Below are 121896 nucleotides of genomic sequence, written 5' to 3' on the forward strand. Positions count from 1 at the left end.
CTTTGCTAGGCGGAGAAAATTCCCTTTGCGAAATACGACATTGCTTATGCGTTCTTTTAACGCAGAGGTCTGAGAGCGAGGCATGGGAGAGATGCGAAGTTCTGCTCGGCGTACCTGAAGGGAAGAGACCAGTTGGAAGACCGGATCGTAGATAGCAGAAAACATGAAAATTACTCTTGAAAAGATAAGTGTGAACTGGAATCATGTGCTTCAGGACAGGGCCGAGTGCGGGCTGTTTTGAACACGTTGACGAACCTCGTGTTTGTTTACGAGGCGATGAATTCCCCGAGAAGACTCTTCATTAAGCAAAAGGGCCGTGCGTGATGTCGGTTGTAAAACTTGAAGTGAGCATTGTGTTCCTCGGTTAGTGTGTTCTTTAGAACGCGGCCGCCGTTGTGTTGGGGCGGGATGTAAGGATGAAGCAACCCCCTCAGGGGGCCAGGTGCAGATGGCTACCGCAGCCCTCCGCCTCACACTTGCAGGCACTGGAAATCCAGTCCAGAAGAAGGCGTTATCAATAGGTTAGCAATCACTTGCCCGTACTCGGGGGGGGGGGGGGTGAAATGGAATTCGTGGTTCAGTGGTGCTACTGCTGCTGATACTCGTGTGTTCCAGGATGGTCCTAGTGCATGTTCTTCCTCAGACAGACCGTTTCGCTTGAAGAGACGTAGTCAGGCCAGCTATCAGCAAAGACAGTTTGTTCCCGCCTTGATTTGTGCGAAATGCATCACACGCAATTCTGCAGTGTGTGACCCTGAGGTTTTCTCGAGGAAACGTGTTTCTGTCTTTCGTTCCTTCCAAGGTGGGCATTCGACGCCTGTCGTCGTTTTGAGCGAGCACAAATAATGACGTAGCTTCTGGAGAGGATGTGAAGCGATGGACCTCGATCCTTTGTTCCTGTAAAATAATTTCCAGCATCCAGAGACCATAACTGTGATGCGTGGTGTGAATGGACGAAAGCTCACTCCTCCGAACTCTGTCACGTTCAAATATTTCTGTCGTTTTCCTTTGAACTCCGGCCAAGCATTGGCTTCTTCGCAGCAAATGCATTATACGAACTCACGCAGAATAAAGCTCCACGCATCTTTTGAATCGATAGCTGCTGAGTTGAGTGGATCTCATTTCAACCTGAGGCCAACTGCAGATTCCAGCGTGACTCTGTTCGAGTTCATGTTTCGTCTTTTATTTCCGTATCTGCCAGAGGAAATGCATTTTCTTTTTAGCACAGGCGATCGCATTTAAATGCACATTCGTTGCTCGCAGTGGGCGTGCAGAACGCGGATTTAATTGGCCTGAACGGAGCTCCTCTTGGCGTAGTCTGTGAGGCTTCAGATCGCAAACTTTCTGATCAGCAGTTAATCACAGTCATTACATGCGTCTTATCTTTGTTTGTAGTTCGAACTTTGGCACTTGCAAACCGCAGTGGGCCAAATTGTCCGCGTCACCAGATCGTTCTGGTGGAAGATGCCAGACCGCCATCGTACGAGCGAGCGAGCGAGGATATTTGTTACGCAGATAACGCCACAGAAATTGCGCCGCATTCTTAATTGCGAAGTGGGACGGACACAACAGATCAACGCCGACCTTTTGTTCGGATCAGCGTCACGTGACTGAAACTCCCGACTTCGTGCGTAGTTTAGTCGTATCTTGCCCCCCCCCCCCCCCCCCACCTCTTCAACTGTCCATACGACGAGTGTCGTGTGATTAGAATATGGCGAAGGCGCGCATGTGATTTGATACGAAGATTTGTTTTACGTTTTGTTGTCGCGAATTTCGCGTGGCCTTTCCATCGGCTGGTCACCGTGTTAACGGCGGCACCACCGAGTGTGTAAGCCAACGCCGTGAAAGCGACATTTGGAAAACCAAGAAGAAGAAGGCGAGATGGAGCTAGTGAAGGGAGTGGCTCACCATTGTTCAGTGGCGGTCTCTGGTATTATTTGCCCTTCGCTTTCAACTACCAAAGAGTGTCAGCCACCGATGCCACTAAAATGAAACAAAGGTTTACAAAAGGCCAGGTGTCAGTGAAACTTTGTGCCTCGTAGCCTACATTCCTACATCGCTGTGCCCTGGTTTTGTGTCCAAAAAGTTGGCTTTTCTGTGTCTCAGTGGACATTCAGTCACACCTGTGCTGGTCTAGAATGAATGGGGGAGAAGTGAAATCGTTCCAGCCAGAATTACAAAGGCAGGCGCCGTAAAGTCCGTGTATTCTGTTACGCAAGGGTGTGGACTATTTGAATCTTGTAAATCGTTTTACAAGGCATCTGTACCTAGTTCCACCGAATGAAGTTTTTCTGTTTTCTGGTGTTGCATTGGCTTAGGCTAAGTGTAAGCTGATTACTAAGGACGGCGATTATGGTTAACGTAATCATTATGGTCGTAGAAATCAGAATATTGTAAAATTGGTTTCGTAAGTCCGAATCCCGTTCATGGCATTGTCATTTTTGAATTCTTTTCCGTCATGCAATTATCCCTCATTCAAGGAATCGTACCATACATCTAAAGAGTTTATGGCTTCAGAATTAATTCTGAATCTGAATGAGGTTTATCCCCCTTCCTAAAACTTCCACTCCTTCATACACAACCGTAGAACAATCTAGTATTTATGTGTTTGTTTGTCAGTTTGTATATTGGTACGAAGGGAGCTACGTTTATTAATTCTCAACCTTTTCACTGTGTTGAGGCGAGTCGCTTAAAAGAATTGGCTCCTCTTCAGAACGCAATAAAATCTCGAAACATCCAGAGTCATTTTTGTGATTGTTGTATGTGGATCTGATGGGATAATCCAGAACTTTCTTGTTATTTCGGGCCGTCCGGTTGCTCTGTAAACTCCAGAACGTGGTGACTGCTGTAGGTAGAGGGTTTCCTGTTCCGGCACCAGTAGGGTGGTGCGATATGGTGTCCCACCGGAACTGGGACCGAGGATTGCAGGAGAGAACAAAGCGTTCGTAGTCGTCGTATGTCTGCGGGAAGTAGGAACTGGGAGCGCAAAAGAATACAATTCGCGCGTCGATGTGGCGTGCATGAGTCTAGGACACTGACAACACCTCTGCCTTTCGAATTCCCTCGTTCTAAAATAGGCCACGACCGTTCCGCCGTGCTACATAGTGTAAAACCCAAGTACCAGGTTTTACACACTGACTGCGTCGGTACCAACTCAGTGGACGAGATACCTTCCTGTGACACTGATAGTTGCCCACCTGATCATTAAATTGATCACTCAAAAATTTAACCACTGGGGACTTGTCCTGAGCCAGTTTAATCCTGTCATCGCCATCACATGCTTCTCCTTAAAGTAATTTTTTAAAACGTTGTTCTCGTATCAGCGCGTAGTTCTCCATTTGACCTCCCTTTAGGTATTTTTAATTCTCTCTTCACGCGTGCTACATGCCCCGCCCATAGCATCTTTGATTTCTGGTGCAGGCTGGCTCCTGTCAAATCCCTTTCAGGAAGTAGCGGTCTTTGTTTCCTTGCGACTTGCTCCTCAAGGCCGAGGAGAATCAGGCCTGTAGTAACGTGGCGACCCAACTGCTGTGACGACGAGCAGCTTATCACACGTGACGATTCGATGAACAAGAACAGTAGCAACAAATGTGAAGAGAGGCCTGTGGAAGGCCGGAACGTGGATTGCAAGACAAATTTCTTCCTGTTTCGGTGTTCATTTCCTTTCGTTGTTTGTCTGGTGTCAGCTCATTTCTTTTGAATGTGATTACTGCAGATTCATAATCTCGCCAGTCCCATAAGGATTGCCCGTTTCCATGGCGACCCTGTTTCTCTGTCTCTGTCTCTGAGTCGAGCACCACTTCGCAGAACTGTAATCAGGATAGTCGGTAGACGATCGAGAATAGAACCGGATACCTCCCGAAGCGTTACCGATACTGTAACCTGCTCGATTTTCTGTACAGGGTTGATTGTTATGTTCTAGTGTGTGACCTGTGTCTGAAACGACATTTCTCCAAATAAACCATGAAAGTCCAATCCACCACGACATAAAAGAGACTTGTGCCGCTGTTGTGTTAACCTCCTTCAGTGACCTCGAGGAAGAAAGACAGGTGCGACGTGGCTGTCTGTAAGGGTGGAAGGAACAAGTTGGCGGGAAACAAATCTGTGGTGTACGCTCTCCACCCCGACCCAGCTGTCTGTCTCCCCGCTCGCTCCCCAGGTGTTACCGCACCTACAGGAAACCCAAGGAATTTCAGGTTCCGTCAGCTGGTTCCAAATCTTGTACCTGAGCTACGTGATGTGTGAAGCGCTCCTTCGCATTTTCCGGTCTTGGACAGCCGCATCGCAAAACGGCACAGCAACTCACCTAATTGCGTTCAACAGCTGATGGTCTTTCGTGTGGGCCTACTCAACAGATTACCCGCCTGTTATGGAACCCGAAGGTTGCGTTATTGTGTCCACAAGAGCCCGCCACTGAAGCCCGTCCTGAGCCACTTGAATCCAATTCACACCAGCACGCGCTATTTATTTAAAATTCGTTTTAATATTATCCTGCCATCGATATTAGGCGTCGGAAGCAATGTCTTCCCATTTTGTGTACTAAAATTTTACACTAAATTTTCACATTCATCATGCGTACTACACGTCCGACCTATCCCATCTTCCTTCACTTGATCATAAATAAATTGGCGATGATTGAAAATCGGCTATAATTCCCTTCATTGTGCATTATGCCGAGTATTCAAATTGTCTAAATGAATCAAGAAATCGGAGTACAGGTGAACTACCGGCCGGTAGTCGGGTTAATCTGCTTGTCCAATTCAGTCCTCTGAAATCAAAGTTGATCCAACAAAATTCAGTCCGTACCGCAAAGAAAACAGCACTTCCCCATCACAAAGATCGTGTATAAGGAAATAATCGCTGTTTGTTTGTTCTGAGAACAATTCGAAATACACAAATGGAAAACGCAGAGTCACTGGCTGTTGCTGTAGGTGGTACATATAGTTACCACTGGGATTTAAAGTATTACAGATTTTGGCTTGCTCGTGGGTGTTGGAACAGATGGAGTTTGTTATCGAGTAGCCTGCTGCAATACGCCGCTCGTGCGGGATCGACTGGCTTCCGTCTGGCTGTTTTGTGTCAGGGAACGCAGAACAAATGGTTTCTGTGCCTCAGCACCAAGAAATACAGGAACCACAATTTGCCTTCAGACAGATGAAGTAAGCGGTAGGTGGAGGAATGGTTAGGTTAGCCAGAGTCAAGGAGGTTACGATGGGATGGACATGCAGTTCGAATAGAAGAACCAAAAACTGCGGCTGATATGTGCAGGGTCGCCCGAAATTGGGTTGTGGGGCCGGGGGGGGGGGGTGGACCGACCCCTTCAGCAGCAAAAAGCGCTGGACGCTTGAAGGTAGGCGCCCCTCTACCTTAGGCTTTCTTAAGGGAGTTCGTTCGGAAGACCAGTGGCATCCTTTTGTACCGAAGAGCACAGCTACTGGGCGATAATTAAGCTGTCACGTGGCGACCCATTTTAAAGCACTCTTTGTTTACAGCTGAATTAAAGTGTTTTATATGCTGACGTGTTTGTCGCCGTCTGTTTTCAGGTCCGGATGGGACGGGCCGCTGCACCAGCCGAGCGGTAAGTGTGTTGGATTCTGTAACATCTCAGTCGCCTTTATTTCTCTGTGACGCTTTGTGCGTTCGTAATCTGCGTGTATGAATTTTTTCGGGCACGGTCTGGCTACATTTTTGTCAAAAATGTTAAGGGTCCGTATCTCTAACACATTTGGCTGGAGGCTGTGCGGGTTAGCTTTTCGTAACACTTGCTCTGGCTCCCTTTTTAGTCCAAGACGGGTTTCTCTGCGCGACACGCACAGAAGTCAAGATTCAACGCAGTAGGACTTTTAGGTTTTCGCGTCAGATTGCATGGCTCTAGAACCCAGAAGACAGCCATCTTCGAAATTCAAACAAGCGTTAAATTAAAAATGGAGACTTTCTGCTCCTTTCGTCTGTCCAGATAAAAGGTTCGCAGACACGTTTTTGAGTATCATTGCACAGCGAGGGCCTCCCCAAATAATAAGAGCTGAAGTGACGACGCTGCCCCGTAATGTGATGCTATGTTATGAATATCACCAACAGCCCACCTGGTGACACGGTATTGCAGTCGTGACTCATGCACCGCCTCTCCCGCGCGTATCCACGTGTGTACGTGGTGACGCCATTGCATGAATGCGGAAGTCGGTGTACTTGCGTTTCTGAGGTTGCCTCCAGAAGTTGAAGAATGTGTATTTACCAGCGACCTGAATGCAAGCCTTTGTCGCATGTACTCCTTCGAGTGAATTTTTTCTCGATTTTTGTAAGCATTTGTAGATATAAAATGCAATCTGAAATGAATCTGTGTGTCAGAATTTCTCCTTAAGATACAGATCAGGCGTAGATACCGTCCGTTGGTTTGTAAACCCTTCTTGTCACCTGTCAGCCCTACCACGCGGTATCAAAACACGCAGGAAACTGTGTCCTTTGTAGAACTGGATCCACCGATTATGGCCCCTGACCTTGTAGGAAGTGCCCAGTATACGGACCACTCAATGAAGGAAGGAGTTTTTGTCGGTCAGTACAGTCTGTGTCAGTGCAGTGGTGTAGAAGCCTGATAATTGTTGTCTTGTGACGGCGATGTGTTAACAAGATGCCACCTGTTCGCTGCAATCTCCTTTCTGGTCATTGACAACACCTCGCGTCACAACACTCAGACAGACAAACCACCGAGGTCTTCATCAAAGAAAGACGACGACGTGTTGAAGGCTCAACTGCACGATTTAATCAAATTAAATAAGTCAAAGCAGAAATATTATGTGAATGGGCACGCGTGGTCACTGTCACGTTTCGGCACGCTTACGTTATGTTACGTAAGGCTAGTGATGAATCGAGTGGTATTTCAGAAAGCGATGGTCTGTGAGGATTGGAAGATGAAATTATCAAATATTCTCTGCAGTGTTAATTTTCTAGTGATGTGTAGTTTAGTGAAATCGACGTTCATGTGTTACATGCCGTGGTGATATTTTATTTGGAGTGTACTGTACGCGGCCTGCTGTCATCCTTTCCAGCAGACTTCTGGTAAGTGACTCGCTCTGAGGTTCCAGTTCACAAAGTTCAGCGGCCAAAAACGCTGGAACGCGACATATCCGTCAAGGTGATACGTACGCGTCATGTGGACCAAAGTTTCGCTGTGTCGTAGCGACAGGGCACTGGAATACTATGGAGTTGCTTGTTATCACAAACCAAGCTCCAGCAAGTCTGCACGGGGCTTTAAACTACGTTAAATGCCCGCTTTAAAGAGATGAATTGGGAGTTCTCAGATAAATATCTTGCTTTAAAACAAACCTCTTTCTTTAACACATTCAAAACAAAATGTTGGCTTTCTTGAAGGCTGTCTAACTCTTGTTAGCGTCGTGGCCTGTTTTAAGATGTCTGGAGAGTTGGTGGAATCGACGCAATACGAAATTAAAGATAATCTGTCTCAAAGCAGACGCTCAAGTTCAGGATTCGTTCACCAATCCTGATGATGTAGGCAGAAACGGTCTCCGAAACGTTGGATTATGTAAACGTAATGTACAAAATGAGTGTTTTATCGTAAAGTCAGAGTAGAACGCGTAGTTAAGGACCGCGCCATCCGTTGATCCCTTTTGTGCGTGTTACGCTCTGTCTTATGCGTTCATTTATGTAGACCCACGCAGTGCAGAGAGCGGATACAAACCGAAATCATTTGCACGTGACGTGTGTGACCTCGCTGTCCTCGCCACCCCTTTCATTTAACGAAAACCTGAAAAGACGTGGCAGCTGTGACTCAAGAAACACCTCTTGGTCAGAGAACTAAGCCATGTGGAGGAGCAGGGCGAATTTGCAAAGAACGAAATGAAAAATTATTGTTCATGTAAAAGAAACGTCTCTCCCAAAGTTGTAAATGCAGGCGAGGTAAAGGGGTTCATTTTCTTCCTTAGGGACAGATGTGTGCTTATGACAAGAAGGAAACCTTTCCTCTCGTGGAAGTTGTTTAAGTAACGAGTAGAAAAAGGTCGTCTGACGAAGTCTGTTTGCGGAGTTGAGATTTGGACTTGTTGTGGGTGAAAAGGGTCCCACGAACTTCAGCTTTGTACGTTTGAAGTCTGGAGTTTCCAGCCCTCTGGTTTGACAGAGAACTAGGCCGTCTCACACAGAGAGACCACGTAAGTTATTTGTTATGAACGTGTAGTCTTATTACATGCCGTCGTGGCGCTGCATATTGTTTACATATTACGAGGTTGCCATGCAACGGAACGACGATGCTTTGTAGTGTAAAATCATTTGTCGTCCCGTAGTGGTTAGAACAGGAACGGTGAACTCTGGACGATATGGGCCCGGTGGGGGTGGGGTGGGGGGGGCTGTAAAGATTTTTCTCTGCTACACACATCACTTGAAGCTTTAGATTCAAATAAATAATAGTTTAATCTTTTCCGATTTAAAAGTGCTTTAATTTTGATGAATAAGATTGTAATGCTTGTGAGAGTGAGTTTTGGGGGAAGAGTATAAAGGCAGTTCAACATTTGGAGTTGGATTTCCGATTGTTTTGATTCGATAATGAATGTCGTAGCCGAGTGTTCAGCGTAAGGGTAAGACGATTTTCCCCGTTAAGGCCAGGAGCCGAACGCCATGCTTTTATTGCAAATCCGTTCGCTTTCTTGGCTGGGAGTAGTCTTCGTTTGCAGGAAGTGGTGGGATAGTACATTAACAAAGGCCACGACCACTTCCCAAGCAACTCACAACGGACTTCTTCGTTTGTCTTTATGAAATAGTTATCTGTGTAGGCCGAGAGTCGTGAGCCACTCTTGAACTGAGCGCCGAATTTTCGCAACCATCTGCCAGTGACAGACAGACAGACAACCTGCTCTGCCTTGTGTTCATGTGTAGCTGAAGAAACTGAACTAAGGCTGCAAATGCTATTCAGCGTCACGAAAGTTTCGTTAATTTTCCAAGACTCGCAATGCTGTGCATTTCTCCAGAAACGACTTTCTGCTCTGTCAACACGCGCGGTGAGGACGTTCGGTTTGATACGCGGTGTCTTCCGTTTCGTGTGTTGCTGTACGCACTTTGTAGTCAAAACCAGAGTAAGCCAGTTAACGTGGCTGCTGCCCGTTTTGATATCCGATCGCGGGGACTTCCTCTTGGGTAAAATGCTGACGATTCAGGTGGAAGTGACGCGCCTTGTTTATCCAAATGCATTTTGTGATTTGCCTTCTCGTTCATTGCATTTCGTGTTTGACGACGCTTACTGCAGAGGCACGCGCTGTTTGTGTTTCATTTTATGCAAGTCGCGTCGGAAAACACTTAAAATTAAAAAAAAACTTTATAATAATACGAGCAAGCACTTCCTACAGCGAACCTGTTTTAGATACGTATCTTTAAGCCCGACTTTGGCTAGGAGGAATACGTGAAAGAAAGATAAATTTTAGTTCTCCTGCCAGATTGTAATTTAAACCCAGCTAAACAAACTTTAATTCATTTCTGAGGTTTACTCAGTAAACTTGCCAGCGATCATAACTGTCCACAACGCGTTCTTACAACCTCCGCTTTGTGACAGTGGATAACTGTTTAATAAGTTCACTGCTTCTGTCGAACATTGTAATGAGGAGGTTCGTCACTTGAACTCTCTAAAGCAAACAGAAATTCAGGGCGAGGAGACGAAAGAGAGAGAAACAAGTCAGCGTGACTCTCGAACTAAGTGCGTCGTGCAATAAGATGGATACCACTTCTGTAAGATACTGGGGGATGTCTTCCGAATCCCGTGTAGTAGATTCCCCGTCTTCGTTTCTGGAAGCATATCTGCCAACTTCTGTATTCCCGTTTAAAGACATGCAGGCGAATTGGCCCTGTGTCGTCTGTGATCGTGCGTGGTTTTGGTGAATCTGCTTCTGACTCTCCAGCGCCTCGACAGTCCGACTCGATCTGGAAACGCGCTCCTCCTGCCGTCCAATATCCCGCCACCACATCTTCTTCTTCACTCGGGGAAACATTACCGCAAGCTCCAACCCATTTTGTGCCCCACCTATTCTTAGGATCCGAACGTTGGAAGAGAATTATGGATACTGCCAGCAGGGAATTATAAATCTGTTTGTGTGGCTCGCTTGGTGCCATGGCGCGAACTACTTGGCCGCTAACAAGGGGGGGTTTCCCATCCGTGTCCTTTAAAAATGTTACGAGTTTCATCCGAATCGTTGTGAAATTCGGTGTCGATGATAAAAGGACAAGCGCCGTTCTTTTATGTGAAGTTGAGAATGGAGGACCCTACAGCCCGTGGCCAGACAGGAAAAATACCACTGCAGTACTGAAGCCGTCAAATGAAATGCAAGGTCGCTTACCAAACGCGCTCACCGTTGAACCAAGGACAGACGGAATTAAGGACTCCAGGTGGGAGAAGCTGTTTTCATCCTCGTAACAAGACCAGGACAAGAGCTTAAGCCGTGGCGCTGATGGCATAAAATACGCAGGTTACAAAGCAGCTCGTGGTTCCTCACTGCAGTCTGTTGCATGCACTTAGATAATCGTCAGTGGTGATAATTTAATTACAAAAGAAAAACCTCTTTATCTGTGACTTTCGCGTAAGGTTGTGTCAGCAAGTACGTAATATTATGCAGCTCGTACGGAAAAAAAAGGAAGACGAGAACAGATGGCCAGAGTCTGTTGTGTATTTCCCAGTTCAAAGACCTCTCTCTCTCCCCCCTCTCTCCTCTCTCTCTCTCTTTGAGCACATTCCGTAAAGGAATGGTTTCTTGTGGGTATCGGATGCGATAGACAAGTGTCGTAGAGAGACATCAACGCTGCCCGACAACTTTAGCAAGTACTATGAGAAGATGACGCCTCGCGGGGTCAAGGACTCTGCAGAACGTTGACTATGCGCGTACTTGTTTGTTTTCATTTGGCCGAATGTTTACTGGAGCAATGCAAAGACACTTATTATGTTGTTTTCTTCTTTCGAAGAATCGATTCTCTGTTGTAAATTGTCATCGCGAGGAAGTTTTAAAACTCTGCATACCGTGTAGTGTATTAGAATATAAAAATACGCATACAAACAAAGTGTTTACACTATAAACGACACTAGTGTCATTTATAGTGTAAACATGCTTATTTTTATATCGCCAGGAAGTACATTTGTCTGGTTACAAACGCGATGAAAAAATATATAAGTGTAAATGTCTCGTCAGCAGAATGCCGGACGTCCTCAACCACTACTCACGTGGCAGTCGAATGGTTCCACTCCGGCTTTTTAAACTAGAAACGTCTCGGGCTCAGATGTTGGCCAGGGAGCCGGCAGCCCTGACTGGGGTGTTTCGTGGTTGTATCAGTACCTTCAAGCGTTAAAATAGGCCACGGCCGCTTTCTCCCATATCTGTAATTTGTTGTTAAACGATGTTGTCCTGTGTCTGATCCTGTAGGGGCGGATGATACAATCAGCAAATGTCAAAGGAGGGATATGAAGCCGGAGTTTTCCGAGCAGGAAGTAAGAGTGCTGGTAGGTCAGGAGCCATGTAATTTGTTGCCTTTCGCCCAGTCAATTTTTCCCTAGAGCTCCTTCTGTTCCACACGAATGGTTAAGATGATGAAGACGGAATGCTCATGGTGTCGTGGTCTCAGTAAAGAAAATGTGTTTTTCTCCTGGCGTGTTTGTGACTGCGTGTAGCGTACGTTATACACGCATGCGCAAGTCAAAACCTTGCCAGTCTAAGTTGTAGGCTACCTTTGTTTGGAAACCTACGTCAATACGAACTTCGTTTCACCTTGTGCTCATCCGTGCTAATATGAATCACCCTGTTGTCAGTTAACTTTCGTTCTCGTTCGCCACTTTTGGTGCCACTGGTACCGTCTCCTACTTTGCTGCATCAGTGTAAGCAGCGGGTAAGAGTGGGTGAGCTATAGGAAGATAAGAAAACTCCTGGTTAGTGGGCATTTTTTGATGCGAATGTAATCCGTCCGGGATATGATCCCAGAACCGCCCGAATGTAAACCCCACACCAACGTGTACGATCTCAAGTAAAATTGCATTTTTGAATCTCGGATGCAGTGAGCGGCCATTGGCTCTGGATGCAGTAGCAAGGCGTGGCGTTCTGCCGACTACGTGTAAGATGAAACATCTGAAATATATTTAAGAACTGGGCCCGTGCCGCAAAGAAAACACATCGCGTCTTGTTTTCAAAGGTCACTTGGTTAACGCCGTGCTTTGAGAGTAACACGAAACCCATAATGCAGTCTGTGTAGTCCACGCCGACTGTCCCTAGGTTCGTTTTATTATCTGTGAACATGGGTGTGAGTGTAATTAGTTAATTATCGTACCGTGTATAATAAAAGGAGGTTGTGTGGGGTTTAAATATAGACTTTGGAAACTATAATCGAAGGTGTGAGGCACTCTGCAAGCGGATAAGCCTGATTACTTGTTTACGCATTCAGTAATGAGGTTTCAATACCTTCTGGAGCAAATGTGTGTGTGTACGAGTGCTGTTTAACGGCGTTGTTAGTGGCGCGACTCAGGACTGCCATAAAACGGCTTGAAATTGCTGTTTTTAAAGTGTCACATTATAAGCTTATTTATTTATTTATTTACATCACTTTGTTGCATTAACTGCGTATTTTAAATTCATACAGAACACGTACTGGTTTGAACTCACAAATGCGCCATGTAGCGGATAGTTAAGAGTGGCGTTTGCATGAGGTTGGACACGTACGGCCGAAACATGTCGCTGTAATTAACTGAATAGAATGGCACAGGCTTTGTTGTGTGTGACGGTTAAGATTTACAATTAGTTGAATAACTGGATGCTCTTTAACGACGCTGTTTCAACGATATGCGTTAAGTTGTGAGTAGTTAAGGATTTGGAAGGTGGAAAGAAAACCGCGGCTGTAAGTGGGAACAATGCGTGCTACATGACCCACCCATCATCCTAATAATTACAGTGTTTGGGGAAGAGAATGAATTGCCTGCCGTAGTTGTCCTTTGCTTGCAGCATCTCTCTTAGATTCAAACAAAGCCTGCCATCATCTCCTTGGTCATCATTTGTAGCCACTCCCCACGAAACACCGTCTGAAAACGAAGCCGCCGACATTTCCCTACTTCAAGAATTTTCGTGGACGTTGTGTTTTGGCCCTGTGAGATAAATGAAGTTTTGCTCTTGCGTTGTTTCCACAGAACTCACGGAGAGAAGGGTCCAGCATGTCACAGCTAAAGAATAAAGAACAACACAGAGAAGAGATTTGATACCTATTTGAGCTAAGGAGACACCAGCCAGGAGCTCTGATGGCTCTGACTACTGTCGCACTGATAAGCAGTGTCAGTCATGAGCAGGTCCTGGGGGGTTGTGGCCTGCAGAGGTCGGTGGAAGAGCTTGCCGACGGCTGAGGAAGCTGTCTTGAGGGTTTCCCGCCGGATCGAGCCCTGGTTAGTGGCATTGCTCAGCCCTCGGATTTGTTCTTGACCATGGACAGTGTGTCTGTAAGGAGTGGAGGGGGTCGGTTAGGGTGCTCATGTTCGTCCTCTAAGATGGACACAGAACAGAAAGAAGGTTCCTCTGGCTCCAGAGTACCTTTGGTATGGTTATCACACTTTGCCCCAGAGTGGGACGCTCAGGTATGTCTGTCTTGCAATGCAAATCAGAACGGATTTATATCGTTTGAAATTATTTTTTTTATTCTGTTGCTCGTTTAATGACGCTTTTGCAACCCATAGACGGTGCGGTGCTTAATAGCAAATGTTGAATCAGTCGTGGCTTCTCTTGACGTTCGCGTCAACCAAGAAGAAACTTTCGTCGAACCGACAGCATCGGCTTCCCCGAACAATAATAATCTGGTGCGCTAATGACTGCGTCGTCTCAGACGGTGAGCCGATGCATCACTCTCATGTGCATTAGTTTGGATGTTACCTTGAACACCGCAATTTTCACAGACTGCAGCGTCCACCAGCCGTGCCCTTGTATCTCGCATCAATTGCAGCAACAAGTAAGTGGGAAAGGAGTCGTTAAATTGAAGTCATGCATCCAAGGCCGATGACTGAGCAACATCGCCTTTCCGAGGCTGTGCATTCTGCTGCACACATCTGCATTATTTGCTCGCTCCTCCAGACGCATCATGAGTGTTTTTTTTTCTCTGCAAGTTTACTCAAAAAAAGAAAAGAAAAGAAAAAACACTATTCATGCTCAATTGAAAGTGTGCTCGCTTCTGAGCATATTTCAGCTCCAGGACTTCTGTTAGCGTACTGATTGCTGCAGTCTTCAGGGTCGACCAAAACCTCACATCGCTTTGTCCTCTCTTGCTTATTTTTGTGAAGTCCACGTGACTCAGTCAGCCAGGCGGTACCAACATTCCCCCAGTTTCTTGTCTTGCACACGTTGGGCTCCCTGCATCGATATCTACTCTCATTTTCAGGTGTCCCCGACGGAGAGTGAGTTGTCCTCACTCAGGTTGCACTTCGTTTAAACTTCTTCTTAACCTCTGTCAGCTAAACGGTGGTCATTGACACTAAGTCACTGCTGATCAAACTACTTTCTCACTTGCAACATAGACGAAACGTCTTTACACATACTCAGCTATTTCCATGGACGATGTACAGCCTAATCATCACCCCCTTCCGTCATTCAGTTCAAAATATTTTATCTCCCTGTCCCCTGAACTAGGTTCAGAATAACATGTTTTGTACGGGTGTGAAACTTGGTCTCTCGCGTTAAGGAAGGACACAGATTGAGGGTGTTTGAGAACAGGGTGCTGAGGGGAATATTTTTACCTAAGAGGGAGGACGGAGAAAATTACATGATGAGGAACTTTGTAACTTTTAGTGTTCGTCGAGCACAAGTGAGCTGCTGTATCAAAGAGCACGATGAGACGGCAGGGACAAACAGCTGGCGTGGAGGCGATGAGGAATGGATACGAAATATTTTGTGTTGGGACTCGGACTTAAGGCACAATACTAGAGCAGCTCGCATTTCGCCCGTCGCTCGTTTGCCCCCGAGGCACAGTGAATGTTGTGTATGAAGTCTTCTTGTTTCCATATTTGGCTGCACTGTCTGACGGGTTACGGCCTTACTCACTTTACTAGTCGCAAACATCTCGCTTGTGTTTCATTCAAGTAAGGTGAGGTCGTCGCTGCACAGAACCCGTCCATCTGCTGGAAACGTGACAGGAACGTAAGATTTCCAGCAAGAGGTCAGCGTCTTCAAACTCTGTGGGCATTCTGTCGTGGTAGAAGTTTACCGACGTTTCAGAGGTACTTACCCCCTCCATCGTCGGCCTGATGATGGAGACTACAAGGCGCAGCAACCCAGAAGACGGTCGTCTTCATAGACGCCGCCGTAAGACTTGATGGATTTTCGTACTCCCGGAACTGTGAGGATCTTGTTTAAAGTGTTCAGCTGCCTGAAGATTTCTTGTGTGACCATAGGAACATTCGCATATTGGAATGTTTTGTTTGGCTGTGAACGTAGGGAAGAACGTGTTTGAGAACTGCACGTAGCAGGAGGATGAAGGGCAACTCGACACTGGTCTTCAAATAAAGGAGCTTTGGATGGGCGAGACATGCAGCACGCAGAATTTCAGTCGGAAAACGTGGTGAGGCGAGACAACTTGGGAGACCTGGTCATAGATGGTCGGTTAATATAAAAATAGTCTTGAGAATTCAATGTGAGGATGCGGACTGCATTCGACTGCTCCAGGATAGGGTCCACTGGCGCGAACACAGTAACGAAGCTTCGGGCTCCATAAAGGCGGTTTGGGAGGGGAGGAAATCCTTTCCAAGCTGAACGACTGTCAGCTTCTGAAAAGAGCCGTGTTGCATGGATTTGTTTTCAGCGTTTGTAGCGGAGTGGTGGAGGGAATGCGGGTGGGGAAAGGGGGGAGGCAGTCGAAGGACAGTTGATGCAGAACAGAATACACGGGTGGCTCTGCGCTGTCTTTGTTTTGATCGCTCGCTCGCACGAGCCACTGGACGCGAAGATGGTGCAGACACGTGCTGCCCTCCCGGTCCGACATCGCCTTACCTTGTGCTCAGTCCAAATGCAGATGTCTTTGAGTAGGTCGCAGAAGACTGCGCTGTAACATGACGCGATTACAGCAAGTGAGCGGGCGCAGTCCGTCCGTTTAGTCTCGGGGTATGACCGCTTCCTTTCACATCCCTGCCGATTCATCGTTCTCACCGCGACATTACCTCAGGTGCTGGTGTGACCGACACTAATTCCAGGAACAGGGTCTTCTTGAAAAGACAATGGTCGCTCAGGTGGTTACTATATTACAAGCGTCGTACGAACCCGAAAGAGCTTTACCGGATCATCCTGGAGTTGGACTGCCAGTAGAATCCACTCCACACCGTGGCCTGTTTATCTAATATGTAGTCGCCTACTAAAGTGTTTCCCCTCAGTGAGGCTTCGAGAAGCCTCGGCCTACCTGGCCTCTGCTGTGGTCTGGTAACGCACCCTCCAAACGCGCGTGCGCACTTTTTACAGATTTGGGATAAGCGTCGAGCGGCTTGTTGACAAAAAGCTCTGTTTTCAAAGCTAATTAAGGATAGGTTTTAGTACAGTCTCTTACAAAATATAAAACGTCCTCCCTCACATTACACACAACAGAAACCAATTGTTCTGCCGCCTGTCAACGTGAGTCCCAAATTTGGTAGTTTCTGTCTGAAAGTGCAGATACGGTTTGCGCGTGGCACGACCCGACTACAAATACAGACAAAGGGAGATTTTACCTTGTGCCTAGCTAATTATCGCGTCTCAGACATATTAGGTGAATGGAGATGTAGGGCCACGCTTTCTGAGCCTTGGCAATGGTCAGCTTCACACCCTGGCCGCTTTAACCCCTGGGGAAAAGCCTGGTATCCACTGGACAGGAGGCCGAGGTGGGCCCCAGGACCGGTTCAGACACAGGACAGTCGAAGAGACATCCTGCCCGGCGGGGATCTAACCCCGGTCGTCCTGCCCGTTAGTGCTGGCCGATCTACCCTCGGCTCGCTTATGAAATGCAGGGCACAGAAATCTGCGGTTCGTTCCAAAATGCAGTTTTGAAGCTGATCAACATGTCCTTGGAATGAGTGGTCAGTAGAGAGGTCTTGTTTGTCCGCGATTACTGAGTGAATTTCTGTTAAATCTAGTATTAGGTGTCTACTCCGACCGTTGCTGCGATAATTTAGTTTCAGTTCTCGTGCGTCCAGTACGTGAAGCTGAAACTGATTCAGTAAAATTTGCGAAGAAAGTCCTGAAAGAGAGCGAATTTCTGCCATTGTGGGTCCTGCTCCGTCGTAACTCGTGAGAGCACCAACAGAGGCCGGGGTATTGTGCCCGAGTCACTTATTAAATTCAGTTGTTAAATCTAGTCTGTCTACGAACTCTTGATAAATACTGAAAATATTTGTCACGTCTGAGGCCGGCCGGACGGGTCTCCGTTGACTTACAACCGGAAGGACTCCACGTCAATGAAGAAATGTTAATTTGGCGCTGTAATGCATGTGGACTGCGAGAGAATCGCGCGCCTCGCCCACTGGAGTGAGGGGCGCTCTTGTCAGCCCGTGGAGTGGGTGGGGTTCGCTTGACTGCATCCAGTTTCAAGGGTAATAATGCTTGGAGCTTTAACTTCGCGCTTCCACGCACCTTCATGACCCCTTTACTGCGACCCAGGCTTCAGGATAAAGAATAAATGCGACAACGGGTTTTGTAGTTGGCGTCGGCGCTCCGATCCGGAGGAAAGAGAGCTGCAGACGACGATGTTCTGATCAGAGGGTGGGTTCGCGCGTCACTCTTGGGTGGTTGTACGGTTCGTAGTAATGGCTGTTACTAGTTCAGATATGCACACGACATAAAATGAAAAGTTGATGTAGTTGGCGCAGAGAACGAGTTGGACTCTTTTATAACCAGTTTTCTGCTGTCTGCTGACTACTACATCACAGATCGAAAGATTACACGAAGAGTGGAGCTCAGTTCACATCGTACCGCCAGAGCTGCTCTGCAAATCGTTCACTAGGTCCATTGACGTGATCGCAGCATCCCGCACTGGACCATCTCTGGAGCGAAGTCACAGGTCTTCGCAGACAGGTGGTTAGCCCCGTGATTTTCACCTTGGTTCATTTGAGAGCCTCCCGACTGGTTGTCTCTTGAACGTACAAGGGCTTGTCAAGGAATAGTCCGAATGGACGGGCGATATTGCGTGTGTAATATTTTTATTATATGTCTTCAAGGTACAGTCCTGACAAGTTACTTGTGGGTCGCTCATAGACGTTACACACACACACACATCATAACTTGATAACTTCTTGTGCAAAACCCGCATTTCCATCTTAACCCTTCTAATCAGGCCGGCGCTGACGTAGATGTACTTGGAGGCTAATTCCGATCTGTAGATGTTTTCTTGTAGCTGTAGCTACCTTTTCTGAAATGGTATTGGACTGACTGCTTGCAGTTCTGAGAATCTCACCTTATACATGGCTAGACAGACAGACAGAAGGCTTTGGTAATGATGCAGCATGATTGGGAACCGTGTCAGGGATCGAACTTAGAACTTACCAGTGAGCAGTACGACATGTGTTGCTGTGACACATCTCCTCATAAACAAAATGCACGAAAAGAAAACAGCGGAGATGCAGCAAAGTGGAAGAGGGAAAAAACTGATGCAGATCTTGTGATGAAAGGCAAATAAAAAAATATACGGCCTTCTTACTATGTGGTACATTGACCCCCTCCCCCCATCCCGCCATCCTCTTATTCTGTTATGGGGCTACTGCCCCCCCACCCCACCCCCCGCTTCCCCTCGTTCAGTCGCGCCCGGGCTGATGCAACCAACAGCATCACAACACAGCAATAAACAGAAGAAAGACGAACAGTCGATGTACTCCAATGCCAAGCGATTCTATTATTCTCCCTCATTCCACTCTTTATCGCTGTTTCATCTCACAGCAGATCTTTGTTTCTGCACTGGACTTCTCTTTGTTAACCGGTTTCTGGCTTCTTTTGGTTCGGTGCATTTAGTTAAACATTTACGTCGCACTGGCGTTGCGATGAAGAATGGCGCGGATTTACACTTCGACATGGAAAAGGAGAAATTGGGCTTGTTTCTTCTCTGAATCAGTCTCATCCTTCCGCATTTAAACTTCATCGCAATTTTGGACGGAATTAAAATGCGTCGAGAACGCCAGAAAATGAAAAGAACACTTTGTTTCTCGTGTCTTCAAAAAGACGCACGGAGTTTCTTGGATGTGCGCTGTGGCATGGAAGAAATGATAATTTTGCGCTTGTAGGTTTGGTCAGGGTTTACCTGGCCGAGAACTGACGCAGACTGATCAGGCACGTTGTGACAGCATACAGCTCCAGAAATATGGTTGCCCACCCACTCGCCACCCGACTCGGCCATCCTATTAGCCCTTTGAAGCCGAAGATCGTCTGAATATTATTTATGAATTCAGTCCGTACCGCGAAGAAAACACTACACCTCACCATTACGAAAATCAGCTGGTTAACCCTTTGAAGCCGAAGCTTGTCTTCATAATATTTACGAATCCAGACCGTACCGCGAAGAAAACACTTCACTTAACCATTAGAAGTCGAATCAGGCGGTACCACATAAGATTTAACAAAAGAACATCCCGGTCAAAGCCTTAATCCGTCATACACACTCCGAAAAGACAAGTCTTATGAGGCTGTATGTTACGGCGATTTCAGGTCGCTCTATTCAGGCCTGCGTGCAAAAAAGTTATTTTGGTGCTGTGGTAACAGTTGGATTTTGAAATGTGGTACATTTTTTAAAAAATAAATGTGACACGTTTACCAGAATGAATATAAATAAAATTATGTGCTTAATATTAATAATAATAATAATAATAATATGGGAGATCTGGGCATCGATCGAAGGAAACAGGGTCTCTGATTTTTCTACACGGCATTCCAATCAGAAGACAATGACGTCTGCTCCTGATGAGTCGATTTCTCTGCGGTTGGAATAAGGAAGCTGTCAGAGTGGGTGGAGGGGGGAGTGAATTTGGAAGTGACTGTAATAGTATATAAACTTTGCTCTGAAGTTATAAAATAAAGAAAGGTGAAAGAAATATAGTCTAAGTCATATTGGAACGTCTCGTAAATTATAAACTTTATTGCCCACTTCTTGAAAGCCACGATAAAAAGTAAGGACCCACTGAGTTTGTATTCAAGTGCCATAAATTTTAGGATTTGGGCTCGCGTCAAAGAAGACTTCTGTCCTTCGAAGGCGGCGGTCGGTTCCGAGGTGCCCGTGCATCGACTCAACACAGGTCTTGGCCCTCTGGTAGAGACGCATGTCATTATTTAGTATGGACCAGCTCGATGTGTCCAATAGCGAAACAGTAAGAAAGGAATATTAAAATTCATCAAAGGGACCCTCGATCGCCATTGTTTTAGTAGACTTTACAGTTACGCAAACGGCCATCTCCGGACACAAAGATTTTCGTTTTCGTGTTCGTGTTCGTGTTCGTCTCGTCTCCTTGCTCGTTGTACCACTGACGAATCGACAAATAAATGGCAGTGCCTTCACCAGCCAAGTGAAGGGTCACAGATGAAGCCCGTCTTAGGACCGACGGCGTACACCTCGTGGGCCTGTGATGATGTGACTCGAGAAGCTTCGTAATGTGTAGGCCTATTGTTCAGGAAGTGTTACGAAGGCGACAGAATCGAGAAGGATGAGGAACACAGAATCCCCAAGGAGACGATTCTGATGGCAGTCTTCAGGCAGGCGGTCTGCGCCGCTCCATTTCCTTAAGATACGCTTTAATATTATCTGCCCATCATTTACGGCTAAGTATAAGATTTTTGTATGTCTTCAGTGCCTGTGTGAATTACGAGGCTCCTCCACTAGCAGATTTCTCCAACCATTTCATGTGCCTTTCCTATCGTTATACCGGTAATGAGATAAAGTAGGATGCAGACGTGTGCAGAGATTCTCTGCAGCATCCCTGATTTTTTCGACTGTTAATTCTTGAGGTTCCGGTAGACGGGGCCTGTGAATGCTGTGGCTGCATTGGAAACGGTGCAGTGTGCTGATACTGGTTGGCAGTGCATGGCTGCAAGTTGGAACATGTTGAGAGATAACTTTGGCAAGGCGCCAGCCAGAGGAGCGGAGGTCGACCGACCGTATGGTACGAGCAGCGCATACCAGAAGCAAATGTTTGACGACGACACTGGATCTGCCGGTAAAGTTGGATGTGATACTCATGGAAGTTAATTTGTAAATTTTTGGCAGCCATGCAGCACTCACGAGAGATGTGAGAGAAGTGGATATAAAATTTTTTGCTCGGTAATTATGAGGGAAAGAGGCCACTTGGAAGACTGCGTAGGTGGGAGAAGGAAATACGGTCTGAGGGCGAGGCTTGGCCTCTCCTGGGTTAGAACGCGTTTCCGTAGCTGGTTCGTGTGAGCGCGGTAATGAATCTTGGATTGCTCAAACGTCATGAGCAGCTGAACGACAGTGAGCTTCTCAAGAAAGACTTCGTTGTGGTGGTGTTCATGATTCAGTGTGATTTATTTGGAACGGATTCTGCCATGCATAAATCGTGTAATATGACGTCAGCAGGATGTCATAGCCTCTTGTCCTGCGACTCAGAAATAATAATCAGCAAATTACTTATCGCCACTTGCATGGGAACTTCGTAGTAACGTGCGAGTCCGTGCATCTTCAGCTTGTCAAGAAATTTCCTGGAATTTATAGAACGCCAGTGTTCATTAGCGTGTTCAGTGCACTCTATCCTGAAGCAGCTGAGCCCCACGCTGTCTCATTAAGATCCATTTTATATTATCCTCTCATGTGCGGATAGGAATTCCGAGGAATCTTTCCCTTCAGGTTTTCCGACAAAAATGGGCCATGCGTACTACATGTGATTGTATCACGCAAATTATATTTAATGAAAAGTACAGATCATGAAACTCGTCAGTCTCCTGTCACATTCTCAGCACGTGTTCTGGTGGCTGGAACACCTTCCGTCATGATCGTATAACAGAACCGCGGCGCGATTCCTTTGGTGGGAGATCAGCCCATCGCAAGGCTGTACCTGCACAGAGAAACGTACCCCCAACGGGACTCGAACCTGCCCAAGGTCGTGTGATAATGAAGTCTCTTCGCAACGACGTACATGAGAAATTCGTCCGAAAACGCTGCCCATTCCCGTTTCGTGTATGTAATTGGTGGTAAAACTCCACGCATTCAGTGTCACGTGATCGCCTCCACCTCGGAGAAGGCGCACTGGATGCAACACCGGAGCACAGCGAATCCAACCGGCCCGCGTCCGTCCGTTCTAAGCCCAGTTGTGTTTGTTTGTACACGGTTCGACGGCCGAGTGCTGACCGCACCCTGCCCCTCTGTCCCCCTCCACTTCCTCTAATGACGATGATTCCACGCAACAAGCCGAGGCGTAGTTATGTTATCCTGACCCCCCCCCCCTCCGCCGCTCCTCTCGGCACGATAATCTGTGTGTTTTTTTTTGTGTGTGAAGGAACTTCGTATTTCACGTAACACTACATCATTTCTTGTCTTGTTCTGACATCATTTTGAGTTTGGCCTAGGCTTTTAGAAGAAGAACAAGTTTGCATTTTTCGATCCTAAGCGAATGCACGGGACGGCCTTTTCCTTCGGCTTCATCTCGGAGGCAAAAGAGGCACCTCAACGGGGTTCATAACCTGACTGGAGCAATGTTTGCCTCCTCAGTAGCTTCTGTGAGCTATTGCTCATCGACAGACAACTGCGTTTCTGAGGCTCCGGCTGCTATTACCCAGGGATTATTAGCAGTGTCAGGCGTGACTGAAGCGTAGAAGTTTACTGTTTTTGTGTCAGCAAGAGCGAGGGAGGTGCTACCAATCTTAAGTGGATCCCGCATTGCAGAATCGCAAGAGAGCTGATTGACACAAGAAGAGGACAGTCGCGGATCGGCGTTCGGCCACGTCTGTCACAGCAGCCCTGGGGCGGGCAAGCAAGGAAGGAAGGAAGGAAGCAGGTTTTCACGACGCTGCATCCAGAAGACCACAGATTGACCCCAGTTGCCTCTCACGTTGCAGTAGAAAACCAGTAGGAACTACGAAATTAAACATTGTAAGTCCTGGTGATACGAAAAGTGGCGGAAGACTTCCTGCCCTGTAAAGCGACTACAAATCTGTCACTGTCAGCTCCTTTGCATTGCTGTTGAGTTTCTTCGGTCTGCCTGATGGTTTACGTCTTTCGTCTTTTCTATCAATCTTCAGCAGTTACGGAGAGCGAGAGTTCGTCCCGAAAGACACAGAAAAAACCCCATCAGTAGCGAAGCCACTTATAAAAGGAGTTGGATTGTGTGACCATGTCAAAACAAAGCCTTTCTTTATAGTTCACGCTGAAGACGAATACTGGCCATCTTGTGCGATAAACTGTTTTTTTCCTCTCACTTCTCGTTGCGTCTTGAAACACTCCACATTTCTTGTTGAAGCTTCTCGCTGTGCGCAACATTTGTCTCCAATCAGCAGCACTCCTACAGACACGAGGATTCGAGTGTCTCCGAGCTGTTCCTCTCGTCCGCGTATTGTTCTGTTCCCTGACTCACGACGCAAGGGAACGGCCGCTGGTTTATCTTAAAAGAGCCTTCGGTGGGCCTGCGTGTCTTTGTTGTTAAGTTTCTTTCATGATGTCTGTACATACGAAGTCCCATGAACTAACATTTCATAAATTCCGAAGACCATTTCTTGTTATTCGCAGGTCTGAGGAATGAAATATGACGTGTCTATTTGCGTGCTACCGGGCAGGCGCATTCGTGTGTAGCACAAGATGAATTAGTACTGCCCTCGATGCGTTCAAGGGAATTTGTGATACGCGACGTGGGCGTGGTTTTGCGTCATTGCAGAACAAGCGTTGAATTCTTAAGAGGTAAAATGCCGATTCGTTCTCTTCCTGTGTCGTCATGGTAACGCCGATACGGAGGGCCCTCTAGTACGATGTGTTCACGAGTGACATTTCCTTCCACTGGCGCATTCGTACGACCAAGGCGTCGTGAATTCTGAGTTCAACTTTTGTTCTTTGCGAAGAGAATTCCTCTCCACGTGCCTGGGTTTCTCTGAAAATTAACTGCACCTCAGCAGTGGAATTGTTATTTACAGATACAGTCGTATTGACGTGCGCGTGTGCCAAATGGTCCAATATTGCAGCTGCCACGGAGTGGACAAGTGGCTTTCGCTTTGTAAAATAGGTTGGCGCCTGGCGACAAGGCCACGGATGGATTGCGCCTGTGCAGGGAGAGAAAGTTCGTGGTAAAGAAAGTAGTAAGTCTTGTAGCTTGTTCTTGTAGGCCTGTATAAATTATCTCAATTTTTGCGGGTGTTTGACGAAAACAGTTGAATTGTTCTGGCTACGACTCACGAAAATATGAAGTCGGTTGTCGCGGTCGAAGATAAGAACAAAGGTCGACCTCCTCCCACATAATAATCTCGATTGCGCATCCCGCAGTCAGTGTGCCCACAGGCCTATTTCTTACCTCACTTTGAGGGGGGGGGGAGAGAGAGAGAGACATTTTCAGGAAACTGATAGTCTACCAGCTGGTCACAACATTCCTCGTCATTTACGGAAACCCAAGTGTTCGTAAGAACACACTGCTTTACCCTATCCTCAAGACAGATGAATCCATTGCGTCGTCTTAAGATCCATTTTAATATTATACGGTCTTCTCACATCTGTACCTAATGTAAGATTTGGGGGTTTTACGGCTGTGAGTTTGAAGATGGCTGTGTTCTGGGTTGTTGCGCCGTGCGATTCATAGCCCTGATGATGGAGGCTGTTTGAACTTCTGAAACGTCGGTAAACTTCTACCAGACTACACGGCGCAACAACCCAGAAGACAGCCATCTTCATCTGTACCTCCGTTTCCGAAGCGGTATGTCCCCTTTAAGTTTGTCTGCCATCATACGTGCTACATGTTCAGGCCATTTCGTGAAAATTACAAATTTTGAAGCTCAATTTGTCGGAAATGTGCGCTAGTTGGAATTCTTCCGTTGCCCCCAGAGATGGAGGCTAGGTAAAGGGCCCAGCGCAGTGCCCCCCCCCCCCCCCGTTTCCTATGACTCACGCAGACGTAGTTCCGCTAAGGAAAACCTGAAACTGTGGATGTTCTCCGAGATTACGAGTTTCCTGCCTCGATGTTGCCATTTGTCATTGCGCCTCGGATTTATGTCATTAAAAATAAAATGTTTGTCGGCATTTTCCTGCAGTTTTGTGTCGTCTCCAGTGCAAATATTGAACAACATTGGTCACCTTGTCTTACCCGGCCATGTTTGTTTGCCCCTTGTACTATGGCATTCTGCATCACTCGTGTCCAACTTGTGTAAACATCGAACATTCGTTTTCGCTCCACTTTCTGGCGAGTTTGTAATTTTGTTATCTTTTGTTATTTTGGCCGGATCTTCGTTCTGTATTTCTTTAGACTTCGCTGTTTACAATCTGCCTCTCTTTTCCGATGGCTCCTTCAGTCGCTGCCTTAAATATCGCCTACCGTCGTAAGGGAGTGACGTCATGAATTGAGTCGTGGTTCGTCTGAGGCGATGATCTAACTTGCACACTGCATGTAGGACACGCGAATTGGCCTTTAAAGCCTAGCACCTCAGCACAGAAGCCAATGAAACGATTGATAAAAATGAATTCAGGCGCTCAGATGCTGAACGGACGAGTTAAATACAGTAAGAAAGAAGCTTATGGCCGGAATCTCACGAGTTTCCTTTGTGAAGAAACTGGAAAGTTTACTGAAAGTTGCAAAATAAAAGATCGAATATCACAACACAACAGAAAACAAGCGGACAAAGAGGCCCATCATCATAAGTGCGTTGGCACTGCATTGTTACACAGCCCGGTGGATTGACCTCACGAGGTCATTGAGCCCGTGTTCACAACAAGAGGCTCGCCTCGGCTTGGCTTGGCTTGGCTCGGATCGCAGGAGCACGCGGGGAAGATGTGTACGGCATTGTGAGTGCGTGACAGGCGGGCAGGCAGCACGCAGAGCCGATGTCTCTCACTGACAGGCTGCCCTCGGTTCAAGGATACGCATAGGCCATAGGCCATAGGCTCTTTCGAAGAATATCACGTTTCAGTCTTGGGCCGTACTTTGTAGAGCAGTGATATTAAGAGCAGACGATGGAGCATGAATAAAGCGACTTTTCTTCTGATTACATCGAGTGTTTGAAACGCCATGCGCGTGGTCGAAGTGACACTGTAATCCTATACTAAGACACTAACGTGGACAGCTTGGCACGTTCTTGCATCGTTCGTCTGCTCCGGGTACCATGCCCACTCGGAATTACTTGTTTGTCCACGCGCGGAGGTCAAGCTGTGCACTGTGTGCCTGTACGTGAACCAGGCGCAAATACGTGCAGTTTATCGCCGGTGCCACAAGAAATGGCCCGTTTTGGTAGGCTACCTGCTTCACACTCTCGATAAAATTGATTGTAGTGCAATTCCAGGCCCCAGTCCACTTGTAAAATTGTTCGCGGTGCGTACAGACGGCACTTCTTTGTTCTCGTCTGTCAGTAATTATTAATGACAGTAGGAAAGCTGCGACTGAGCGTTGTGGATATTTTCCTCGACGGTAATGAACGTTCTTCGGCTCCCATGACATGCTGAGAATCCTTGGCTAACCGATCGACTGTCCGTTTCTTAGGAAAGAGTCTACACCACAGAGTTGGGAAATTGTTATGTCCTACGAACAATTATTTAACGCCAGATACCAATTCTTTTTAAACAACGAGACGTTTTTGGTAAGATGGCGTTAACCTAATGCTACAAGAACAAAGCTCAAATTCGCCAGATAAAGTTTCGGTCATCTTGAATCCATACAGCAGTTTCGAATATGAGACACGCCGACTGACAGGACATCCCCCCCCCCCCCCATTACTGATCCATTTTATGTACTTGGAGCGAAGAAGACGTAGCTGGCTCCTACCAACGCAAAACCTGTTTCTGTTTCCTTTAAAGATTCTTTCCTGGAACTGTGGGTTCGTCTTTAGGTAAGAACTGGAAACAGATGAGTCCGGATCATAAAGTTACCGCGCTGCTATCATGCAGATCGACCGCACAAGCTCTCTCCCGTCACAGCACCCCCCCCCCCCCCCCAAAGCCCACAAAGTCATCAAGAGCTGGAGATCATTAATTTGTGGAATCAGACTGTGGCAACAACAAAAGCCCAGCAGTAGGACTGTGTTCAGAGCTACCTCGATCAATTTCGTGTTTCTCAACTGTAAGAGGAAGTAACCTTCATGTTCACGCCTCTATCGGCCTGGAAGCGCTTCTTCGTGGTGGAACGTTCAGTGACACCGTCTCCTTTCAGATCCATGGGTTGTTACGCCTCTGGCTCTTAAGAAACCTCGGTACGATGTCGACTTGAGAGTACTTTCGTGTTTTCCTCAGTTGCTCCGGACGAAGTATGTCGTAGTAATTACACGGGCTGCTCGATTGTGCATTGCCTTCGCGTAGTTTGTGCGTCGTCGCAAAATAAATGAATATGCACAGCAAAATTCCGCACGGCCTGCGTGTGGCTCCCGGGTTCATTTCCTAAATGACGCATTTGAAACTGGGAAGGCTGTCACGTGACGGTGGGATAAGCCTGCAGTTGTCGGGAGTCAGGAGGCTGCCTGCCGGGCAGTGTCAGCAAACGCTCTGTTCCTGGTCTTGTTAATCCGTGACATTTTGCTTGCAGTTCCTCGTTGAAATCGCTCCATGGCTAACACACTGGCCGGGATCAGAACGCGGGCGAGGTGATTCTGTCAGCAGCAGCAGCCTTGCTGACGTCAACCCGCCTGAGCCCCCCAGATATCGTTTTCAACGAGGCTTTATCTCCCCACAGAAATTGAAACAGAACAGTGTCCACTCGAGTTACCGAGCCAGGGGAATAGAAGAGCCAGGTTCCGCGTTGTTTGTGAAGTCACGCTGTATCATTTGCAGGAAGCTCATTTCGATGTTCTTGCTGTCACTTAAAACAAGAATCTGGCAACATTTCCGTAACAGTACGTGCCACAAAAATGAATCAGTAAACGCAGTAAAGCAATTCTGGTGGTGATGGCGTCGCAACGTACACGACCTAGGACACGAGGCAGAGCTCATAAAGGCGCGTGACGTCTCTTTGTAAATTTCTGTTCTGTGGTTGAATTGCAAGGTTCAGTAGTTGTATTGTTTTTTAGAAATGTACGTCGGGGTCGTTGTTTATGGGGCGTCCTGTCTTTATATGGCGACGCTGCTGTCTCTTTAATTGGTCCCAGCCTTCTGCGTTGTAATAATGAAGGAACGTTCCTGGAAGAGGATTCACTGTACATGGCCTTGCAGGATACAGGAACAATAAGCCATAAATTACTTACATGAATTCCAGGAAGGGCTATCAGCCAACGACACATGCGGAAACAGTTCGCTCCACATGCGAGTGCATCGCTTTGATTTATGAGCAACGGGACACATACACTACGTCGTTCACGAGTGATAATTGTAGTATTCCAAGGACTGCGTTTGAGTACAGCCCCAGAACAGAAGTTGCACGCTTCGAAAATTTAAGTGAGCTGACTTTGTGATTTAGAACAAAGCACATCACAGAAGTGTTATCTCACACCGTGCACTCATTTTTGCTGTTCGAATGGGTGATTCTGTACGTAAGACAGCTCTAAAGCACCACGGAGATCTGTGCTGGTCATACGAGGGTCGCTCTAAACTGAATCAAAGAAATTGTTTACGTGATGTGGTGGTCTTCGGTGTAGACTATATTGTCGTTGAGTGGGAGTTTAGGTTCTCACGGCGGTGAGTATGAAGATGGCTGGCACTCTTCTGGGTTGCAGTGCCCTGATGATGGAGGCAGCAAGGACCTCTGAAGCGTCTGTAATCTTCGACCAGACTACGCGACGCTGCAACACTGAAGACAGCCATCTTTGCACTGTCGTTCATCGGTGGATATATTTTTGTCGCCGTGGCCCCTACGAAGTCATTGCTTCTTGCGTTGAACAGTTACTTGTCACCCAAAGAATGATAGACGTAGGCCGATTTTGCACTGACACCTGTCATATTTGCTCAGCAGCTGGACCGGAACGGAGCGAAGTTTAAGCGTGGATTTTCTGTGCGAGATCTTTAATGCCTAAGAATTATAAGAGTGGAGTTCTTCGCGTCTGGTCGTGGAGAATTTGTATAGCCTTCAGGCACAAATCACACCTAGAGCAGTAGATTTACCACCGAGAATGTCGATAGATATAAGAATGATTACAAACTCGATGTCTGGAGTCTTCAGTTTTGTATAAGAAACGAGAAGCGTGGGATAGCAATAAATAACACTAAAATTCCCCAAGAGACGCCATGGACGTTGTGACAAATCATGATCTTTCCATTTTCAAAAGATTCACTGCGTCCCGTTGTCATGGGGCTTCCGAACCAAAAGTTTGTGTGCATTTCTTGTTTTCGGTATGCGTGCTACATGTTACTGTTGATTTATCAGACCTGAAAATGGAAGACGCAAAACCTGAGACAGTCCAGTCGCTTGTCCCTTGTGATTTTTGGCAGGTGAAACCTGGGTTTGGCCTTGAGATGTTCATTTACGTGCCGTTCACGCACCACGAAAAGCGGGTGGTTTCGACGAACCAAATTCTCCCGACTGCAAATCACAGAAGTTTGAACTTTTGCCGCTCCGGACCTGTGTTCGCGACTCACAGATCCACGTACACGAAGTATTTATTCATCGCAGGCCTTTGTTTCCCACCTTTGTGCGTATACTAAGTTCAGCGGCGAAAATTTTTGTACAGACAGAGACAGACGCTTGTACACACTTTTGTATCGCGCTTTCCAATTGGCCAGTCCCTTATAAGAACGCAGTAGGTCGACGAATAACGTCACTTGAATGAATCGGTTTTGCGGACTGGTCCGTGGCCAGCGAGGTGATGACCCCGGTCAGGTCCAGGCCCAGGCCGATGTCCTGCAGGCTCCAGGTTCATTATTTCGTAATAACGACGTGCCTATCATCACGTGATATCGCTGTCGACTGATTTAACAACGTTACTTCAACTGTACAGGTTGCATCGGATCGTACGTGACTGATGAGTAGGAAAGGATTTGGAAGGACTCGACGCCACGTATTACAAGGTAGCGTCTAGGGAGTAAGGAAAACCACGAAACGCAACACCACAGACTAAGACTGAAAAGAGGCAGTTGTCATTATGTGAGTTAATTGCTTTGGAAAACAAGATTATTAGGGTTTTAAACGACGCTGTTTCGCTACAGAGGTTACACTGCATGCGAGGAAATTCTCATTGCGAAGAGCCAAGATATCAACCCGGTATCTTATTTCTGTCTTACTTACTCTGACGTCCCGGTCTAGAAGCAGATAGTCGCCCATGTTCTGTGCGTGCTACATGCTCATCCACTCGTTCCCCCTTAAGATTTCGCTGTCCTAAAATGCAGCGTGACTTGTATAAATGACGAAGTTGTTCGAAATTGGTGTGCCAGTGAGAGAGGCAATGGTCTGCAGATAACGTGCATGGTCATAAACGTCCGAGCAAACTCTGTGTCAGACCGGTTCCAGGGGTTTATTTGAATTTAAATTCAAATGGGGACTGCACTAAATTACGAACGACGGGGCTGTCTCCGTCGTGTCTTTTTATATTAGGAACATATTTCTCGATTTTTATTCTGGTGGTTACGAAGAGCAGAAAGCATTCGGAATGGAGTTTGGAGCCCAGCGCATTTTACACGCATGGCTCGGGCACACATGCGTTACTAAGCCGAAGGTATCTCTGACAGGGTGTTTACGAAGCTAGAGCACGCTTCTCCCGTGTGTAGCGTAATTTCAGATCTGCAGCACATCAACTCGGTCCGCGCTTATTCTGAAGCCGTGGCCCATCAGGACTCTCACACGAATTACGTGCGTGGGCATGCGATGAACTTTTTGGTTTCCGGCTGAGAGAGGCCTCTGGTCCGTGGGGTGAGTGAGCATGCCTGCATCTTACACAGTAACCTGCTTAACACGTTCTACATTATGACTGTCAATTTTGCCAACCGCTGTGGGTCTCTCTCATGTACGTCGTCCACGTGACGATTTGCCTGCCGTGCAAAGTCTACGGAATCTGGGGATACGTCAGGCAGCCTTCCAGTATGTAGTTATGCGCCGTACCGGCAGTATCAGAAATAGTCGAAACAAATATGCGGCCGTGCAATGTTTACGTGGCCCCAGGTTTTTTTTTCACCTCAGGATGTGCTAAACGGTTGTGCTCTCCTTTCGAGCTGCGTTTGTTTTAATGCAGCGGAACATATAAACCATTAAAGACAAAAAAGAAAGTTCTTTCTTCGGTAAAAGAAGCCTTAGTTACTTGTTGATACAAAACGCACAGCGTCATTAAGAAACGTCAGTCCGTTTTTGATACAGCCATTAATTTATTTTATGTTCGAGAATGTTCAGTCTTAATGTGTATTCTCGCAGACTACATGCTCGACATTTTGATAGAGAAAATGCCTTTCAGATTTCATATAAACCAAGGGCAGAAGATGTCAGGGACCTCCAGACGGAACAGTCTTAATGCCTGTAACAGACGGAGATGTTAATCCGTGGTGCTGGCGGTGATTTCGTTTTCAATGTTTGTCTTTTACTCTGTGGACGATATGCGCTGTAACCAGATCGTGGGGCCATTCGTATTTTTGACTAAGTTCTGAAATCCTGGTGCCTTCGGTGGACGTGACGTTCAGTTGTTTCATGATTCCGCATCCAAAGAAAACATGGCGCAGGTGCGTAACCACTGCATTTAACAACTTTTTCAGGACGTTGACACTTGGTCCACAGATCTGCTTACTTCTAACGGAATTTGATTTTCCGGGAGATGTCGATTCCTTTTCGATGAACAAAAATGGCTGACTTTCGTGTCGTTCTGTCTGTCGCGTAGGTATCAGTGCAGGCTCTTAAAAAGCACTTCTTGGTCTCTGTTACGCCATACTGACTGACGATTTGTAGGGTCAGTGCCATCCTCATCTGTCTGTGATGTTACGCGACTCTCGGTCAGAAACAGCTCTGTGACTGTACTTAGTTTTATTCAGTCACCTAGATTATGCACTGACGGATCAGCTGAGACTTATTATTGATACAGAGCGCTTAAATAATAATTCTTTTGCAAGTGTGGCGAAGGTCAAGCATTTGGAGCACCAATAAGACGCATTGTTTTTCGTGACGAAATGAAAATTAGGACGAAATCAGGAAACTAATGTCGTCGTTTGTTTCGCCGACGCGTGGGCCGCCCACGAAGTTCTAAAGTGTCCTTCCTGCAAGTGTGTTTAATTAGTGTCTTTGTTAGCAGCTGGGCTACCGGGGGTCGTCGCTATAACGAGACTTGCCATTACGGCGTGTGCCCGAGTTGTCGCGAATAAGAAGGTTTTCAGCCTCAGCATCTGAAGGAGCGTATTAACAGAAAAGTATGAGAGAGGAAAAGCAGTCTATTTGAATTCTCAAGTGCTGACTTGCTTTGCTGTTTCTACGTACGTATTGTGTGCACGTAAACTTTGCAGAATATGTAACTCCCACACGTGTAGGACGAATCAACAAAAGGAACAAAGCGAAGTGAATGAATCAGAGGCTAATAATCAGCATTCAGATGGTGACACTTGACTGCTGATGTTGTGAAGGGACGACAGGAGCGAAGTGTCTTCTCCTTTTTGTAGCGTTTTGTTCGAGTTTGGTTTCGCCGTTGCATACTACGAGTATAAGACAGAGAGTGGATGTCCTTGGCCACGCCAGTGGAAGAAACGGCCATGCTTATATGGACCTTTAAAAGAACTCCTCCTCATGCGTAATACTTTTTTGTGTCGCGTTTGAGAACCGAAGTCAGGACTGGTTTCTTGCAGCCATGTTTGTTGTTTTCCTGTCGCTCTAGTTCTCGGTATTCGGACTCTCAAATCGAGAAATATGAGCGAGGTTACGCAAGCAGGGCGTATGGTGCAGATTAGAAACGCGTATGCGTTTTGGCTGGGGACACCGGCGTAGTTAGAAGGATAATATTAAGATGGATCTTAAGGAAGTAGGCTGTGGACTGGATTCAGCTGTCTCAGGACAGGGTCCAGTGGCGGGTTGGTGTGAACACGGTTATGAACCTTTGGGTTTCCATAAAAGGCGGAGAATTGTTGACCAACTGAGCTACTCTCAGCGTCTGTTTTCCATGGAGCAGTTTAGAGTGCAGAGTGTTTCGACTCGTGCCTGCTAGTTTCGCGGGAGGCTGTCGATACTTCTCGGGGCTTCACGCTTTGACCGCCTTGACATCTTTGGGAGAGAAAGAGAGGCCAGACAGAACCCCCCCCCCCCCCAGGTGTCCGGGCAGAAGAGGGGGTTGAACAATAGCCAGCCGCTACCAGTCGTAATCTCAGTCGTCCAGCTTGTAAATTACTGGGCAATGAGAACAGAAAAATACATCCAGCGCTGTTAAAGCTGTTAATTATGTATTGGCTTAGAATGATGTTTAAATAAACTCGTGAAAATAAATTGCAGCGCGTCGCGTAGGTGGTTTAAATGCGTGTAAAATACATATCTGCAGATGATAACGACATCTTCGTTTACTGTAGCAAGAATTCTTCACCCCAAATGGTGCAAAGTGAATTCTTCCAGGGCTACCAGCCGTGTCAGGTGGCTGAAAGAAGTAGGCGGATGAGGCATTAAAGGAAACTTTCAAACCGAAAGGCCGAAGGGAAGAGAAACCTTTGCGGGCCTAGATGCGGATGGGAGGATAATATTAAAATGGAGCGTAATTAAATCGGATGAGTGGCTTCAGCTGGTTCACTTAACTGTCAATGCTCCTGCTGCTGTAAGCCTTCATTCTGATAGTACGCAAACGCAGTGAGCGGCTCCTCTGTGCTAGAGTAGCTCAAGTCACCAGCGGAACACCATCCTCAAGCTGTCATGGAACTGGCCGGCCTTTTTTGGCCTCCGCCTACCACGCGTCTTGCCCAGCGCCATGTTTGAACTGCAGTCCTTTGTTTCGTGGCCCAGTCGATTTAAAAAGTCTGTGTCTCTGCGTTCTGTCCATTTTGAATCCGCCTGTTTTTGTAGTCTGAACCTGTTGTTAGCGGACCAGCTGGTTCAGTCAGCAGTTCTACACGGATCCCCGCAACAACGACGCACCGAAAATAAAGTCAGAAGCAGCTTCGCCCCCGTGTAATGCTCTCTTCCGATTACTCCCCCGCTGACGCGAGTCAAGGTCAATCCTGTTGCTAGGCCGCTGCTCACGCCCGCTGCGCAAGTGCGAATGTGGTGCGTTCAGTGTTCAATATCTTTATGTTATCTCGAAAAGGAAGTGAATTGAAAGAAATGTTTCTCTCGTTGCATTGATGTCACCAAAGCTTACAAATACTGTTATGAGGGTTGCGTTTTAAATGGAGCAGTCTGTACGTGACGCGCGTTGGTTTATTAAGTACCCTTGCACATTTACTTTGCGGTACGTGTCATTAATTCCATTTCGGAAATTGTGATCCAGTGTCCGTCTTCAGCTTACAGTACCATTTATGAAGACAATATGTGCGCAGAAACATTATCAGCTTTCGAACCCCCGATTCCGGTCAATCACTTTATAGATCGCCGAATTGTAAGTTGAATTACGTCATATTTCATCTCCTTTCTTGTGGGGGACTGGATTAAGTTACTACACGCTTACAGCAAATCTACAGGAAGATTTCTTCTCGGACGTCGCACCGCGTGATCTGATGTATATCGACCGACGTTTCAGAGGAGCTTGTCGTAGTGACGTGCATGACTCCAACATTCGTCTTTAGCGTGGCGCTGACGGAAGGTCCTTGCTAACATCCTGAGTTTTTAGAGCCGTTAAGGCCAACTCTTAGCTGTTGCATGCGTCGACCTTTGCAGTGTGGCACCGCAGTTCCTGCGTGGAATGCATGTTAACTCCTCCGCAAACAGGAGTTAGAACGTGATAGGAAGGTTCTTCCCATGAGGCCCCGTCCTCTGAATGCCAAGTGCATGCAGACAATATCATCAAGTTGATAACAGAAGAAATAAAGACAACGGAGTGCCGAGGTTTGAAACGGTTCCGTCTTGAGTTGAAGTCAGACGCGGTGTACCGCTTGTCGGTTCGGCAATTGGTTACACCAGGACGGAGGACTTGCCAGTTTTATTAAGTCCGTTCACAACTTACTGTCTCTTAAGCATGCGTACGTGAAGTCAACAGACGGTCTTGTGTTTGTTCTTATGCGACGCCCTGGAAGCCGTATTTTGCCACCCTCGGGTAAGCAGCCGCCCTCAGTCTGCAACCTTGAGCGGAACCTTTCCACATCTTGAGGTTACAGCGCAGTTGCGCAATGCGCAGGCGCAGGCGCAATAAGATATAAGACAAGCGCAAAATGTTAGTCAGAAGACTCTTCTTGAGAGACATAGGCGAAGATGGAGGTACTTAAATTATGTTGAAAAGTGAGGTGTGAGGTCGTGGGTTGGATTCAAAATAGGGCGCCGGTCCCTGTAAAAACGCTTCGAGCTTCGATTTGAAGATAAAATTCGGGTTCATACCAAATGCTCCTCGGGCCGGTCGACTGAAATTATGAAAGTTCGGCCCGTGATGTCCTTGGCTGATGTGGCGTACAGTGTTTTAGTACCGACTTTCCATTGACTTAAGCGCGCTGAATCCTCCACCGGTGCCACCACCGTCTGCAGACTGAGAGGTGCACAAACTTCTGGTCCTTGCATGGCAATACACTCGTAGGCAGAAAGCTTTTTAAAATACTTCTATCTTCCTCTCACATTTGTACATTCCGCAACAAAACGAAATCAACCCACTGTGCGCGCAGTTGAGACACGGCCAGCTGGCATGTAGACCACGGCTGTGGTTTAGAATCGGTGTAGTATAGCTTGCATTCATGGTCCCGTACGCCTTGCGGTGCGGGGCTTGGGCATAGGGGCTGCTTTAAAAGTCCCTTCTTTGACTTGATTTATCTTTGTTTTGAAGTACTTTTCTGGGTAATATGAAAACTGACGTTGTACACGCCGGGAAACTTTACGCCTGATTCGTATATTCTGCAGTACTCGTCTCGAATCTCTACAGACGAATTTGTAAATAAATTAGTACACATGAAAATGTTTACGTTTTTGAGGACAAACTGTCGATAAATATAACCCAAGGAGCAGGGGAATGAATAATACATGACGAGCTGTAACCGATTGAGTCATTAATAGGAGGTGGGATGGGTGGGGCTTGCAGCAAGCGCGGGGGAAATGATAAATGCGCCGAGATCACTTGCCTGATCTAGACTTACAGACCGGCGGTTCAGAATGTGCGCTTCTATTATGTGACTGAAGACAAATTCGGTGGCGGGCTCCAGTGAACACGGCGATGAACCCTCCGGTTCTGTAGAAGACTGAGAAATTCTCGACTAACTGAGCGACTATCAGCTTCTCCGGAATGACTGTGTTGCTTCTAGTTGGCGTTGATCTGAGTTCCCGTACGCGTGAGTGAAGTCGGTGGTGTTTGTACGTACAGTGGCTGACTTCACTTCTCGGGTCGGCGGTCCAGTGGCTGTGGTGGTTCACGCAGGGAAGTGGTCGTGTCCTGCAAATCTGCGAGTCGTCCACCCGTTCGAGAGACGGACAGTCAGCGAAGGTGCCTGTGAGCGGGCGACCTTCGCCGAAATGCCGACGGCATGCTACCTGCCCGACCATGAGCTCTGCATACGCCACGCAATTAGACGCAGGGCTTCCAGTCCAGCCTAATGAGGAGAGCGTTTTTGTTGTGCTCCACGAAATTAAATATCATTTACCATCTATCATCTGTCGCTGGGAGTCACCTGGTGTGTTGCTGTGCCCCGGCGACTCGAAGCGATTTGATGAACGAAGGAGGGGCGAGCAGGTGCGTCCTGAGGGACCGGGATCCATATCTGAATGCATCGAGTTGGGCGGTGAATGTAGCATGCACGTAGTGGAAATCCTGACGGGAAACGGCTACTTCGGATAACTAAGCGTGGGGGGAAGGATAATATTAAAGCGGATGTTAAAGAGACAGGGTGTGAGGATTTGGAATAGGTCCAGGTTTTAGTGAAGTCTAACGGCTGGTTCTTATGAGAACAACGATGAAATCTCGGGGGTTCCATAAGAGGCGGGGAATTTCTTGATAAGCTGAGTGATCAATGGCTTACTCTTACGCACTTGTGTGATTGCCTGGAGCTGTTCGCAACTCAGCTCTCACCTCCGATTTTTCCTTACTTCCTCACTGTGTGCGCTAGCTCACCGGATGTTCGCAGCCAGCCTTAAGAGGATCTTCACGTTTCACGTTTATTAAAGAGAAGACACTAACGACGTGGAATTAATATTAATAAAGTGGAGGATCGGGCGGGGCGTCGCATGAAGAATGGGTCCGCTCGTCATTAATGAACCTGTAACTCAGTCTGCCTGTCCCACGATCTTCTGGTCATCGTGGAGTAGAGACATCAGGTCGTCTTGCTGGCCACGGACGGTCGGACGTTTCGTGGACCCCAGTCTTTCTTGTTTGATACGCTTGAATGTAGTTCACACCATCACACTCCATTCAATAAGGTCATTGCAGAAAGTGCCTCTGAAACGTCGTGTCAGTAAATACCTGGCTTCACGGCTCAACATCCTGGAAGTCGCCCCTTTCCCTCAAATGCGTCGTGTGTGTTGCGTCAGTTTCATCCTTCTTCATGCGAACAATTTGATTGTATTCGGTGGTGGCCCAGATTACGAAGTTGATGTTCATACAGCCTTCTGTCAGGGCTGCAGATTCTCTCAGGGCCCCGTCAAACTCCAGAACACACGTCAGTTCTTGCCTTGCACGGGGGTTTTACATGTGAGGATGATATTAAAATGGAGCTTGTGAGATCGGTTGTGAGGGCGCGGGTCTGTGAGCACGGCGAAGATCCGCGTGTTCCAGGAAGTTGCGTGACGTAAGAGGAACCAGCGGAATCTGGCGTCGCTTCTTTCGAGTTCAGTTAAAATTAATTAATGCTGAGGTCTTTTGAGCGTTAAAATGAAGGATGTCGAAGAAATGCGAGAGGAAAAATAGAATTAACCTTTTTTCACACTCGGTGTGACATATTCGTGGAAACTGTTAATTTAGCCACTGGTGTTGCAACGAAGCCTCGCTGTGTATTTCGCTTTGATGCACACGACGAAGCCTGTTGACGTGTTCCGTCTATTAGGGTCCTGAGGGATCGGAGAATGTCCGTCCGCCGTCTTGTGAAAATCTCTTTGGATATCGGGCCATTGTAGAACGCGCTGCTTGGTGCCTTTTGTTGTCAACGTAACGATGTTTCGGCGTAGAGAAATAATTAAATGTAACTTACAGAAATGTTTGCGGCGAGAAATGACTGGCAGAGCTAATTGTTAGGGCAACGAATACAAAAAAAAAAGAAAAAAGAAGAGTTATTTGGCGACTGCAGTAAACGTTCTGCTACGATGCTGGCCTCCTGTGAACATTGGTACGATTGAAGTCCTCCGGAACCCTAACAGTGCATCAGCTCGTCCTGTCATTCTCCTTCTGGGTTTGTTTCAAGATTCCTTTATCCTTTTCCCCTTGTGTACTGAACCTCCATGTCGACTGACGTTTAATCGTTTTCTTGTGTTTTGCATAAGGAACATAAATTACCGGGGTTTTTTTTGGGGGGGGGGGGCTGAAGGTGTTCGTCTGTCTGCCCGAATGTTTTCTCTGTCACTATTGGACAGATTCTGATCAAATTTGCTCTATGAGTGAATTTGGTAAACGTGGTTTTCCTCTGTGTCGTTCAGATTTAGGCTCTGTTATAAATAACTGGTCGTCGTATCGCAGATTTTGTTTAAATATTTGCACGCATGCACACACCAGCGTAATTTAGGTCCATTAATGCATTAATGCGTGTATGCTTCGCGCCATAACAACGTCCATTGCAGTGCGCAGCAGACAGGAGGAGCCCTGTTGCGCAGGCCTGTGACCACGTTATTTCAGCTGTCAGTGTGAATTTCCTCAGAATTACAACACCTCTGACTCTTACCGCGGCAGAACAACGGAGTTCGTATATTTCAGTTGCTTACTGCTCAGCGTTACCTCATTCAGACAGGCACAAAACACCGGGTTAAGAGGAGTACTGCGTAGTCCTGACATCTACAATCTGGACTTTTCCTTGTGCCCTGGAATGTACAGACTGATCCCCTCGGGAAGCAGAGACTTTCATGTTGCTTTGCCGAAAGATAATTCGGTGTGTATCGGAACGACCGATCTAGAGGGCTACGCGCCCGCATTAATAAGAGCGCTGTCGTGTTTGAAATTGCTGTCCCGAGGTGATCCGTAACACATTCTTTAAATGTTAACTTACTTTCATGATTTTACAAGGAAACTTGCTCGTGGCGTCAACATGTATTTGTGTGCCCTGCCTGCTGTGCAATTGTGTACGGTCCTGCTATTTTATGGAGGCCGCCGGCTGTTGTCTGCGCGGGAGACCAACAGTCGAGTACACTCTCAGGGGAGCGGAGTCAGTTTTCTGATGGACGCGCGAGTGGGAGTCTTGTACGTCCGCAAATGAATGTAACATTATATGCGATTAAGTCACATCCTGGTCTAGTGCAGTAATCTTCAGACCTGCGCATTGAGATAAATCAAGCTGCCGTCCCGAAGCTCGCCTTCGGTTTGTCAGCGACTTTTCGTATCACATCCCGCGCCTCGACATCGCTTTATCTGAAATCTGCTTGTCGGCGTCGGGAGACACGGCGTCGCGACGTCTTGCGTCTTTAAATAGAACGACAGCTTGCACCTCATTGTGACGTCTTGACCTTCAACAAATGACAAGACACTTTTTCTTTCTACAATCTAATAGAGCTTTCTCTTTTTTTAATTTGTGATATTTATGATTTGGCCAAATAAATTAATTCTACCAGCGTAGAGCAAAAGTGACACATCCCAAATCCTGGTAACCGCTTCAGTGACTGCCCTCAGCCCCTCGCGATTTGAAGCAGTAACTTCATGATGATGACTACACGCGGCCTCGAACCCGGGTTCATTATTCTTGGCCCAGGAGCTTATATGTGGAAACGAAACCAATTCCTGACAAAATATCTTGCGTTAGCGTGCGAAGACCCGTAGAGACCAGAGCTCGAACCGCCCCTCCAGCCCATGCATCAGGCCCACATCGGCGTTTTGGGAAACACGAAATGCAAGAAACGTGTCGTGTAATTTAAGACTGACTTTTCGTAATATCTGTTTTGTGATCTTGTATGTCGGCTGTACCCAGAAGATGTGGTGTTGTTTCTGGAACCCAAATTGGCGATGGAACTAATCCGCTGGTCCAGTCCACCGGCCTCATCTTAGCTGATCCCCAGACTCAGAGACAGGACTGGTTTTTATCTTGGCGTTCAAGTGCGTACGCACTACAGGGCTGCGTGCTCTATTAATATTCCACTTCTCGTCATCCGGACACTTTCACACAATGCGACGGCAACAGGTTTCAGCCTTTCTAGGGCCCACCTTTTGTTACGTAAAGTCTTTTGAATGCTTCATATACGGCTGAATCTGGAGAAAGAATTTCTGTGCTATTCAAGAACCACGCGCAGTAGAATCCGGTCTTGTCCTCAAATTCCATAGCTCGGTTCTTCTAGTTTCTGGTTGCAAGATCTCCTCTCATCTCTCACTCCATCTTCTTTCGGCCTCCTTATTTATTTCCCCCTAATCTCCTCTTGAAATCATCACTGTGTTAGTTTTGCTGCCAAGAAACTCCTCAGTTGACAAAAGGCCAGTCTGAGCTTAAGTTGATGCTCACTTGTTCCGTCCTTATTTCACTTTTTCTGTTGAAATGCATTGAAGTTGCCCTCTCGACGCCGTGAAAATGCATTTGTACCTTTGCCCTGTCTTCAGATCGAGTCTCTTTCCGGTCGTCATGCGATCCATTACGTTGAAACTTATGTGACTTGGCATCGACCCGAAGACATCTTGATTATGATGCCATTCCAGAGACGTCTAAAATTTGGAAGTGCTGCGTACAGTAAATTAGCCTAAGCGCCCGCGTTTTTTCTGGAAATAAATTGCTTTGCTGAAGTAACGAGACTGCTTTTTTCTCGTGAGAGTGTTCTTGTTGAATAATTGCTATTGATTCATCGGTTGTCAAGTGGCGAAATGACGGTGACAGCGGATCGCCTTTTGCACTCTAAAATCGGCTACAGTCACCTCCATGGCCCCTGCATGAATTCCCTCCGTGGTGCTGGGGCTTTCGCAGTGACCCGTCTCGGTCGCGTTCTTCGAAGCGTCCGGCCGTTAATGGAAACCCACGTATTTCAAAAACACATAAAAAGACCATAAACCGCTCCAGAGGTCAAGCATTGTAGAGCAGAGATGCTGGGTGCTTTGGGAGAAGAAACAGATGACGCGGCGGGTGGCACTGCGGGGGTTTGAGGGGGGGGGGCGAGGAGCATAAAGAGGACGTCTAGAACGACTGTGTAAGTGACAGATATGGCAAGAGAATTTGGATTAAAGAGACGCGAGGGTGTGGGTTATGGAATAGCGAGGAGCAGGTGCATGTCTAGTTTTTAATTCTCCGTGTTGGGAGCAAGAGCATTACACGTGTTATTCATGTAAGTCGCATGTGTCAAGTCTCCGGGCTCGAACACCGCGTGTGTTTTCTGAGTCGGACGGGACGTGGAATACGCCAGAGGACCATGAGAATACGTAAAATTTTGGTGTAAAATTCTGAAGGGGGAGAGGCCACACCAAAACGGATGAGTGTGTGGATTGGATTCAGCTGACTTACGATTCTGTCCAGTGCCCGGCTCTTGCGAACGCAATCTTGTTTTTTAACACGTTTAATTATTCGTGAAATTAATAATCGTTCTTATGAGACGCAGAAATAAATTATCCAGAACTGCTCACTTACATTTCCATAAAAATAGCTTCTATGTTTTAATACTCGTGACTGCTAAACCTTCTTTCATTTTTTCTGTGTTTCGGAGGTCACTGCAGGAGCGTAACCCGAAAATATCTTGTGGGATTTATGCTCCATAAAAGCACTTGTTAAAGCAGAGACGGGGCGTCGTAAAAGTAGATCCAGTCGCATCACATTCGGCTCTCGTTCTTAGCGACTCGTCTCTCGCAAGCGCTGGTTTCTACTACATTTCGATATAAAGACTGAACTCGGGACTCCTCTTAGACCATTCTGATGGTCTGATTTTAGCCATTCTCGATCTGAGTTACAGGTCGAGGTAGGATGAAAAATGTAAACACGTCCGTCGGTTTTCCGATTTCGTATTTCGTAATCCGTGTCGCTGTAACTTTCGGCCTACAAATGACACGCCTTCCTGAAACTCTTCGTTACCTCTTATCTGTCGGACGCCGTGCCCTTCGGTTCGTTTTGACGCAGCCGCCAAGAAATTCGCCTTTCAGGCCTTCCTCGCGAAAGTTCTAGTCTCCAGTTCTTATCCTGGATCCACATAAAGGCACGAGTGTGGAGTTGTTGAAGTGTAGGGCGCATTTCTGTTGTCCTCAACCTGTAGGCAATGTTTTGCGCCTCAGAGTACGAGTATTTTCATAACTAAAATAATATTTGATTTCACAGGGTTTCTTTTCTTTTCTAATAAGCTCAGTGAGTAGGGACAGTCTTCTATATTTTGTTTGGGAACTTGTTTCTGGATAAACGTCCGTTGATAAATTTTCAGTTTTATTTAAATTATTTAATGACGTCGCATCAACTGTAAGTTGTGTGTGCAGTCCAACTACAGTAAGATCTCCTGTCCGGGCAATGTCTTCAGAGTAAATAAAACCACGAAATATGATGTAGGTGACCGGAGCGAGATTCGAAGTGAGTACCGTCGGACAGAAGGCATGAATTGTAGTCGTTCCGGCCCAAATTCCTCCTCGTAAGCCAGTGCTAGCTGGCGGCAGCTTTGGCCGCGTCTGGACGGTTTGGACACTCCCCCGGCTTGCTGTTTGGACCGAGTTGGCGCCAAGGACCTGGCAAAATATTATTTGTTTGAGGATTCAGATCGACGTATTTACAACTACCGACAATACATAACCCTGTTTGTTAATTCGGTGTGAATATACGAGTGGTGTGTGCGGACGTTGTCTGAACCTCAGCGACTAAAGGCCCAGCCCCCTTTTTAACCTCCCCCCCCCCCTCATTTCCACGAGCAGAATTCTGTCAGTGAGATTAATGTAAGCGTACTTTCAGGGCAATCAGAAGCCTCTTCTCGCAGCCACTGTGCGGCAGACTTCCTGGCGTAATTTGGAGACAGAAGTGATGTTCCTTTGTGGTCTGTAGGTCCAGAAAGTTTGTGGACCAAACACGGGCAGTTCACTCCACCGTACAGCCAGATGACTGCGTAAGTCAGGTGGCAGAAGTTGGACCAATTCCGTGTCTTTGAAATTGAGTTTTCTGAAAATAATTCAAACCTAACCTAAAACGCTGTATTATTTTCAGGATCGTCACTTGACTCTAGTAATAATGACGGTGACGGTAACAAAATGAATTAAAGCAGAAGTGCGTAGGTCAACAAACATATCGTGGTCTGGGACTGAAGCGGAGATGGACGTGACAGGTGTGGGCGGAATGAAATTCAAAAAAGTGTCGACCCGCTGACAAGTACAAAAGACGGCAGACGTTCTACCAGTGGACTGATGTTATTTCTCAGCTTAACACCGGCGTATGTACATGAGTAACGGACCTTGGTCAGTCGAAGTTACGTCTGTTTTGACTGACTTCTGTAACTCAATGCACGTAACTCGTTTTTATCTGACTGTACATACTCCATGTTTCTTTCTGTGACTGTTCTTGGAGACAACTCCAGTTGAACACGCGATGACTGGTGTTACTATTATAATTAAGAACGCGATAAGCAGTGGAAGCCATGTCGATCTGTGCAGAAGAATTGTCGTCAGAACGACACGTTTGTTACGGGTGACGGAGTCCTTGAGAAACTGGCAGTCGCTCAGCTGGTGCAATTGCCGTGATTTCCACTCTGCGGTAGCCTCCGCGGAGCGTAACGCTCTCCAGTAGGCTCCAGTAGCTGGAAGGTATCGTATTTTTTATTATTATTTGAGGGTCAGTCTGTCTGCTGTGATGATACGGGTGGAGAGAGACGAACAGGTAGACCCTGCGGTGAAGAATTAAATTCTGAGGCCAAGGCGAAAGGGGGGGGGGGGGGGGGAGAGAAGCAACAAAAGAAACTCTCAACTCCAGTAGCGTGTGTATTTTTTCTCCTTGTTCGTCTTTTTTAAAGGGCGTTCCTTTTAAAAGTTGTTGTTTGGTACAGTCTGTACAGAAACGTTTCGAGAGTCCACTTTTAATATTATTTCGTATGTTCGTTGTCTTCAGCTTCTGATTGCTGGCACACGCGGACGGGGGCGCTCTGCGGCTTTTCACGTTGTCCGACGTCGTCTTCCGTGTCACCAAACGTCGCTCTCGCCCGGATTTACCCGTGCGTTATGGGGCCGAAAGGTTCACACGATCCTGTGCTGAGCCAGCTGAATCCAGTCCACACCCTCACGGTGCATTTCTTTAAAATTTATCCCGATATTACCCTTCCATCTACACCTAGGTCTGTAAAGTGGTCAGTCCATTGTAAAAAAAATTTATGACTTTTTGGTCGAAACGTCTGAGGGGCGGAGACCACGGTGAGAGAGCAGTGTTAAAATTGACCTTAAATAAAAGGGCGTAGTGTGCGGACTGGATTTAGCTGGCTTGGCATAGGGACCAGCGGCTGATTCTCGTGAACACGGATATTAACTTTTGGGTAAGCAAATGTCAGCTTCTCCTTGGAGCCACAGGTCCGTTTGAGATGCGCAGTGCAGGTCAGCATGAAGATGCACAGCCTGTGGCACGCAGTACCCTGCTGAGGAAGCTACCGGTTGCCAGGAGTCAGAAATCGTGGCGCTCAGCTAACTCACGTCAGTTAACGTCGGCTCTTTGCAACCATGTTATTTACCCGCCACCCCTCCCCCCAACCCTTTACTCAGGTCGCTGACAACTGTCTCCATCGAGCTGAAATAAATTCAAGTCTACGAAACGAAATTCCGGTAAGCGGCTCTTTTGATGTCTAATTACTAATTCGGACAGCCTACTTGTACCTCGTAACTGGTGTTCACGTTTCATATATTTCATATTCTGGGTGGCTGGCTTACAGATGGACAGCCATGATTACAAGCCCCGAACGTTTCTGTCCTGCTTCGTATTTGGAAGGTCCCGGGCTCGAATCTCCGCGCGTAGGGTCCTGAGCTAGGGATTTTGTGTTTTTGCTCAGTCCCTCTCACATGAATGCTGTTGTAGCACTTTGGAATAAGCCACTACTTCTGCCTTACACATAATTTCGAGTCTTGTCATATAATTTTAAACGCCGTACAACCGAGGCCTGTACAGTTGAAAATGCGTCGTTGAATAGATCCTAGTGTTTGAAGCTAGTGCCCCAGTTCAATTAGCAGGGCACTGACTGCGGCCGGCTGTCCTCGGGGTTGGGTGGAGGAGCTCCCGACAAACCACGCATGACCCTAAATCACTTTGCCCTGCTGTCGGCAGTGAAGCGTGCTTCTGTCTCTGCATGGGCTCCTCAACTGCTGCTCCAATAGGTCCTAAACTTATTACAGGGTAGGGGCATGAGTACGTCATTTGTTTTCGGTCATGTGTTTTAATGACGTGAGATGCACGACATAGCGACGCGTGCAGATTCCAGGCCCTCGAAAATGTAGACGTGAATTATTAAGGAGAGACGTTCGCGTGTGTTTGCACCTTTTGCCACAGGAAGCTGAGGGGGAATCCTGTGGGACCAGTTTCCTGTGGAGGGACTTACTAGTCGGTCTGCCACATCGTCACTGTCTGCTGCATGTGACGTTTTCTCATTCTGTTTGCTTGATTTGTAGGACACCCTCGCACCCCCTCCCCCCGGCACATACAGACGGGATTTTAGCGTAATTAAATGAAGGGCGACGAGGTGAGCGAGGCACGCAGCACGCACGGAGAAGGTGAGAAATGTAATATTTGTTGACTGATTCGTGCATCATTTAACGAACTGCAAAATTTGTTCGAATGATGAACAGAAAGAGACGGGAAGGAAACGGTGGCGTTTGTTGAGACAGGATGCTGTGCATCGCAGAATGTTCTTGGAGGGCTGTGGGAAGGCAGTTTTAGGGTCGAACCCGAGGCTGCGTTTGTCACGTGATTATGACGGAGTGACGCATCTCGTACACACGAAGAGCGTTAGAACTCGAGAGTCGGCGAAAAATTCGTTGTCTTCGTGGTAAAGGAAGGTAAAATTCGTTTCGCGTACATGTAATAGACGACCGTCTGGCAATTTGGTCTTCGTCTGAAACGAATTCAATGACAGTGTTCCTAACACATCGGAGGACATTAAATAAACATTACTGTGACGTTAAGCCCTCTGGTGCGGACTTTATAGCTCCTAGGAAACGAATTCACAGCTCAGTAACTGCGAGCGTGTAACTTTATGAACAGTCAAATTCCCTGACCGGTGTCTTGTGGAATTCCTTGCATTTTCATGAATTCATAGATTTATTTGAACAAGAAGTTCTGGGAAGAGAGAAAGAAATATTGGGACAGGGAAGCCGATGACGGTGTCTGATGTCCGCACGTCGTTTCTGGGAATGAAATCAGACTGACACAAGGAAGACTCTTCTGATGAGGGACTGAGTAGGCCTTCAGCCGCGCTCTGACGTGTGTCGTCAGGCGGATGACAGCGGAAGATTGTTTTGTGGCTAAACATCATTTGTTATAATTAAAGACAACGGTTGTGACAAGAGAGATTCACTTGTGAAATCCAAACACGCTAGTACAGTTCGTAACAATCATAGTTGAAGCAGCTTCAGTTTTTATGTTGCTATGAACTTTCCCTGTAAATCAAACCAACCGCATGAATGACCGACTGACTTCCTCGTTCTGCTACCAGGACTGGAGGAGACTCAACACCGCCAATAAGAAAACTCGCTCCTGGACACGAGCAACAACCAGTTCTAATTACTCATCTGCTTAAGATTCGTCTTAATGCTATCATCCATGTTGTTCTTCGCCGTCCAAGTAGCCTTTTTCAGTAGGTATCTCCATCAAAATTCTGTGTGAATTTATTGTTTCCCCTGGCCTAGCCACATGCCCAGCCCATCGTAACCGCCTGTATTTCCCTGTTCTAACATCAGTAGCTGACGTGCGTGAATCACATTTTCGACAACTTTTGTTCGTCTGGCGTTGATTCGTCAGGATGTTCCTGGCTGTGTCGTCATGCCTCATGGCTTGAAGTGGCCTATCTCCCCCATCTCGACGATCTTTGGAGCCGCTGGCTTCGAGGCCTTGATGAGGTAGTGCGGCGGACAGTCTGGGCAGAGAACGACTCGAGGAGAGAGCTTGATGACAGATTGGTCTGATTTTTGCGTTTGCTTTACGTCACTCCGGCCGGAGCCTGAGCCTTGGGAGGTTTGATTGATTTGTGTCTGAATGTTCTTTTTTAAATTTATATGTATTTTTTAAATACATTTTGGTAATTTTGGGAGTGAATTTATTTTGTATTTTGGGCTAACCCCTGTAATAATCCTATAACCGCACCACCTCCCGGCCTCTGGGTTCATTTTAATCCTGTCACAGTCGCCGGCGGGGCGCAAGGGAGCCACCAGCCTCTGCCGTGCGTGATTCGACGTCTCTCTGCCGAATTAGTTCGGGGTGCGTAAAGGCCTGTAGCTTGCCTGTGACTGGGACGGATGCAGCTGTGTCCTGTCGTCGTGCTGGCAAAGACGCGTCACTTACGTTCTCACGATCCGTTTGCCTTGGTATTTGTATCACGCACTCCGTAACCGCAGTTCTAAGGCGCTGATAAATGATCGGAACATGTTCCGGAATTCACAAACGTTAAATCTTTGAAAAGAAAACCCAGTTCTTGCCTCCTGCAATTCAATAACATTACACGGTGAGCAGAAATGTTGACATGAAATTCACATCTTCAGTATTGTCTTTGATAAAATAAATAAATATTCGTTAACTAGCGAAATTGCCCGTCACTGTGGCCGGTTCTCTTAACAACAGACTGTCCCTCACAACATGAAACTCCTTGTTCACAGTCCTGTGACTGTACATGACTCCCGTTGTACAATTTTAATTGTATCCCACCGGAGTGCCTCATCGCTTTGTGAATTAAGCGGTTGCCTGGTAACGATATGGCGTAGGAACCCGTTACGATCGCCTAGCAACCAGACGGTACTTGCTGTGTCCATCATCAGGGCGTATTGTTAACCACTGCAAAGAAGGACTTGGACAGGTTTGACGGAAATATTACGAAAAATGAAAGATACTTTTGGCTGGTTGGTTGGGCGTAAAATTAAAATCTTGAGACATCTCGGAATATCGGTGCAAGCGTAAAACAGCTCAACGCATGTTATGAAAACAAGGAAGAAACCACAATTCCCTACTGTTTACAGAAAATATTTCCAGCAGTCTGTGAGATATTAATACAAAAGAAATTTTTGTCCACGGTTTGAGGTACAGTAACGCAAGTTTTGTAACGTTTTTGTGCGTAATTTTTCTCGCAACAAGGGCAGAAGAGGGCTCTGGTGTTGTCGGGTTGAGGGATGACGTATGACGCTTGTCGTACGTGTTTGGTAGGCGAAGAGAGATGGCTGTGCAGATGTCTCGGCTGCGATGTTTCGGGTGCAGATTCGGCTTCCAAACATCAAATTAACGGCGGTGGCCGCTGACTGGTTCACTGCAGTGACAGTTCTGTGGGAGAACCCGTTCGAATCTTGGTGTTGGTAATGAATGAGCTGCTTCGGGAATATTACAAACGTACTCGAGAATTTCTTAGGCGGAATTCGATCCACGCGTTTCAGTCCAGTGTTTTGAATTATACAACACTTCGGTTCCCAGAGCGTCTGCTCGGAATTAAGAATTAATAATAATTATTTCAGCAGCTCTCAGGACATCTGGGAGTAGCGGGCATCAGTGCAGTAGCAGGAAATTGCCAAAATAAACAACTAGATTATGAGGAAGGAACGCCCGAAGTCGCTGCGTCAGTGGACAGAAGATGCGACGACGTGTGACAGACCGACGGACGGCCAAGACTTCACTGTGGACCGTGTAGCGGGGCCTTGTTCTTGGGCAACTTGATTGTTGGTTTGTAGCCAGTCATTTTTCCACATACGTGTTGCTTTTGTTTTTACTCGCCTGCTGCCTTCCGTCCCTCGCCGTTTCAATAGTGAGCTCTGTTAGGCCATGCATCGTGATTCGGTCAACAGTCACGTGTCCTGTTGGTCGCTCCTTTGTTTTTTATTATAGTTTGTGAACCCAAGTTTAAAAGATTCTCATCTGGCTTTTTTATTTTCTACTGATGTTGCAGGTGGGTGCACTTTTTATTGTTATTTTAGCTTGAAGTTGAGTTGTGGTTCAGTGACCATATCAAGGCCAGGTGGAGGAAAGAGGCAAGCGAGAAGAAGAAATCGCGGAGGGAGATAAGCAGAAGAGCGAGGTCTTATTTATCGGTACAATGTTCTGTCGTGCCACGTTCAGGGAACTATGTTGACGCACCTGCATCCGCGAAAATGGGAAGGCGGTTCCAAATGGATAATAATAAGCGGCCGTGGCCTACCTCAAGTCACTGGAGAGACTGGTTAAGACTCTGCGCGCACGAGCGGCGACCATTGTTTGCCCGACCTTCGTGTAACTGAAGAGGAGGAGGAAAGACCGGCAGTGAACAGTCCGGCCACATCGGAGAAACTCCACTGCCGAACTCGAGCCAACTTGACAAAAAAGGAAGTATCTGAATAGTTTCTTTGGATACATACGCAGGTCCTCACATAACTTGTGAAATTGGGCTTTCAACAATCTTTGACTTACAAGCGGAGGGAGCCAAAATTTATTTCTACGCTTTGCCCTTGCGACAGTCTCAACAAAATCCAGCCCCCAACTGAAAAAGAAAACGCAGAGAACGCGTTTACTTCGCCGTCCGTGTGCACAGGCAACGAGAATATGAGGTTCCGGTAGTTTTACTTCTGCGGCAGAAAAACCGCTCGTGCGCGCTAGCCCTGAAAGTTGGTTAATAGCCGGGATTCTGATTAGGGTACGTTCAGATTGTTAGCACCACATTCACGTTCTCGGTAACTGTCGTCTTTATGTATACCCGTCGTTCGATGTACCTGAGCCGGTTTCTGTACAGTTTCCCCTTCCGTCAGAGTGAGCAGTGCAAGTGTTTCTTCATGAACTGCGTTCCTCGTCAGAACGTCTTCGCGTTTACTGGTCCATTTCAGCTAGCGTGGTCGTAGGATTGATAACACTTGAATCTGACGCAGTGAGCAATGTTCCCGTTATTTTGCATCGCAACTTCTGTGAAACTGAAGGCCCAGGATGCCGTGAATGCATGTGGCGGTTGTTGAGACCCTGGAAAAGAGCCAGGCGACGTGTTGACTCCACTCGTTCGTTTCTCCTCCTCCTCAAAGAAAAAGAGTGTTTTTGTGAAAAGTAAAGAAAAGCAGACTCAATGCATGCGCGCCGTGTGTCACGTGCCTACTAGTCTACCAACGTAACCTCACGTCACGGGCTTAATCGCACACCTGCCGAGGCATGGTTGGTACCTCAGTGCGGAACGTTCAGTCAGCACAGTGACTGACTGCGGGCTTCGATTCTATGCTCGAGCATTAATGTTTGTTTCGGCTGCAACATCCATACCGACTCTGGGCCTCAGATACCACACAGCCCCTAAACTGACTTGGAATTACGAATCGCAATACCGCAAGCCTCAACGAACAAAACATTGTCATGTTCTGTGTGGTCGCCATGTTTTATTGTTCAGAATTGTCCCCACTTCCTCGTGGGCCATAACCTCACTCGCTCCATGTGTTGCTTCCCCTCTCTGAAGTTACCTTTTAGGCCAGAGGTTAATATTAGCGTGGATCCCATTTGTGCCGTTAGAATCAGAGGTTTGTTTGTTTGAGTGTCTCGGGATGAGTCCAGCGGCGCTGTTTGTGAGGTGTTGGCCCGGAAGTCAGGAGACAAACGCGGGACTGCTGTGTAACTAAACAAGCTTTATTTTGTAACCGTTCCTCCTCTTCTGCTCTTGGGTAAAACGAGACATGAGACACTTAAGCTGGGTTTACGGGGTTTAATTAAAGGTCGCCTCAGCTGTGGCTTTCGGTATTATTTCAGGTGATTGCTGAATTAAATTCTCCGCACGATATTGGTCAAAGTTAATGTAATTCACCGATGAGTCCGTGATACCGTTTCAACTTGCAACAACTGACGACTGACTCTAAAAGAAGTTTTCTCTCAAATATATTAATATCTCCCACTCATTACGAAATCTGAAATTTTGTAACGTCATTGGTTCGCCTTCCCGCTTTGTTTTGTGATTGGTTGATTGGTTGGAAGGTGGAACCTATCTGCAGCAAATTATTTTATTTAACTCTTAGGCACACGAATTCTTTCAACGTTCATGATTATGTGGCATTTTCTTTTGCCCTTGAAATCATTAATAATAACTAAAAGCACGAAGCCATTGCGTAAATGACGAGTTATAAAATTTAATTTGATCGATTAACAATAAAATATCCAAATGGAAAAGTGACGATGACAGTTGCTAACTCTTATTGTAGATTTTGTATTATCTAATTCAGTGAAGCCTTCGATTCATGTTCAAATTTTATAATAATTTTGCACCTTTCCCTTGGGAACGATAAACCTGCGTTGTCTTTCGTTCGTTGCCTGCAGGCGAAGGCCTCGGTTGGTGAGGCAGTGCGCGGGCAACACAGAGCCGTCTCTGTTCTGGGTGCGACCACAGAGGTGCCCTTTATTCCGCCCTGCTGCACTACAATAACACCTGCTCGCGTTATTTGTATTCCGTGCGCCAGATAGCGCCGATGTACTCCTTTTCTCCCCAGCCAGCATTTTTCCTTTATCGATGTATCATTACTGTGTTGGCATTCCATTTGGTACGCAACCACCCGAATTTTTTGGGTTCAATGGTTCGTATCTTTGAGATAAACGAAACAATCGTGGCGTGTTATGATCCACAACAAACAAAACACGCCTTAAAATTGCAATCCTCCGCGGCTCAGAAGGTCAGGATGATCGGAACCTGTCACGAGTGGCGTAGTGTCTGGCGGTGCTACAACGGAGTAAGAAATCTGAGTTGCTTCAAGCTCTCGGTCTTACACAGCTGACACAAAAACTATCGTCTTTATTGTCTTGTTCAGTTACCTGCTTATTTACGCTGATATTATCAGAGTTTGTTTCTACATTCTCCTGAAGACGGCCCTGGTGGGCCGAAACAGAACAGATGTTTAATATTCCAACGTAAAATGTTATGGTATTTTGCATAACTTTGTGTCAGATGTGTGGCTTTCAACACAGAAGTTTGTGTTGACAGTTCATTTTTACGAAGAGAATAGACCAAAATTCTTTTTGAAGAATAATTAGCTGATGAGGAAAGGAGAAGCCTCCATTAATTCTCAACGTGCTCTGTAATGTGGGTAGGATGTGTGCTGTCACGCGCAAGTGGTTTCGTGGGAAAACAGCAGTGAATAGACAGGACAGTTATGCGAGGATACATTTTTTTGATGATGGCGGCATTGACCTTACTCTCGCTGAGGTGAGCTCGGCTCCAGTGTGCAATTCAGTTCCAACGAAATACAGGCAGGCCTAAACGGGATTCGGATCGCTCTGCCACGGGAAGTGTGTCGTCACGGGCGAGCCTGCCCGTTGAATTGGTCGAAACATAATCACAGTCCGTCCCAGCTCTTTCTGTTACCGTCGAGATCCTCCCAGCATGCAGCTGGATGTCCTGGAGACCCAGTCGCAATTTGCGTCACAGGAATGGTCTATTCCCACGGCTGGACGTCACAGGCAAATTGCCGTGAGATAATTGTGACGTCACGCGGTGGTCCAGCGATCTTGAAAAGGGATGCGTCTAAATGTTCGTACACATGTTACCCAGGGAAGCTCGCGTTTGTTTCGACGTTGTGACCGACGCTGACTTTCACGCATTCGGAGCGTCCCTGCGTCCTGGGTGTGTGCGTGTGCTCGTTGGTGCATCTAGGGCACTCCCGTTACTCAGGCCGCGACCCTTTCTCTCCATATCATGCTTCGCCGTAGCAACATGACGTCTGTCGCATTCCAGTTGAATTGAATTGGTTGTAGGAACGCATGCAGCTTGCTGCTTGCAAACTACGTCAAACGGAGCAGGAACCCTCTGACGTAGTTGAACGGCGTCTGCACACTCGAAACGTTCAGCAAGGCTCTCCCACTGACGCCACATCGGCGTTTGCGGGGGTGAGGGGGAGGTATATTTCCCATTCATTCTTGTTCTCTGCGCTATTTCTGGGTGGGTGAGCGTCACGCCCCGGTCGCTCTTACTCCCGTGTCCATTGGATAGTGGCTGGGGGGGGGGGGGGGGCTCAGCGCCGTTCTGGACGCAGAAGCCAGGATAAATTGTTTGCCCCCACTGGAGATCGAACCCAAGGCATCCCATATGTTCGCCGGCTTTTACCCTGACTCTCTCATTGTCCCTAAACGGAACCGGGCGAAGGCCACGATTTTGTAGAACGGCAGGTGTGATGGACCGACGCGGACAGCTGAGATCGTTTTCGGGAAATTGTCTTGAAAGCCATTAAGTTGGATGGCGCTAAGAGACGACGGACAGACAGACGCAAGACGGATTGATAACGCCGTGCATCCTGCATCCTGAGAAAGAGCAGCTGATTACTTCGTGTCGCTGACCGCGAACAAAATACCAATGCACGTGGCTGGTTTAAGAATCAAGGTTGCAGGTCACGGCTTGCAAAACACCAGCTGGTGCTCCTACAAGTCCTTGTGGTCAGGAGTGATCTTCGTTCGGTCGCAGATGTCTCGTGCTTTCGAAATGGACGGGCAAGATGGAAGACTTTGTTTTTCATGGCCTTCAAACGCATTGCAGATGAGCTCGTAACCACTCGAGAGACGTGTTCAGTTGTTGCTGTCTGTCACGTATGAAAGCAAATTCTTATTTTCTACGCCTCGCGAGAGCTTCCTCGTGTTTACGTGTCCCTTTACGTAAAATGAAGAAAGCCAGAGGTCGTTCTGCTGCTGCCAGCTTTAGACTGCGAGATACACAGTTGCATTATCCCTGATGTTTGTTCGAAAAGAGGATCTCGGTATGAAGGTCGTGTCATTTAAGGTCAGCGAGATATGACATGTTTTCACATTCGTGTCATAATGACCACAACATGGCAAGCTGTGGAACTACGACAAGCGCTTTGTCACGTGATTCAGTATTCTGACGTTTGTTATTAAGTAGATTTTTTAAGCACATATGAATTTTAATTAGCACATTCTCAGTCAACTAGAACTCTCTTAATTATTTTATTATTCGAACTTCTTGAGGTTTTGATACATTTTTGTATGATTTTCTCTTCTCTGTTTCGTGATAAAGTAGAATTTATTGTGTATTCAGAAACACACTGTACTTAATAGAAAATGCATCTCAGAGAAGGGAATCTTCCTTTTAGCTGAAAAACGGGGATAATAATTCGGCTGAAAGGTTCAGTGCCTTTCAGTCCGTGAAACGTCTGAATAAAACAATGGGCTGGGCCCCATTTTCGAACAAGCCTGTCCCCCTCATCCATCACCCTCTGTTGTTGCCGCTTACAGGCGTGGGGGGGGGGGGTGTCATGTATTGAGGTGGCAGGTCGCAACACACAAAACTTTCTTCGCGCAAACGAAAGTCGTACGGGTGTCCTGTCGCACGGGACAATGCAGCCAGCGAGATCATGTTCATTATGGATCATTGAAACCGCAGTGGGGGCAAAACGCAGCGTTGCTAAGACCCCCTGATAGCCTAACCAGTACAGGCTAATTTGTGGCGGAGTTGATAATTGTGCGTTCACGATGATGGACTTCGCAGTTAGAGCTCTTCGCCAAATATTAATTAGACGATAGAATATAGAAGGACGCTTTAAGAATTCGTTCGATGTTTGTATTGCAGGGCGTAGATTTGAGGATGGTGGGGTGCTGACACGTGGAATGGATAGGGTGAAGTGGAGAGCTGATGTTTGCAGGACGATGGATTGTCGGGTTTCATGAAAGGCGCTGTCTTTCCGACTCAGCGTGTGTCAGCTTCGTGTAAGCACGTGAGGTGAAATTAAGGGAGGGGGGGGGGGTGTACACTGAAGACATTCAAGTGAATGGGAGGACTTGTTAGAACAATGCCGTGAACGTGCAACTGATCCGTCTAGAAGAGCCAAGTGGGTGGATCGCTACATAAATAAAGGTAATGCTTCAATCTGCCGCCTGGCAACTCCGTAGCCATCAGTTCAGATTTTAATGCTGAGCTGATCACAGGCGAACCATCGCATCGCATCGCACGAAGTCTCTGTGACGTCTTTTCGATCCAGTGCATGGTCTGCAGAATAGTTTAACGTGAAGTGACGTAGCTTTGAACCCATACCTAGTGCTTCTGACAGCACATTGCCGGAACATGATGGCCTGACGCCACTACACGGCGCCATTTCCCAGAAGAGCGCAGTCCACTGTCGCTTATTAGCGTGAAACAAAAATGTGTGGCATTACCGAAGAGACAGACGAGAGATCCGACTAACAACGTGACGATGCAAACAGAAACAAAAACACAGCAACGAACGCATATTATAAAATCTGTGGTGATCCTTGTTCAATAATTTCCCTTGCAGAGTATAGACGCTTGTGTCTTCCACTTCAGGATATAAAATTGTTCCGAGAAATACAACATTTATCTCTCAGCGCTAGAGCACGTTTCTGTTCCGAAGAATAAATCACGTAGAGAAAAACAATTATGTTGTAAATTGCGTTTACTGCATCTAACATCGTGATATTAACGAGGGAATTTTTCTCTCTTTACTGCGAACGCGTCTCATCATGCGATTGCAGTTTCTTCTGCTGGAACTCCACGCTAGCTGCGGAGGGCAAGAGCGTGTATTTCGACCCCTCCGTGAGAAGCTGATAGTCGCTAAGGTAACCAAGAAATTTCCCTCAAAAGGTTCATTACCACGTTCGCAAAAGCTCCGACGCCCTCCCGAGCAAGACGAATTCAGTCCACACTATATTTCTTTAAAATTCATTTTAATATTATTCTCCCATTTACGTAAGTCGCAAGTGGTCTTTTTCCTCGGGTTCTTTTTACTAAGGTGTGTACATTTATTGTTCATCCTGCCCATTATATTGCGTATCCCTCTTTGGTTTGATCACTCTGATAATATTCGGTGAACAGTACAAATTATCAACCTCCTCATTGTGCGTTTCTCTCTTCCTGTTGCCCTATCCCTCTTGGGTTCAAATATCGCCCTCAGCGCCCCGTTCTCAAACACCCCCATTGTATGCTCTGATTTTACGGAGAGAGCCAAGTTTTACGCGCATGCAAAACATCAACTACTGTGTCTTTAAGACTTTACGTTCTTAGACAGTAGACGGGAAGACGGAAGATTCTGAACTTAATGGCAGCGACGTCTCCCGAGTTCGTATTTGGTTGTTTGCCGTTCGCCACAGCTGTGACCGGCCTGGTCGATGACTTCGGAGCGGGAGGGAAGCTGACCGACCACATAATTGCATCTAGTGCAGAAGGTAACGACGCTCGTGCGCGCGATGATGTTTACTTAAACGCATCCCGGCCAGGTGTATGTCTTCTGCCCTTGGTTCCGTGTTCCTACGTCACTGCCCGACACACGCCCACTCTGATCGCCCAGCATTCGCCCGTTTCGAGTCAGTCGTACATTAAATAAAGACTGGATTTGCGATGGTAATATATGTCAGGGTCGTAAAATGCTATCTTAGAATGGTAAACGTTGAGGTTTTGTTTTAGACCCCAGCGTCTGGTTTCAGTCCGCACGGTGCTGCCACCTGCAGCCGAGGCCTTGAGTGATGCACGTGCTGATGTTCTTTGGTCTTGGAATTTTTTTACGGTTTCGAATTTTAATTTTTATTGGTGTAAAAACATAATAAAACCCGAAGAGGCTAGCACAGAAGTATCGGTTCACATTATATGTCTTCGCCCTCGTAGCAAATTTTAGCATCTTCTGTTCGCCCCCTAGACAACATGACCAGTTGATATAGGGGCATTAAATTACTCGCTCTTCAAGACGGCTGTATCGTAAGACTGTAGGATGCTGTGTGGCTATTTCTCCCGCTACATGATGTTTCTCGTTACACAATTTTACCAAATTTATGTGACGTAAATCTGACCGGTGGAGGGGCTTAGAAGAAAGCTGGGTTTGACCCACGAACCTTTAGTACAAATAAGTAGTGGACTTAGACAGTCCGATCCTGCAGAGTCCACCTGAGAACATGAACGCCCACGTCTAGGATCCGTGCACGACGCTGTAGGCTGTTGTAAGTTACCTTGGTGACAATATGTGTGGGAAACCCCGACGAACTCGGCTGTAAATTCTGATTGGAATTTTAATCGGCTGTTCCCGGAACTAATGTCGGCGGCATCGCGTAATTTTGAACCGAATGTGCGTTCAGGCTCTTCTGGACACGGCAGTGAACCTCCGGGTTGCGCAGAGGCCCCAAATGAGTTCAGCTTCTTAGTGGTTTGGCCTGTAATTTATTCCAATAACGCACATCAGTTTATTGAGAATGGGGCACTGCGTGCCGGCGTGCTTCTGTCGAGATACGCCTGTCAAATATGTTTAGACTTCTTCCCCAACTGTGACGTTGGAGAAGTTGCCGAACGATCACGGCGCACCGTAAAATTATATTGCTGTATATACGTCACACGAATGTCTGTCTAATCTGTGGGTCTTGGAATAACAGTTTTACGTGGTCCTTGTTTATCGCTCTGTCTTTTACGTCCTGTTGTAGGGAAATATCAAACAACGTTAAATCCGAGTTTTAGTAGCGCGCTCATCCAAATGAGCCTCGTCCACACTTTAGCTACGCTTGCAACAGTGTGTGATCTGTGCGGCCAGTGAGTCTGCAATTTGCCAAAGGTTTCGTCTTCTTGTGCTGTTGTGACCCTTCCCGAAGCTAAAATTTATCATCCGTATTGCGGCCCAGGTCTCGTTTATGTAACAGATTTTGCCGTGAATATCTGCGTATCCGCGTTTGTTACGGGCTACGTGTTAAAGCTGTCCCACTACACGCCATGTAGGCGCTTGGGGGGAGGTCATACAACTGCTAGTCATTCTTGACCTCGGCGATAAATGGGGGATGAGTGTTTTTTTTTGCGTCGCGCCCCAGCCGCGCCTCACCCCCCCCCCCCCGGGGGAAAGGACCCCAGTACCCACTGGACAGAGGGCTGGGTGGGCCCAGGTGCATGTTGCTTTCCCTTGCTTTGATAGTGTCTGATCTCTTCCCTTCTCGTAGCTTCGCTTCCGACTGCCTGTTGGTACTTCGTCGTGTATTGACCTCAGAAACCTCATACGCGCTGCTTCTCATTAGACCTGTCCGTGTCTAAAGGCCGGCTTGGACATGCATTATGTTGTGTTTGTCATTTAAATATTTGTCCCTTCTGTAACTACGCTGATAAGCTCCGTACTAAATGTTTAAATATGCATACTTGTTCTGTTTCACCCCCCCCCCCCCCCCGCACTTATTAGTTTCCTTTGTTTATGCTCGCGTCCTTCTGTTGGAATTTCTTTTGGTTTCATGGTAGATACCAAATCTGATCGAAATCCGTTCAGCAGCTTCTGTGATGGCGGACAAACACATCCGCTCCGTTCCTTTTCACGCGGTGAACATCGAACGCCTGAGAATCCTATTCCTGGAACAGCACCGCGAGTTAACACGATATCGCCGCTTTGAGCAGCGTGATAAACGTGGACTGTCCAGATCGGCACCGTGAGATGCTGGAGCAGGCGGGAGGCGGGCACACGACCCGTGTGTCGAGTAGGGGCGTGGCGCTCGCGGCACTTTGCAGGGGCGTGGGGGAGAACGACAGGGGTGCCATAACAGGGTGCAAGGTTATGGACTGGATTCAGCTGGCTCAGTCGCCAGGCCTTGTGAAAAAGGTAATGAACCGTGGGGTTTCGTAGAAGTCGGGTCATTTCACGACTGACTTCGTTCCGTACGATTGGTTATTACTTGTGTAGGAACTACGCAGGTTATCTCATCCTGTCTCACGTCTTATAATTAGTATCGCCGTCTTCATAAATCGCGAACTCAGCTGATGGCTTTTTCTAGTCTTTATCCAGAAGCTAGCATCTTCACCTTTATTTGCTTTATTCTGAAGATCTCAGTTAAAATTTATGTCCCGAATGTGTGCAGTGCACCGTTTCTTGGACACAGCACTACAGACTAATCTCATTGTAATGTCCTGCGTATAATTAATCGGTTTTTAAGAACAGAAATCGTGGCCATCGCTGGCTCGTCCTCTGAGCTCCAACTTGGAAGGGTGTGTGACTTATGAAACCCTCGGCTTCTGCCATCCCTGAGCGGAGGGCTGCAGCATCTGTGGTCCATGTGCACTCTCAACAGCGGGATTACTCCCCCTGACAGCTGCCTGAGGGGTGATATGGTGCAGTCGTCTCCGTCTCAGGGTACAGTCACTCTTTCTGCACGTAAGTCCTAGGTCCTGCTTCGAAAGCTGATCGTCGTGTTCACAAGGGCGAGCCTCTGGACCCTATCCTCAGCCAGCTGAATCCAGTCGCCCCTCTCCACGCTGTTTCCACAAGGCTCATGTTAAGAACTTTCATCCTCTCATCTGTCCCTGGGCTTCGGAGCGGTGTCTTCCTTTCGGGTTTTCCGTTCAACCGTTGCCCATTTGTTAGGTGCGTACAGACGAACGAACAAAAGGATTTTAATAGGCGAACGCACGACCTCGTCAGTGGGTTCTTTACCGACTCATCGTGCTCCTCGGGGTTCCTGTATGCGACGATCATCCTGGATTTCTCGCCCGTTTTCCCACTTCAGGGACTACAACATGGAAGTCTTGGTACTGGTGGTTTCTGAAACATTTCGGGTAACAGCGTGTTGCTTTCCTGTGCATTTGAAGTACGTACAGGTGTCAGTCAGTAGTGAAAATGATTTCTTTCCACTGCACAGAAGGTAGCGCCGTGACATAGCGGCAACTTCTCTGGCAAACAAACATTGTGGGGAAGTCTAGATACAGGATGGGTGTGAACGCGGTAACCAATATTCTGGTTACATAAGAGGCGCGGAGTTTCTCGACTAAGTGAGCGACTGTCGGCTTGTCATGAAGGACTGCTCCATGTAATTAGTTTCGGTTGGTCGTTAAGAGGCTCCAAAATGATGTTTGGCTGGGGGTAAAGCAATAGCCAGCCAGCCCGCCCTGGTGTGCGGTCGGCAGATTAGTTTCATTTGTTTCTTCTGTTTCAGCTGCTTGTTGTTAGAGGGCGTTTTTGGTACGCAGGCCATACGTTCATTTAAATTAATAATATTTTGAGAATCGTGACTTGGAAGCCGTTTCATACGTTGCCAGTAAAGCTGGCGTTAAGCATTGATAAAACAGCGCACGTCAGGTCCCGGACTGAAGTCGCAGCTTGACGGTAGACCACGTGGACTTCGACGTTCTGATCCCTGCCTTCTTCATGTATTTATCACTCGTTATTTTTCTCCGTTTTTTAAAATTATTTGTCTCCCGGAATCGGTGACCCAGTGAAATCTTGTTGGTGTATTGTTCTGTACGACCAGGATCTTGTCTCAAGTATCAGAAGACGTTTTCCTCAGGTGCTCCGTTCCTGTCCGCCCTTTCGCGCCCAGCGGGTGGTGGTTCCGAGGCTGTGATGCCTCTGTCGGCCCAGCAACAGCAGTTAACCTTTTTCGTCGCGTGCACGTGTGTCATAATCTGCGCTGCGTGAGTGGACGAGTAGATGAGATACAGAATGTTCGAAAAGTCACGCGACCCGTCCCTTACACACGTTCGATTCGTCTAAAAATAAATCACGTTGAAATCAGAAAGCTTCCTGTGTCACCGAAACATCTCTCCCCCCCCCCCCCCCCCAGATGAGACATCGTCGATTTATTTGGTACAGGAAAATCGGGGAAATTATCCGTAAATTCATTATGACAAGTGAAGTAAGGTCGACATTTGAAGGCAACTGACGGACTGGCGCGAGCAGGTTACGTCATGACAAGACCTACGTCGGCTCTCGGAAAGTCACAGCGACATCGTGTTACGTAAATCCAGTCGAACTGTATTAAGCTGAAACCATCAATGAATCTTTTACGATGCAGAAGTTGGTTCAAACTGAGCAGAACGAACTCAGCGGTCGCTTGGAGGCATTTAATTTAAATTGTGTTATTACGGGTTATGACACAGGATAGGAACGCTTCTACCCCGAAGATGGAGAAGATCGATTCCTCCGAAACGTGGTACAACAAAACCACGAGTTGTCGTAACCAGGAAGACCACAGTGTAAACTTTGACCTCATTTCACATTTTTAGATACCGAGACGATCGAAGTGGTATGTTCTGAACGCTGAAATTAGTCCGTTGTGTTGCCTGAAAGTGTGAATGTGTCTTCGCATTTTAAATTCTGATGTGTTCGCTGAGAGAAGACTTAGGTGTGCATTTTCTTTTCCGCTGAGCGTCGTCTTACGTTCACCTGTGCACATGCGCAGTGTCTATCATCCTACCTTCCCAACCTTCCGCCACAACCCGTCCAAAGGGACAGCCCAGTTCTGCCCTCGTGACTGTATCTGCAGCCGGAATAAAATCTTCTTTCGGGGAACCTGATCTTTGCCCCACCGTTGAGCACACATTGCCGTCCCAGACCTGCGATCATCTGTCTGTTTGCCTCGAGGTACAAAGGGCTCACATTACGTGTGACTCAATATTAAATTGTTTGTTGTGGTGCAAAATACCACCCAGTAAGTTTCCATAAACACTATCTGACAAAAAAGTTTAAAATAGTTATAAATTTGAAGTAGAAAATAATAGTTTAAGTAGACTGTATCCACCATAAAGTATCCAACACATTCTGCTCGGTGGCCCTACACTTGACAAACATTTTCCACATCATTATTCCACCACTCAGAATTACTGCCATCTGGAAGAGATTAAGTAAACATCTGTTCAGATGGACTTATCTGCAGTGTGTCTCATTTGGTGAGTGGAGTCTGTGCTGGTTATCTTGCTATGGATTTCTTCTATTCAGAAATATCTCCTGTAGCAGAGAAGCTGTTTAAAGTGATTGTTGTAGGAGATCCGACTGTTGGGAAAACTTCATTCGTCCAACGATACGTTCAGAATTCGTATAAGAAGGATTATAAAGGCACTGTGGGAGTCGATTTTGCACTCAAGGTTGTAAAATGGTCAGAGACTCAAACTGTAAAGTTGCAGCTTTGGGACGTTGCTGGTAAGAAGTGTCAATCATTGACATTTAAATTGGTTTGTCACTTAAAATTAAATACGTAAATTTTGTGGGTTTTGTCCTCATTTGAGTGATAAGAATGATTTCACTCTCGCACTTCACATCTGTTCGAGAGTGGTCTGAATTCTGCCTTTCTGAAAATGCGTAACGTAATACTCTAAAATTCTTCAAATCAACAGGTCAAGAGAGATTCACATGGATGACGAGAGTGTACTACAAGGATTCCCGTGGGTGTGTTATTATGTTTGACTTAACAAACAGAAACTCTTTTGTGAACACTGTGAAATGGAAAAGAGACGTCGATTCGAAATGTCGGCTCCCAGATGGTAGTCCCATTCCGTGTTTGCTTCTAGCAAATAAGGTAGGTCACTGACATTCTGAATAATTCAGTCACCCAGTGGCTTGTTTGTTGCTTGCTTCCTGTTTTATTTCCTTTCAGCTTTTTATTTCATTTTAAATGAATAAAAGTATGAATTTTGGTATTGCCCACTGATTAGAATCGTTGAATACATTCGTATTTTACCTTATTATAGAGGAACAAAATCAAAGCTTTAGTCACACAAAAGTTCACTAACTAAATGAGTGAAATGTTTTATTTATGCACACAGAGACATATTTAACATAATTCAACTTTAATGTCTCTGGATCCATTCATCTGCTTCAGCAGACGCTAATGTAACGAGATACAAATATTAAGAGAATATTTTTGTGGGAACGCTGAAGCTTTGCTCTGCCTAGACCAATCGTAATTTTTCTGTTCTTCTCGCAGTGTGATTTGCGACAGCGACAAGTTGACCAATTGGAAATAGAAGAATTTTATAAGGAATTCAATTTTATTGGTTGGACTGAAACATCAGCGAAAGAAGGGCTTATGGTGAATGACGCGATGAAGTAAGTGGTGCAGCTAAGTAGGTAATCAGATGACAGCAAGGTTGAGCCTTCCCGATTGCAGAGTTTCAAAATGCATTTTCAGTTTGTAATAAGGGAAGGAATCAAAAGTGTGCAGCTTTGTCCTGTCATCAACATTTTTACTTTCGTTGGTCTTCACTTCACAAACTTCCTTTGTTCTTACAGTCTCTCCTCTTGCATTTTATCCACTTCATTTCCTTGTGTCAGTCTCGTTTTGTCTTCCTTGCACATACAGAGGCTACGACGTTTTCCGTGGTCAGAATGCTGTGTAGTTCCTAAAAATATCTCTCTAATGTTATTCTGCAGGACTTGGTCACTTACTCTCACGTCAACTGGATGCTCATGTTCCTTGCTTTTCTTGACAGCGGTGTTGTGGTGTTCGGCAGCCGCCTCATTCGCGGTGCTGTACATTTAGAGCTGCATTTCATAGATTTCCTTTCAGTGTCAGTGAACTTGGCTGAAAGACTTTCTTCATTATTTACGATGTAAAGATCTGTTTGTGGATGCGATGATTTCTCGCAGGTTTCTCGTGGATGTTATGATGCGGCAGGATGGTACAGACGGAGCCGCGTTCATAACGGACAGCTTGAAACTTACTGGACCCGGACTTTATGCTCAGTCGTGTAACAACTGTTCGTGTTAGTCGCACTAAGTGTATCCAAGTTTTGTGAACGTTCACAGTGTATATGAGACTGGCAGCTCAATATGTATTTATCATTAACAAGAGGCACGACCATTTGCACCACTGAGGTGAGTGATAATTTTACAAAACTTGATGAATGACAATTAAAAGGCTGTTTGGTTTTGATTGTTTTGAAGTTTTTATGTACTGCCTCACATTGACACATTCTGATTTTAAAATTGTACCTAACAGATTTCAAACTGAAAGAAAGTAATTGATGATAGTGAAAAGATCTGCATATTTTCAGCCACAGATATTCCATTTCTTAGCTAGAAAAGTCGAGTGATTTTTGTCCATCAGACCCTGCACCTTAAGATTTCATTAAAAAATTGCATGATTACTTAATATTTCTGAGGGTCTGGCCCTGTGAAATACTCAGTGCATCAGGAGTTCACCTCAGGCTACTGAGTAAATCATAGTTACGTACTACCTCCGTAAAGCGTGTTCATCTAAACTATTTGCCTCACGCAAGCGTTGCACAATTCATTTTCTGGTTACTCTACTTTAGAATCGGCACATCTCATAACCAATTACAAATCTGTTGCAGTTATTAAATGAGAAACGTTTCTTAACCTGACTTACAATTACATGGGGAAATATACAGAATGACCCAGCATTAAATTACATGAAATATAAATATAAATACACCATTAGTTTACTAAATAATTTTTACGCTCAATTTCTGTGTCCGCTTACAAGATGAAACAGGTTTCATGCCATTTGAATTGTAACGTAGTCATGTTGACTTGCACATTAAGCTGGAAATAAAACCAAGTATGTCTTAATGAACGATGCATTTGGAATTACTTTGGCCCGGTGTTCTCATTAAGACCCATAGAAGCCCTCTAAATGGTTTTGCCTTGTTCTGTTCTAATAGGACGTTTTGCATCGCGGCACCTAATTTATAACCAACCCTCTTTCGGCTGTCGTTTAATTGGGTTCAAGCCTGCGACCCTCTTTGCTGGAGAATCAGCAGTGCTTAGTAATTGCTCTGTGCTGGAACTGGGTTCCATGCTGTCGGCGATGTTTGTGCTGTTCTGACAGCTGCTCAGCATAGCCTCGAACCGAGGTACTGAAGGTGATTCCTCTCGTTCAGACTCGTCGGCTGGTTTGACGTCGATTTCCGTAGTTGGCTCTGGCGCGGTAATTACAATCAGAGGTTCTGGCGATTTGTCCGTGGCTTCAGTAATATCAGATTTCTGTAGTTGAGGAGGTACTATTTCTGGATGTGCCGTTGGACTATCGTCGCCAACATTCTGACCCGCTGATGGACTCTCAGAATCAGCTTTGCATTCGATAATTTTGGCTGATTGGTTTTCAGACCTTGTGGAATCAGCGGAAGCCGCAGTTTCAGTCGGAGAATTGCCGTCTGACTCTGGTGTTCTCTGAGCTTGGCTAGTTTCTGCTGTAGCACCTGAAGAAGGCAAAATTCTGGTCGGTTTTGTGGGCGGTTCTCTTTTCTCGGCAGCCTCCCGGCCGTGCGTTACTGCTGAAGTTGGTGTGGTGCATCGAGACGTCTGTTTGCTTTGCACGGCTAGAAACAGTGTTCCTGCAATTGAATGGACCAGCAGAATATTTATTTTTATTGTGTGAGCACTCGAGTCAGGCATGCAGAAAATACACTTTTTTTGCATTTTCTAGCAACTTTGCTGGAAGCTGGGGATATATTGAAGGTGTGAGCAACTTAGCAATGGCTGAAAAAATAGGCAACCACTTAGAAGGTGATACGTATTTAAAACTATTTTAATAGTGATACCTTCTTTCAGAGGCTTGTTGCTTTCTTCGCTGTGTTCTGTAATGTCCTTCAACAGTTCCATGATGGACGAAGCTGTCGTCTCAGGAAGTGGGATGGGCGAAGCCGCTCTAGAGGCACCAGGTGTGGGACTTCGGTTTACCAGTTTACGAGCTTGATCCATGGCCCTCTGAAGGTTCTGCTGATTTCTGTAGGATTCACGGTTGTTGCAGTGTCCAATTTGAGATCTGTGCAAAAATAAATAAATAAATAAATAAAAAGGAACTGTATGGAAACTGTTTGATCCGAGCATATGTCACACTTGCTTGAATCAGCACAAGCAAAGACCACCTTATGGGCCTGTTCATATCTGTCCATCTGTCTATCTCTTTTCCGCAACAACAAGGCCGTGGTCCCATCGTTGGAACTCAAACTAAACTTCTCCTACGGTCTCTTCAGTCTGCAAAGACTGGATTTAACTAACACGAAGCTATAAAAACATTTGAACACAGAAAGAATTAAAACATTTTGAAGTTTTCACAAGACGTTTTTGTTCCCTTCTGTGTTTATTAGTGGAGTAACTGGTTGGGATAAATTTTCCCTTCTTTTATTCGTGTAGTGTAGGTGAATGTTCAAGGACTTACGCTTCACACACTCCCTCTAAAAGTTGACCCCATTTGTGAGAGGATGAATTTAAGACGGCGAGTTTCGCGATACGTCTGAACCGAGACAGAGAGTCCTCGATCTCGGTAGAAATTTCTGGCGCGTGTTCAATTTCTTCTTCTGCAGTAACAGGTGCCACATGAAAATCTTTCATGAGACGACGTTCCCAGATTCTCATCTTCTTGCCAAGAATAGCTAAAATCAAGTTCATTGGTAGTTTATTATTGCAATGCATGGAATCAAACTCAGTAATAAATACTGCTCTCATTGCATCTTGTAACTTTCCTCGCCAGAAAATCTTTATGAAAGAGATTTATGATGATGGTACGAAGGCCAGTGAAGCTGATTGATTGTACCGTAGCCTCTAGCTCTGCTTAAAGTTGTAAAATATAATTTACTGAGTTAACGAGATGATTCTAACCTCCCAGACTGTCTTAAAACACACGCTCGTAAGTAACAGCGCGATTGAATGATTGAATGATTGAAGGAGGTTGATGCTAGTCAGACGTCTATCATGCAAGACTGGTTTATTAAGCTAACTTTTTATTTTATAGGTGGGATGTATTCCCTTAAAGCTGATTTGTTAAACAAAAGTTCGTTTCTTGGTAGCAGAAAGCCATGTTTATTTTGGATACTTCAGTAAAAAATTATAAAGTGTATTACTGAATCTAATTTAAATAATTTTTAGTAATCAAACAAACCAGTCTGAAAGGCACTTTTCTGTGTTTTATACGGGAAAGAACAGGAAACTGGCCTAGAACTTAAAATGCCCCATTTCAGCAGTTCAAATGTTGAATTAGAGAAAGAAAGTTGTAGTTTACTTTTCTCCTTGGCATTTGCTTTTGAAATGTCCATCCCATTGGAGTGTAGAACTTCCAGCAGTTCACATTTTGCAGCTGAAATTTCTCCTTTCACTTCATTGATATCGTCCTCTGTCACAGGACTCTCTTCGGATTCGCGATGCTTGGCCGACACATAGCGCCACACCAAAGCCCTCATTACGGCTGTGTATCGGCTATCACGTTCCTTTTCCTGGCGTTCCTTGCGCTGCAAACATCACGGGTCCTTTGTTTAACTGAGCGGCACGAGACCATCGAATATCAAAACACAAAGCCGTGTCCGTAACTTGGACACGGCTGGGCTGTTACGGCGTCAACCAAATTGATGTTTATGATAACAGGAACAGCTGATTGCTAGTAAAATTTACATAACTATGATTTATGTTTGTCGTCTTAGAAGTGTCTACCTTTGAAGACATTCTTCTTAGTTTATCCTTCTTCCGAATACCAAACATTTTAAACAGTAGTTTGGGTGTTGGGAAGATGTTGAATGGTGGTGGAAGAGTGGCGCTTTCTTCAAAGTAGCTCATCCACAGACGTGTTCGTGCAAACTTCCATTCAGTGTCAGAATGTTCCTGCAAAACCAGTGATTTCAGATTTCCTCTCTTTTTAAAAATGGTAAAAATTATGTATTTGCCAATTTCGTGTCGTCGCAGTTACTGTGGGTTGAATTCCGCAGTCTATACTCACGTCGATCATGGCGTAAGAGTTAGACATCATAGCAATAAGCAGGTTCAGCAACACAATCACATTGATCACTGAGTAGGAACCGAACATGAGGAGGCCCCAGAAACGGGTGTAAGTCTTTATTCCTGTCAGCTCAAAACTGTCGATGCCAACTCCACCAAAACTGGCCCAGAACAACGACTGCGAAGATTCGAACAAACTGCGGAAGATATGAAACAGTTAGCTCCACAATGAACATTAATCTCCATTTTCGTTTTAATGTACTGCGTGAAGTTAATGCATAATGGGGAGGTAATATTTGTCCATGCCTGCCCATATTTCGTCCTCAGAATTTCTCAGTAGCTTTTGATAAAATTTGAGATAGGAGTCGACACTAAAATTTGCTTAGTGATTGTAATCTTAGTTCGCGTCAGTCAAATACGTCTGAACTATGTATTAGGCCCAAATCACACTTGTCAGTTTTCTCACAAGCACAAAAAGTATGTATCAGTCTCGTTTATATTTACAACATTTCTTTATGCGGTGAAAACTAATGTCATTCTGTTTATTGTGAATAGTTTTTTTAATAATGTAGTTGTGTCTGCAGCGTAAAAAAGCGGTTATTGGTATCCTCTTTGTTGTCTGAGAAAATACATAGCTGTAGTCTGGAAGGAAAATCGTGGTGCAAATGTGATAAAGACATTATTGTTAAGAAAATAAATAGTGAACAAAGTCTTATTTAAATGATACTGTAAACATTAACGTGTGTGAATGTAGCAACAGATGAAGGATGGGCTTCAGATTATTTCAGTGACATAGATGAGAAGGTTTACACATTTGTTATGATGAAAAAATAAATATTAATTGTCCAGCGGTAAATAATGATAAGACCATGAGGTACACACAATGACGATGAGTGCATTTGGAAACTGTACAGAGTTCAGAATAAGCTAAAATATTGCACTTTGGCTTCTGTTGTCTGTAATTTCTGAGTCGCGGCATTTGATATCTGCACGTACTGTTAAGAGATGCAGGCTTTGGGATTCTGCGTGTCTACGTGGACCACATACTTGCCAAATCGTCTCCACTTCATACATGCGTCGCCGTTGTTGTCCCAGTCGGGCATTCCACCGGGCAAGTGGTAACACTTCTGCTTCTCCATCTCCGCGAAATACCATAATAATTGGTTCAGACCTACAAATGCGTTCCACGAGTGATCAGAAATGAGTCATTAAATTACAATTTAAAAATCAACAGCTGACTCGGAGAATAGCGGAAGAATTCTTGATGGAGCACAAATACATAATTTATTTTGTATTTATGTCAGAGACACCTTGCACACACAAAGGATAATTTGACACACAGCCCCCCCCCCCCAAAAAAATTATTGGTAGACAAATTATCAGCTGGGATATGCATGTTCCTACGCCTCTCTTCATCCCAGTATTTTTATCCGTTCGTTAGTCGCACTGAGCACGTTACTCGTCCAGTAGTTGCATTGCCCAGTCAAACACAGCCTCTGTTACAGGCGGACACAAATCGTAGCGACCGGCGATCGTCAGTGGCAAGAGATCACTGATTAAGAAAGAAAGACATAAACTTGGATGACTACGAAGTAAAGAAAGTTCTTCCTTTGTGCGCTGTTTAGAAGTCGTTATCCAGGACTCACGTTAACTCTGAACAAACTAATAAATGAGGATTTAACCAGTTTTTGACTTTTGTTTTTATCTCAAAGGAACAAATTCTTTCCTTTCTTTGGTCCTGTTGTAGCTGTTAATCGCTTCCTTTTTTAATTTAATTAAGCTCTATTGTTTAGTAAAAACTACGATAACGCCTTACCACATGCAAATGCAAACAGGACGAGACTGTAGATGAAAAAGAATTTGACAATGTCAATAACCATCCTGCCAAGAGAGATTTGAAGTGGCCCGAGATGAGGATTGATTGAGAACAAGTGAACCAACTTCAGAGCACTGAAATGACAGAAAAACGTGATGAAATCTCTGCTACTGTCACAAAGTGATGGAAAGCACAGCACACATCTTTCACAGTGTTATATTACCTGAATATATTGGCCCCAGCAAAGAGTCCTTCAGCTATCAGCTGAGGATCAAAGTCATCCCACTGTTCGCGTGGAATGTAAGCTGTGGCTGGATCAGCGTAAATCTCTCGAGTCTGTTGTATGTACGCAGCGATACGGAGGATGGCCACTGACACGTAGAGAGAGTTGCGTGTGAAGTCAATAAAGTTCCACATATTTCGAAGATAGCTCTGCACACCTTCCTGAAAGATCTCCATCGTTTCCTGCCAAATGAAACCTGTAAAAGACGAGCGTTTCTGTCTATTCTGTGTCACTTTGAGGATTCTACGGAGCCTGGTGAAAGGTAATGCAATATTTTATAAGAAAAGCAGTGCCTGTTTTCATGGTTTCTCTCTGCTCATCGAGATAAATGCTAAAATATTTCATCCTATATCTCAGTAACTGTGCGTGGGTAAGTTCACTTTTCTTTGTCATCTGGCATTTTGTACATTTATTTCTGTCAGTCAGTAGCAGAATCTTAGTGTAGTAAAAATGAAAGAGTGTGCTAATCAGTGAAATGTAGATCATTCTAATGAATAAAAATTAAATAAATTAAATTTTTTGAAATTGATAGCTTGATCCAGATTTCTGTAAGTTTGATTTTTAGGTTTAATGTAGCCTGTGTTAAGTTCGTGTGAAACCTGCAAAAGTTTACTCTCTTGGCTCTTTGGGTAAGTTCGGTGATGAAAGACAAAACAATGCAGATTGTAACTGTTCCAAAAGAAGAATGAATGTAAGGTGAAGAGAAAGACATCCCTGTGCTTTATTAACCATTTAAAGCCAAGTGGTAAGTACATGTACCAGCTGCTTTAACATTTTGTATTTATGGGTTTTATGTGATTCTCACAGCAAACAGTGATTATTTCCTTAAACAACATTAACCATTTGAACTTTGCAGTGGTGAAGTGTTGTGTTTACTTTGAATTACAGACTCACATGTCATTTAAACATGTTACTGCTTCAAAGTGTTACACATTTCACCATTTAAATCGTATATGGAGGAGTTCAGGTATACCACCACACATTCTGGACCTATCTACTAGAATAAGAATAAGAAGAAGCATAACCAGTACCCACTGGATAGAACTAGAACTGAAAGCTGGTCTGGATTCAGGTAGTGAAGAGAAATTTTCCTAAATATCAGTTTCAGTCCCAGTCATCATTCCTGTAGCCAGTCACTCACTGACTCATGTGTCCTGAGTCACAGTGGAATAAGTGGAACATGTCTATTTAAAGAATGAATTTGTGTACTTATGTGATACCCTATGTTCTATTTTTTCCTTGCTCATCATTGCTATCTGAGGCAAACTGTATAATAAGTACCAAATGTTATTCTTGGCATATCAATTTTCATTTGCAGAAACCTCAGGCAAGAAGTACATGTTAGTATATACAAGGTTTTTTGGGAGTGAAAATGTGGGTTGTGATGCCATGTAGAATTGTAGGTGGGTGTATACGTTTTGGAGAAACCTGTGGTCAGGATAGGTTTTCATTTGTGATCTGTGACTTCTGGTTCTCACGGCAACAAATGTGGTTGTTGTTTTGGGTTGTTGCGCCATATAGCATTTCTAAAACACCGTCTACCACACTACACAGACCAAAAACCCAGAAGACAGCCATCTTCATTTATGATCAGTGCCAGTATGACATCTACGTGATAAGGGTATGTGTTTATTGTTGTATTTGATAACAGTCGCAGGCGAATTATTACAGCTGTGAATTCTAAACGTTTATATCATAAATATAGAAGTAAATTATGTATTAAACATTTTTTATGTGTTTAGAAGTTGAGGACGAGGTGGTGGTGAAAAACTTTAAGGTTATGTCTGTAAACACCATCCGGAAATACCTCATTATTTTAAACAATATAGTTAGAAATGTATTATTTATTCTAGACTCTCTTTAATTTAAAGCTAATTGGAATGTTTGGTTTGAGCTTGTGATTTCCTCCAGAACAAGTTATAATTATTTCATACTTTTCATTTCTATGTGTGTCGATATTTTCGGCCGTTTATGGATATCTGAAAAGGGCCTAATTGATAGAATCAGAAGAAAATTATAAATCTGAAGGGGAAATTGTTTAATATTAGTCAGCATTAATCGTTACATACCAAGAACATAAACTGCAACAATCCATTCCAGAATTGAAGGACCATTACCACGCTGTATTTGAAGCTGTTCTGCCAGAGCTTTTCTCATGCTCTCTGTACCAAATATCTGTATCACTTGTACTTCAGCACGTTGTGACACCAGAATGAGAAGCACTGTAATTCAATTATGAAAACTCAAACGTACATTAAAGTATCATGAAGCACATAGAAGATACTGTTGTATATCATTTGATTTACATCTTAAAATTTTAACATGTTCTTCCAAAATTTTGTCTGTAATTTAGACACCCCTGTACTCTCTTTATTGGTTTATTTTGAGTCATCTGTGTGAGAGTATGCATCATGTCTGATTTGTGCACAAAATGCGTCTTCTCCGTAATGCTGATAATTATATTACATCTTCATAGCATCAATTTTATTTAATTTTTCAGTTGCTTGTATATCATCTTTTATTTCTTTATATTCTGAAAGAAATATGGACAAGTATAATTTTTCTTGCTTACTAAAAAGACTGTTTATGTTCTTTAGTGTTTAAACTTGCTGTGTAAAGCTTACTTAGCTCTTTAGTTTATTTCATATATTAATTCAGTTACTACTGTATGCTACATGAATTGACCAATTAATGAAGAAATAATCTGTTTAACACTTTTTGTAACAGGTTTCAGTATATGTGAGTTTACTGTTATAGCATTTTTATATTTGTTTTCTTTTTGAAATGTAATTTTGAAGATGCTGACATGGAATAAGCATTTGATATCAAAATACTTACTTAAAAAGAAAAGGTAAGAAGATGCATGAATGAGAAATTTCATGAATGGTTTCCTCATCAGTTTTCCAGTTGGTGTATTTGGTGCAATGATGTACAACATACAGTGAAAGGGAAACAGCAATGCTATAGATGATATCTGCATCAGCTTCTGTGTCACAGGTTTGCGTCGAAATCCAGGAAGTCCTTCGTACCAAATGGTTGCCAATAGTTGTTGAATGTTAGGATGAGCAACAAACTGAAATGTACAAATTAAAACTGATTAGTCTAGAAATAAAGGTGTATAATGTAGAAGTACAGGAATGACACAAATAACTTATAATAATTCTGTTATCACATGCCTTCTTTTGCTTGCAGTTGATGGCCAGTTCCAGTCGAGCTAGCTTCATGTGTTCGCCGGCTTCGTAAGGGGGAGAATCAGGATCGTGATTGAGGATAATAGCAAGTTCCTGAGAGCTACGAGACTGGTGGAGAAGGTCGACTGCGAACTGCTGGCACTGGCGTCGCAGTTCCTGTCGTTTAAAGTAAGAGGCGTTGAATTAAAATTGAAATCAGATGCTGTAGTATGTATCTATCTTTGCATGAGTTTTGTGAACATAAAAAATGAAGTATGGAAAATTAATATTAAAGCCTGAAGACAGTTTTTCACAGTTGAAACTCTAGTGCAGTGACCAACTTACATGAAACACGGAGCTTTTATCTTGGCCACTGTGTTTTGTATAATATCCTAATGAGACAGGAACTTCCTGAATACTTTCAACTTGAATGTATAAAATTTATGGCATAATTCAGTCTGCATTTCGTCTCTTTTGTAGGTCTTTTCTGTGGTTACTTTCAGAAATAATTTACAAACTTTATATACAATTTTGAAAACAGTCCATACTGATTTTTGTAAAAGCCATGTATGTTAGGAATTTGTTTGACGTCAGTACAGGCATTTGAAAATACTTGTTACGTTGGAAATCACTTATAATTGTTAGTGTTGGCGGTATGTGATATGATCTTTCCTACTTATCTCACATTTCACTATATATTTCTGCTGGAAATATTGTTTTGTTCACGGACTATAAATTGACACCGAAAACAGGCGTTAGTGGTGTCTCAGAGTCAACTTCTTCAGCTGTCAGTACCAGCAAGTTCAATAGTTGTGATGATGTAATTACTGCTGCTTCTTGCAAGACACCAGGAACTCAAGGAACTGAATAGTTCTGTTAGAGTGGCTGTTGCTTTTGTAAAACCTGTTTTTACTTGCCATGTAATCACTCTTGCTTTCATGCTCAGCGAAAGCTAAGTTTCGAAGCTCCCAAGACAGTTGAAAAGCTGTAAGGATTGGGTCATTAGATGACAGAGCTATTAAAGATGGGCTTGATAGAGCGCGGTACTCGTTCAGACGAGACACCGAGAAACGGAGCGAGTCTTCCTGACATTCTCGAATGCAGTCGTCACAGCCGCACCTATGACGCAGACATAATTTATCAGAAACATAGGCTACAAAGTAGTATCGTTTGTTTTATTAACATATTAGATAGTAATAACTAAAAGTGAGAGACCCAGTTTTAATTTTGTGGTTGCTGGCCCATGCAAGATCTGACCCTGACTCATGAAGAGGATAAATCGTTTTTTTGCGGTTGACAAGTGAAGATCAGTGGTGTGAGTCGTCTTCGGTTCAGTGTAATATGTGGATCATGAAATAGTGAAGATGGCCGTCTTCTGGGTTGTTGCACCATGTAGTCTCGTAGAAGTTTCAGAGGTCCTTGCTGCCTCCATAATCTCCCTGACAATGGAGGTAGCAAGTTTACATTCTTCATTGTGCACTGTCTTTTGATATTTTCAGTCATGAAATTATGATTAAATGATGAATATCATGGTTCACTGACAGGCAAGTTAAACCCTGGATCCTTACTAACTCTGCCCCATTGCAGCATTGCGCATGTGTACAGGTTGCATTTTGAGTGTTCATGTTACTTACTTAATGTCATGGGGCATTGGTAATGTTGCACCTCTGTCCAGTAAAATCTTGAGTATTTCGTAGTTGTTACGATGAGCTGCAAGAATCAGGGGTGTGATGTCTGGAGTGAATGTTGCTGTGTTCCAGTCTGCCTTTTGCCAACTCTGAAAAATAATGAAGGGTGAAAGTGTTCCTTCTGTACCAAAATGAGTAGACTCTGTCTTCAGAAAGTAATAGTTGCTCAGCTACTCTTAAATGTGTTTTCTCGTCATGTACCAGAATGTTCATTGTAGCGTTTACAATATCACATCATTGGATCCTGTACTGATCCAGAAAAATCCAGTCCACACCCTTACATCACGTTTCTTCAAGATCATTTTTAACGTCTAATTCATGCCTCAGTGCCCCAAGTGATCCTACATGTTGTGCCATCTCGTCCTCCTTTATTTTAACATTCTAATAACATTGGTGGAGAGTATATAGTATGCTACTTCAGTATCATAAGTGCATAATGTTGTACTTTTATGTTTTGAATGAGGAGAAGTTAACTGAACAGTTTTTAAGTAATGTGACTTACATAAGGCTCTCCCTGTTTGTGAATAAGTTCTTCATGCTCCAGAAGCAGTTCAGCTGCCTCAACAAACCCGACATCAATTGACTGCAGTAGTGCATCCTTCGTTTCCACACCCATAACAACCAGCAGCTCGACCATGTCCAGGTTCTCTCCGTCAATTGCCAAGGACAATGCACCCCTTCCCAGAGGGTCAACACAGTTTATGTTGATGTGGTTCTTTCTGTGGGCAAGCTGCAACATCCTGTTGACAGTAGAATCAACTACACTAGTTTCATGCGTAGATATTTACTTTTTTATTCGGTCAATACTTGTCTTTGGAGGAGTTAAGGTGTTTCTTCTTATAGCACATAGGTAGAATATGAAGTTTGCTGCTCTATTTTGATTATTTTAATCAATCCAGATATCACATGGAAGAAATAATTGCATATTTCAGTGCCAAAGAATTGCTGTTTGTTATCATGTTAGAAGCAATGTAATAATCAGGCAATCACGTCCACTGATCTGACTGTCATATCATCAGCGTGCAATGAAATACCGACCTTCTGACATTGGCCGAGTCACCTCTTTCCACTACAAGAAGATATTTCTTCTCTTCTAATGTCAGTGGTTTAGGTAAGCTTGGCATAGCGATGGAACCTCTTGTGATACCCGGTGCCTCAATTTCGAGGCCCACCTGTAATATAACGGGTCAGGTGTTTAACAGACTTCACTTGACGTAGGCTGAGCGGTACCTAATTTACTAAATGCTGATGTGTCCTGGTGTTTGATGCAAAATTGTATAAATGGAGATGGCACAGAATTGTAAATAAGTGTTTAATTTGTAAACCATTTGAGGAAACGGACGGCGCAAACTAATTCTGAGACCTCGTTGTCCAGTTCACAAAAGGAAGGATTGTTTCAAAACTCATGCTGTAGTTCCAGGGAAGGCAGGGACCAGGAGAGTGGAAATTCCGTAATTGAAGATTGGACAGAGAAAATAGAATCATGTTTTTCTGTTTGCTGCTTCTAACTTCAGTACTGTTTGAAATACATGCCCTGTAATTAACTGCTTTGAAAATGTTTATGCACAGAAACATGTAGTGACTTTTTGTCATTGAGGGACTGATATCTGTTTGTGTATAGTTCTGCATATTTGTGGTTCCTAACTGTGATGCACTGCTCCTATTACACATAACTACCATACCGAATAATTTGTTTTCTATAATAAATTGAATTCCCTGAGTTTAGACAGGGCAAAATGTTGGAGAAGTTCAGTGTTTGTTATTTTACAGCACTGTGTATGTACTGTCTAATGAGACCACAAGGTGCTAAGTAAATAGGGATCTGGAAATTGTGCTGTCCTGGCAGTTACACAGAGTTGCAGGATGACCATGAAAACCGCAATCAAGAGAGCCAGGAACTTGCCTGAAATGGGAACAGATACCTTACTGTAACCTTGTTAACTGAACTTTAATAGGAAATGGGCAGGTTGTAAAACTAAAATTAATAAATATTTTAAGACAGTAACATCATGGTATTTTTACTGTCAGCATGGCAATTGCAGTATACTGTTTGATTTGCGTTCTCATCTCATGTCTAAACTTTCAGCACAAAGGGCTGATTAGGTTTATATTCACAAAATTAAGATTGCATACATCTGTATAACCTGTGGCAAAATTCGTAGACCGCTGGGGAGACCTAGACGTAGATGGGAGGAGAAAGTCAGGCGGGATCTATGGGAGATAGGAGTTGAAGGAGACTGGATCCGGTGGAGGGCTTTGGTGAATTCGGTGATGAACTTTTGGGTTCTGTAAGCCATCTAGTTAGTTAGTTACTTCTGTATAACTCACTTCATTTAAATCCTTATCAGTCATTGTGATGATCTCCGTGTTTCCTTAGCACAGGCACCCTGAAGAAGAAACGAAGTTATGAAATGCATTTAAAAGACAATATGTTGACAGTCATTAGACGACTTCTTCCTTTCTTTGGCGGTACCAGCAACTTCAGGTTTGAAATCCATCCTGCATTTCTTAAGTGCAAGAATGCTACTGCCACATTTATGAATGATGTAACGTCTGCTGTGACAGTGGTTTGCTGCAGTTTAAAAAAAGTGGATGAATCATTTACTCAAGTGGGGCAAGGTTCAGGTGCTTTGGAGTGTCAGTGGTAAATTAAAACTGTGTGACAAATTGAAGGTATTTGAGAACAAAGTGTTAAAATGAGAAAATGAGGACGTAACAGGGCAGGGATAATTAAAAATGAGTGATGTCATAATCTGCACTCCCTACTTAATGCTTTTGTGGTATCAAAGTAAGGAGGATGAGACTTCAGGTTGAGCAAATTGAATGAGGGAGATGATAAATGTATACAAAGTCTGAATAAGTAAACCTGAAGAGAAGGGAAGTGTCAGCTTAGGAGATGCAGGTATAAATAGAAACAGCATATGAATGTCTGGGCTGGACTTAACTGGCTCAAATTTGGACCCCTTTAAATGTGGTGATGGGCCTTTTGGTTGCATAAAAGCAGGTAATACCTTGGCCAGCTGAGTAACTGCCAGATTTCTAAAAATGATCTGGCAAGTTTTATAAAACAACTTTGACACCTATTGAACATTTTCTTTTGCTTTGTTTGGCTTATTAGCGTGAAGTAAGGAAGGAGCTGTAGAGATAAATGATGAAGTAGGTTGAAATAAGGTCTGTATAAATATAAAGCTGAGGGTAACATAAAAGGAAAAACAAATATCTTAATACGCGTTAGGCTTCAGTGCGGAGTAGTGTATGAACTGACACAAGTTTATTGTAATTCAAATTCTAGAAACAAAACTTACCAGTAATGTTCTTGTAGCAACCTGATCTAATGTAACACGAGGGGCAGAATGACTCAGGCTGCCAGCAAAACACAGAAAACTTGTGGGGCTACTTTTTATACCTTGGTTTATTGCATTATCTGTTTTCCTGCTCATGGCTTCTGTGACATAGATTTACATACATCGTGGCTTAACTTAACTTAGTTAAGAATATGCAGGTATAAGTATACCGCCTGTTTCGCGCTGTTGAACCCGTCCTGACTTCAAGACTTTTTTGTAAAATAAAAGAGACATGAGAGAGAAAAAATGTAAACAGTGGAAAGAAGTTTGGAAGATGTAGGAAAAGAATACATCAACTGAATATGTTCTATTTTCTGTGTAATCATATTTCCCCATAGGTACATAATCTATTTTCAAATAAATCCATAGCACATAATAGGAAAGTTTTGTATTGAAGATGGCTGTCTTTTGGAATGTAGTAGCACCATGTAGTACGATAGACATTGGCCAGCCATCATCACTGATGATGGAAGCAGTAGGCTCCTCTGAAATGTCAGTCAATACCTACTGGACTGCACCGTGCTACATTTCAGAAGACAGCCATCTTCATATAAACTGCAATGAGATTCTTGAATTTTTCTGAGTTTCATACTTTAACTGTGAAACTTTGACTGTTAAGTAGCTAACTAAAGAATCAAGTCATTCAGTTTAACATTGTAGTCATCTGGGCATCCCTTTTTTTATTTTGGTATCTCAAGCAAAGCAGAAACAAGATTTCTTCTCATTTTCTACCCTTCCTGCAGGTAAATGCTATTATAATGTTTTCAAATAAGCATAATAGCTGTTCTTATCACTTTAAATTTGTAAGTCTTGCTGCTGAGGTTTTGTGTTTGTATCCTGCCTGGATAGGGCATTTATTATCTGATTTTTAGACGTTTGTTATCTTAATTTTATTACAGCCAGTTAATTGCCTGTTACACTTCGCTAGTCACATGCAAGCCGTGTTGCACTTACTGTAGGAAATTGAAAATTGTAAGGCTAAGTTGCCTTCAGTGACACAATGTTAATATCAGGTTTTGTGGATAGCAGTTGACTCAGAAGAACTTTATCTAAACACTGCGAGTGATTTTCAGGCATTGCACATATTTGACAAAAGATATCCCAGACTGTGCTAGTTTGACTACCTTGGTTTTCCCTGACAGCTTGTATTTCTTCGCTGTGGTCTCTGAAGCAGAACCCTTCTCGAGAAGGTTAGTAGTAGTAGTAGTAGTAGAATAGGCAATAAAGTCTTTGCCTTTTGTCGAACCTGGAAGTTTATCACCATGTTGACAACAGCATGCCACCAGTCCTTGTCCTCAGTAAGATGATTCCAGTTCACACCCTCTAGTCTTATTTCGCGGTGATAAATTTTAATATCATCCCCCCTCATATATGCTCAGGTCTTCTGAATGGTCTCTTCCCTTCAGGCTCTCCCACCAAAATTTTGTATGCATTTCTCATGTCTCCCGTGCTTGGCTACATGCCACACTCATATTTTCCAATCTGATTAAGAGTAAATGCTGTGCCACACTCATATTTTCCAATCTGATTAAGAGTAAATGCTGTGCCACACTCATATTTTCCAATCTGATTAAGAGTAAATGCTGTGGGGTTTGCAACTGTGCATTACTCTCCAGCCTCCAGTCCTTTCATCTCTCTTAGGCCCAGATATTCACCAATGCATCCTGTTCTCAAATACCTTCAGTCTGTGTTCTTACCTTAACGTGACTGACCAGGCGTCACACCCACACAAAACAAGAGGTAGAATTATAGTTTTGTGTATGTAATCCAATTTTAGTCTTGTATTTAGATAGCATGTGGGAAGAAGATTCTGCGTTGTATGGTAGCAGGCATTCCCTGAGTTTAGTCTGCCCATAATTTCCTCATAAATGTATTTCTGATTTGTTGCTATCTTTCCCGCATGTTTGAACTTTGCCACATTTCCTCACATTAATTAGCTACCAGCTTTATAAAATGATTTTGTCCTGTAGTGTGGTGACAGGACAAAATAGTATACATAGTTTTATTTGCATTTACTTCTGTATCAACTTCAGTGCAAGTAATTTCATTTGTCAGCTTCCTTGAAGTCTATAAATAGTAATTTCACTATACTCCCCCCCCCCCCCACCCCCACATTTTGTTCTCAGTATGACAAATGCAGAATATGTGATCAGTAGTTGAACAATTAGGCCTACAATAATTTTTTCTATTAATGGGGTTAACCTTGACAGATAATAGTTGAATAAAACTTCTAGTGTAGTTGGTAGCAGTGATACGTATTTATCCACAATTATTACTGTTAGTTTTATTGGTAGGTAAAGTAACAGATTCCTTCCATTGCTCTGGCAATTCTTCTGTATTACAATATTGTGCTTTTATACGCACATCTCAAACTGCGTTTGCAGTGACAATTCACTTACTGTGCTTTCTAGTGCTAAAATCTACAATGTAGGATATGGGAGAAAAATTATTTAAAATGTTATGAGACCAAAGGCAGATGATCAATATGAAATTGAATTAAGTAGTCAACATTGAACAAAAAAAACAAAAAAACAATAGCTGTAGAGCTGGCAAGGCATAACACAGTGACTCTTCTCCCAGAATTTTGGAACTGAAAAGGACAAAAGGAAGCAAGTATTTTTTTTTTTGGGGGGGGGGGGGGGGGTTCTGACCACAGAACTGTAGTGTCATACAACCAATACAGACTCTGATGCTTATTGCTATTTATTTTTAATAACTATCAGACATTGTGCTGCCATGCAGTTATTGGTCTTTATTTATATATCCTGACTTTAGGTATATTTTATTATTATTATTTATAATATTATCTACAATTAAAACATTCTTTTTAAAGAATGTTATATAGTAAAGTGCAAAATTATTAGTTTATTTATGTAACCTGCAAGCTGGTTTCTCTTACAGTACAAATGTGATACATACAAATTTCATATTTTATTTTTTGGACATTATCAGCCATTGATGTTTTGGAAACTGGCTCGGTTTTTGTTGTCACATGGCAGGGGGAGTAAGTTTCTACTCTGGTGGCCTTACTGCGCAGAGGTAGCTAGTCTCAATCCCTGAGTGATGGTGTCCAAAAGAATAACAATCGTGTTTATGCCAACACACCGTCATCAGCATTTATATTTATGATGATGCATATGCTTGTACATTACATCCATCCAGTTTTAATTTCACCAGTTAACTTTGATCTTCCACTTTGCTTCCTTGATCTCTCTGTCGGTGTTGTAATTTCTGTAGTTTTCATTGGTCTCAGGGTCTTTGCCTTTATTTCGTTATTGCTCTCAACTTCTTCCTCTTTCTGTGTCTTCCACTGTGAATATTCTGTGCTTTCTTCATTATCCTCTTCTTGAATTGGTGTTCTTGTTCTGAAGTCTTTCTTGACTGAAGAGTGAGATGTTGGAGTTTCATCATTGCCTGGAGAGTTTGCTGTTTTGTCTGGCTTTGCTTTAGTAAGTGTTGAAACTGCTTTAGAAGGCAGTTGGTCGTTGACTGTAGAAGAATGTAAAGCAAGCATGCCAACACAAGGTGACGCTGACTTATTTCTAGGCCTCACGATAGAAATGGATTTTGTTGCATCAGTCTGAGATATTTCATTTCTGGAATGATGTCCATAGTTAACTTTTGTTTGAATTGCATCATCAGTAATTGATGTTTTATCATAATTTTCTGTGGAATTCTCAGTTTTGTTGTTTATCTCTTTAACTTCTTGTCTGAATTCAGCAACCTTGAATTTGGCATATGCTAGTCTAGTTGCAGGTGTGACTAATGAAAGTCTAGGGTTATCTTTAATGAGTTTCTCTGCGTCTATTGATACTAAGGCTGTGTTGTAGTTTGCAGTGGTGTGCCGCTTCATACTCTGATGTGATTGTCGGAAATCTGATTCTCTGGAGCTCTCGATCGGGTCTCTTACTGTCGTGCTCTGGCGTACCATAGCATTCCAGTCTTTCTTCTTGCTCTGGCCACTTGCTCGATGACCGACGGCTCGAGCAATTTTGCTGAATACATTGTGTGGTTCCTTGTTAGCACCAATTACTTCACTCACAATTCCTTCTACTAAAGCAATCTGGAATCCTTTCTTGAGGCGACGTTCCATTATTCGATTCTTCTTACCAGGAACTGTAAATAAAGTTATCTAAAGAAGTAAAAGTAAGAAGACAACAGATATTTATACATGGAGCAGACAAGCTAATTTGTATCTCTTTCTCTTCTGAACAGCATGTGTGAATAGAAGATAATTCATTTTATTTGTAACTGTTTCATAATATATGAATCCTTCACTTTAATAAGAATAACCATTGTCATAATATCCTGTGTAAGGACCAAAGGAATTCTTGAAAATGCAGAGCAGCAGATCCAGAGATTGGGGTTAAACTCTTTAGTGGACCCAACAGAGTAGATCCACTGAAAAAATTGACAGAGTCAGCCTCTGAAATGTTATGGCTTTGCTTTAATAAACTAAATGGTGGATTTAGTCCAGAAGAGCAACAGTATTGAAGGACTGTAAAGTTTTGTGCACAGAATGTATGACGTGCAATATAAATATAGTAAATTTTTAACACGTGTGCTCACTTAGTACTGAAAAGTCATATCCAGCTTTGGTAATATTAAGTATAAGCTGTAATGAATATGTGTGTTGTAATAATTATATGCTGGCAAGTATTAAAGTAATTACTGTAGAAAGACAAATATTTTCAAACCTTGAGACACATATTTTTCAAGCATGGGTGTTCTCATTCCATTATTTTTCAAAATGTCAATGAGCTCGTATCTCAAAGTAGAGATGTCTTGTCTGATTTCCATCACGTCATCCTCTGTGACTCCAGATCTGTCCCTTTTCGTTGTCTCTTCTGTGATGTAACGCCTGATGAGGAGGCGCATCACTGTTTCATGTCGCTGAAGAGCCTTCTTGTGTGATTTCCTCTAAACAAGTGATTTGTAACACATTATTTGAGAACCAATGAAAACTAATTGTGTATTTCTATAAAATTATGAACTGATAATGCTCAAGTGCGTTGGACATCATTGAATACAAACCGCCGCCACATGTGCGTTGTGGGACATTTTGAAGATTCTTTTGATGAAAACTGAAATGTAATGTACAACTGTTATCTGATGCATTTTATCTTGCAAAAACCCCTAAAAGATACATTGGATTTTCAGTCATGCACTTAATTAAGGTGGCATTAAACATGTTTAACCCTAGTTAAAGGAGTTGGCTGATAAACTTGTGTCCAAAGTAGCACCTGAAAAGTTTTTTGAGCATAATGGTATTTCACCTCTTTGCTGATACTTGTCAGAGTAAGCTGGCTTATTCTGGCTGGCAAGTGTTGGCAAACTGATTGGCGACATAAACTTTGTTCTGTCAGAACAGAGTGTCTTATGTAGTATGCTGTGTATGAATTTTGTTCTTTACAGTGCATACTTGTATTGTTAATTGTACTCTGTGTAATGCAGAGACTGCAGAAGCATTGTCCATTTTAATAGTCACCATCAGCTTTGTTGCTTTGTATTTGTAGAGGTACATCTGGAAGTTCAGTGCTTTTACCTGAACTTCAAACAAGAACATAGAAGAACACCAAAACTGGGTGATATCATAACGCACATTGACTGTTAATTATTTCTGATCACTTTGACATCAGCTTTCTCATTCCGTAAAAAATTAAAGCCCAAGGCATGCATATATTTAAGTATAACACATCAAAAGCTGCAGTTAGCTGTATTTTTAAAAATATAATTCATTTCCGATAAACAGATTGAAAGTATTACATAAACTAACATGTATTCACGTGTGAGGTTCTTTCACCAAATTACGTTAACAGTAGCTAATGAATGTAATTCGTACTGACCATAATAGACGCAGATGTTCTGTTCTTTCTGCAACCCACATATTTGCTCAAACTCTTTATTGTAGGGATTATGTTGAAGGGTGGTGGAACTGTGTCACCCTCCTCAAAGTAACTCATCCACAAGCGACTGCGAGCAAATTTCCATTCAGTGTCTGCACGTTCCTATGGAAATCATGAAACAAACATATGCCAAGGCTTCAGGTTTAAAATAATAATATTGTGAGTCTTCTTGTGTGTGTGTGTGTTTGTTTTAGAGTAGACTTGAACCTGTCTGTCTTTAATTTTATTTTATTTCCTGCTTGAAGCACTGAAATTAACAGTTATAAGAGTTTACTCCCATAACCATATGAGAAAGACATTGAGCTTACCAGACGCATGAGACAGACTTCTGGCATATGTCTCATAAGTTATTAAATAGGAGTCATTATCTCATTATGTTGCTTTCAACTTTGAGATACAAAGGGGAGTGACATCCACAGTTATTCTGAGAGGGATTCGTATTCTGTAATGCTTTCTCAAAAATAAGTAGACGCAAATAATACTGGAGAAAATCTTGCAGCTGTTAGTGAATTTTCATTTGAAATACAATATTTTTTTTTGCAAAGTAAGGCAAGGGGAGGGATGCAGGTTGTGTTTGGTACAGGCCAGCTTCATTGGTAGTATACGGAGGTGTGGATTATTAAAATTGGTAGATGGTTGAGTGAGCAGCTGAAAGAGGCATATGGGGGTATTTTAGTTTCTCCGCCATGGTTGGTAGATACTGCTGAAGGACAGCAGGTGGCAGTAACAGTCATGTATCTAATATATTACTTTTGGCTGTGCTGGTGTCAGTAATCAGGTATCCAGTCTCGGTTGTACTTTCTGACTTGGTGTCAGGATACAGTGGATTAATAAATTGTGTTTTGACCTGTGTTAACACCTCACTAAAGTTTATTGCACTTTATGAAGGGATAAGAAGCTGTAATACATAAGTGCAGTTATATTGTAAAGAGATGACACTTCCAGTAAGTTTTGTGTTTACCGAATCTTACCGAGATGATCTGATACGAATTAGACATCATAGCAATAAGCATGTTCAGTAGCACAATAATGTTGATCACCGAGTAGGAACCGAACATGAGCAGGGCCCAAAATCTAGTGAAACTCTTGATTCCTTTCAGCTCAAATGCCATGAGGTCTATCAGGCCGAAACTGGCCCAAAATAGTGATTGTGATGTCTCAAATAAGCTGGAACAAACATTGAGCAATTAATGTGTGTATTCAAATGTAAGGCATTCTTTTATACCACAGTACGTAAAAATAATGTGGTGCAGTGATAGCAGAATCCCAAGGAACCAAAGGTTTTTCTTTTCCTTCTTCTTTTCTGTTTGACACAGGTACTTGCTTCTGGATAATGCACAGTTTGTGCCAGAAACTGTACGCTGTGGAGTTCCTGAGAAGTTCACGTTTTGGGTCTTCCCCTTTCTTTTCTTCTCACCCCCCCTCCCCCCCCCCTCCTACTTTGATCTGCCATTCTGTGCATCATTTCTAGGTGGTGATATGAGGTTCATTACGTATTGTACACTTACTTTGCAAATCTTCTCCAAATAGAACAAGCCTTATCCTCATTATCAAAGTCAGCCAGTCCATCAGGTGTGTGATAACATTTTCTTTTCTCGAGGTCTGCATAGTACCAGAGTAATTGATTCATTCCTACAAGACAAGTGCCTGAAGATGAACAAGTGTTGCATCACGCTAGTCTTTTGAATAACTTAAGTTATTTAGGATGTAGGATGCCTGATAACTATATTCACATAACAGATTGGATGCATTAGGTGTTCGACAAGTTAGGACACAGGCCCCCTTCCTAGATAAAGGGCACTATTCAACTGCCAGTGTGTTTATATTCATGATGACAATACTGCACTACACTACTGCAAGTTTGGAGCGTGAGCTCCGAAACTCATTATTTTCATGTTTGGAGGACAGTGTAAATAGTGCGTAAGTTCAGATTTAACTTTTAACATGCATGACAATTACATCTGATGTATGGTAAAACTTTGTCAAACTCCTGAAGTATAATATTGCAAAATGTAGACCATTAATGCAGAATTTTATGAACAACTTGTTTGGTAGATGTGAACTTTAAGGAAAATATTTTCACAGCCACTTGTGAAAGTGGACAGTCTAATTAAACATAAAATTAAGTAAACCTTTATTTGTGCTTTGGTAACTGATTTACTACCCACTACAAACTGATATGTTGTTTGCTTCTGTTTGTTGCATTATTAATTCATTTTTCTTCATGTATTGACATTGTAGAACTGGAATTTTAAGAATTGATATGCAAGTTTTGCAGTTTATTTTTTAGACAATGTTGAAGCAAGTGTGTATAAGCAATTGTTCATTCTTCCTGATGTATTGAAGTTACTCACCGCAGCCAAATGCAAAAAGTACCAGAGAGTAGATGAAGAAAAACTTGAGAATGTCGATAATCATCCGACCAAGCGAGATCTGGAGAGGGCCCAGGTGTGGATTGACGCTGAATATGTGCACCAACTTCATGTAACTGGGAGGGGAAAAAAAATTGGTCAAAATCATGCACTTGATCTAAACTTGAGTTTAGTAAATGTTATGCACGTTTCCTTATTTTTCATTATCACATGCAACTGAAGGTTATTTAAAGAAGGCAGTGCTTCAGAGCTAGGTTTGTGCCAGTACCGAAAAATACTTTATAAAAAACCAAACTTATTATTATGCTTAATGGAAACCTGTAATGCGCCACAGCAAAGTAAAATGCTTGAAGTCTTCGTTTGTCTTTCATCCACTCACCTGACAATCATTCCTGCCGCAAATGCACCTTCTGACAGTAACATCGGATCATACGGGTCCCATTGTTCGCGAGGGTACCAGGGATTATCTCCATGCAAATACTCTTTCTGCAACGAAATTTAGGATTAAGATAACAGACTGATTTCACTAGATTTATAACAAGCGCTGTAGTAATTGTTGGTATGAAGTGATTAAGGTTAACTTTTGAGTCATTCCATTGTTTTATTTGTTTGTCAGCGTATTTGGATTATTTGTTTCAGTAAATGGATTTTGAAATAAGCTTGGTACTGTCATTAGACCTTCCATTTGATTTTCAAATGCATTTCACAACAGAGACAGGAAGAAATAGCAAAACACGTAGAATGCTTAATGGCTGCGTCTCTTCAAATCTGTTATCCCATTTACGTACTGTGTTATGTTAGTGCTGGCTCAATGGGAAATGTAAACTTAGGCTTGATTAAAACTTCATGTCAGTATGTTATGTAGTTAGATAACAGCTTGCTTCAGTAAGTAGCTCACACGAGTGCCTCGGGGATTTCTCCAATGCGTCGTCATTCAGTCCAGAGAATTAAGGCCCTGCTCATAAATATGAAACAGTTAAATTGCCTTTTTGATTTCATGTATACAATACTGAGTATGTAACATCGTCAGAACTCGAGCTAATTCCATGGAGCAGAATCTTATTGAGAAAGATGATAGTATGCTCAGGTGGTTAATAAATGTAACCCTAGTAACAGCAACGTAAACTGTAGTTAATGGCAGAGAAGAGCCACATGCAGACAGATCCAAGGAGATTATGAATGACAGGAATTACGGTGCTCGCTGTGCTGTCAGGTGTCCATCACTTCCAGTTTTGGACTTAGATAATTTCAGGGGCACGGAGTGTACAAAAATGGAAGTGATATTCTATGACATGAAATGTGTGACATCCGAGTTTAAATTTGATTGTACCCTTGGGTACTTGTATGGTTGGCTGTTTGGAAATCATTACTAATGAATATTTTAATGTGTATCTTTGGATTTTGTGGATAAAACGTGTCATCCAACATTCTGGCAAACATTGCAGTTTTAACACTTTCAAGGTCAATGTGCAGTGGTTTGGGCATTTTTGGAACCCTTATACAGGTCGAGCAGTAGGCATATTGTTAGGTTTGATGGTGCTGGTTGGAGACGTGGAAGAGGTTCAGGCACTTATTAATATTTCAATGGTAACTTTTTATCTCCATGGACCATAAAATGCTAGTTATATCAGTTTGCTTCCAGACCTTTGTACCTGTACAATATACCAGGATGTGAACCGAAGGCTGATCCATATCAGGTAGAAGGCATTCATGATGAAGTCAACTATGTTCCAAAGGTCATTAATATATTCAAGAAGTCCGTCAGTCCACAAAGACCGTACTTCAAACCATATCAAACCTGCATCATAATAAACAATTACAAATTATGAATATTTCTTTGTGCGCATCAAGAATGTTGGAACAGTATCAGTGTGTCTTACATTTCTTAGATACTGGTTTGAATCTCAACTGGAGACCAGTTATCTTGAAGGATTTTTGTCATTTTATTTATTCTCTGCAGGCATTTTACAGGACAGTACTTCAAAATAGGCCAGTCACTTTTTCCCTCCCAAGTTATCTTTTATAAACATAAAATTTGTTCTCATTAGTAGTTAATACAGCATCATGAAGTTACAAAATAACCAGAAAAAACTACATAACGAACTGAGTTATGCATTAAATGGGTCTTCTGATTTACTGTGGCTGATTTTATAAATCCTGTAAATCTCTGAGTCCGCAATAGGCACTTGATGTTTTTCTGGGTAAACTGCAATATTAAATTGTTTTTGATGGAAAACATTCCTGACATCAAACTTCGCTCTAGCTGTCTTTATGCACCAGTTATTCCAGAACAAAGGGAAACTATTACTAGTATTTCTGATAGAATGGTTACTAGGTTCATAACCAGAAGCCTTGTCCATCGTTACTTTTAATGAGCTCCGTTTTATTCTTACTTATGACGTAGAAGATGATGCAGTATTCACTTGGCCTTGGCAGTGAGCCTCTCTCTTGCTGCTTCCATTTTTCAAGGAGGGATAGCATCCAGGGCGTGCCGAACCATTCTATCACCCGGAACTCCACTCTTTGAGATGCGAGACTCAGCAGCACTGTATGGAACAGCTGTTCGTTATGAGTGTGGCAAGAAACTAAAAGCTCACGCTCTGTAGCAAATGAAGTATATAATCTGCTTGTTTTACTTTTCTTGTTATACTTACACATGCAAACATCGTCATGTCACAGTTCCACTTTAATTGTGTTCTGTTGAATTGTGGTGTTAGCTCATTTTATTGCAATCATCGGACTAAAAGACAGTTTACAATTAAAATTACAGCTCTGAAAGGACTAATGTTTTAGTGTATTTATTCAGTCATTTCATGAAAATTCTGTGGCAGTACCTTAAGATATACCACGACCCTTTGCTTTTGTTCATTATGGTCAGTTACAGAATGTCTGTGTGATTTTAAGTCAGATGTTTTTCCAGTAGCCCACAGAAGAGTTTGCCAAACTTAGAACATTCTTTCTCTATTTTTACTGACCATAAAACTTAAGAAATTGTTACTCGCTGTACTCACTGAGGAAGAAGGCGTATGATGATGAATGGCATATGAATTTCACAAACGGTTTCTTCATGAACATTCCCATTTTAGATGTAGGTGCCAACATATAGATGGTGCTGTATACAGGAAACATGACTCCAAGCTTTGCCACTTCTAAAAGCTGTCTTGCCACGTTCTTACGACGGAAACCTGGTAAACCTTCGTACCAGATGGCGGCCAATAGCTGTTGTACATTTGGATGAGCTACAAACTGATGGAAGGAAAGCATTAGTATTGTTTAATAAGTTAAATGTTCTGATAAGTCCAACTAGTATTTCAGGAAACGTTGTGTGTTTGGTGTTTAATGCGATACGTCGGTCTGTTTGGTTTGAAGTTAGATTCGCTGTTAGACGCTTAGTCCTCATGCCGTGTTCTGCATTGAGACTACGTTTGACTGCTGCATATCTTCATAACTCTGTTTCAGATGTGATTGTGTGTGGCTTGTTTACTGATAGGGTTGAGGTTTGATAAAACCTTCTAACTCAGGTTTAATGTACTGATTTGCTGCAAGTTGTAAGTCTCAAGAATGATTGCTAATGTCAGAGCAAACATCATATCTGTTTGTTTGTTTTTTATCACTAAAATGTTGCAGCTCTCAAAAATTCTATTTTGCATAAATTTTTTTAAATGGAGGATTGTGGTGGTTATGTATAGCGTTTAGTTTGTTTATCCTTTTAATAATATTCATCAAAGTATGCAAGTCTCTGATATCTCAGAGATTCAGAGAAATGTGATGAAACTTCAAAGGGGTGATCAACACTAAATTCTTGAATTTCTGAACACAGTGTGAATATGCAAACTGCCACTTTGCCATGTATTATAGTGGACAACATGACGTGGAAATCTTTTGACGCTATGTAATTACATACTTGCTTTTGTTTGTATTTGATGGCCAGTTTCAGTCTTTCCAAAGTTTGTCTCTCCCCTGGGTCCCAGTGTTCTTCTCCATCAGGATTGTGGTTTAGGATCACTTCTAGTTCTAGAGAAGTGCGGATGTGGTCTAGGAGCGCTGTTGCAAACTCTTGGCATTGTGAGCGCATTGCCTATAATCAAGAGTTGTAGTAAGTGGGAATTGTTATACCCATTCCATTTACTTATCTTATAATAGTATTCAAAAGTATTTATACATGGACAAGCCCTTACGTACATTGTATTCATCCGTGAATTCATTTTCCATTCTGCTGAGTCGTCTGACCTCCCTTGACAATTCAAAGGCCGTCAGTAAAGGATCTCTAGATGACAGCGATATGAACGAAGGTGACGTTAGTGCTCGGTACGCGTTGATTCTGGATTGGGAGTGCCTCAAAGAATCCGTTTCACTTGAAGTCGCGCATTCGTCACATGCACATCTGCGAGCACATTGATTTGCATCCTTGATCTTTGATAGGGCTTCTTGTCTGATTAGGAATTATTTGTTGCTTAGGATGGAACAGAAACTTCAGAATTAATGTGTAAAGCTCTGAGTAAAGGTTTTTTTGTCAGCAATTTTACAACATTAGCAGTACTCTGTAAATGAGGAAAGATTGTATATATGTGGCTCTTATGAATCTAGAAATAATTCACTCCACAAAGCAGAAACTGATGGTTCACAAGAACGGTCCATTGGACCGTGTCCTGAGCCAGATGAATTCAGTCCATACTTTGTTTATCAGAACTACCCTAATTGTTAATCTGATATTAAATAGCTGTCCCTGAGATGATAATTATCAGTTATTCCCTTTTGTGTAGAGAAAGAACTACTTTGCTTTTCAGTGCCATGAAATTGAAGTTTTGCTTTGCTGCTGTTTGCAGTCAATCTCCTGACATTCCAGCGCCCGTACCTTAAGTTGTTTCAAAGTCTGCCCATATTACAAGTAAAAGAATTCGGTATGAAGAAAAAGAACTTTTATAATTGAGTGACTTGTTTCGCTCAGATTTAAGAGGCCTGGTTTTGTGTCGCGTATTATTTTCTCAGCCAATCACTTCTTTATCTCTCCTATCAATAATTATGCCATCATGTTTTGCAGAATATCAGTTTCACATTAAAGCAGTCGTGCTGGTTGCATTTTCTCACCTCACATCATGTGGTGTTGGCAGTGAGGCCCCGTGACCTAGAAGAATCTTGAGAATCTCGTAGTTGTTCGTATGTGCTGCAAGAATCAGGGGTGTGATGTCTGGTGTGAAGGTGGAGGTGGCAGTGTCAGCAGCCTCCCAGCTCTGCATCGCAACCAGACAAGAGCTTGTTAGCGGTCTCTGTTACGGAATATGAGCCGCGTAATGTGACAGTTGTTTAAGCTACTTTGAAATTACCTTTTGCAAATCTATTTACGAGTTACGCCCCTCCCACGTCATTAAGTATTCAGTACATCAGAAATGGATATTTAAATAAAAGCTGAAATGACTGCCTTCTGGGATGTTGTGCTGTGTTTCAGAACTGCTTACTGCCGCCATCATCAGAACTCATCGTCCTGATGATGGAAATAGTAAGGACTACTGAAACGTTGATCAGTGTCTACTGGACTGCGTAGTGCAACATCTTAGAAGACAGTCATCTTCATACTTGCTGTCATGATAACCTGAAATCTCACCAAATAAAAGTATACTGTATTTCAATGAGATTCATATTGAGATTGTTCGTTTGTGTGTGTACTCACGTGTGGTTGACCTGGCTTGTGATTCTGCTCCTCCCACACTAAGAGAACTTCAACGCCCTCCACGTACTCTTCCTTTATGGCGTGAAGCAGGGCATCCTAGGGAAAAAGGTCTGCCGGTCATAAAAGGAAGTTTCCCATTCAGACCAAAACACACAATTGAGGTTTCCGCAGCTGGAGTTCAGCGTAAAACTTTCTTAACCCTGGCATATGCCTTCTTGAACCCTAATGTCCAGTCGTGTGCCTCTGTTGAAGTGCATACCTTCACGTCAATGTTCCATTCGAGCAAGATCCTGATGAGGTCTATGTTCTCGTTCTCAATGGCTGTGATGAGAGCTGATCTGTTCAGAGGATCCACGCAGTTGATGTTGAGCTCCTCCGGCTGGTTTCTGCGTTCCTCCAATAGACTACAACAGCCACCACCAGAGACGTTTGTCACACTGTGCTCTGGTATCATTCGTGTACACGATTCTACAGCCTTGCGTTTGAACAGTGTTTGTGTGTACTCTCGTCTGAATGGTCCAAGCCTCAGGGCTCACAGGTGGAATGTGGAATTTAATCAACAAAGTTTTCACTTATGAATTGTTAGTATGTTCATTACTGTGGACGTAACTTACACTAATGGATTGTGGGACACTTTTACCCTTTGTTCCTCTTAATATGGCAAAAAACAATGGAGTAACATTTACAAGTTAAATGCCCAGAAGAACCGTTCTCATAGTTTCACATTTTACTGCTTTAAATCGAACAGGCAGAGAACTTGTATGTTCTTCCATTAAGGAATTTTAGGGCATATATTTTGCTTGTGTCTTCTAATATTTCTACTTTCCTTATTCATCTGCATTAAATTAAAGGTCCACAGACCACAAATATCAACCACGCCATTTTGCTTTGTTCATGACCGAAGTCTTATTGATTACCCCGTTTACAATCGCATACATATTTTACCAAAAAATAAAAAAATTATACATAACCAATAAATGATTGTATCCACTGTGTGAGCAGATTCTAAAGCATCTGACCTGAGGTGCTTAGCCTCTCCTGCCTTTTATCGTCTTAATTTGAGTAGTCTATGTGAAAAGTGTTGCCTTTGTGTACCTCCTGAGACTTGCACAGTCCCCCCTCTCTGCGTACATCAGGAACATCTTTTCAGCCGGTGTCAGCGACGTCTCCGGCGTCGGTTCTTCTGGTGCCTGACTCGGCGTCACAGGCCGACCATCCTCCACCAAGTTCTCCTGAGATTCTGTCATCTTCATCTCACTTTGGAGGGATCCTACGGCTTTAGAAATTGCATTATTTTTCGCTTAAATGTAACTGGAACAACGGAATGTCAGGTTTGTAACCCCCCTCCCCCGACCTGTGTCATATCAGACTTTAATGGCGTCTGATAAGGGCGAGGTCGGTGTTTGAAGTTGCCTGTTCAAAGAAATTTGGAGCATGTTTCACTGCTGCTGCTGGTTGCCTAATTTCTTGGGAGCAGACTATTGTTCATTTCCCTAGTGACCAGATAAGTCTGTGTGTGTGTGTGTTTATTCACAAGATCCCACCACTGGACCCTGTACTGAGCCAAATGAATCCACTCCACACATTTTTCTTTAATAACCATTTTAATATTATCCTCTCATCTAGTTCCAATTGGTCTCTTCCCTTTAGGTCTTACGACTGAAGTTTTGTGTACGTTTCCTGTGTCTGATGTTTGTGCTACATGATTCTTGAACTGATCACTGTAATAGTACTTCGTGAAGAACACGTGTCTCAAGAATCTCATTCTGCAGTTTTATCCAGCCCCTTGTTTTGAACCCCCCCCCCCCCCCATCTAAATTCTGCCCCAGTGGTGACAGAAAAAGTTTCACCCTCATGGAAGAAGTGTAACTAGTTTATATTTTAATATTCAGCAAACATTTTCCGAATTTTATCTGTTCTAAATTTCTTCGTGAATTTATTATTTTTTGATGTCGAGTCTGTGAACTGTCGCATCCGATACGAGCCGTGTAACAAGGAGAAGTGTTTATTAAGGAGTCGATGGTGCCTACAAGGAACTAACTTCAAGCCGAGAAAGCGTGTGTTCTTACTGTCACTCGTTGTTAGTGGTCGCTGATATCACTCCGCGCCAGGAGAGACCTGTAGACCTGTCAGTCCGATGGCCCTTCCCGTAGTGTCGCCATCAGCTTGCTGGTTGCCTCTTTACCGTGAACCCCTCCTCCGGTCAGATAAAACGAGTGTAACTGCATTAGCAGGGATACTGAAATCTTGCTTTTAATTCTGCGCTGAACTCTTACATGGACTGCGTTCAAGGTACACTCGGCATAAATAAACGTAGTGCGTTTTGTATTAGTGGGCTGTTACGTTGTCAGTTCTTAAGAACGTTAATGGGAGTCATGTGTTTTTCTTTTTTCCAGAATACGCAAAGATCTGTTATGAAAGCAACCAAATCTTTATTGCCAGTGTTTGATCTTATGATTCATAGAATTTCCGTGATTTTGCAGACGTCTGATCTGGAGATTTTGGGTTCTTACTGCGTAGAATTTTGTCGACGTTTCAGAGCGGCTTGCCGGCTTCATCATCAGTGCGATCATTGCCCTGATGATTGATAGTTTTCTTAGCAGTCCACCATCTTTGATGTCTGTTGAGATTCAAATCGTTTTGAGGTAGTGACCACTTCTCTGTAAGACTGCGCAATTTGGCGTACGTTGAACCGTTTCAGGTGTAAGTGAAACTGACTTTACTTGTGTTACAAATCCCATTACAGCGGCTTCTGAGGAGAAACCTTATGTTGGTTTTATGGCGGTCATTATTACGCAACGATTTATGGTTGCTGCTGACTTGTAACTTTTGACGTGAGTGTATGGATGGATGGGGCACAAATGCAGTAACTGTTCTTGTAAACAGGATATAAACAGTGACAGCCCATTCTAACTCTTTCGAGATGCTGACCAACTCCACTGTCAAGGGACTTATCCCTTTTATGGGCAGTTTTATTGCCTTTTTCACAAGATCCCTTCCCTGGACCCTGTCCTCAGCCAGTTTAATCCAGTTCATGCCCTCACTCCCCTTGTCTTGACAGGAGAAACGGCATAGTGTAGCCGCCCGATTGCATTAATAATACGGACAGATCTGAGCTCGGTCCAGAACGCCGTAAGGCTTGTGCAGTTGGCTTATTCGTTTATTAAACCACGAAAACCCGTCCACTGTACGTCACTGTAACGCCAACAAACTCCGTGGATCAATGCTCTTCTAAGAAGCTACCAGTACACTCAGCTACTTAATAAATTGCTGTTTTTATAAAAGTCGCCACCGGTCCCTATCCAGAACCTCTTGAATCAGTCTCCACACTCTACCCGAATTTCCTTAAGATCCGTTTTAATATTATACTCCTCCCACCTGCGCCTAGGCCTCCCAAGCGGTCTTCTGGGTTATGATTCCCTGTGGTTTTGCAGGCGGGAAACAGCGCTTTACATAAAAAGCGATTTTTAAGCACAGACCAGTCCTCGTCATTATTATATTTCCGGGATATTCCTGTAATATATGGGAAAATGAAATGAAACGAACACTAACATGGCGGTCCGCCAAACAGTATCGAAAAAGTGAAACGAAGTTTGTGGTCTTGTCGGCAGATAACATCATCTATGTGAATGGCTTTTGAATCACCAGACCCCTGTCCACGTTTCATTAATACTGTCCGCAATGTACCTGTGAAGTGAGTGAACGGTAAATTCTCGCGAGTAAAGTCGGGCGTGCTTTATGTCAGTCACAAAACCTGTTATAGTCTGACGTGTTCAGGTTATGTAGTGTCACCCCGTCACCTCGCCTGATCTTCTTCCAGCGACTCTGATTTCTTTGTCGTGCTTTGTGGGAATTTGCAAAGAGGCAGCAGATGTGTCCTTCTTACAGTTAACTGGAGGATGGGTTAGCATAGAGCGGGGTGAGCTCAGATCGAGCACTGACTTCAGGTCCGCTGTAGACATCAGAGCGCTGGAGCAGTAAAGATGTTACCGCCTTTGATTGAAGCGACGCGCAGTGTGGGGACTCCTTTGCCTCTTAGTAATCTTCCATTTGTAGCGAAGAACTTACCAGCTTTGTATTTGAAGCGAGTTTCTATCTCCCCCAAATGCAAACCTGAACGATAGATGATTCATTCATCATTTAATTGAAATCCACATGATTAGCAGCAGAAAATAATTACTCGTAAGAAAACCCGGATAGTGGCCCGTTTTCTATGTTTTTGGAATGTAGGTGACGATAACATTTATTGATATTCGTAAATGTACATTTTTATTTTACATACATTGCAATGGCACTAATTGTTATGTTAAATGCCTGTCTGAAGAGATGTCATAAGCTTGTAAAGTAAACGATTTATATGCTAATGATGGATCGAGAGAGAGGGAGTTGTCCAAGTTACGACTCAGTACTCGCCACTGCTTGAACGTATGGCAAAAGTCGGTATGTCCCTGCTGCGCCCCAGAACGGCAGTCACCAGCAGTGCGACGTGATCTTACAAAGTTACTCCGACTCCTTTCTGTTCTGTGCTGTTTCCTCATTAGAACCTCCGGCTTCTGTGCAAATTTTTGTGCTAATGATTTCCAGCGTTCAGCCGCGTACAGCAATGTTTAAGTGTGAAGTAATTTTGCCACTGATATACTTTACGAACAACAACATATTACACACACTTAAAAATAAATTATTTATTTTATGTTTTATATTTCTCCATGATTTTACATCGTTTAGCAATTTTATGTGTTGCATGCAAGAAACATCATCATGGACAGTACAGCAGCAATGAAGTTAATCTGTTAAATTTGCTGCACTAATACAGGGTGGTTCAGCCCAGCCGTATGTAGTGTCTCTTTTGCAACCCACCCCCCTTCCTCCCTTTCTCCGCATCCTCGTTACCTAAAGGGCCCAGAATGTAATTTGGTATTCCCGACGCGAGAGGGGAGTAGTACTGAAATGGTATCTGCGAATACTCAAAGGCCGATGCTATCTTGTCGTCGTCGCTTGCGCTGTTAGAAGTAACGACGGGACAGTCGGAGGAGTCTTCTGGGTTTTCATCGCCGCCAGAAAATGTCGCTGATCGCCTGTTTCGAGTGTGTTTGACGGTCTTGTTTTCAGTGCCCGGTGTTTGTTCGGCATCGCGTCCAGGACGTACAAAATTTTCGCGTTCGTCGCCGCCTTTCGCCCTTTTCCCCAGGCGTATAAAGTTGTTGTTGGTGGGTGGGTTGTCAGATCGGCCTGACATTTCCGAATTCTCCCATTCTCTGGCATAGTCGTTCTGTGGCCCGGATCTTCCTAAGCGAATGAAATTTCTGTCTGTCAGTTTGCCTCGTCGCATGGCGTCGTTGTTGCCTGGTGATCTACCAAGTCTTACGAAGTTATCGTCGTATGTTTGCCGACCGTATCTCGCGATCTCGCTCCTCCCTGTACCCCCTTCTTCCGGTTGTCTAAGATCATCGTCTCCATGACCTAACCGAATGAAATTGCTGGGTCGGGCTCTGCCGAAACGAATGAAGTCGCCCTCCGACTTCCCGCTACGCCCAACCCTCAAATTACTGCTGGCGGAGAATTCGTTTTCGGGGTTTACGTCCGTGTCCTCAAGTCTGAAAGTTTCGTCGTTATCATCGCTATTTTTCATTCCTCTGCCGAGCCGAATGAAATTGCCTTGTTTGTCTCGCCCAAAGCGGATGAAATTTTCCTGTTTTCCACGCCCGAATCTTATGAAATTGTCCGCTCTTGTTCGTCCAAGTCGTACGAAGTTGTCGGACCTGTCGCGACCGAACCGTATGAAGTTATCCTGTTTGCCACCCCGACCGAATCTAACAAAGTTGTCGTTCTTTCCACCACGACCGAATCTCACGAAGTTGTAATTCGGCCTTCCTCCTCGTCCAAGTCTTGGAAGGGCGGTATCTTCCACCTCCGGTAAATTTAGTCCGGATGCTGAACCGTCCGTGCTCCTTCGTCCCAGTCGAACGTAGATCCGACTGGAGCAGTGCCGATGAACTGGAGCGGGTTTGTCCTCATCTTCTTGTCTTCTCTTTGTTGTTGCTGGTGACACGTCCTCAAACTCACAGTCGTCGCCCAGTGCGCCGGCGTCGTCTGGCGTGGCGAGTTCATTGTTCTGCGGCTCGGAGATCGGGGTGTCCGTTGGGTAAGACGCAGCCACTGCGACGCATACTAGGGCCAGCATCACCCTCATCATGGCGGCAGGCAAGCTGTGGAGAGACCGGGTACAAAACTTGTTGAATGTGCTCAGATCACACTAATTAGCCATTGGAAATTTACGGCTACATTTATTTTATTCGTTAAACTATTAACATAGGGTACACATCGCTAGAATACACGACCCCAAATTTACGTACATTTAAAATTTGAACTAAATATCAACCAGAACACGGCGTAGTACAAGTGTGTCTTGGCTGACGTTTCAGAAAACAGATTAATATGTGTAATTAATTCCAGCTGTTTTCGAATCTGACTCGGTTTTTTTCCCTTTGAAGCCTACTGGTAACTATATGTACCACCTGATTTAATAACAGTCATTTACTCTGTATTTTGTGTTGGTGTGTTTCGCATGATTCTCAAAATAAATATCTACAGCGATAACCAATCGGTCTTCGTAACGGTGAAGTGCTGTGTTTTCTTTGCGGTACGGACTGAATTCTTAAATATGATTTTTACGAACTTAAATTCAAAAAGTCTGAGTCCGATTCACAGCTAATTCAAAGAAGGTGATCGCTTGAAGGGGCGTCTCATGTCTTGTCATAAAACTGACAAAAGTTCCTTCCTGCTCAAGACGAAGGGTCCACCTGAAATGAGCATTTGCTTGATTTCGATTATCGAGCGCGAAATAACTGCAAACGGAATAAACACTCTAAGAGAGAGTTTTCAAAATTAATCAAATTCCACCTGTTATTTTATTCGATTCTCACCGAAACGTTTCAGACTATTCTGTTTAATCGTCTCAAAAATCAGTAATTTTGATTTTAAAACACGCAGTTGGTTGTTATTTTGTAAAATACGTGTAATGACCCTTAACTCGTCTAAATAATATTTAGCATTTCAGTGCGTACTTAAAAAAAACTCATAAGTGCATTGCGTGGGCTGAGTGCAGAGCTGTGGTAAGCGGAATTACCACTGGCCTTTGAACCGATGAACATAAACTGCTAACAGTAACTTAAGACTTGCAAAGAAAATACACAATTTTTTTGCCGAGCATCGCTGTTTATTGAGAGGCATCCTTTTCGAATCTTCCGACAGGTATTTCTAGGTTGTTCACAGTATTTCCGGGCAAATAAATAGTACCTGGGCATATTTTACAACTGACCCCCGACCGCCCGTATCGCCGCGTAACCAGTGCGTTTGTCAACCGCCTCCACTTTCAGCGATGTCTGCTCGTGGTTGTACTCAGTACAGTCACGCCTCGTTGTCGCCCTCACTTCGGAATCAAAAATAAACGTGCTCGAAGTTTGTCCGGTTCTTTTTTGTTTTGACGTTGGTCCGATAGTTAAGACGCTAGATCAGGGAGTTGGCGGAACTTCGCGCTACGTCGTGACGCTCATTAACATGTAGATGGAGCTGTTTTCCAAACAGAATTGGCTGATCGCTTGAGAGTAACCTCCGGAAATTGAAATTATGGTAATGGTCGGCTTCCAGAGATTATAAGAACGTTAATGCCTTGTTTGCGGTGAAAATTCGGTGTCATATTTTTTGTTTAAGGTCGTATAAATTTCGCTTCTTGTTCTGTGCAGACGTTGGGTTTATTTATGTTTCTCCCTCCTCTGTGGCTCTGGAGTTCTCGAAGAACGTGGGACGCGTCATGTAGTCGAGGTTTTGGCGACCGTTTTTCGACGCTTGGATGGGGGATCAGCCCCGTCGCAAGGCCTTTGCCTCCACAAGAGGGCACAACACAGATTTTGCATTCGTAATGAATGAAGTTTATACATCGTAATTTACGCTGTTCACCGAGTATTATTTAGGTGATGAAATCAAGGACACTTGGATGGGTTGGGCATGTAGCACTGGTGGGGAATACGAGACTGAATGACAACGTTGAAGTTGCTGTTTCCGCGACAGGTCCACGTAAAAGAAGATGAATGTCGCCTCGGCATGGACCAGCGCAAGTGTCGAAGACTGAGTAGGCGACAGGTGGAGGGCAAAGATCGAACCTCAGTTGTCACGCACTTTTATCTGGAAGTTGAAGCTCGGTTAAGACGAATAAAATTTTAAAGCGTGTCAGATCGGACGAGATTAAAGGCGGATGTGCACGGAAGGAAATAAATAAGTAAACAGATGAAGTGTGTCGAGCGTTTGTAATTTCAGTAACAGAAGCTACCAAATCTGCGCGTGGCTCGTCTTTTCGTGTCGGAATCCGGAGGTCGTAGATCTCTGCAGGGAGGTCCAGCAGACGGGACAGAACGGAGACAGTTTTGAGGAAAGCGAAGAAGTTCGGATATTTGGGGACTGCGGCTAACGCGAGAATTGTGTTGACGAGGGAGTTTTAAGCGCAGATTAAATTCGTGGATTACTCGTTAGCATTGAGTTCAGTCTCCCTGTCTCTTGTGTTCAAAATACAGAGAACTGTAATGTTGTTATTTAATGCAGGTGTGTGATTTATTGACTGGATGAGCGAATATCAGCTTTCGAAGAAGGACGCATTTAATCTGTTGTGACGTTTTGCAGGTCGGTCGTCCTTCGCCGCCACGAAATGCTCTGATGTATCGCAGGGCTGGCGAACCGTATTAATATTTGAAGGTGACGCGGAAGGGGGGGGGGACTCCGGATGGTAGTGACGTGTTAATGTGGGCTGCCTTTCCCAGTGAACGGAGCGTCGCGTTAACAAAATAATGGTCGCCGGAGGTTAATTAAGGAAGTTGATATTAGTCGGGGCGAGCGATCGGGTTACGGACGTGTGTTATCTAAGGATGATGATCCTATTATACACTCTCGAGGAGAAACTTCTTGGAGTTCGCGTGTTTATCTTTTCTCTTCTCAGAATTTATAATCGCTGTTAAGATTTCGCCGCTTCTCACTCTGTAGGCTGTTGTGTTACTTTCTTGTGTGCCTCTGTGTGTAATTCCCCCCCCCCCTATTTCGTGAAAGTGTGAACTGAATTAAAAAGGTTCTGTGTGCCGTCAGTGGCGGTCTCTTGTGTGAAGGGTAATTATTCTCGTGGTTCAATAAAATAACGGGTATGTTTTGGCCAGCTGAGCGACTGTCAGCTGTTCATTCGAATTCCAGGCATCGAAGCGTGGAGTCGCAAAGTTAGATGTTTCCAAGCGTGTGGCTTGTGCATTCGAATAGCCTAGCGTCGGAAAGAATTGTCAGGTGTTGGAGGCAACTCATTTGAAACGTCGATGAGTTCGTACCAGACTACTTGACGCAACCTCCCAGATGACAGCCATCTTTATCGCATTAACTCTTATTCCGTGTCCAATAAAATGAAGTAAATCATCGCAGCCAGTTGATAGGTAAACTTCGGAGAGGAATTTCAATTGTCAGGTAGAACTGCAACGAACCAGCAACCTTCCGAAAGAAATTAGTTCCGCCGTGTAAGTCACCCCCGCGTTCATCGCCGATGTCACCACTCTCGGCTGCGTATCTGCAGCGAAAGTTCTGTCGAGGTGCTTGGATTCAGCAGGCTTGCATCAGAGTAGTTCTTCTGTGTGGGAGAATCCAAAAACTGGACCGCTCTTCTGAATCTATACAAATGCCATTCGTGACATCACGCACGTGTAGTTAGGTACCAGCCTGCCGGTTGCGTTTGCTTCCGTAGATTCTAATTAGTTTTAAACTAAATAAACCCCAAGTGTGGGAGGGTAGAGTGAAAAATTGAAAACAGATTTTCTTAAAACTAGTTACAGACTAGATATGTAGTTGTGATTTATGTGGGCTATTTTGATTCGTAAGTGCGTCCGATTTGGTTCCTCATTCGACCGCCTGAGTCGTTTCTCTTAAGAATGGGAATGTTTATTATCATCTTTGCCATACAAAATAAGCAGCGATGTCAGCCAGAGACACATAACACATTTTCATACGTCGGGAATGGGATCGAGTTTGTTTTTGTTTTTAAATAGGCCTTGTCTTCAAAGGCGGCGTTCGGGAGGAAATGTGTAGGAAGGAAGGATAATTTGGGTAAATACCTGGCGTGGCGGATGGGGCGTAATGCGAGAAAGGACGTCGTTCGCGCGCTGTTTTGTTTCCTTCCAGTAATCCGTTAGGACGATGTTGTTTTTGAAGATTTGTCAGGTCCGTTGCCTGTCCTTGGATAAATTCACGCGTAAAGCTGCTTATTTTGAACAATACTTATGTCGGCGCATGAAATTAGTGTTCAGTGGGAAATGCAATAAAAATAGCCCGTGGTTACTCCGTTAGCCTTGCGTTAAATTTTCCGACTTTTCCCTTGCTCGAACGTTTCAGAAATTCAAGTCTAAAATTTAACTCCGGCAAATGTGAAGACCGTTAGGAAGTCCTAACTAATAGCTACGTTATCGAGAAACTTGTGGTCTCTCCACTAGTCAGCCTTTTGTATGACTTGAAAGTGCATTACCGTTTTCACACCCTCATTTTTAAGATCCATTTTAATAATATACTTTCATTTACGGCAAGACATGGAAGAGGAGGGGGGACATCTGAAAGACTGAATTGACGGGCAAAAAAGAAACAGTAGGAACAAAAACATTGGGCCTTCAGAGAGGCAGAAAGGAATGTAAGAAGTGTTACCAATTTAATAAAAGATGAAAATGCAGATTCCCGTCGTATTTTGAATAGGTCGGAGAAATGCTTTTGCCATTTTTTTTGAATTAGCAAGGTGTCAGCAGTTTTAGGAAGGCTGAAATACTTATAGCTGAGCCATTAGTACCTGAGCATAGTTCTGATTTTTTATACTGCTATTGACAATTTTAAAACATGTTAAATCGTCAGGTATTGATCAGATCCCGGCAGAAGTTCTCCGCGCAGGAGGGCCGTCTTCGGTTGCCCCTATCAATGGCACGGTGTTCCAAGCGGTCTCTTCCCTTCAGATTTTGTATGGATTTATTGTCATCGTGTACGTGCTACATGTCCGTCCCATTATGCTTCGGTCTGATAATAGACCCGCAGATTGTGAAGTGCTCACTGCGTGGCTGCCGTTCCTCCTCGTCGCTTATTCTGTCCTCGGGTGAAGGCCGAAGTGGCTTCTTTGCGTCAGTGAAACAATTTACGAATTTTTGTTCAAACTTAGGTAAGGTTGGCCGTGTCGGTTGAAAGTGCGCAGACTTCCATGGACAGGCACTTCTCGTGTTCTGCAAACTTACACCATAAATGAATAATCGTCTGTGTACGTCACTCCGTTCCTTGGTAGACGGCGTGCTCCGTCTGCATCCGTTAATATTGCTGCGTGTTCAATATTTCAGTGCTCCGTATTGCTCTTATGAGCTTCGTCGGTGCCTCTGTCCGTACTACAGAGGCATCGCCGTGAATTTCTAACAACCGAATGGCGCTTCAAGTTTCGTACTTAATTCTGTCGGATTTTGAAGGAGGACAACTCATAACCGGATCCCGAACACGGAGCGTAATTTTCGACCTCCCTCTGGTTGACAAAATGAACCCTCGCTACACGACAGAAATGGGAAATTGGTGACGTTCCTGTGTTTGAGCACCGCGATATGACCGATGGCGAAGCTCCACGTTGTGGCCCTTTTAACCACAGAGGAAAGCGTCAGAGCTGTACAGTATTCGGATGAAGACACTGCCGACTGCAGAGTTGTCTGGTTGCTGTGGCCGCCCCCTCCTGCACCCCTCCCCCTAGTCGGTCTCAAAAGATTTCTCTCAATCCTTGTTGGCTATTCTGCGGAATTTAGTTCAGAACCAACTTCGGGATTTAAACGGACGCGTTATTACTGTTCGTGTGTTCGTTCTGGCACTTAACGTTCTTCAGTGACTAGTCCTTGGTTCGATTTTAACCTAGCTGGGCTGTCGACATATTTTATACACTAGAAAGGAACCGGCGTCAGGTGGTTCTGTTTTGAGGTATGAGGCTCTGGGATTTCGATTCTAGACATCTGTTTTCGGCGGTCCTCAGTGAGCTACACGGCCGTCAATCGCTCGCTCCATAATAATTACATTAACGTAAAGTGTAGGCCGAATCGAACACAGATAAACCATTTAACATCTGAATTCGTTTTCTTGCCAAAGCATTTAATGTTGAGGATAAAAAGGAAATTAACGGAAAGAAAACCACGTAAGGCGAGGCCCTGGGTGGAGCTTTCGTAAGGATTTCGTCTTTTAGAACACGAATTGGAGCTTGAAATATCAGTGCGTCGGCTCATTTATTTTGTAATTTGAGCCCAGTAAGGAAATGAGTTGCCGGTCCGTGTGTAACGCCGCTCTGAAAACCGGAGAGATAATTGTTGCAGGGTAGCGGCGTCCCAAGGGGCTTGAACACACGCACATCCTGTTGTTCGCTATTGCCATTCAATTGAATTTTAAACTCGCAAAAGAAGAAAACAGGAAGCACTTGTTGCTTCCCGCACAGCGTTAGACAGTCAGGATGTTTGTCTGGATACAGCAACAAGTAGTGACAGTCGCAGCTGTACTAATTACAAACTTGCTAATTACTTGCGTGTGAAACGGAGCTCCTCCAGACGGTGACGAAATGATGTGGTGACGCTGTTCAGTGGCTGTGAGCCGCGGGGAGCGATTAATATGAATAGCGAAAAATTATAACTCAGCATGCGCGCGGGAGATTATTGAGGGGCCAAGGCGGTGGAAGATTGGCTGTCTGCGACCCACCTGCATCCTGTAACCTCCTGAACCAAGATACTTTTTGTCCAGCCAGTAATTACTTACACGAAAAATGTCTTTTATTCTACCCCTGATTATGCCCTTTGGCTCCTCTTGATTCGGAAACATCGAATCTTTAAATATTTACGCGTTGGGGTGGGGCTGCGAAGTGTTCGACAGTTCATTCTCTGTTTGTAGTTCGCGGCCGGTCGGACGCACAGCGACCGCGATCTGTCACTGACGACGTTTCCGGAAAGTTCTTTTTGGGCTAAGGTTTTGATATTTCGGTGGTGTCAACAGGCTTCGTTCTTGCCGACAACTTTTTCACGACAAAGCACTCGTAACTAACAAACCGAGTAGTACACAGAACAGAGTCCTTGAGAATCTGATAGTCGCTCACCTGGTCTAGAACATTTCCGCCATATACTGAACCCGAAGATTAATTGCTGTGTTGACAACATCCCACTACTGGTTTCTATCCTGAGCCGGATGAATCCAATCGACGCCCTGTTTTGATAGTATGAATAGCCTTCGCGTAGGTCTCCAAAGTAGTCTCTTGCCACAATGTCTTCCGACTGAAATGTATGCATTTTAAAGGCCTGCGCGTGCTACATGTCTCACCAATCTAATTTCGATGTATGTCTTTACTGTGAAATTATTTCACAAAACCACTCGAAATGGCAATTTTTCGTGTCGCGGTCGTCTAACACGAAACGGCGGTGGTCGGGCAACATCCCACATTCCTCACTTCACTCTGCATAGGCCCAAATATTTTCCTGATTAGCCGGTCTCGATTTCATGTCGTGGTTGTAGGCTGTATTTTTTATATTCAATTCTAAATGATAATTTAGCCTATAAGAAAGTGATAAACTGTGGTACTGATAAGACCCTTATACAAAAGAATATTCAAATGGAAGAAGGGAGAACATTGATTATATATATATATATATATATATATATATATATATATATATATATATAGGCCTAGCACTGAAGTAATTGTTCGCCTGGCGCGGGCCGAGGAGGGCTTAATAAATGCTACTCTTATTGTAAATTACTTCTAGACGAATTTCTTACGTCACTTACTTTTAGTTGGTGGTATTCTTAAGAAACTCCGCGAAGTTTGTCGGTTCCTGCCCCACTTTGAAGCGAAATATTCGAAGCCCAGTTCCAGCAAGCGGGAAGTGTCGACCGCGGACTGGGGTTTAGGCGCGTTGTTCTCAGATAAGACAGCTGACAGGCTGGGGCGCTTTTCCACTTGAATTCCGCGGGGCTGCTCGTGACGGAGTACCCTGGACGCTCGCCTCTCACAACTTTATAGTACTCGTAGCTACAGCGCGCGCCGGGGACCGAGGGCGAGAGGTGAGGCCACACCGCCACAAGCAGTGTGCCTGCGCCCACGTAACGCGACGCCCATCGGATTTGTTGTACGTAATGCAAACAGCATCTTCAGATGGCGGCTATCAATCTGTCGGCGTCGTGTTATAGCTGCCATGCATCACATAGCCCTCTCCGAGAAACTGATAGTCTTACAGCCGGTCAAGAAATTAACCGTCCTTCACGGACCTCGAAGTGGACCGTGTCGTGAGCCAAATGAATCCAATCCACACACACCCCACTCCGATTTCTCTCAAATATGTTGTAATTTCATCCTTTCACAAGCGCCGAAGATTCCGAATTTCGCCACACTGCAGAAGAAAAGATGCAGAATTTTGACAGAGAACAAACATAAATTGTATTTTTAATTTTTAGGCGGTTTCGTTTTAATTTTGCGTACAGTTTTCGATTTTTAACAGGACCTAACTTTTTTTTTAAAAAAATGTTTCCTCAAACACGCTATTAAGAAGTTTTCTTATCCCTGTATTACGAGTATTATTGGAAATGGGATGTGCCGACAGATTTTAGTGGAAGTCCTCAGTGTAAAACGTTACAAATTCCGTCGAACGGTTCTCTAGTCGTTATATGCGGACGGGCATGGCAACGCTTATAGGCGAATTTTTGCAAGTTTCGAACTTTGTATCATCCCGGTATCTTGCTGAGAGGGCGATGCGATGGTGCAATTTGTCTTGGTTCTTTTTCAATGGGGTTGGGGCAACAAAAATAATGGGGTTGTTGTAAAAGTGCCTGAGCTGATGCAATATAATCCGTGTGTTGTGAGGGTAACACGAGAAGACCCGTGTCAGGCCTCGTACGCTGAATAACAGCAGCACGCGTATTGTCCTTCATAGACAGCGTTAGGCGCTGCCGTTAAAGCCAACTGATAACTCTAACACTAAAATATTAACGATAAACAGATGAAAGGGTGTGGGTTGGATTCATCTGCCTCAGAGTAAGTCCATTCCTAGGCAATTATGAACCTTCGGGTTCCTTAAAAGGCGCGTTAGCTCTTGGCGTCTTTCCATGTCCTTTCCAATTCTCACTTCTCTGTTGAAAGCTGCCTAAAATAAACCGTAAGCCAATAGAAGCCTTAATAAAGGGATTGAGATATTTTTCCATGTCCGTCTCCTTTACTACTTACAGAGACAGCAGGTTGCTTGAGATGGGTCACGACCACTTCCGCTGCATGCCTTCGTCCTAGGAGTCTCGTTAGGATTGTATAGAACCAGCGTCGCGAGGCCATACAGCAATTCCAAGACCGTCTGTAACCTGCGTGTGCGGCAACTTCTTTGGCACGGGTGTTGAGCGGGACTGCCTATGCAGGCGAGATGTGTGTGTGATGGAAGGTCGGTTAATCTTATACGCTTTGAATTGCCGTGTCTGAATGCATGATTCGTCATGTGACCTATTTCTTATGCTTTTCCTAATTGTCATTTTTGTTTTAAATGTTTATACTTTTTTTTCCCTTTACATTCGTGGTCAAGATTCGAAACCCGGGTTGGAATTCGCCGGTGCTGCTGATTTAAAAGTTGCCGTCTGTTCCGCCATGCAGTGACCCACAAAGTAGCTTTTCTAAACACGTTCCTTGTGCTGTATTACTCTGCTCGCGTGTCTCAGGACTACAGATGCACAAAACAAGACAGACAGACGCAAATCGACTGACGGTCTTATGGGATCGTGTTTAACTTCGGATAAGCCAGGGATTCTCGTAGGCTAAAGATGTCCGCGGCGCGTTATTCTTTTATCTGTGCTAATCTTCGTACACGGGAAGACATAAACAGCGGATTTTGTGCGCCGTGTTTGTAAATTTCTTTGGACGCTTTGTGCTGTTTAACGACGCTTTCTCAACTGCATGATTTATTAAGTTAAGTGCTTGTATCAGCTGACCTGGCAATTTGGGTTCTTGGACCTTGGTCTAGGTGTCAAAAATGCCTCATCCTGATGTCGAGAAGAAAATGGTACGTCAGTGGCGAATGTATGAAATGTGAATCAGAATTATTCCTTGCAGATAAGAGTCTTGCGTGGGGCTAACAACCGTGTTATTAATCCATTGGGACTGAAAAGACAGGGTGTTCCTCCAAAAACGCAGGTATGTACTACGAGACCACACGGCGTTACTACCCAGATGACCAACATCGACATCTTAAGTTCGATGTCTGTTCCGACCTAAAGACACGAGGTGTAGGAATAGGCCATAGGCGAGGTCGTTGATTGGTATGAACTGAGGAAGACCCCTGGTCTTCGCTGTGTCTTTCGGTACACCAAGCGACGCGTAGGACCGTGGACTGCATAGAGAGAGAGGCCTGGCCGTCCAGTCCTTGGAATTCGCGTCACGCGCCGAAGACATTTTTCAAGGCTTTAGAGTTGTTCTTCCAAGTGACAACAATGGTATTTACCGCATTGTCGCCAAAGACTACTCTGAATGACTGTCGTTGCCGTATTGTGTGCAGTTCGGATTATCGTGATTTATCGGCGTGTCTGTCTTTCTTATTTTTCCATTAACCGCGGCTGCGTCATAACCAGATGATGCCGTAATTCGCAGTTACGTCTCTCCGCGATTGTAGTCCTTATTTTTTTGTGCGTTCATTTAAAGAACTGGCGAACTCTCGTTTTTTACTGGAAATAAAATGTGCTGAAATAATCAACCATCTTACTCTGTGTATTATCGCGATCATTTCAATTCATCGTTCTCGCCGGGCGAAACAGAGTAAGAACTGCCTCTTGAGAGTAAAATGCATCGGAAAATCTTGCTTATTGCGGCTTTCTTCATCAACTGCTATAGACGCTTGTGTGCGTAAGATTGTCGTAACAGAGCAGCAATTTGGCTGTTTCAGGGGAGTCCAAAGTGGAATTTAAAACTGTTAACTGGAGGTAACTCGTTTGTTATTTGCAGTTTCCTGGGTCTCGTAAGAGGTCTCTGATGAGGGTCTCGTAGTAGCGATAGATTTTATGTCGTCATCTGCTCTCATGCTCCGTTTCCTTGATTCGTTCTTGCTTTCCCCCTTCTTTGTTCGTTCAATCTTCACATTCCTAACAAAACATTGTTTCTTTTCTCTCAGTTAGTGTCGGAATAAGGCAAAAATAAAATGTTTTGACGCTGTTCACAAACTGGAAAATAAAAACGGCAGTGCGGTGTTGCTAAGTGTTGGTGAATCTGTATTTAACGCACACACGTGGTTTTTGTGCCTGGGTGAAACAGCCAACCAGCGATGTAGTGAGGCCCGTTTTGTCACAGAGCATTGCGCCACATGCGGGAAATTAGCCTGCAGGTTTTTGCGCCATCCGACCCCGTGTACTTCGGATTCGAGGCACACGTCATCGTGCCTCGACAAAACACGTCGCTCTCCGTGGGCTGTCGGACTGACTTCCTTCCTTCCTTCAAACTCTGTCCGCGTCTGAAGTTGCCTGACGGGTCGGGTCTAGACAGGAGACGAACATGTGAGGACATGGGAAACAAAAACGGTAGCCATTTGTAAATTTGTAATTTTAAGACCCCGTATAAAAATTTGCAGCTAGCCGAAGTGAAGCCAAGGCACTCTTCGGCTATAAGAAGTAGGTACCTACAGAAATTACTCCTTTATCTGAATCGCTGGCACTGTTTTTCAGACGTATTTTTGAGCGTGTAGTGGCTGTTTCTCCTTTAAATGTATAATACGTTAAGACCTATTTCATGTTTGTAATTACGCTGATGAAATATCTTTGACCGAACTTCAGGGTACATCATTTTACATAACTGAAGAGTTGGACGCAGCAGTGGGCTCGGGTTAGCTCACTGCTGCGTCCAAGTCTTTGTTAAAACTGTCAGAAACTGAAATTAATTTGAACGTGGTTTTCCAGACGGTCCACCTGCGTGCTTTAGTCCACTCGTGCTCCGAACAGCAACATGGAGGTTCTTCGCAAAAGTAATGAGGCATATTTTCCTCCATATTTTGCCTAGCATTGGTTCATTTTTCAGGTATAACTTCAAAGTTTCGCACCGTCGCCATGTAGATTCTTTTGATAATATGCCCCCTCCCCCAGCCGTTAGTAGTGTTTCGTCATGGAATTGGTCAGTCGTGTTTTGTTGGAAAAACAACTGTCACAAAAATTAATATTTTTGAAAAGCTCTTACATTAATGGCACTATTGGCGTTCCTACTTCAAAGGCCGTCATGTTGGTATTTAAAAAGATGACGTCAGAGTACTTTAACACGTTTCATTACAGCCGTCCGGTTTATGAAAAATAATTACAAAAGCTAATTAATTGGTGTGAAACAGAAATGTTTAAAATTTCTTTAACAAACGCTGTCATTAGGACGCCTACTTAAGAATAATTTCGATATTTTCCCTCGGCCAATGCTCTTCCTCAGATTTGTCGAGTAAAATATCGTCGGCTTTTCTAGTTTCTTTCACTGATCTTCTGAAGCACTAAATAAATCCACTCTTAGAGCGAGATGTGTCATTAAGAGCATGAAAATGTGTGATGGAATTCTGTAAAAAAATATCTTCGAAGCTGAAACGAAATTCCACCTGGCCAGCTTCTGTAACATTAACTCAACGAGCAGGACGAAATGTGCCCTGTAGGATCCCGTAGTTCGACCAAACGTGGGCCAAACAAATTCTGTTGGGCCCACCCCAACCGATGTCTTCATGTCGTGGCGCTTAAAGGCAGGGTGACGTCGAGTAGCATATTTTTCATAATTGCTGTCCACAAGTTTAAACATTTTCAGGTATATTAGATGTAATTGTGGGTGTCGCAAAGCAGAACACTCATTTATCCTTTGACCAGAAAATTAATAATGCCCGAGAGTGTTTCTCCATTACATTTTGCTGTGTGATGTAGTGGCGTCTGGAAGTGTTCATTACTTAATCATGGAGGTGTCAGAATTACGGCTTAGTATATGACGTAAGCTCAAATTGCTAGCTGAAAATGAGGACTGAAATGCAACAACACATCAATACTTAACAGAGCGGGGGAGGACATTACCCCCTCATATCTGCAGTTTCTTGTTACAAAGAATGACCCTAACCGGGCATTTGTGTCTGTTGCATGACAAATGTGAACCGCGACACCATGTAATTTGTAACAGAATTCACCGTCCCTTGAAGCTGATCTCTTAAACGCTTGTTTGGTGTTTTAAAAATAATAACAACAAGAAAATTCGTTGTAGGAGTCTAATATCAAATTCTCAAATAACACTAGCTTTCATTAATGTCAAGCCAGCGGAATCTTGCAATACTGCGGTAATCTCGGATATTTTTAATTGATACCGTAATAATCAATTATTAACTTTGTACATGAAGTTTGAAAGCATTCCACTGGCTACGTAGGATTTAAGGTTTTCAGGGCGGTGAATCTGAAGACGGCTGTGTTCTGGGTTGTTGCACGGTGTAGTCTGGTAGAAGATTACCCGACGTTTCCTTGCTGCCTCCATCGTCGCCCTGATAATGGAGGTAGCAAGCACCTCTGAAACGTCATCTTCATGCTCGCTGGCTGTTATTCTGCTCCATTAATAGAAAGTAAGTTGAGGCTCATAAATAACACGCCTTTGAATATATACGAGCAGTGGGCTACGTAGTGAAGTCAGGGACTGTGCGATGGGACACGATGTTGCTTGGATGGAGGAATTGTATTGGGGAAATCGCTTGGAACTTGGACTTTATGTTACAGGTCAGCCCTTGGGAAACGTGAACGATTGGGAGGCTGGTGGTCCAGGGACATAGCGGGATTTCGTAGGGCCTCGGTATGCATCATTGTATCATGTGTTTCCGTGGCAATACTTTGACACTGAATTGTTTGGCGCGTGCTGCGCTCTAGAAGATTATATTTAACTACTTCGTCGATTTCTAGCGCGTTCGGACAGGCAGAGTTGAAACATTCACTCAAGAGGTAACGAAAGCGGTGAGATTGTTGGTGATGTTTGGTTATGTTAGGTGCATGATTTCAGTATTGAAGAGACCTGGAAATTGCTGCTAAATATTTAATTCAGGATGAATATGGCCGTACAGCAAACGAGTTTTCAGAAGAAGTCCAAAAGCAGAGTTCCGTATATCCCCGGTTCAAAACAGTCTATTCAGAATGCCCAGCTCTTGGTTTCTTCAGGTGTTCCTTCCTTTGATCATGCGATAGGTAACGATTTTATTACATCATATCGCACTGTATAATTATGTGTCTGCTATATGAAAGTAAATTTTAATTTATCTTTTCTGCGATTTTTGCTACGTTCTGTGTTAACCTAACCTAAGTATTAAATTTTGTTAATTGATGTCAGCCACTGTTTTGTGTTATTAGAAGGTAACGTGATATTTTTATCTGTGACAGTTGCGTATTTTAGATTTAATTTCGTGTATGTTTCTAATTATAGTAGCAGCAACTTCATCATTAATCAAGGAAAACAAAAAAATGTTAATTCTCAGGAATATCTGTATTTACCACTGATACTTACCAGACTTTTATTTGTTTCACAGGTGGAGGTATTCCTGTTGGAACAGTAGTGTTGATTGGTAGGTACCAAAATGATAAATAGGGCAGATAACCAGTTTTTGCTTTCTTATGCAATATGTGGCCATGTTGTCCTATTGTCCTAAAGTAGTATGAAGCTTATATGTTGTTAATGAATTTAATGTTATATCTCATTTACACTAAGACATACATGCAATTGTATATGTATTTTCCTCCATCATATTTTCAGAGGAAGACAAGTATGGAACCTATGCAAAACTACTTCTAAAATACTTCCTAGCAGAGGGAATAGTGTCTGGTCATTCTCTCATTGTTGCAAGTCAAGATTCGGACTGTGAAAACCTGGTAAGTTATGTTATTTGAATTCTGTATTTCTGCATTTGCCATATATCTGCATACAAAGAAATGTTTTGTATTCTTTTACATAATATGACAGTTACTATTATTGCAAACAATTTTATTGTGTAGCTCATGTGTTCCTATCTTATTTATTGGCATTCACCTACCATGTTTATTACATTTGTTTTATATTCCACATTCTTGTTGAAATGATCATCATGAATTCTGATATTTTGTTTGATTATCCAGTGTCATTTTTGTTGTCCCAACTCTTGTCATCTCATTGACCAATAACAGAATTCCATGCGATTTACAAGAATAGCGACAGCTTACGTTTCATCTTGCGTTATAGAATAATGAAAAGAATTCATGTTAATGGTGCTAGGTTCGTGAACTGCCAGCACCAGTGCAGCTTGATGATTCTGTTCGTACCAGTGACTCTGATGACAAGATGACTATCGCTTGGCGATATCAGAACATGCGAGTGGTCCAGTCATCCCCAACCAGCACCAGTTTTGGGCACAATTATGATTTAACAAAGTCTCTAGATGCTGAAATTTTGAAGGCAGCAGATGTTTGCTACTGGACTGGATGCACAGGATATGGACAGAGTGAAAGTAAGATGAATTTTTGTGGCTATTATTGTGGTCAGTTCCTTTCTGAAAGAGATTGGAGATTGGAGATCGGGGTTTTCTTCTGCTGCATATAAAGTAATCATGGAGGAACATGTTATTTTAAATTTACTAAATCTGATAAGTGAATGAACAGTGGCGTACTTCATTTTAGAAGTAATTAAATTCATTACAGAAGGTTAATTTAATTTCTCTGTGAGATTTGAGGTTCTTGAGCGAAAATGTGGACTGTGAACTTTTGGGTTCTGACGCAATGTATTATTATAGGTGGTTAGTAACCACCTATTTGACTAGACAGCTTGTCACGCCAGAAGACCATAATTAATAATTTCTGTACATTCACAAGTACCTATCGCAGAGAATGCGACAAGTATCCGATTTTAAGGAAGTTCAGTGGTGTTGTCAAAATGATATACTTTTCTTATGCTCTCATTTCATGTGGTTGCTTAGAGATGGATAAGATAAATGCAGTGACACTTTTCATAAACAGTAGACAAATGAATGTCGCAGTCAGATCATTCTGTTACATGATGCTATTCAATTTGATCTATTGAAAGTGGCATTTGAAAAATCATAGGTAAAAATATAAAAGGGTTGGATTTGAGCCTGCTTTATGTTCATGCAATTGAAACTTATTGTTTTAATGCAGGTAGGTTTACAAATCCTGCCTATTATGATCTGCTCTGCACAATACACAATAAAATTGAAGAGGGGCAGTTTGGAGTTGCAGCAAGTCCTGAGAAGCGGAATATTCTTCGCACAGCTGTGCATTCCGTAGGATCTCCCCTGTGGACAGAAGAAACACATGTCTCATCATATCAACAGAAGTCAGACCTCGCATTATTCTTTTATTGCCTTCGTTCTCTCATCCGATCCGCTTATGCCGTTTGCGTGCTTACGTTGCCGTCACACCTGTTTCAGGTACGGCGCAGTATTAATTTTCACATTACCGCCTGTTAATGGAGTCGCTGCTGACACTAATACTTGTCCCATGGTTGCTTTATGTTGACAGGAAACATCAATCATAAAGAGATTGGAACATTTATGTGATGCTTCAGTGAGACTGGAGTCATTTGCAGGTTCAGAGAAGGAGACCAACCCAGTTTATAAGGATTATCATGGTCTCTTCCACATAAATCAGCTCCCTGCCATCAACACGTTGATGTCCCACGTTCCAGAGAGTTTTGATCTCGCTTTCAAGTTACGACGAAAAAGGTTTCTCATAGAGGTGAGGAACTTAAATTCCTTGATTATGTTAAACAGCTAAGTAATGCATATCCAGTTTTTTATTAATTGATGCAGCCTTACACTTGTCTCGCCTCTTTGTTTTATTTACTGTACGTTCTCTTTTTTTCTTTTTCCCTGTATTGTAGATTTTGTGGCCTCACATTTTTGGTTTCTGAAGTAATGAGTCTCAGTGCTAGTGGTAATGTTTCTTGTTGATTAGTGATTTTGGCGTATAACTTGCGTGTGGAGCAGGCAGGATAAAACAACAAATCTGGTCATTTATAACCTTCCTAATTCTTATACATTACTTTCCTTGTATTCCTGTACCTCTTGTTTTAGTTTCTGTAGTATATTGTTCAAGTCTGTAAAATGAATGTTCGCTTGTAAGTTGGCTTGGGTTTCATTGCAGAAACTTCATTTACCGCCAGAACTTCAGGAGACAACACAGCGAGAACAGGATGATCTGCCTTCTCTTGCATCTGGTATTTGTGGAGTGCAGACAAGGAGTATTCTTGACTTTTGAGTCCACTCTGTAAAATAATGTTCGTGGAACTTGGAATACATAAATTCAAAGTGCATTTTAATCAATATTCACATTATTCTGAGAATGGTGGAGACATTGGAAGTGCAAGTAAGAAACATGTTGGGAAGATGCACAATGCATTTGAGATAGGTGTGTAAAATAGGTCACTTAGTTTTTTAACGTGACGGCCGTAAAATATAAAATTAGTAATTAAATCTGGAATTGCATGTCTGTGCATTTGGTAAAGTTTTTTAGTTCCTGTAGTGACTTGGTTTTGGCATTCTGTCATAACATTGCATTACTCATTTTATGTCTCAACCCCATCCAAGTACAGCTCAGGCCTCGAGTTAATGCAACATGCCGTTAATGATGCGTGTTCAGATTTTTTGAGGTTCTGTTTCATCTTGTGAAGTGGTTTCTGTGGAGGGTGCAGAGTACAGTTCAGTGCATTTCATGAGCCAGAATTTGATATCGTACAGTGCTAATTATGGCTATAATTTTATGTTCGATTCTGTACGCATTTTGAGATTTACTTCATGCTGTGGTTCAGCCAGTTTCTGTAACATCATGGTCGTCAGAGTCAGCTGGGTGGGTCACTAACAGTAATTGTGATGCAGTGAGTAGGTGGAAGGCAGTCCACCTGTGCACTGAACTGCATCTCCTGCTGCTTTTGATCTAATTCCACTCCACCACATGGGAGTTTCCTTCCTGTTTGTCTCCCCCTCTTTATGTCCTTCCTCTCCGTAGGCTGACCATCACGCTGTCCCCAGGCATATTTATTTCTCCCCCTCCAGTGCACCTGTATTATCAGTGATGCAATTCCAGCAAAGTCTGTGAGCTTGGATCATCAGCTTTACTCCGGAGTGATACAAGGAAGACAGCAGTGTGATAAAACAATGTAGTAGGACGTGTTCATTATGAAGACAACAGAATTAAATGTAGGAAAAGCAGTTCTTGTTTGCTGTAACCTTGTTTTTCTGGTAAGTAGTGTTACTGCCGATTGATCTCATTTTAAACTGCTCTCTGAGACAGAGCTCTATAGCCCCGGAAGGAATCTTAACAATTAAAAAAAAGCAAAGGGAAAATATTAACAAAAGAAGGAAAGCTAAGTAAGATTTACATTGATAAACGTAGAAAAACTTATTTAACAAGAACAGAAGGGAGAAAGAAGCAGACGAACATTTGCAAGGGTGGGGGTTGGACGTAGAAAGTTGACTGACTAAGAGCAGCGAAGTAAAGAAGTAAAATATCAGATTAGATAATGCGCTCCGAAAGGAGCGCATTGCTCTAGTATAAAAAATATTTTAAATGATTGTATTCTTTAATGAGTTCTGTATTTTATGTGCTTTGTTTCATGTTTTACTTGCGTGGACAGAGATTAAATTCTTGTTCAAACCTTAATGTAGACCTTCAGTCCAAATTTCATTGATGACTGAGCAAGCAGACGGACAGACATCACTGCTCCATTACATATTTATTTTGTGCTTTTTGTGGAAGGATCACACACAAAACTTTGTGTGATGTGTTTCTTTGTATAGATTTATGCCTTAAGTTGCTATAAAATTGAATTCCTTGTGCATTTGCAGCTGTCTGGTCTCGCTCTAGTAGTGCTGGGAGCGGTTCTGCTGACTGACGTCCCCCGTGTCCTGCTGTCCCGTCTGCTGGGCTCTCACCACGTGCCAGCTCACCCACTGTTCTACTACACAGCTCTTGGACTGATGGGCACGGGTCTGCTGATCTGTGCTACTGGTGTTCTTGGTTTCTGGGCCACTTGTCTTCATAGCCACTGTCTTCTTGCTTTGGTAAGATTAAATTTGTAGCTTTTAGAAGTGACACTGAACTGCTTTGGTGCTATGCTTTTATGTGAGTAATTGTAACCCTTTACATGCTGAGTTTTATTTAGAAGTACTTCTTAATTTATTTATTTATACACACACATGCATTTGTGTTGATAAAATACCATATTCATTATTAACATACGAACTTCTGTTTTTTCAGAAGTAGTATCACATCAGTTGACACAGCATGACTTTCATTATGCTGCATGTCCCAGAGGGCATGAAATATTACATAAAAGAACAAGCAATGTGTTATGGCCTGAGATTCATAGTCCAGTTGTATTATAATTACTAATGCGTGTGATAACCCACACGATGATTGTCGAACAGCACTCCTCAAAGGCACGTGGTTGGCTGAATATGTGTTAAGATGGGAAATTTTGAATATGCAGTAAGGTCCCAGGCACTGTGAGTCCCGTTATCTGTTGCAGTTTCTGTTTTTCTTGGTCGTGCTGCTGCTTGCTGAGAGCTCTTTGGGAGTGCTGGCGGTTGTCTGCCCTGAGTATCTGGGAGCCACTGTTAGCGTGAAACAGCTGACGCAGTCGCTTCAGAGAACGTACGGTGTTCCAGGGAAGGAGCAGTTCACTGCTGCCGTTGATCTTGCACAGACAATTGTAAGAACCACTTTGAAATGAATTGCGGTTGATTCTTCCCTCTGAAACTAGTGGTCTTTATCATTAGTTTTTGGGTAATTCTTTCATGGTATTGATGCACATTTTGTTTCTTGGTGTCACATCTCAAACCATAATTCTATGTATATTCTTTTCGTCCCTTTACTAAGCCCATCATAGCCTCTTATATTTCACTATCCTACCAACACCGGTTGACCTGTATAAATCGTTGTGTTCCTAGTTATGTAATTTCTCAAATTGGTTGGTTGCTTGCTCCATCATTTCTAGGTCCCATTATTTTCCTGTGCACTTCATTTTCAGGCATTTGTTTATGTTCTACCCTCTCACAGTTTCATGTTTCTCTGTTCATAGTTATTACTTAATAGAACGACGGTTGATCCTCTGTAGATGGTCCAGTAGCTTTGCTCACAACAGTCCCATTACTGTCTGTAGTTTCAGTGTTGCGGGATCATCGGAGCAATAGACTATGATGTGTCATGGTGGCGACTGAGGGAGCTTGGGCAGCCTGACTTATTTTTACCACGATCATGCTGCCTACTCATTAATCCGCCCAGTGACTCTAAAGCATTTCTAGATCCGCATCCCCTGAATATGTCAGCATGCCAGTCTCTTGATCAGGGCCTGTATCGGATGGCACGCCATACGGAGGTGAGTTCAGCGTTCTACAAAGCATCTAAAGTTCCACATGTAACATGCAGTAATTTTTAAATTTAGGAACCACAGTTTTATTCCCATACAGTAATATCAGCACTTGCATTAATGATCTCAGCAGAATATGTAACTAATGATTAATGGTCCATTATCAAAGGCTTAAGCAGACAGCTTACCTAATTTTATATTGATCTGATTGGTATTGTAGAGTTGTCTGAGAAATCCATTTATCAGATTAACCTAGACAAAAGAAAGTGCTAGTTTTCTTACATTGTTCTCAAAACACATACTTTTGCATTTTGTGTATACTTTGAGGCGGAAATATAGTGTGCGACCACATTAATTTGTATACTGAGCGAAGTAGGCTAGTCATGTGGTTTGTGTATGATTTCACATACTCCATTATGTGTATGAGAGATGATTTTAGATTCACTCCGACAGAAGTGTTCTGGTATCCCACAAAAAAGGAATGAGAATATGCAGTGCAGTATTATTGTTGCTGATACATAGCGAATGTCATCAGTTTGAGGTTAAGTGCTTTCTTATCTGAACTGAGCTATTCATTTTGTTTTTCATCTGCCTATTTGTCTCCTCCTAGTTCAGTTCTTTACATCCAGTATTTTAAATAATTTGAACTTGGTAATTTGGTTTTCTTTTTAACTATAGGGATGTTTTGCGCAGTTGGAGATGTGGTTTAGATACCACACGACCCTGTTTCTTGCCATTGGATCTGGTCTTGTGCTGGTAGAATTGTCTGTGCTACTGAGTGCAATCTTCTTATGCTCGAAACTTCCGAAATACCGGCGTTACACTTCAGAGTCACGTGACCCTGGATTGAAGTCAACATGAAGGTGGCTTTTGCCAGAGTGTGGATCGGAGTGGCAGGTTAGAACGGAGGGTGTAAGGGACCAGCAGAGAGTGCATAACAGAAACACGTCAGACTATAGTTCTGGGATGTACCGTGATGTAGGTGCTTGCATAAATTCAAGTGAAAGAAATAGTGCAGGTAAAGGGAGATTTGCAAATGCCATTCCACTAAGGACAGATACTTGCAGTTCAAGCTTCAGGACAGAACCAGGAAGAGCAATGACTCAGACTCTTGCAGGAACTGTTTGTCGAAGCCCGTTCAGTCGAAGTGGTACGTATACACTCAGATGCAATCTGAATCCTTTGGCACTGGATGCTGACGTGTTAAATAAACGGAAGTGTATCTATGAGAAGAACATATCCACACATCCTGGCACAGCCAAGTCTGCATCTTTGCAGAGCAGATTCAGTGCTGTTGAGGAACATCCTGAAGTAGGCGAGGGATCGGACAGTATGAATAGCATGATGTGGTGAGTAACGCTGTCATCCGCCTGGTGCCCTTGGCACACAGCAGATCAAGAAATCGTACAGACTATGAATGGAAAAATATAGTAGTATGTAATTATTTCATATATTTGTGGTACAGTGTACAAGCTTCTGCTATTATTTTTATTTATGCACATAAACTATTGTAGTGATTTTTATACTTTCCAGTTTGCCAAACACATTACACAGTGTATGTAGAGACACATACTTAATAATGGTCTTGCAGGCAAGGGAGTGAGGTATAAAGGTCTCAGCTGTTGGCCATAGCACAGTTGGAAGAAGGATCAATATAGTAAACTGTCTGTATTTACACTTTCATGTTTTCAGAGTAACAAAAATCATATAAATGCACACTCAGAAGTCACAGTTGATGTTATTTTGTACCTCTTTTCAATATAACTTAATTTTCTTGGTGAAATTGATTTTCAAGTAGTGTTTCCCACACTACTTGATTCTAGAAGAACGTGAGAAGTATAATATATTACGCATTATGGAATTCATAAGAACTTTAGTGCCTGTTACAAATCTGGTTGTATCATGTCAATGAAGAAGTTATCGGTTCCTTGCTTCTAGCATACCACCTACCGGTACCTCCACAGTAGCCAGCTGTGTACTGGTTTGTGGAGTTGTTCATCTATTTAAATCACCTTGCACACAAATCTTGTGTCAGCTTTTAATAAAGCTACAAGCTGTGTGATTCTAGGTGGATATCATCATTTTAAAGGAACATCACATCAGTCTTCAGGGTTAAGAATGGAGGTCATTAGTTCCTTCAAAATGGCAGTAGCTGAGAAGACCACAACACTGATTTTAACCATGTTAAATGTAATCCATTGTAACTCAAAATAAATAATGGGATAATATTTTCAAACAAATAAAATGTTAAGAAAATAAATTATGTTCATCTATTAATGTTTTTAAAGATTAGTGTTTTTTTCAGGTTTAATGATTTTTTATTGCAGGTGCAGTGAAAATTGGGTTGTGCTCTCAGCATCTTTTTCCAGCAAGTATTGGGTCCTGTTGGGCTGTTTTATTGCAAATTCCTTCCCACCTAAAAGTACAGTGTTATTACCCAGAAGACCAACATCAACAAAATCCTTCCATCTCCATTGGATGCCCTTGTATTCTTGATTAATATTTTTAAATATTTCTTGGCATTCTGTCTGAAGTAAGTCTTTAGGTGTATTCTTTTCTATTATTTTTAGTGATGTATAAAATGTGTTGTGAACCATGTAAATGCATAATTGTTTTCATTCCTTTTATGTTCTCAAAGGGTGTAACCTACTGTCTACTTCTAAAAATGTAATTCAGCTGATGTTACTTGGTGTTGTGTTTTGTGTGATGCATAACATGATGCAAGTTTACTGCATCCCAGTTTAAAATTCCTGAATGGAATATTCCAAATGAGGTTATGGTATGCCCTGCCAAGATGAAGTCAAAAACCATTTCTATTTTGGTAGGTGCTATTTTCCTTATATATATGTATGTATGTGTATATATATATAAATTTTCTGAATGTCAGGAATCAGTTTCTTTAGAAATCATTTAGTTTGGTAGACCATTAGAAATTATTCCAGATATTTTTATCCACATGTCCAAGAAATGAGGTTAGAAAACACTGATTGAATCGTCATAGCTAACATGTCTTATTCTTACATAGATTCTTCTCAAAACAAGTCGTCGTCATCATGGTGCAGAATATTTTCTCACGCATTGTTGTGGTTGAGTGTAACCATTCGTGCTTTGTAGTTGGAAGGTCCTGAGCTCGGTTCACAGTCTAGAATCTGCCTATCTTTAGGTTTTCTTGTAGCTTTCTCAGTCCTTCAAATCAAGAGAAGAAATGAAACCTTGAAGCTGACCATGCTTCAAGTCTGTCATTCACAAGCATCTTCCCATTGGCACTGTATTCAGTGCAGTTTAGATAATTAAAATATTTTTTAAAGATATGGAGTACAGTTACATAATTCATATAGTAAGTAAGAGGGTTTAACCCCCAAAAATTGACTTCTTTTTCTTGATATTTACAAAATTCAAACCTACATATTTTGCATAATTTTGAGACTTGGTGTCAGTAAATGTGAATAGTCGTATGGTTTAATGTGTTTTGACTAATCTTCATAATAATGTCAGAAATAGTATTGATGTAGAATATAAATGCTATGCAACAGAAAAGTATCAAAACGTTGATTTCAATCTGA

The 121896-nt window shown here is 43.7% G+C and overlaps 6 protein-coding genes across 11 annotated transcripts; 3 read left to right on the plus strand and 3 right to left on the minus strand.

The window, feature by feature from the left end:
* The first annotated feature begins 61886 nt into the window (after positions 1–61886).
* On the plus strand, positions 61887–109204 carry LOC110826462 (ras-related protein Rab-29). Of its 4 annotated transcripts, XR_015534574.1 has the most exons (7): positions 61887–62156; positions 62351–62532; positions 62941–63062; positions 63603–63830; positions 72977–73143; positions 107206–107408; positions 108071–109204. XR_015534574.1 is itself a non-coding variant. In XM_022057124.2 (4 exons), the coding sequence occupies exons 1-4, from the start codon at positions 61937–61939 to the stop codon at positions 63721–63723; spliced, it is 645 nt and encodes a 214-aa protein (XP_021912816.1). In that variant the 5' UTR covers positions 61887–61936; the 3' UTR covers positions 63724–63888. The 4 variants fall into 4 exon arrangements, 1 of the variants encoding a protein (XP_021912816.1); XR_015534575.1 differs by lacking the exons at positions 107206–107408; positions 108071–109204 and adding an exon at positions 91711–91896; XR_002542058.2 differs by lacking the exons at positions 72977–73143; positions 107206–107408; positions 108071–109204 and adding an exon at positions 69191–69370.
* Positions 62722–78046, minus strand: trpl (transient receptor potential-like). The gene is made up of 18 exons (XM_022057105.2): positions 77948–78046; positions 76971–77029; positions 75681–75814; positions 75145–75382; positions 74589–74731; positions 73872–74073; positions 72961–73131; positions 72623–72857; positions 71854–72006; positions 69725–69980; positions 69502–69635; positions 68733–68856; positions 67687–67882; positions 67404–67571; positions 66979–67204; positions 66139–66352; positions 65519–65742; positions 62722–65311 (listed from the first exon to the last, which is right to left on the minus strand). Exons 2-18 carry the CDS (start codon positions 76992–76994, stop codon positions 64665–64667), a joined length of 3489 nt encoding a protein of 1162 aa, XP_021912797.1. The 5' UTR covers positions 76995–77029; positions 77948–78046; the 3' UTR covers positions 62722–64664.
* trp (transient receptor potential) lies at positions 80832–94165 on the minus strand. 2 transcript variants are annotated; one of them, XM_087346490.1, is made up of 17 exons: positions 94002–94165; positions 93028–93208; positions 92192–92336; positions 91933–92028; positions 91353–91495; positions 90447–90648; positions 90169–90342; positions 89276–89510; positions 88658–88810; positions 87917–88062; positions 86644–86750; positions 86247–86380; positions 85401–85524; positions 84864–85059; positions 83833–83994; positions 82684–82906; positions 80832–82102 (listed from the first exon to the last, which is right to left on the minus strand). In XM_087346490.1, exons 2-17 carry the CDS (start codon positions 93183–93185, stop codon positions 81135–81137), a joined length of 3366 nt encoding a protein of 1121 aa, XP_087202616.1. In that variant the 5' UTR covers positions 93186–93208; positions 94002–94165; the 3' UTR covers positions 80832–81134. The 2 variants fall into 2 exon arrangements, with proteins under 2 accessions (XP_087202616.1, XP_087202610.1); XM_087346484.1 differs by having other exon boundaries at positions 91353–91531.
* FMRFa (FMRFamide related propeptide) lies at positions 96140–106003 on the minus strand. The gene is made up of 2 exons (XM_087346544.1): positions 105772–106003; positions 96140–98138 (listed from the first exon to the last, which is right to left on the minus strand). The coding sequence occupies exon 2, from the start codon at positions 98123–98125 to the stop codon at positions 96752–96754; it is 1374 nt and encodes a 457-aa protein (XP_087202670.1). The 5' UTR covers positions 98126–98138; positions 105772–106003; the 3' UTR covers positions 96140–96751.
* Positions 109205–111829: 2625 nt separating the features above from the next.
* On the plus strand, positions 111830–115285 carry Elp4 (Elongator complex protein 4). The gene is made up of 7 exons (XM_022057109.2): positions 111830–112170; positions 112509–112544; positions 112733–112848; positions 113228–113459; positions 114124–114395; positions 114487–114702; positions 115111–115285. Exons 1-7 carry the CDS (start codon positions 112032–112034, stop codon positions 115222–115224), a joined length of 1125 nt encoding a protein of 374 aa, XP_021912801.1. The 5' UTR covers positions 111830–112031; the 3' UTR covers positions 115225–115285.
* On the plus strand, positions 115195–120593 carry LOC110826460 (CD151 antigen). Of its 2 annotated transcripts, XM_022057118.2 has the most exons (6): positions 115297–115374; positions 115972–116204; positions 116811–117026; positions 117494–117676; positions 118127–118342; positions 119012–120593. In XM_022057118.2, the coding sequence occupies exons 2-6, from the start codon at positions 116142–116144 to the stop codon at positions 119192–119194; spliced, it is 861 nt and encodes a 286-aa protein (XP_021912810.1). In that variant the 5' UTR covers positions 115297–115374; positions 115972–116141; the 3' UTR covers positions 119195–120593. The 2 variants fall into 2 exon arrangements, with proteins under 2 accessions (XP_021912812.1, XP_021912810.1); XM_022057120.2 differs by lacking the exon at positions 115972–116204 and having other exon boundaries at positions 115195–115332.
* The last annotated feature ends 1303 nt before the right edge of the window (positions 120594–121896 follow it).

The sequence above is a fragment of the Zootermopsis nevadensis genome, unplaced genomic scaffold (assembly GCF_977971745.1).
Source record: "Zootermopsis nevadensis isolate Lab colony 2312 unplaced genomic scaffold, Znev_1.0 Znev_ptg000001l, whole genome shotgun sequence".
In the NCBI taxonomy this organism is placed as follows: Eukaryota; Metazoa; Arthropoda; class Insecta; order Blattodea; family Termopsidae; genus Zootermopsis; species Zootermopsis nevadensis.

Excerpts from the sequence above, each read along its gene's own strand:
- LOC110826462 (XM_022057124.2), top strand. The coding sequence starts at position 61,937 with ATGGATTTCTTCTATTCAGAAATATCTCCTGTAGCAGAGAAGCTGTTT. Across the intron at positions 62,157-62,350 it reads GCAGCTTTGGGACGTTGCTG|GTCAAGAGAGATTCACATGG; the intron begins GTAAGAAGTGTC and ends TCAAATCAACAG. Across the intron at positions 63,063-63,602 it reads ATGGTGAATGACGCGATGAA|GTTTCTCGTGGATGTTATGA; the intron begins GTAAGTGGTGCA and ends GATTTCTCGCAG.
- trpl (XM_022057105.2), bottom strand. The coding sequence starts at position 76,994 with ATGACTGATAAGGATTTAAATGAA. Across the intron at positions 72,858-72,960 it reads TCAACTGCAAGCAAAAGAAG|TTTGTTGCTCATCCTAACAT; the intron begins GCATGTGATAAC and ends TGTACATTTCAG. Across the intron at positions 67,205-67,403 it reads TAAGAAGAATGTCTTCAAAG|CGCAAGGAACGCCAGGAAAA; the intron begins GTAGACACTTCT and ends TGATGTTTGCAG.
- trp (XM_087346484.1), bottom strand. The coding sequence starts at position 93,185 with ATGAAGATGACAGAATCTCAGGAGAACTTGGTGGAGGATGGTCGGCCT. Across the intron at positions 90,343-90,446 it reads AATTCACGGATGAATACAAT|GCAATGCGCTCACAATGCCA; the intron begins GTACGTAAGGGC and ends TCTTGATTATAG. Across the intron at positions 82,103-82,683 it reads TGAAAAATATGTGTCTCAAG|TTCCTGGTAAGAAGAATCGA; the intron begins GTTTGAAAATAT and ends CTTTATTTACAG.
- FMRFa (XM_087346544.1), bottom strand. The coding sequence starts at position 98,125 with ATGATGAGGGTGATGCTGGCCCTAGTATGCGTCGCAGTGGCTGCGTCT.
- Elp4 (XM_022057109.2), top strand. The coding sequence starts at position 112,032 with ATGAATATGGCCGTACAGCAAACGAGTTTTCAGAAGAAGTCCAAAAGC. Across the intron at positions 112,545-112,732 it reads TGGAACAGTAGTGTTGATTG|AGGAAGACAAGTATGGAACC; the intron begins GTAGGTACCAAA and ends TCATATTTTCAG. Across the intron at positions 114,703-115,110 it reads GAAAAAGGTTTCTCATAGAG|AAACTTCATTTACCGCCAGA; the intron begins GTGAGGAACTTA and ends GTTTCATTGCAG.
- LOC110826460 (XM_022057118.2), top strand. The coding sequence starts at position 116,142 with ATGAAGACAACAGAATTAAATGTAGGAAAAGCAGTTCTTGTTTGCTGT. Across the intron at positions 116,205-116,810 it reads GCTGTAACCTTGTTTTTCTG|CTGTCTGGTCTCGCTCTAGT; the intron begins GTAAGTAGTGTT and ends GTGCATTTGCAG. Across the intron at positions 117,677-118,126 it reads TTGATCTTGCACAGACAATT|TTTCAGTGTTGCGGGATCAT; the intron begins GTAAGAACCACT and ends TACTGTCTGTAG.